The 141,228-nt window shown below is 40.9% G+C and overlaps 11 protein-coding genes across 18 annotated transcripts; 9 read left to right on the top strand and 2 right to left on the bottom strand.

Annotated features, from left to right (window-relative positions):
* Window positions 1-6,568: 6,568 nt before the first annotated feature.
* ip6k2b (inositol hexakisphosphate kinase 2b) lies at window positions 6,569-12,456 on the top strand. Its single transcript, XM_030419500.1, has 5 exons — window positions 6,569-7,215; window positions 9,546-9,777; window positions 9,871-10,037; window positions 10,168-10,343; window positions 10,733-12,456. Exons 1-5 carry the CDS (start codon window positions 7,002-7,004, stop codon window positions 11,351-11,353), a joined length of 1,410 nt encoding a protein of 469 aa, XP_030275360.1. The 5' UTR covers window positions 6,569-7,001; the 3' UTR covers window positions 11,354-12,456.
* Window positions 12,457-25,673: 13,217 nt separating this feature from the next.
* On the top strand, window positions 25,674-32,145 carry sec61a1a (SEC61 translocon subunit alpha 1a). The gene is made up of 12 exons (XM_030421139.1): window positions 25,674-25,823; window positions 26,470-26,537; window positions 26,631-26,696; window positions 27,538-27,616; window positions 27,705-27,836; window positions 27,918-28,027; window positions 28,672-28,825; window positions 28,983-29,143; window positions 29,274-29,471; window positions 29,613-29,804; window positions 29,894-29,970; window positions 30,966-32,145. The coding sequence occupies exons 1-12, from the start codon at window positions 25,817-25,819 to the stop codon at window positions 31,150-31,152; spliced, it is 1,431 nt and encodes a 476-aa protein (XP_030276999.1). The 5' UTR covers window positions 25,674-25,816; the 3' UTR covers window positions 31,153-32,145.
* Window positions 32,146-32,761: 616 nt separating this feature from the next.
* On the top strand, window positions 32,762-35,972 carry chchd4b (coiled-coil-helix-coiled-coil-helix domain containing 4b). The gene is made up of 3 exons (XM_030418610.1): window positions 32,762-32,987; window positions 33,803-33,901; window positions 34,335-35,972. Exons 1-3 carry the CDS (start codon window positions 32,966-32,968, stop codon window positions 34,682-34,684), a joined length of 471 nt encoding a protein of 156 aa, XP_030274470.1. The 5' UTR covers window positions 32,762-32,965; the 3' UTR covers window positions 34,685-35,972.
* A 943-nt stretch (window positions 35,973-36,915) lies between these two features.
* On the top strand, window positions 36,916-44,539 carry uroc1 (urocanate hydratase 1). Its single transcript, XM_030421169.1, has 19 exons — window positions 36,916-37,143; window positions 37,807-37,937; window positions 38,711-38,804; window positions 38,921-38,980; window positions 39,084-39,212; window positions 39,309-39,370; window positions 39,485-39,551; window positions 40,322-40,465; window positions 40,567-40,655; window positions 41,447-41,509; window positions 41,610-41,789; window positions 41,870-41,967; window positions 42,063-42,135; window positions 42,260-42,449; window positions 42,555-42,653; window positions 42,766-42,865; window positions 43,430-43,511; window positions 43,902-44,001; window positions 44,087-44,539. The coding sequence occupies exons 1-19, from the start codon at window positions 37,018-37,020 to the stop codon at window positions 44,225-44,227; spliced, it is 2,028 nt and encodes a 675-aa protein (XP_030277029.1). The 5' UTR covers window positions 36,916-37,017; the 3' UTR covers window positions 44,228-44,539.
* Window positions 44,540-45,796: 1,257 nt separating this feature from the next.
* On the top strand, window positions 45,797-53,379 carry LOC115583919 (MAP kinase-activated protein kinase 2-like). The gene is made up of 10 exons (XM_030421170.1): window positions 45,797-46,437; window positions 48,035-48,174; window positions 50,310-50,374; window positions 50,459-50,538; window positions 50,625-50,751; window positions 50,952-51,027; window positions 51,176-51,300; window positions 52,542-52,627; window positions 52,816-52,896; window positions 52,979-53,379. Exons 1-10 carry the CDS (start codon window positions 46,195-46,197, stop codon window positions 53,111-53,113), a joined length of 1,158 nt encoding a protein of 385 aa, XP_030277030.1. The 5' UTR covers window positions 45,797-46,194; the 3' UTR covers window positions 53,114-53,379.
* A 2,546-nt stretch (window positions 53,380-55,925) lies between these two features.
* LOC115583761 (wiskott-Aldrich syndrome protein) lies at window positions 55,926-61,016 on the top strand. The gene is made up of 9 exons (XM_030420936.1): window positions 55,926-56,077; window positions 58,176-58,322; window positions 58,562-58,648; window positions 58,729-58,813; window positions 58,916-58,991; window positions 59,076-59,163; window positions 59,275-59,428; window positions 60,244-60,476; window positions 60,566-61,016. The coding sequence occupies exons 1-9, from the start codon at window positions 55,979-55,981 to the stop codon at window positions 60,671-60,673; spliced, it is 1,077 nt and encodes a 358-aa protein (XP_030276796.1). The 5' UTR covers window positions 55,926-55,978; the 3' UTR covers window positions 60,674-61,016.
* Window positions 61,017-62,154: 1,138 nt separating this feature from the next.
* On the top strand, window positions 62,155-78,817 carry pfkfb4b (6-phosphofructo-2-kinase/fructose-2,6-biphosphatase 4b). 5 transcript variants are annotated; one of them, XM_030420219.1, is made up of 14 exons: window positions 62,155-62,301; window positions 71,462-71,578; window positions 71,742-71,838; window positions 72,781-72,847; window positions 72,957-73,031; window positions 73,121-73,177; window positions 73,447-73,568; window positions 73,645-73,852; window positions 73,997-74,143; window positions 74,230-74,334; window positions 74,431-74,560; window positions 75,014-75,076; window positions 75,258-75,322; window positions 77,699-78,817. In XM_030420219.1, exons 1-14 carry the CDS (start codon window positions 62,259-62,261, stop codon window positions 77,756-77,758), a joined length of 1,356 nt encoding a protein of 451 aa, XP_030276079.1. In that variant the 5' UTR covers window positions 62,155-62,258; the 3' UTR covers window positions 77,759-78,817. The 5 variants fall into 5 exon arrangements, with proteins under 5 accessions (XP_030276079.1, XP_030276077.1, XP_030276076.1 ...); XM_030420216.1 differs by lacking the exons at window positions 62,155-62,301; window positions 77,699-78,817 and adding exons at window positions 69,402-69,654; window positions 75,761-77,195; XM_030420215.1 differs by lacking the exon at window positions 62,155-62,301 and adding an exon at window positions 69,404-69,654.
* Window positions 78,818-78,861: 44 nt separating this feature from the next.
* On the bottom strand, window positions 78,862-83,914 carry arpc4 (actin related protein 2/3 complex, subunit 4). Of its 3 annotated transcripts, XM_030420222.1 has the most exons (8): window positions 83,771-83,777; window positions 82,748-82,884; window positions 82,062-82,152; window positions 80,637-80,755; window positions 80,397-80,508; window positions 80,174-80,269; window positions 79,628-79,798; window positions 78,862-79,409 (listed from the first exon to the last, which is right to left on the bottom strand). In XM_030420222.1, exons 3-8 carry the CDS (start codon window positions 82,062-82,064, stop codon window positions 79,404-79,406), a joined length of 507 nt encoding a protein of 168 aa, XP_030276082.1. In that variant the 5' UTR covers window positions 82,065-82,152; window positions 82,748-82,884; window positions 83,771-83,777; the 3' UTR covers window positions 78,862-79,403. The 3 variants fall into 3 exon arrangements, with proteins under 3 accessions (XP_030276082.1, XP_030276080.1, XP_030276081.1); XM_030420220.1 differs by lacking the exon at window positions 82,748-82,884 and having other exon boundaries at window positions 83,771-83,914; XM_030420221.1 differs by lacking the exon at window positions 82,748-82,884 and having other exon boundaries at window positions 82,062-82,148; window positions 83,771-83,789.
* Window positions 83,915-86,423: 2,509 nt separating this feature from the next.
* Window positions 86,424-94,571, bottom strand: LOC115583782 (ras-related protein rab7-like). Its single transcript, XM_030420962.1, has 6 exons — window positions 94,191-94,571; window positions 89,904-89,966; window positions 88,466-88,592; window positions 88,110-88,328; window positions 86,884-87,012; window positions 86,424-86,752 (listed from the first exon to the last, which is right to left on the bottom strand). Exons 2-6 carry the CDS (start codon window positions 89,954-89,956, stop codon window positions 86,657-86,659), a joined length of 624 nt encoding a protein of 207 aa, XP_030276822.1. The 5' UTR covers window positions 89,957-89,966; window positions 94,191-94,571; the 3' UTR covers window positions 86,424-86,656.
* A 3,238-nt stretch (window positions 94,572-97,809) lies between these two features.
* Window positions 97,810-104,121, top strand: LOC115582641 (fibroleukin). Its single transcript, XM_030418713.1, has 6 exons — window positions 97,810-98,624; window positions 100,024-100,219; window positions 100,573-100,650; window positions 100,731-100,843; window positions 100,980-101,242; window positions 101,426-104,121. The coding sequence occupies exons 1-6, from the start codon at window positions 98,352-98,354 to the stop codon at window positions 101,766-101,768; spliced, it is 1,266 nt and encodes a 421-aa protein (XP_030274573.1). The 5' UTR covers window positions 97,810-98,351; the 3' UTR covers window positions 101,769-104,121.
* Window positions 104,122-117,509: 13,388 nt separating this feature from the next.
* Window positions 117,510-127,583, top strand: gata2b (GATA binding protein 2b). Of its 2 annotated transcripts, none has more exons than XM_030421501.1 (6): window positions 117,510-117,713; window positions 117,899-118,342; window positions 118,928-119,515; window positions 121,046-121,191; window positions 123,777-123,902; window positions 125,332-127,583. In XM_030421501.1, exons 2-6 carry the CDS (start codon window positions 118,117-118,119, stop codon window positions 125,614-125,616), a joined length of 1,371 nt encoding a protein of 456 aa, XP_030277361.1. In that variant the 5' UTR covers window positions 117,510-117,713; window positions 117,899-118,116; the 3' UTR covers window positions 125,617-127,583. The 2 variants fall into 2 exon arrangements, with proteins under 2 accessions (XP_030277361.1, XP_030277362.1); XM_030421502.1 differs by having other exon boundaries at window positions 118,928-119,494.
* The last annotated feature ends 13,645 nt before the right edge of the window (window positions 127,584-141,228 follow it).

Here is a 141,228-nt window from a genome sequence, read left to right on the forward strand (position 1 = left end):
AGAAGCAGTCAGCTGCTTCCTTTAAAGTGGGTCAGGGTACTTGCTGGTTGTTCGCTGACAGGCTGAACGAGTCAGGCTGATGGCATGGTATTATCTCCAACATCCTAAGGAGGCTGTGGCGATTCTGAACACTGTGATCGATGGCATCATGTGACTGCATGCATTTGTCTCTGTCAGTTTGTTAGGGGCTTTCCAGCCACGGCTACATACACCACGTATAGCTTATGTTGGCACAACGCCAGAAGGGTCTCAACTTTCACTCGTATGCACATGATATGCCATAGATTTCCACAGCTCGAGATCTGCAGTATCAGTGTTTTCAAGTGAACGTGAGTTTTGTCATGTCAGGTTACTTGGCTGCATTTCCAATTTTGCAACTGCCCATAACCTAGAGGAAGTTGGTTCTCGGGGATCATCCAGGCCAATAGCTTCCCCCCTCCGGCCGTAGACCACTGTAGCACATGTTACAATTTAATGAGCTTCAGGAATGCACTTGAGGAATGTGTCAATGCGCTTGAAGAATCTGAAGTTAAACGTGTGAGGTTGCTCAGGTGCTCTCCAAAGCCATGCTCTGGGAAAGTAGCAGCAGCTGACGCATCTTGGACTTCTAGCAACTATGAAATTCAAGTTCACATTACTAGATATACATTAGCTGTTAACTTACCTTGAAGACCAGTGGCATCAAAATAACACACTTTATCTAAACTTACTGCCCCTGTTGTTATCACTGTTTTATCGCTTTTCCACTGCTTTTGTTAAGTCCTCCCTGTGTAAACAACACACAATAGGCTAGTTTCTGACGTACCGTGACTCTTGACTGTAAGTAGGTTTATTGCCTCGGCCTCAGGTTTCGATATTCGCAAGAAATGTGCGGCATCAAAGGAGGAAGTCATTGCCTCACAATGAATTGTTTACTTACAGTATATTGCCCCTGCTCACGTTTTACGATTGCATTTACTGTCCAGCCAAACATCCTCATTACTACCCGAGGGTTATCATGTTTGTCAAATTACTTATTGTGTTGATACAAGCACAGCAATCTGCCATTTTCTGTCTTTTGATTGAAGGAAAATAGACAGAAATAGACAGGTGCTTTGACTGTCCAGTCATTATCTCGTGATCAGATTAGCCTTTCTTTCCGTTGTAATCAAAGGGAAAGGCATAGGGAATGATGGGAGGAGTGTGGGTGGTGGCGGGGAACGTAGGAGTAAACAAGTCTGTCCTTGACTTGGCATTGGGTGTCAGAGTGCCAGCAACACTCATCACTATCAACACACTAAGATGTGCTTGAGCTGCCCGTAGCCTAAATGAAGCTGCATATGGGCCCATCCCCTCTCTGTAGCAGGCTCTCTTACTCGCCCATGTTTCACTTCCTCACGTGTCTGGGAATGAGGGGGAGGGCTTTAGGATTCAGTGGAAAATTGAATGTCAAGTTGGCAGAATAGCACTGTTGTGATTTCCCCCACTCAGGAATTTCGAAGCAGCCCCTGCCTCACAGCCAAATGTTACCCCCAATTTTGGCTGCACTGTGCTGTAACGGCACAGTCCTTCACTCATGATTATCTTGATGGAAAAGAAGTCAATTTAAAGTCCATAACTAGGCCGTACACGTCCAGTGACTTGATCTTGCTTGCAATACTGTAGACCAGTCTGGAACCAAACAGTCTTCTTCCTTGAGCTTTTTCATTATATCAAATTGAAAAATACTGCTTGAAAAAACCTCTTCCAACACAGCATAGATCTCACCTTTGTGTCACTTTTCAAAGTTGGTCAGCCAGGTCCATTGTTGCCCCCGGGGGCCAGAGAGAGAAAAACAACCCAAACAATTGTTGTTTGCAGCATCTGTCAAGTTCCAGTTGGGTGTTTTTGCCTCAGGAGGCTGTAATGACCCCATCAGTGCTTAGAACACCTCAAAGAAGTAAACAAGGCAATAGATCACTCTGTTGAGTGACACAGAGGTGAGATTTATGAAGAAATGTTTTTTTTTTAAAGTTTTTTTTGGGGGGGTTTTGCAAGAGAAAACAGCTTGGCTTGAGGGGACAGTAATGACCCCACACCTCAAAGAAGCAAACAAGGTATGGAAATAGTTTTGTTGGACATGTAGCACAAAGGTAAGATTTTTCAGAGAAAGCTTTATTTTTTTTTTTCTTCAGTTTTTCAAGAGATACACCTCAAGAATGAGGAGTAACTATTTGGCAAATGTATATAGAAGTTTGTCTTCCCCGCCTACATTAAAGAGAATCTCACAGTTGCTTTCCTGAGCTTTTCTTTGGGAACCATTGGGACCATCTCACCCACTGTGTGGGGGACAGTCCCAATCTTTCCCATAGAAAACGGACCTAGATTAATAGCACACATCCATTATACAATATACAGAATAATCCATTTGACAAACTGGGCCAAACCACCAATGGATGAGTGATCGGCGAGAGTGATCCCTAAGCTCATGGGGGTGACATGGCAGAGCGAGATGGCTCATGCTCTCTAGGTCACTACAGTACAGTATAGTACAGACACAAGGTTTGATTTGGTCCCAAACTGCTCTTGATGTGCTGGTTTGCACCTTGCAAAGCAGCCACTGCCATCAGTGTATGAATGTATGAATTACTGTAAGGCTCTTTGGACAAAAGCGCCTTGTAAATGCCCTAAAATGTAAATGTAAGCAATGAGGTCAGTATTGAAATATGGGTGTATCTCTAAGTACCCTGTCTGGTATACTGGACTTAAATTAATAAAAATGACGAGGAATTTCCCACATTTCTCTGTAAGTGAAGATGCATTTGTAGAACGCTGGATTTCAAGAGACTTCTGCCATCTCTCCAGTGGGTGGAGTTCACAATGCCTGCTGTGTTTGTAGAAGGCCATGAATTATACAATGTGCATGAAGGGGGTTGTTGGAGGTTGCATCATTGCCCTGTTTCATAGCTGACTTGAGGGCCCTGTGGCACAGCCTGAGCCTATTGTCCTGGGGCATGGACCCATGACATGAGAGGGAAGAGCCGAGCTAAGCTGACATAACAGTGACGCATCAGTGAGGCCGGGGTGACTAGGCTATGAAGACCTCAACTCACACACATGAACACACGCTTTCTTGGATCATTCATACTGTAAGGTCATGAATTTTAGTGTCCAAAGAAACATTTGAAGTTTGAAGCTTGAAGCTATGCTATCTACATACAAAACTCAGCTGCGTCATAACAACGTTGTAACTTACAAACCTGAGCCTTAAACACGCATGCTGTCTGCACAGTACAATACAAGCCAGAACAGTAGCATGCCAACAAAACTTAAACCAAAGACTAGATGCTGCTAACACCTGGCTACTTCATGGAACAACATCTTTGCTAACACAGCCAAACATTAGTCTGGTGTAACAAAACAAGACATTTAACTTAACAAGGCAGCTTATCCTAATCTGCAGTCCAACGGCAAATCCAGCTTGTCTTGCGGCCTTTTAGTTCACCAGGCTAAATGCCACTACTAAATGCCAGTCCAAGATTTACTGTTTGTCGCCCTCTTGCTCGGTCACTTTTTTTTTTTTATTTCTTATCTTCGTCCTTTAGAGTCCACTTGACCTCTTTGCCTTTGTCATGATATCCGTAGAGACAGCTCAGTCTGGCTCTGTTGCCCACTCACCTGGCTCCAGTTCTGGTGTCTATTTCGGAGCTCATCCCCGCCAGCATTCTTCGCTGGGTCCCCCTCCACCCTCGACATGAACACATCAACCTCCCAGCGGTTCACAGCTCCAGGAATAGCGGCTAAAACACCAAAACTCCCCTGTTTCTCTGAGCAGCTACAGCTAGCTGCACAGCTAATGGAGCTAAACAGCAATGACGGTTTGCACCAGTTACAGGTTACTTTGGCAACAACTGATTGATAGATAAATATATCTAGTTTCTTCAATGTTAGAATTAGATGTCTGGGCTTCTTTTTATCAAACTAAAGGGTCCACAATCTAGCAAAGTTTAGAGCACACACACAGAGAAACACACTAGTGTGTCCCCAACCACAGTATTAAAGCCCACTCTACACCTTTGCAATCACACAAGTACAACCTTCACACGGTAATTTGACACAGCCACGGTTTTCTTTCCTAAAAGATGGACTGGCATGATTAACACAATATTGTTCTGTTGATCCTGGGATCAGGACGTCTGGGAAACCTAGTGTGTAACTCCTAGCACACAATCACACACATTGCTCTATACACACTCTATCTCTTCTCTTCTTTTGTTCCACATTTCACACGAGGCCACCAGGGAGCCACTACCTGTGAGACCAGTGGGAGGAGAAGAGTGGGCACCCTGTTTAAGTACTGATAATTTAATCCTCTCCTTGCCTGTGTCTGGATCCTTTCTTCCCATTTGTAATCCCAGTGCAGAACTGGAACATCAGAGATTAGTGCGTGATTAGGCTGTAAATGTCCAGTGACCTAAGCTTGCCTACAGTACCTCAGCTTTGTCTGGCCTGGCACACCAGTCAGACTCATTAGGTCGACTGCCACTCACACAGACATTTCCAGTTTGGTCTCTACATCTGAAGATTGTTGGGTGAGCAATGACCTTTTACTTTACAGTGAGCCAAAGTGAACTAATCTAGCTAACTTGCAATTTTAACTTGCAGTTTAAGTCCTTACTATTCATGCAGTATTTTTTGATATGTGACAGCCCAAAGTAAAGAAGTTTGTCTCTGGAAAAAGTACGCCAAGGGCTTTATAGACAAATGTTCCAGTAATGTAGCTAACATATTGTGTTGCGATGTTCTCCCTTTAAACAAAATTCAATAATGGATGCCAAAAATGATTGCTATCAGGGCTCTATTTATATCAGCGCCTAGGAATTCGGATATCTGCCTCTGGCATGTGTGCTGTGTTGTAAAAGGATGTTGTTCTTCAATATAAGATGTGATGTTGGAAGGATGATGATGAGATAACTGTTAAACCAGCTCTTCTTTGTTTGTGTGTTACATAATTTAGCACAATCAGTCTTAAAGCAGGTAATAAAAATGAAGTATATTCACATTAATACATTTGATCCTTTTTTAGTCTTCACAACCACCAATAACATCATAGCCAAACATCTTGGCACAATCACCATCACCTAAAGAAAGTAGCATTGTAGCAAGATAAATGGGACTTGTTTTTGGACAATTTTCACTTGTTTCATTGGTAGATTCTTTTCACTTATTATTATTACAAACAAAAATACCTTCTATTCATTATTTTTTTTATCTCATTTTTTAAGTGACATTTTTTTTTTTTAGTGCTGTCTGGTCAGCAGAAAATCTGGCTCAACCGTTGCCACAGTGCAAATCAACATTGTTGGCAATGACATGCAATTGTCAGTGAAAGTAAACATTTTTCACGGTGACAGCTGCAACACAAAAATTCCGTGCGGGGCAAAAATGCTTCGTCCCCATAACAGAGGCAGTCACTCTTTGTAGTATGAATTTTGTTAAGATTTAGTGCAGCCCTGTTTTTGGTGTAAACAAAGCATCAGGTCGTGTCAGTTACCATAGCCTAATGAGTGCACAACCTGTGAGGAGAGTTCATGTTCATATCCAAATCAAACCTCAATCTTATTGTTCAATGTTCTGTAATTAAATCCAGTTTGATTGGCAGAGTTGTTTTGGCCTTGTACAATTGCATCTCTGTTGATCTGGCCTTCTTCATCCGAGTCGTTAGATGATGTAGTTTCCTTCCAATTCATAAACAAGGGACTTGGATCTCTCCCATCCAGTTTTGGGCCAATGATGTGAGAGAGTAACCAGAGTAACTGCTAACCACAGCTTTGTGTAGCTAGTTAGCTCAGGATGAGCAACCCTTTAATTACATCTTCACATGATGCCAAATAATACTTTTTTCCACAAGCATCCATATAATTGTGAAGGAGGCATCTGTACAATGTTGGATTAATTTTTTTGAGCATCACAACCCCGCGTAATGACTTGTTTCACGGTTATAACTGGAGTTATCTGTCCACTAGAATTTGGAATGTCCAGAAGAGCCATACAATTACATCATATTATTCCCAGTCTAGCACGCTTTCTGGGCCGCACAACAAGGAAGATCCAGGTATTTTTATACCCAAGAAGTCGAGCTTTCTTGGCTTCAATACACCACTGAACAGCTTTCATAGGAATGAATGGACACTGTCCAGATTTAATGTAATGTCCTTGAGTTAGCTCTCTTAGCCGTCAATCCAAAACACATCCTTTCAGTTTAGATCCCATTTGAAAACATGAGTTGAAAAGAAACAGCTTATGTGCAACCCCAAACACCTTCCTGCCTTTATTTTTTTTTATTTCAGTCTGCTGAAAATGATATTTAATGTCTCAATAACACGATGAAACTTAAAATCCACCCGAAAGCCTGTCTGTAGGAGAACAGGAAGGAAGAAACTTGCAAGAAATGCCGTCAATGTTGTGTTTTTGTGTCTAGTATTTTTCCTGCTCTCCCCTCCCCCCCTGTTTTCTCTCCTTCCTCTTTGTTTGCTTGATCTGCTTGATCCTCTCCTAGGTGCCTTGTCTCCTCCCAGCGACAGCTCCGGCTCTGTGATTGGCTGCTCGTGGCGAGAGGCGGGACTTGTTTCCTGCTCGTGCTGTTTTTCTAGCTGGTGGATCAGCTTCGTCGTCAGTTTCGGAAACAGCCAGACGTCGAGGACGGCGGAAACTGACCTTACATGAGGACGTTGTGGCAGCTTTAAGGCTGCATATGTCATTTCTTATTACACATACAAACACGGAGATTATCCTGACCAACGGAGGAGTTTAATAATTTGTCCTCCGATAAGGAAAATCGAGGAAATAAGGGATTTCGTCGGCGCTGGCTCTGTCCTTCCTGTCCAGCCCTTTGTTTTTCACGGCTGCTCTCGAGCAGGAGACCAGTAGCGCCCCCGTGCGAGCACAAGAGTTTTAGGATAGGGAGCCAGACGAGCGGTCGTGCTTCTTGCCTCCCGACCGACGTGGGTCCCCCCAGCTCAGTTATCCGATGCGGAGTGAGGATGAGTCCCGCTCTGGAAGCCCTGATGCAGGCGGACGGGACTCCTTATCCCGGAAAAGGGGTGATGCTTGAGCCATTCGTGCACCAGGTGGGAGGCCACTCCTGTGTGCTACGATTTGGGGAACAAACAATCTGCAAGCCCCTCATTCCCCGGGAGCACCAGTTCTACAAGAGCCTCCCCCCTGAAGTGAGGAAATTCACCCCTCAGTATAAAGGTAAGACCTGGAGGATGTGTCCAGATGTTTGTCATAACAGCGCATGTGTGGTGATGTTTTGGTACCTAGCTACAATCCTCTGCTTCTTATACTTTATGTTCGTGCAAACATCTTGTCATATACTGTACAATGCTTCATTGGCTGATCTTTAATACATATGTGCAGATCATGGAGATGTTATTTTGCATTGGGTACAGTGTGGATGCAAGGGCTCAGACTACATGATGTACACAACAACACAAAACAAAATGTATTTTCACATCTATAGATAGATACATGACTGTCTTCAGTGGCCTCATAATGTCACTTGTGTACAGTGCCTCTCGCATTGGAGCATTTGGCAGGCACGCCAGGGTTCAGGCAGCATCCGAGCTGATGGTCTGACTACCTGCCAGGAGGATGAGTGGACTGAGGCCTTTCAAGTGCCGTGTCTGTCATTCAAGATGGCTTCGATTTCAAGATGAGATAGAGTTCCACATAGATCAAAAATAAATGGGACAGATCGCAAGGGGAGTAATTCACAAGTTCAGTTGAGGAGAGTTCCAGGTCTGGTTCCAGGTGCATTACAGAAACATGGACACAGATACACATTTTCACTGACACACATGATTTTTATTTCAATATCATGTTTCCTGGTGGCGTCCAGGTCCACAGCCTCTCACGATTTCATCCACAGATGTATTAGAGCCTGGAACACACCGACACAGACGTCTTTAGGCGGTCAAATGACAGAAGTAAGACGCACGCGTGGTATCTGACTTCACAGTAACGCAGCATGGGACTATAAAAAGACCCTCAAGGGGAGTGGGATTTGAAGATAAGATAGTAGAGTGCCTCTGGGGCCTTCGAGAGCAGTGACATCAACAGTGACGCTTGTCTGTCTTTTGCATTCCTCAAAACACAGCGGCCAAAATATCTAATGGTTGCAGGCACTGCTTGTACAAAATAATCTGAAGGATATGACCCCAGTGTAGTAGATGTACTAAAAAGGATTGGACTGCCAGAACCCTGAACCTAATAAAACAATAGATATCGATAACAATCAGCAACTCCGCCAACGTTGCTAGTATACGATGGTCAAGTTAGGCTCATCAGGCTGTAAATCTCAATCGATGCACAAGTTTATGAGCCCTCCTTGTGAATTAAGTCTGAGTGACTCACAGGTTCCCACACTCACTGAGGTGGTGTGATGACAGTGCAGTCGAGAGTGGACGGCGCTGCCCATAAGGACAGACGTGAGAGGCCGGGCCTTCCTGCAGGATGGTGATGTCAGTGCACATGACATCAGCCTGGCTGCGGAAGAAACGTGGATGCTGGGTCCTCAGGCCCGTCATTTAAGATGCAAAGACTCTGGAAAAGCATTTTGAGCATCGGCTGTATTTGATCATGTTGTTCTACAGAGTACATTGCCTTTCACAATCTCTGTTATTCAGTGGGTGTTTTCCAAAATATGTACTATTATCACTAGTGTTGTTGGATGCTGAATGTACAGACGCGGATGCTGCGTCCATATCTCTGCGACTTTCTCTCTCGATCAGTTTCCTTCCTGTCTGTGGTTTATCTGTATCAGCTGCTGCAGCTGTGGTGTTTATTCTCAGTGCGACACCTCCCCCAGCCCTCACAGAGGCATGCGACACACAGGCCCTTTTAGGGAGCTTTAGTGGGGGCTGGGCTGGAGGGGCTACTACTGGAGGGCATGTTAGTGGATCATGTCAGCATTTAGATAGTGTTTCTGGTGTTGATGCCTCTAAACAAACTGTAAAACTGCAAGTGTTGATTCAGTTCTCGTTTCATTTAAGGCCTCTATTATGATCTGTGTCACATCTGATTGACATTGAATCACAGTATCTTACTGATGACTGGTCATGTGATTATGCAATCCTTCTCTGTGGCTTATTGAGCTGTTATTCAATGTATGTTTTTGTATGGAAAGACAGTTGTACATCATTTCCTCATGTCATTGCTGACAGGTTGAAGCTCTGGATTATGAGTCATTGTTTGTGTTTCATGAGGATGTTTATCAGTTGTTCAATAAATGTCTTGCTTGGTTTTTACACATTTTTGGTCTTGCATGGTGTTTTGTGTCTCTCGTTTTCTTAACAATGAGTCAAATCAGCATTGTTTTTTGCTGTGAAATATGTTGTTTCTAAAAATGTACTGCTTTCATATTCCATCTTCAACCTCCGTATAGCATGGTAATGTAATGTATGTTAGTGCAGATGGCTGTATGAATGCGTCACTATCTTTTATGGATATGTGTTTGACGTTATTGGATAAGTGACCCATGTACTCATAACTACTCTCTGTTGCCCCCTCTCACCCGCTCTCAGGTGTAGTGTCGGTCAGTTTCGAAGAGGATGAGGAAGGGAACCTGTGCCTCATCGCCTACCCCCTCCACAGTGAATCGGGAGACCTGGAGAACAAAGATCCCTCATCAGACTGTGAGCCCAAGACCAAGATGCTGAAGTGGAGCAACAAGAAGCAGTCCACGTTGCTCCTGGACAATGACAACTACGGCAAAGACCGAGCTCGACACAGCCGTAAAGAAGATAAGATCATGAGGTAAGGGTGCTCTTTTGTAAACAACAAGACATCTCATGAACATGTTCTGTAGCACGTTAGCTGACCTTTATTCTCTTGTTGTGACCTTTGCAGTTATAATCGTGACGAGATGCAGCAGCAGAAGCAGGCGGAGGTTCTCTACCTCAGCCTGGAGAAGGGCAATGTTGTGCCACAGATCAAACACAACCCCTGGAGTCTTAAATGTCACCAGCAGCATCTGCAGAGGATGAAGGAGAATGCAAAGCACCGTAACCAATACAGTATCCTTTCATGAATGAACTGCTGCAGTGAGGAGGGACAGTTCTTGAATGTTATTATATAGAAAAAAACACGCCGCGTGTCAGTTTACATGTCTTCTGTTGCTGTGTGATCCTTGACCCATTTTCACAGAATTTATCCTTTTGGAAAACTTGACATGGCGCTACACAAGACCCTGTGTTTTAGACTTGAAGATGGGAACTCGCCAACATGGGGATGACGCATCAGAGGAGAAGAAAGCCCATCAGATTCGCAAGTGTCAACAGAGCACATCTGCATCTATTGGAGTGCGGCTTTGTGGCATGCAGGTACGTTAGACTTTAGAGCTGTGATAGTAGGTCAATTAAATGATTAGTCAGCCGAAAGAAAAGAAACTGCCAACTAATTTACTTACTAGCGATTGACTGAATCAATGAGGGTTTAAACAAAAATTTGGAATATTTGATGGTACCGGATTCTTGAATGACGGGTTTTTCTACTTTTCTTTGTCATTTGTGATTTAGTTAATGAAGAGTATTTGGGTTGAATACTGTTGATTGGAGTAACAAAGCATTTTTTATTTTTTATTTTTGGACATTCTTTGTCAAAATGATTAAATGACAGTCGTGAACATAATCAGCAGATAATCATCGCGATGTAACACAATACTCTGCCGTGGTGTTTTTATGTAAAGCTCATCTCTCTTTGTGACCTGCAGGTATACCAGTCAGACTCAGGCCAGCTGATGTTCATGAATAAGTACCACGGTCGTAAACTGACCCTCGCAGGCTTCAAGGAGGCCCTCTACGAGTTCTTCCACGACGGGCGCCGTCTGCGTCAAGAGCTGCTGTCCCCGGTGCTGCGGCGACTCCGGGAAATGCAAGCTGCCTTGGAGGCCTGTGAGTCCTACCGCTTCTACTCCAGCTCCCTGCTCATCATCTACGACGGAGACCCTCCCAGGACTCCCAGTAGACCCAGACACCGTGGTGGGGAGGAAGGTGATGAGGATGAGCCATCTGATGAAGAGGATGAGGACGATGAGGAGGAGGAGGAAGAAGAAGAAGAAGGCGCCTTTGGTTTCCCTCGCTCCTCTTCAGCCAGTGGCAGCACTGGTGTAGCTGGAGGGAGCAGCAACAGTGGCAGCAGTCGCTCCTCTCACAGCACAGGAGAGGCCAGCAGCCCCGAGGTGGACGTGCGCATGATTGACTTTGCTCACACGACCTGTCGGCACTTTGGAGAAGACAGTGTGGTTCACGAAGGCCTGGACAGTGGGTTCATCTTCGGCCTGCAGAACCTGATCACCATCATCTCCCAGCTAGAGGATCATAGTTCGGACTGAGGCTGCTGCGGAGCCAACGTGGTCATACATTTTAAGCATGGGAAGAGCTCAATGAGCTGAAACCCTGCTATGGTGCATCGTCCTTCTGCTGACATGGGGGTCTGAGCCTCTTCTGCTTGGAGGGAACCTCAGACACCTCGGGGTCAGGGGGAGAGTCTGTGTGGTCGTTCCTGCGCTCTCCCTTACCTGCCAGAGGACAGGGCTGCCTGGGCCCTTGTTGCACTTTTCTCTTTCTGAGACTGCTCCTTTTCTTTGTAATAAGTGGTAGGAGAGATGTTTTACGCAGTGGCGGTCTCTCAAAAACCACTAGGATCCCCCCCTCTCCTTCACCGGTACAGACTAGTTTCTTTATTGTTAAAGTCCTCTCTTAGAGAGAATGAGCAAGGCAGCGATCATTGAAGCTCAAGTGTAGCTGTAGGAGCCTGACGTGGTGCTTTACCTGTGATATGAGCTAAGTTTTTTTTCCCCCAGATGAAGTTTGGACTGCCAGTCCCCAACAGCACAGCACATTTCTAGTGGGGAAGTTGACTGTACAAGCTGACCTTGGCAGGCTAGGTCAACAGCCTTGTAGCAACTGACAACGTAAGCCTCTGAGAAGGACATTTAGTGTTTTTACTGGTGTCTCTGAAGACGCTTGCAACAAAAATGGTTAGTGAGTCCACCAGGCACTTGGATTTACACTTCTTTGGTGGAAGAACAAGATTATTTAGGTCTAGAAGAAGGGATTTGCCTTTTTTCTCCCCTATACCTTTTTGCCTATGAAAGACTTTTTGCTATATGGGGATAATATCCTTGTTTTGTCACTGTCTTCGTTTTTGTCTGATTTTCTCCTCTTCATTCCTGAAACTCTGACTAAACAAAGAGAATATATTGATTAAAAACACTAGCTAAAAAGACTATATAGAGACTATTTATTTGCAAGAATTGTTTGGAAATGTTTAAAAAAAAATGGAAAAAGCTACATTCCATATTACCACTCTCTAAATGTTCTGTTCTGATACCGACTTTGATTTATTTTATTATTGCAAGAGCCGATACCTCTCTTGTGTACCTGTGTGTTAACAGTGTCTTGAAAAATAAAGGCATTCATTTGTGGTAAAAGCTGCCGTCTACCCTGCGTTCATTTATGGTGTGAAGTGTCTGTGAATATATGCATTAATTGGACAGGAAGTAGTGAAAAAGGAAATGAAATTTGAGCAGGATGCTGACACCAGACCTGTCAGTGTGACTGTAACAAAAGGAGAACATGAGTCATCTTTTGTGTGCGATATTACAGAAAGTACTGTTGTTTTATCTCACCTTACCACAGCCACAGACAATGTTCTATTGTATTGAGTGATGTATCTCCAAGAGAAAGCAAAGAAAGAATTCAGTACATAAAGTCATGATGGTGTCTTTGGAGGAAAACCCGCTCCACTTCTCTTCTTGGATGTTTTACGTGAACTCCAAATTTATGGAGACAATAGTGACTTTTACTATCAAACTCAATCAGATAAATAAAAAAACAGTTTCCAGATGTCTGAAGTTGACTGCTGAAGTATTTCATTTGAGTTCAGTTAAATGAGATTAATTCAGTTCTTGTTCCGGTCAAGATGGAGTCATCATTTGATCAGTGTAATGATAGATTGACCTGGCAGGGGAACGCTCACAACAGAGAGGAAAAAGATTCGATTAGAGAATGAGTTTTTCTCTGCGGTGAAATGGCTTCTGAAGGATTTAACAATTAAATGAACAATTAAAATTGATTCCCAAAACTACAAAATGCACCTTTTTAAAGAAGGTCACAACATTCATTGTTATTTCCCATGCAGCTTCTCTACAGTGGGCAATTTAAGCCCATTAGATGCTTGAATGCCACAATGTTTTGGTGCATTTATACAATGATAGAACTACCCTACAATTAAGAATAAATATGATCCTCTGAAGAAATATGTTTACGTAATGTGTTGTAGAGATATGCATTGAAGTTAGCATGCTAATCAGCTAGCTCCCAGCCAGTTTGTACCTCAAGAGGCAGTTGCCCAATAGGAAACAAAACCAACACTTACCCAGTGCTTCCCCTTATATGACTTCTTGCTGTACAGCTAACTGAGCTAACTAGCCAATGCCAGCTACAGTAATCAGCAGATCACGGTTACTCTGTTAATATGAGTGTGAATTTTGAAATCTTAAAAATTGCAAAAGGAAAAGTAAAACAAAAACACACAGGCTATCTTCATTTCGACTGAAGTCGATTTCAGTGTCAGGTTGTCCTCTTCTTATTTTTCCCACTGCCACGTACAGCAATCAATCCCCGGGCCTGATCATAAGACAGAACAATATCAGCTCATTTATTGACATAATCATAACTTGCTAGAATAGATATTCCTCAGTGTGTAGGCTACATATTTGTACAATTAGAGAATGTAAGAATCACTTTTAAGCCTACAACAATTTTTAAAAAATTAACCTTTAATTATGAATTATTAAGTTATTTATTGTAAACACATTGACTCAACATGGTTTAGAAACTTTGCATTAAAAGTGAAACCTTTAAACTTTATAACTTATAACTTTTCAATATATTTAAATGCAGTTTAAACGCTTCAAGCACACAAAGCTTTTCAATTTGAGCCAAAACATCATGGCATGGTGCTGTTTACTTCTCCTGTGTGTAAATTTCGTAATTTAGACAAACTGATCAACAGGAAACTCTTCCAGGGGAACAGACTTTCGTGTGCATGCGTCATCATTGTTGCTGAGTCCATTACTAAGCAGTTTAGTGCAGGTTCTTGGCCCGATTGCCATTCAGCGGCGACATCGGTGACTGATCTGCACCGGGGCTCGGATTATACACTTCAAACAAGAGAAGAAAAAAACTTCCCATTAGAGCTGTAATGCCAAGCAGGAAGCATTATAAGGTGTTAGCCAGCAAACAGCTCCCAGAGCAGCGACCTAAGATGACCTCAACATACCGTATGCACCCTCATGCACCAATCAAACTAGCATCTTTGTATGCAGCAGAATCATGGTTGCCAGATGCGAAAAATACTCTCCCGGAAACACTGAGTGGAAAGTATGCTTAGAATGCTGTCTTATCTTTCAGCGCCCCAATTCTTCCTGTTTCACTTGAAGGGTTTGATTGTTAGCGACAGACGAGAGGTTTTCCAAAGGTGAGCTCACGTTGCCGATACAAGCTTTAAACCCTGAACAATTGGTGTGACGCAGATACTGAAGGCGGAGAAGGGAAAGTTACTCTCAGAAGTGGCTAAGGCTGGCAAATAACGCACAATAATTGGGTTTACATAGTGCGGTGTGAAAAAAGTGCTTCGGGGTTTTCTAGTCTTTCTGGTATTTCTGAGTATGCACAACATACAGGACACACTGGTGACGCCCGATAAACAAACTGCAGGGGCTTCATGGGGCTCACAGTCATATCATCTTCACATCACAGTTCACTCCTTACCAGCTCCAACAGGCTGACTCAGAGTTATTTAGATGACCTACATACCCATGCTTTATGTGCAATATTCTGTTACAAGACTACTCATGCACATAAGTGTCATAAATCCATGACCAAACACCTGAACGTGGCAGGAGCTCTTGTTTTTCAGCTTGAGTGGATTATCAGATCCACTAATGGCTGCAAGGGTTTCTCAACAACAAGACATTCTTTTGCATCGATTGAAAGTACATTTAGTTTTTTACTCCTCTACATTTGTGTGATAACTTTAGTCACAAGTTTTTTTTGCAGAGTGCGTGCTGCATCAGAGCCAAAGCAGCACATCTATTTATGCTATTCTATTCTATCTATCGATTAACGCCAAGTCAACACTAAGCACACAGTTCATTTATTTATTTACTTGTACTTGTGCTTTTGTTTCATTTATTGCAAGAACATTACTTTAAATGCTTCAGTTAATATCAGAAACGTCAAGATTTTTACTCAACTACTATTTGTATGGGTGACTTTCACTTTTACCAAAGTAACATTTTAACAGTTATCTCTACTTTTACTCTAGTACGACTTTCGGGTACTTTTAACACCTTTTTTTTTTTTTTTTTACACAATATGAAGCTTCATCTCTTTTCCGTCAGCCTGTCCGGGAGGTTCAGAGGTTTGCTGCAGTGAACACCATCAAAGGCAACTGAAGGGAGTCTCGGGCAGTTTAGGAGAGATGACAGCACGAGGCATGAGATTAGAGGGATTATGATTTCCTGTTTTTCAGCTCTAGAAATAAGCAAACATCCACTGCCAATCTGCTGCCTGCTAAAAAGAAAACAGATTTGATGATTATGTTTTGCTCCTCCGTGTTGTAGACATCAAGCTTGTTCATATGGTTTTAATGATGAATCCTCATGAATACATTTGATTGATAAAAGCTGATTGAGACATTTCATCACTCGATTTGCTCTTTTCTTCTGCATTTTTTTGGATCAGGGCCTGTGAGTCTGTTATGTGTCTGTGTTTTGTGCATGAAGTTGTGCTGGTGTGGGTCACAGGCAGTTGCCTTGGTGACTAAAGTGACTTTTTCTTTAACAGTGATACATCACTATGGCAACAGCATCAGTATTTTTAGCAGTTCTCCACCACGAAATGCAGGGGTGCCTCGGCCTGATTGCTCATTCACAAATAAGGATATAACCTGAATAAATGACACCTGGAATAACTGTGCAGATTCTCTCTTTTCTCTGGATTATGAGGCTCACTTGATTTTGCACAGCATTACATTCAGGAAACGTAGTGGCTTTTGCAATTTACTAACAGAACTAATAAAGCCAGATTGACCCCAATAGCACACGGGAAATTCACGTAAGAGTCGATACATCTCAAGTTAAATCTTACTCAGGTAATAACGCTTGAAATCACAGCTCGTACGTGGAGGTACACACACACACAGGTGTTTGTGTTTGCCTGCATTGCATACATGGTGGTGTCTGAGCTCATAGTATGACGGTCGTCACGGTTCAAAGGTTACAGAATTTCTTATCTCACAGCTACCTGCACTTCTCAGTTCGATGGCTTTAAAAGGCATTCTGTTGCAGACACCGTCTCGTGCTGCCAAAGCGAAGCCGCTGCTCAGTGAAACCACCCAGCGAGATAGGATGTGAAAGCACACGCTCCCTCACCCTCCCTGCGGCAACAACAGAGAAGTGTGTGTGTGTGAGCTTAAAATAACCCAGACTGGAACATAAAAAGGCAGAAGGAGGCACGAGTTTGTGCCATCTGAAAAGTGTTTTGTGCAGGGATGTAGGTAGGAGTTTGAAGTGTTTAAGCTCGCGAGACAGAGAGGTTAAAACAGTCTGAGAGACCAATAGTTCCTTGGATACCTTTCCTGAGAGAGCTGAAGACTGGTCCAAATACAAATAGATAGGGCATAATTAAAGGGGCGATGTGTCTAAAGATATGGCCAACATTTTTGTTAATACATTTTAAAAAAGCACTGACATTATCAACAGAGTGTGAAGAAACGGTGTTGATGTTGCGTCGCAGAGATGTCTGGTTAAGTTAGCATGCTAACCAGTTAGCCACAGCCCGTCTCATCAACCCTGTCTCGTCATACTACTACTTTGGCATTCTTGGAGGCTGTAACTCCGATTCGGTGTCCAGCTGTATTCACTCTCATGTTAGGCTGCAAAATTGAGTTGAGTGGGGTCCCCATCACACATGCTGACTCCCCCTGTGACCCGAGGTCTTGCTTCCAGCAAACTCTAGACTCAACTGGCTTCTACGGTTAACTGAGCCGTGAGCCAATCAGCTAACGGTGGCTGGCTACAGCCAAGGATTAGATCTCATGTTGTCTCTACTTCTTGCCAAGCATTGGGGAAAACAGAGTAACATTTTGCATGAAACACAAACGAAAACCAGGGCTAAATATTGAAAATGTACACAGGCTGGATGACTCTAACCAGGTTCCTCAGAACACTTCGACAGCTAACCACCCGACAACCATGTCGAAAGCTCTGTGGCTGGTACAAACCAAACCTTTCTGGGATGGTGTAAATAAAACCTTGAGAGAAATGACAGGTTATGGCACTCCAAACAACTATGCTGTGCTGTACCTACATGGACCACACACGTCATATGTTCAAAGACGATGATGTCACACGCTGTTACGCAACTCTCCTTGAACCCTGCTCAACGGATCGATCAGAGGGAGGATTTATGACACAATAAACCTAAATACTCTGTGTTCTGTCCTGACGACTGTTGGCCCACTTTGATATCAGGACACAGTTTTACCTCTGTAGCAGTAGTAACTGTATTGGTACTGTTTAATGTAGAGCCTTATCACATCTTGAACCGCTGTCCCTGATGGCCTACAGAACAACAGTTGATTAGATAGGTAGGTAGGTAGGTAGGTAGGTAGATAGATAGATAGATAGATAGATAGATAGATAGATAGATAGATAGAGTTTTTAGGATTATATAACTCCTCGCTCTGTCAAAGAATGTTTGTGTTATTTGTCAACAGCTGTGATTAGAGGTTGTTTCAGGCCATCCCCAATTTTATTTACATCACCAAATCCACAAGCATCTGTTGTCTGTTTAACAACATCACATGGTCTTTCTCACATATTTATACAGATGGGATACACTTTAAAGTAATGTGTCAGGTCACAGTATTGACCCTTGCGAGAGATTCAAAAAGTCTCCCTTTACTGAAGAAATACACAGAACACCATTCTTCTCAAAGATGTTCTCGATTTTGTTTCAGTGATAAAGAGCTGTTTTAGCAACAGTTGTAAGAGTACCATTTTTTCCACATGATCATTTCATGACAATGGATTCCGCACAGGCCTTTCAATAACACTGAGGATTAGATCGATTTGACAAGCAAATGTTACCATTGATAAACTGGGCCCACATGATATATTATATATTCTAGGACTGCAAAATAATTTTTAAGAAGAAATAATAATGAGGTATGAGACCAAACTTTCTCATTTCCATATTCACTTCCCCAAACCCTTTGTCGTCTCTCTCTCCCTTCTCTTTCTCCTGTTGAATAACATTATACTGTATATACAGTTGACTATCACATAAGACACCGACAAGACAAATACTCAGCAAACAGATGATGTTTCCTAGAAGATTAATCCAAACAACTGAACAAATCAACCAAAATAGCTCATTTTTGGTTGATGCCTCGTCCATAGTCTCACCTTTAAGTGTGACTTTGTGACAACAATCTACATCACCATGACACATATTTGTTTAAGTTATTCCTAGCGGTTAGTTTGGTTCATAAGAATAAATTGATAGGCTGTGTCAGACATGTGTGAGCCGACCAATCAGAGGAGACTGGGTATTTAGGAGGAGGGGCCTTAAAGAGACAGGATCACTGAGGCTTTTAAATTGCCACGTGTCTATATGTCTTAATAGGTGCTTAGCAGTTAGATGTCATGAATAACATTTGTTAAATTGGACAACACAAGAACAGAGAGGTTGACAGAGGTGTTGTGCGTGATGCTGACACCTCATACTGCCTGATTTTTGCAGATGTAAGTACAGCTGTCAAACTCTTAGGGACAAACATGAACTGTGAGGAGAATGTGATGTGTGCAAGAGAATGCGCGGGGTACGTGAAATCAGCGTGTGTGCTGAGAAAGAGAAGCCCTTTCCCAGTCGTACAAACCATCAAATAAGTCTGTTGAAATCAAGACTTTTGTGTTCTTATCACAGAACACACATGCACTCATTCTCCCTGCAGCAACAACCGTGTCCTGCATGAGTATGTGTGCTTAAAATAGCCCAGACAGGACAGGACAGACGGAGGGAGGGAGCTATGGGCTCGTCATCTGGAATAATCTGGATTAAGCCCGATGACTACTACTGTCCAGTCAAGGCCGCTTAACTCTCGCAGGGAAAATGTTGTGGCTTGTCACACTCTAATGTCAGTGGGATTGTTTTGGTTCTCTGCTGGTTAAAACATAGCTGCATTAATCCTCCTCTTGTACATTTTCCACTTCATACATGCCGTGACTCTTTCCCTGGAGTAATTGTGGTGCCAGTAGATGGATTATAAGGAGTGAGTGTGTCTGTAAGTGGGTGGCGGAGGAGGTGTCCTTCAATGAACAGTTCTCAGTAGCTGTGAAACACACTCTCATGCAGCTGCAGCACAATTATCTCACAGGATACTTTTTAATCACTGTAATAAAGATTATAGCAGAGCACACTGACAATGGTTTGATGTCACGGTGGCTTGTTTTATTCTCTTGCAGGAATTTCGCAGTGGGTTGCGTTGTTTTACAAGACAAAGCAGGTCCTCTTCAGTGTGTGTTGTATTGTTTCGTGTGATTTCTTTAATAGAAATGTTTGTTTATCCGTTGTTTATCAATAAAGAACAACCAGTCTTATCACACTGTGACAAGAGACTGCACATTTAATGTCTGGGCTGTGTTTCGTTGAGAGCATATATATCAGGGGACCTTTAAACATGTTGCATAACATAGTGAAGCTACAGTGAAGCACAGCTGTTAGAGTGAGATTAGCGTGACGGCAAAGACAAAAACAGCTAACAGCCTCCCTGCTCTACTCCTCTGGGATTTCAAGGTGCTATTATTTACCAAGCCTGATCTCCAGTTAGACATCTTGCGTCAGTTTTTTTTCTGTACCCCTTCACTCCTTCCAGTCTGTGTTCCTATAGACTGAGCATGATTGAAGGGATATGGACAATCTGTTGTGTCTTAGATGCTAGCTATGAAGCAATGCTAGCTGCATGGCTGTGGGGCTGGCAGTGCTGGTCGTCAATTGCTTTGGTCCAGACTGAAATATCTCAACAACTATGGGATGTATTGTCATGAATTGTTGTACGGACATCCACGGTTCCCTATGGTCTGGTGATGTGATGACTTTTCCTCGAGCCCCACCAGCAGTTGATTTTAGTGGAATGTTTCAACAGTTCAGTATCGGACATGTCACCATGAAATTCTGTGCAGACGTTCATGAGCTGGGATTAGTTTAGTCAATCAATCAATTGCCATTCTAAGGTAAAAAAAATTCATTTGTCCAATAGATTGGTTTGTGATTAATTAACTAAACTGGTGACACAACTCTCGCTCTTGGCTATCACTCATTTAGTGGTAATTAGCATGTAGTTAGCATGCTAAAGTGCTAAACTAATATGGCAAACTGTGTTAAAATATTATACCTGCACTGATGAGAGGTACTTTATGTGAGTATTTCCATGTTGTACCCCTTCCACTCCACTACATTTAGGAAGCAAATAGTGCACTTTTTAATCCACCACATGTATTTGATAACTGTAGTTATTGATTGCTTTGCAGATTGCAAACTGCTTCAGAGGCAAGGCAGTGCTGTTTTGAATGTATTCATTTTATCAGCATTTGAATTAAAAAAAAAAGAAAGAAAGGAAAAAAAACATTGATTCCAATAGGTAAATAATCAAAATAATGAATAAAAAGGATAATCCGAAAAAGCTGCACAGCTAGTTAAGCTAGTGGTCAAGTCTGGACACTTTTACAAGCCTTTAAGTATATTTAACGCAACATCTTTCCTTTTACTCAACTATGAATTTTGGGTGATTTCTCCAACACTGTATACCTATTTAACATCAGCATGCTAACACTGTCATTTTCTACACGTTAGCTGGCTGATGTTAGCATTTAGCTCAAAGCCCCACTGTGGCGAAATGCAGCCTCACAGAACTTCTAGCATTGACTCTAGACAGACTCTTGGTTCAGCTCTTTCATCCAAATGATTTGGACGTTAATGTCACAACTATCAGGGTGACACACTACAACTGAGAGACTTTTCCACTGTATACTACAATTACTGGATCAAGCACGACGTGTTTATTCAAAGCTGAAGAGCCAAGCTGGTCCTCATTAACCCTCTAAAGCTGTGTGAGAACATGTCTGCAGGGAGGAGCCAGGGGTCTTTGATCTACATGTTTATGTAACCTGGTCCATGAGGTCGAGGACACAGTGTTCTTCGGTCTGCTAGATCAACGTAGTGGATTAAGGGGACAATCAAATCCACCGGTTTAAAGCTCACTGACCTTAACCCCTGACCTGTAGTAGAGCAAATATACTGTATGAGTGTATGTCTCTGTGGAGTATATCAGGAGTCACCAGTGGGTCACCAAGAGATCGGAGCAGCTGTTCACCACAGAGAAGAGCTACTGAGACGAACATTAAATCCTGCGCGGACCTAAAACAACTCGACATATAATTCACTGTATAATTAAAAAAATCGGTCACTAGAGCATGTATAAGAGGGCGAGAAAATACACTAATGTTCTGTTGTGGTTTTCCCAGAGTGGCAGCAGACAGAAAACAGAAGAAGCGGATAGGATAGCTGAACAGGGAGTGACACACTCTGCTCGGTCTCATGGTGATCTTGTGACTCTTTACTCCCACCCGATTTCTTGTATTCATGCATCTCCCCCCGCCATGGTAGAGAGCGTACTATTATCCTGTCACTGTAAACATCCGATTGTTGCCTCCTCGAAGCCCCTGACATCTGCTTTCCCCTCCGATCTCAGGATTCCCAGTTATCTACCATTGTGATAATGCGCTTTACACACAGATAACATAGATATCATAGTGAGTTCAAAGAACAAACTAAAGAAGTTCGACATGAATGCGGGCCTTCTGAGAGGCAGGGATGTGGATGGAGGGTGCTCCGGGTGTATATGACAAGAACGTGAAACACGCACCAGAAGAGGTCAGACTCTACGAGGCAAAGCAAGGAGGAATGAGGTAAATGTCAGAAAAAAATGCAGGGCAAGAGAGGAACAATTGTAGAAGTTCAAGGAATTCAACATTCCTCCACGTTACAGCAAAGTCAAAGACTTATGTAAGAGCAGCTGCTGAGTAACCTTCTCATGTGTCCATGTGCTCACTCGCACAGAGGAGTAATGTATTAAGAGTGTGTGAGCTTGTGATGCTCACAAATACATCTATCATGGCTGTTGGCATTACTTAAAGGATAAGTTCACCCAAAAATGAAAATGTTGTTGGTATCTGCTCACTCACATGCCAGTGGAAAGGCAAGGGGAAGGTTTGTGGTCAACAACACATTTCTGGAGCTTCACAGCAAAACAGTGTTTCAGCGTTCTCCTCAACAACTTAAGTTGACGGGGACTCTTTTTAAAAAAGTACAACATTAAAAACAAAAAATGGTTCCATACAGCTCATCCAGCTCAATCCAAGTCTCTGTAGCATCTGAAGTGGGTTCACAAGCTCAACTGTACAGGGTGTAAATTTCAAATCAATGTGGGATCTTTGGGCTCTCAGAGACTTTGATCACACTGGAAGAGCTGTATGCACCCATTTCATGTTTTTCTGCAGTTGTTTTTTGTAGGTTTCAAAACATTTCAGCAGTTTTTGTTGTGAAGCTTCAGAAATATTTGGTGGACTTCAAAACTAATCCTTCAAAGCTCAGAGATTGAGGAAAAACAGGTCAAGTCTATTGATTTAGTTTAATAAATACTGTTCCTGGTAGTCAAAGGTCCATTCATTTCAATATGCACTGCGTCATAGAAGACCAGATACTGTCAACATAAAAGGTCTACTTTTATACTGCACATGTGGAGTAAAGGTTAATTGATATGATTTCATTGTATGTTCTTTTTAGGGGCTCAGTACAAACTTGCAGTCGAGGTGCAGACAATGAATTTCTACGTCACCAGCTCACTCTCATTCACATCCTCTCTCCTGTAATTCCTGTTATCTCTCTTTGTTGAAGTTTGAAAATATCCAGACAGATAACAGTATCTGTTCAAAAACAAACAAACAAAACAAACAAGAGTTTGCTGTTTTACGAGCGGGTACGTAACCAATTTCTTGGCTGGGGGCTGTTTGTTCCTGTGTGTACTAGTTTATGCAATTTGTTTTTTTTAAACAAACAAACTATTCATAACTTTAGAGGATAATTTTTTCTCCAATGAAGAGCAGTGTAGCTCAAAACATCTTAGCTCTGGTGTATTATATAAGTGGACGCTGGAGCCCTGCAGTGTGTGAGCTGTCAGTCAGGCGTGTTTGTTCCTCGTCAGTGTCGTGGTGACTGACTGCTACAATTCAAACATAACTTCTTCTTCAGATGCGATTCTCTTGAAAATAGCGTGTGACAGCTTTAGCTTCTCTGACAACATCAGATAAGGCCTCCCTCTGTTGGCGAAGGTATCTTTTCCATGTGCCCCAACAAGATGACCACTCCGTTATCAGCGAGCGCTCTGAGAGACTCAGCTCTTTCTCTGCTACACTGTGCGTGCTTGTCCTCCTTTCTCAGCTATGTGAGAAATGCTTTTTACGACTTCCTGTTGTCCGACGGTCTGTCATCTTTCACTGCCTTCTACTGAGCCTTTCAGTAAATACTGATGTTTGTTGGCCTCCACCTTGATGATCACCAGTGCTGATGCAACCTTTGTTTTCCTCATGTGGATCTCACCTGAGCTGGCGCCATTGAAATATATGGACTGAATTCTAAAACACTGGGTGTTGCGATTACCCTTTGGTCATGGTATTATCCTGGTCTTATTGAGGACACAGACTTCACATGTTTTCTGTAGTCTATTGTTTCTGTAGAGGCTTGCCCCCTCTTCTCACAGCCTTTATGGGGTAATATATAATATATATGGGTGCCTATTTTGTATTTTGTAAGCATGTGAACCTTCTGTGCCGGCTCATCTCTTGTTGTTTTCATTGCTTCATTAACTTGAATTTGCTTCACCTCGTGTGTCATTATCTGGGCCATGACAAGGCCACCTATTGGTTGAGGCCGCTATATAGGTGGGGCCACATGGTTGTTGTTTGTTTGTAGCCCCTGATGAAGACCTGATGGCCGACTTTTAATGTTTCAGCCACTAGAGTAAAAGCTTTTCGGTATTTTCTTGTGTGTCTGTTGATGTTTTCTTTCAGTGCCTGGCTTGTTTTTTTCAAAATCACCTTTTTCTCCTCTTTTCCAAGAGCACCCAACACAACTTTTCGCCACCATTGTGCAGTAAAGCCACCAGCTGCCCTCTCTCTAGAAACATGATAATGTTTACAATTAAAAAGGGCTGTTGTTTTGTATTTATTGGCATTGTTAAGTGATGCTGCTATTTTGTCCTCCCCTTCATGCATGTGTGGCTCTGTCTTTGTTGACAATCTGGCTGGCTTGAGAGATGCTATCTCAAACTGCCTGCATCTACTACTCTAAATCTTTCTCAGGTCACTGCTGCCCTCAGGTGGAGACATACATGTGTTCATGCAGGGGCAGATGCAGCCAGTGCTGGCTTCTTAAAAAGGGTTGGGGCAGTTACTTGTATTTGTATGGTTGTTACTTATGTATTCTGATGTGGTTGCTAATTGTCACTTTGAAAGTGTTGTTAGTATTGTTATCTAAGTATCACAATATGACAGTAATGCAATTTGATTTCTTTCTGGTACTTTTGGAATATTTGAATTCAAAACACATACAAATTAACACTAGAGATATCAATAAAACTCCTTTTAATTTAGTCTTGTGTAAATATTTTCCCGCAAGACCAGACTGATGTTGTGTGTGTATATGACATATCACTCTTTAATTTACTATCGTAATCTCGTTAGAGGGCTATATTCACTGAGTGTAACTGTAATTTAATCACATCTTTTTTTAAATTAATTATTGTTATCATATCAATCTACTGTAAGCAGTGTTTTAGTGGTGAAGCTGGTTAGCTGTGGGAGCTAATGTCAACTGTTTTATATACTGTTGGTGGACAAATCCATTATAATTTTGTCATATGTTGACCACAGTTGAATTACAAAAAGTGTAACTTCTTAGATACTCATCAGCATTTATTTACCCCTGGAGAATTCAAGGGGATCTCAAAACACTTCACCTCACTGTGGAATGGTTTTCACTAAGTATTGTTCCTTCGATTTTTAAAAAATATATATTTTATGTATATGTATATATATATATATTTACCCTTTTGTGTATCTTGTCATGATTGTAAATTAGGGAAACCTCAATGATTTCTGTGCTAGGCTACTGCTCTGCTTCATGTTTTCTGTATGTCTGCTGGCTTGTAATCACTTTATTTAAGAAAACTGTATTTGAGGGTATACTTTATGTAAGCTGGTATCGACACAGCATCAGACTATGTAAAAGGGAACGACGCAATGGACCTCACAATTTCAGTTATTTTAGTCATTTAATTATCATTTTTTTCAAGTGTAACATAGACTAGAAGAAGAAGAAGAAGAAGAAGAATGGGGAGTTGTCGCAGTGAATTTGCACTGACATTATTGAATTGTTCCAATAAAACCGAGCACTTATTCTGTGCTCTTGCGAAAATCACAAATGTGCAGATGAATGTTAGAGGCCGGTGCTGAGTGGCGCGTGGCTCTTTAAATGGTCGCCGTTCGTGTCTGTAGTGGTGACGTGTCTCTAAAGTTTCTCCTCCTCCTCTCCTCCTCCCGGCGGCTCAGCTCAGTCGGCTCAGATTTACATGGTCAAGGAGCACAGAGGTGGACAGCTAGGACAACATGGGCAGTGAGTATGACTTTCACACACGAGTCGTACGAGGCTTTATATTTAGAGCATGTGTAGCGAGACTAATAGTGGTATTTTACCTGTTTTAGACAACTTAGTTGGCTAACGGCATTAGCGCTGGCATTGCTAGCAAGCTAGCTTACGTTGCTAGCTAGCAGTTGCTTTTTGACTATATTAAACCCTTTATCATAAGAAGTTGTGAGTGTATTTAATCATACTCTTGAGTATTACTGTTTTAACCGTGGTAGCTTTCTTGTAGTGAGATCTTAGAAGCGCCACGGAGGCTCTCGTTGGCTGAACACATCTCCTAAGCTAACTAGTTAGCCACTCATTCAAAGACATTGACAGTCTAGTGATGACGACGCATAACACTACCCCTGTTATCTCCAGTCTGCTGCTCCTAGTGCATCTGCCTAATGCTAATCACATACACGGGTTAAAAAATAATGGAAAGGTCTAGCAAAAAATATCTAGAATCAACGTGATACAAATACATTATTTGGTAATCAAATCTGTTTAGTGTTGGTTATTGTCAATTCAAATGTGCCCTGAGTCCGCCCACATTTCACTGCCACGTCCCACTGACACCGACCAGCTATTATTTCTAGTTAACACACGTAAATACTTCATGTCTGCCTGTTTTCAGTCAAATTCTTGGAGGTGATAAAGCCGTTCTGTGCAGTGCTGCCAGAGATCCAAAAACCTGAAAGAAAGGTGAGACTTGTGGCCATTTTATTAGCACATTTTGCCTTCGGTGCTGCTTTAGTTATTTGATGTTAAACCTTTCTTAATGTGACTGTCCACCAGATCCAGTTCAGAGAGAAGGTATTATGGACTGCCATCACTCTGTTCATCTTCCTGGTGTGTTGCCAGGTAAGTGTCACCATTAATTAATCATTGTCTTTACTTAAACATAATCTGTTGCTTCAGTCAGCTTGTTTGTTCGTATAAATGGAAGATGGAAACCATTTAATTTAAATGAAAAACTACTACTTGTCTTTACTTTATCGTAACAATTGGTTATTTGACCTTCAAATAAAATTGTTGAATGACCTTCATTAAAGGTCTGAGGAGCAACATATTGTTAATGAAGTGAGTGCAAGGCATCAGTCGTCTCAGTGTGGAGTATTTTTTACTTTTTTATTATTTTTTACAATCAGAGTTCGTAATTCAAATCAGCTGTCAATGAAACTATTTGATGTGACTGTAAAAATATTATAGCCTCATAATTAACCGCGTTTCTTTTATCTAGAGGTAACTTATTTGAATTACTTACTAATCTATCAATTGTCTGTAATTAAATTTGAATTGACTTATTTCATACAACAAAATAAGAAATATGACAACTGCAAATCACTGATCATAGCCCAAAATGATGCATTCAATTTGCATTGGTTTCCTGCTGTCATCTCAACAACAAAGAGGTCAATTTAGGATGAAAAAAGAAAGAGAAGGTGCTTAGTAAATAAATGAAAAAGAATCACAGACACAATTTTCCACTGATTGATCTGTAAAAACACAAAATCCTTAACCACCTGCAATGAAATAAGCAGGTGGTAATATATGTGTGTCTGGACGTTGTAGAACTATCTAAAGTGAGAAACTCACAGGTTTGCATGTAGTGTTGCGCTTAGAAAATGTTTATCAACACTAATGATTTGATTACGATTTGTACTTGAAGTCGGACTCAATCTCTCACATTGTTTTCCTCCAGATCCCCCTGTTTGGCATCATGTCCTCGGACTCTGCAGATCCCTTCTACTGGATGAGAGTCATTCTGGCTTCAAACAGAGGTAATTGTCATGCTGATAAACAAATTAAAATATAAATTGCATGTCTGCTCTCCTGCTGGAATTTCCTAACTTGAATATCTCCCTCTAGGCACCCTTATGGAGCTGGGTATCTCACCTATCGTCACCTCAGGCCTGATAATGCAGCTGCTTGCTGGAGCTAAGATCATCGAAGTTGGAGACACGCCAAAGGACAGAGCCCTGTTTAATGGAGCTCAGAAATGTAAGTAAGGTCTCAACAGGAGGAGGTAAGACTCCATCTTCATGTCCATAGATTGTCTAACCTCATGTTCATGTTGTTCAGTGTTTGGAATGATCATCACCATCGGCCAGGCCATCGTGTACGTGATGACCGGCATGTATGGAGATCCTTCAGAGATGGGTGCAGGAATCTGTCTGCTCATCATCATTCAGGTGAAAACAGGAATCTTTTTGTCAAATTTGTCACAAACAATTGTGTGATTTGACTTGAAATATGTCTTCTATCATTGAAACAGGCTTTAATTACACACTAAAATGAAAATGATATGACAGAGAAAGGATATAATAATATGTGGATTATACCTACATTTGTCTTTTGTTTTGTGTTCTTTCAATGAACTTCTGAGTCTGCTTGGATTGGTATCAGCTTCCCTGCTCCCCCAAAGTTCCCTGAATATAAGTGATTTTTTTCAATGCAGACAAATCCCCTTCAGTCATGTTAACATTTAAACTAGTCCTTATCAAACGTATCATTTTCCTTTAATTGAAGAGCCTGAAACTGATGTCACTGATATAAACTGACGTCTTACTCAAGTCCAAGAGATGAATCAAGGTCATCAAGTATCTCAGTGAAACTTCTCATGATGTCAAGTTATCAAACTCGGGTAGTCATTTTTCATTAGTTGAACTACATAAGCACCTGGTTTGTTAATGAGTTTGACCATAAAGTAAAATATGCTCACACTGTTCATTTAAACTAAGACTTTTAAATAAAGTGAATTTCATAGCTATGAAAAATTTCCAACTGACTGTTTCTGTGTTTCTCAGTTGACTGAATCTGTGTTGTTCTTCCACAGCTGTTTGTGGCTGGAATGATTGTGCTGCTGCTGGATGAGTTGCTTCAGAAGGGCTATGGTCTTGGTTCAGGAATCTCACTGTTCATTGCGACCAACATCTGTGAGACGATTGTCTGGAAGGCCTTCAGCCCCACGACAGTTAACACTGGAAGAGGTAAGAGAGCACAAAGTGGTTAGTTATCCAAAAAACTTCGCTTTAGACGCTGCACTTCCTTGGGACCTAAGCAACACCTCAAAGTGATCAAAGTCCATCTTGTTGCTTCTCTGCACTCTCTAGAACTGTGTCTAATTCTTGTGACTTGTGTTCCTAGGCACAGAGTTTGAGGGAGCAATCATTGCGCTTTTCCATCTGCTGGCCACTCGGACAGACAAAGTGCGTGCTTTGAGAGAGGCCTTCTACAGACAGAACCTGCCCAACCTCATGAACCTCATCGCCACAGTCTTTGTCTTTGCTGTGGTGATATACTTTCAGGTGAGTGCCTGGACTTTGCAATATGCAGCATTTCTTAAAGTTTAAACTGGGAATTGTTAAAGGACGCGATATTTCAGTTAGGAGTGCCGACAGTTCATTGCTCACATGTGTCCTACACATCTTCTCACAGGGATTCAGGGTCGATCTGCCCATCAAGTCAGCCCGCTACCGTGGCCAGTACAACACCTATCCCATCAAGCTCTTCTACACCTCCAACATCCCCATTATCCTGCAGTCTGCTCTGGTCTCCAACTTGTACGTTATCTCCCAGATGCTTTCCACACGCTTCAGTGGCAACTTCCTTGTTAATCTGCTGGGCACTTGGTCTGTAAGTATACATTTAATCACACTGTTCAGTTTGTTCATGTTTACTCAGATAATGAGTCTACAAAAAGGACATATTGTTGATATTTGTTATTGTAAAGCCCAGATGTCCATTAAAGCTTTTATTCTTTTCTTATGTTTATAGGACACATCATCAGGTGGTCCAGCCCGAGCCTACCCTGTAGGTGGACTCTGTTACTACCTCTCCCCCCCTGAGTCATTTGGTTCTGTTCTTGACGACCCGGTCCATGCGGTCATCTACATTGTCTTCATGCTCGGATCATGTGCCTTCTTCTCCAAAACCTGGATCGAAGTTTCAGGCTCCTCTGCCAAAGACGTAAGTTGTAACGACCTTTGAGCAGCTGGTTTGGTGGGTTTGTTTTAAACAGACTTAGTTTCAAAGCTCTTTTATTCACTCTGATCCAGGTGGCGAAGCAGCTGAAGGAGCAGCAGATGGTGATGAGGGGACACAGAGAAACCTCAATGGTCCATGAGCTGAACAGGTAAGATCAAAATTATTTTAAAAAATTTCCGGTGCAGTTTCTTCTTGTTTTCTATTTATATACTTCACCAGAAAATCAAAGATGTATAGAAGAAACACATTAAATCTTTTCCTTTGCAATAAGATTTCTGTGTCCTTAGAAATGTTGTTCCATCCAAACAAATAAAAGTTAAGTTCCTTTTCAACGGTACAAAGTACAAAAATGTCAATTATTGAGCTACACTAAACCTGGCAGCGTGGCAGCATTTCAAGAATGTCAGTCCCATTCTTATTGCTCAAGTTTTCCCCCCTTTGTGATCATTGCTTGGTGTGCTGTCGCAATATGAACTACTTAAAGTAGTCGTAGAGATCAGGCCGGAGGACCTGTACTGCATGTCACACCCCCCATCTCTCCCCTTTCCGATCTGTCCACGGTCAAATAAAGGTGTCTATGCCTCAAAAAAAGTAGTCGTAGAGTATTTGATAAAGTTGCAACTATAAAGTTTATTGGCAACTATTTTGATAACCAATTAATCTTAATCTATTTAATCTATTTGAGAATAAGAAAAGGAAAAAATAAAGTCAAAATTCCTTTGATGCCAGCTTCTTAAAAGCAAATATGTTCTGGTTTCTTCATACTTCTGTGACCATAAACTTGAATATCTTTGGGTTTTCGACAAAACAGACATTTTATGAACCAAACAACTAATCAGTTAAGAAAATTGTCAGATTAATCAACGGTGAAAATAATCATTAGTTGCTGCCCTAACTCCTTATTCTAGCAGGCTGCTGACTGTAGTTGTATATTTAAATGACAAACATGTGAGTGGTGTTTATGTTTCGACTCTGTTCCAACTCTTGGCAAGAAAACCTGAAGTGTAGTTTCTATTTGTCACTTCTCCACAATCAGTATGACCGTATTGAAAATCTGCCATTCTTACTACTTAGCATTTCGACTGAAAGCCCTGAAGGTGAATTTCTGTAATATTGAATCAATCTCCCTGTTTTGTGTTTTAGGTACATTCCTACTGCCGCTGCCTTTGGTGGGCTGTGTATCGGTGGTTTATCAGTAATGGCTGACTTCCTCGGAGCCATTGGCTCTGGCACCGGTATCCTGCTGGCCGTCACCATCATCTACCAGTACTTTGAGATCTTTGTGAAAGAACAGAGTGAAGTTGGCAGCATGGGGGCCCTGCTCTTCTAGAAAAAGCCAATGTCCTCCCACCTTCAATCAACTTTTATTATCACCAACTTTGCATTTGTTTTACATCTATATGACGCCCCTGCATCGTCGGCTCTCGAGTTTGAGGAATCTTCAGGAATCTCAGCTGAAATGGGACCTAGTGAGTTGGTGGGGCTGCACACAGCACCCTCTGTGAATCTCCCAAAGTAACACCAAGACCAACTTCACCAGATTTTCTAACTGACTCGAGATCATAGCTCCCCAGGATTCATTTAAAGGCTTCTGTTGTGTGTGAGATGGAGTCCTGCAGGGGTTTGGTCCTTTTTTCAGACTGACAATAGAGCGCTTCAGTATGCAGGCATACTCGACCAGGATGACGGAGGTCAACTGCCTGTTGTGTGCAAGGAAGCACTCGATGTTCTGCTTGGTGTTATCTTAGTTTATACTTTTTTATTTTCAGCTGCATTTTATTTTTTCTGTCAAACTGGCAATTACGTGAAGGTGTGGACCAGAAGCTGAATCAAGTACTGTCATTTCTCCTGATTTGTGACCCTGTGTTAGAGCTGTTGTTTCAGCAGGGTCTTGTGAGAAGAGAGAGGATGTGGAGCTGACATTGGGGTCCAACTGTCAAAAGAAATTTGTTAATCTTATTTTTGTGAACCATTCAAAGGAAAAAAAGAAAGAAAGAAAAAGGTCCTCGCTGTTTTACTGTATGGCATTCCCAGGGAGATGCAGTATTAACTCACATGTCACATTCATTTTTTTGTTGCCACTTCCTTAAATTTCTATTGTTCTGTTTTTTTTAATTGTCTGCTCTAAGCATACTTACTTTAATCACTTTTCCACAACTGACACATTATGATTTTCTGTACATAGACCATGCATAAAATAATTTCAATTTGTCTTCAGTGTAAGATAAAAGTCTTTTGAATATGTAAAGAGAAATGCATTTCAGAACAAACTTATAGAAAAACATTCTCAATAAAACCTTTTGTGGAAAAAGGCTCAATCAGCTGACTCTTCTGCTTGTCTGAATGGTGTGAAATTAAACTGCTACGTGATTTTCTACTGAGGAACAGTTAACTTTTTAAAACATGTAAGAGAAGGATGTATGAATGTACAATATCTCAACAATTACAGGATTTACAGTTGCTGATAAAAAAAAACATCTAATACTTCTCAAAGCAAAGCTGCAATCGTAAACTAAGTGTTTATATGCTGCTTAATGAGGGGCTACAGTAAAATATTAATGCTACAGCAAATAGACCTCTTTTACAGTATACGTGACGTTTCTTATTATCCTCATTTAAGGATTGTGATTTGATATATTGATATATTATATCTACAGGACATTAGAATTTCTTGTCTTGACGCTGAAGACATTTTCAGCAAAACCATAAAGAGCCACTTGACTGAATAAGATGAATTGGTTTAATCAACATTTGCAATGCCATTGCACCCTTATCTCCCCCCTGTTAAATTTTTTTTTTTAACAAAGGGGCAATAATCAAAGTAAGAGGGCGATTGTTCTCACCAAAATAGTCTAATTTCCTTTTTAAACCCTGCTTCGACACGTGTCCATGTGGAGTCGCTGACTGCTGGGGGCAGCAGAGAGCCCCGGAGTGTCTGATCCACCGGAAACAGAACAGGAGAAGAGGAAGAGTCGCCGCTCATGCAAGGATACTTGTGAAACATGAAAGCAGCTAGCTGATGCTCGACCAAAACCTCAGACCTTTTACATGTGTCGTGTTGAGTGTCAGTAAGAGTCGCTAACCTCGGAGCTGTCGCGGTAGAAAATCACAAAGAACAACTGAATCTGTGCCAGCGTGAAGAAATGAGCTCGGTCAGACAGGAAGGTAAGAGAAAACAAGCTGTGCTAGCAGGCTAACTCATCTGGAAGCTAACCCTGAAGTTGGTTTAAGTCTGAATGAAAAAATAATGTTGATGTTGAGCTGAGTGGATAAAAGTCTACGAACAAGCTCGTTGTTGAGGACTGTTACAGTCTGTACCTGTTTCATCATCAGTGAGCAGGACTGCAAGCTCACTGTCACCATCAGAGAGTTTAACCTTGAGCAGCAACTGCAGCACAATATGTCATGTTGGGTTACTTACACAAGTATCCATCTTCAGAAACATGAAAATATTTTGTTAGTATTTTGTTGTATTTTGTTTTATTTGGGCTTTATGTTGATTAATACCATGAATACATAAAGAGGTGACAGGTTGATGTACTGTTCACTTCTTTACTTCTACCTTTGCAGCAACACAAACAACCTTTATAAGTAACACATTAATATTGGTGTATAATAGTATAATGTATTAAGTGCAGCTGGTCTGTCACTGGTTCCTGTCTCTCTAAACTCTAGAGGGCCAGCCAGGTGAGAAATAACACTGTAATTAATTAGAAAACTGTCAGAGTAGTTCATCTCAGGCAGGGTTAGGGTCAATCACACAGCTGTTCAATATTCATAGATATTTCTTATGATGCAATATAAACCCAAGCATACTGTGTTTGTTCAAATTGCATTTGCTGAATCTGTTATTACTTTGTTATTGTCAAATTATTAAGTTAAAGTAGTGATGTCATTTAGCAACCCTTCGTTTTTTTATTAGGTGCCTTGTTTCTTTTCACTGATGATTTGTTTTTGTTGTCCTACATTTTACGCAACAGGTAAAGACCGAATCATCTTTGTTACCAAAGAGGATCATGACGCTCCCAGCAGTGCCGAGCTCGTAGAGGAGGATCCCAATGACCCGTATGAGGAGCGAGGTGAGGAGCAGTTAAACTACCAAACCTGTCATCGGGCTAAACTCCAGCTTTAGTTTATTACCTGTTACTGTTGTTAAAAACATATAAATATTGAGACTGGTTATTTGGGATTGTTTCAGTACTTCCACAGAGAACTGATACTGATACCAGTAGTGCTGCCTCACACAGTACTGAAGTGTTCACACTGACCTGCTTCCTCTCACTCTTTTAACTATGGTCAGAAGAAATGTATCTTAAATGCTGTTGTGCTTAACACACAGCAAACCTTGTGATATTAACCTTTTATTAAAATTCCCTTAATGTTGAGTCAATTCTTCCCTGTGGTATAGTACATGGTATCAATATTTTTCCAGGTATTGTATTGAAGTTAGAAATTCCGGTATCGTGACGGCACTAACCTGCGCATTAACGTGAACCTCTTCTCTGATCCTAGGTCTGATTCTTCCCAGTGGGGAGATCAACTGGAACTGCCCCTGCCTGGGTGGGATGGCCAGTGGTCCCTGTGGGACTGAGTTTAAGGAGGCCTTCTCCTGTTTCCACTACAGTAAGGAGGAGGTGAAGGGCTCTGAGTGCCTGGAGCAGTTCAGGGCCATGCAGGAGTGTATGCAGCGTTACCCGGAGCTCTATCCTCAAGAAGATGACAAGGCGCAACAAGAACAATCATCAGAAACAGACCAGACCTTAAAAGACTCTGCATCTGAAGAAACTTCAAACTCAACGGCAGCCTCTGAGCAAGACTCAGATACCACACAACCCAACACAGAGGGCTCAGGGAAGAGCTAATTATGATCCATAAGGCTTAGAGATCCAACTGAAATCACATTTATTCTTCTCTTAGTGCAGCATAAAACAATGTCAACATGTATTGTTTTTTGTTTTTTTAAAGATTATTATTTAGGCATTTCTGCTTTATTTAGATACTGACAGCTGCAGAGAGAGAGAGAATGACTCATAACAAACAGCCCGGCCTGGAATCGGGCCATAATTTGAACTGACCGAAGTGAGTCAAGCTTTTTAAAATGCTGCAGCCAAGCTGCTAATTAGCTATCTAGCCTGCAAACTGCCATTAGCGGCGCATGTCTCCCTGAGGAGTGTTTGTAAAGTAGCTCGTTCAACAAGCTAAAGTAACACGTTTGTGCAGTAAGTTGGATAAGGAGGAGACTTTGGCAGGAAAGCTGTTTGGAGTTATTCAAAATCTGTGGCTGCTGCTTCATACAAATATAGTTCAATTTGATTGGGTTCTGAAAACAAGCTCTCTACGTAAACAAAGTACTGAAGTTATTTTGATGAATTGATGCAAATGGGGCGCCATTGTGAAACAAAATTGGTATAAAATACAAATTTCTTCCTTTGGGTTTCTAATGTCCTCAGACGTTAACAGAGTTGATGTTTATGCTGAAGCAGATTGATGACGATTTCATTTCAGTTGGATTTTAAACATTTTAAATTGAATCAGAGATGCCTCTACTTATATAATCAGTGGAAAAATTACTATGTACTATGTTTAAATTCAAGTTGTTCAATCCTGCCTCTACGTCAATACAACACAGATTTGAAGAATCTTTGATTCAATCAACAGTGTAGGACCAAGCTTAGTATACACACACTGAGGTGTGTAGTGATCATTTTTATTTGAGTTGTCGGAGTCGACGTGCTTTGATTTAACACAAGTTCTGAAACTAATATTACAGTAAACATGTTTTATTCTCATATTTTTTTTTTCTTATACGTGTGCTATTTTCTTATGATGTGCAGAAGATTGAATTTTACATGTATATTATGTCCTACAAAGTTTATATTCATATTATTACTTTGACTCAAAGTTTATATCAGTAATGTTACTGATGAAGATGCTAAATTCACAGAGGTGTGAAGAATGTACTGTACCTTGAAACTTTCTCCTGTGGATTCTTGAGTTGTGTGTTTCCACAGTCTGTGGGGCTGCATTTCCTCTGCTAAATTATAACCAGACTTAAAATTCTTACCTCAACTGAACCATTTGTGTGCAACACAGGACTGATTTGAAGTGAATATTATTGAAAGTTTTGTAATAAAAATATATTGTCAGGTATTATTGTTGTTTATACCTTCTTTATCTCCTCAGCCTTGCAGTAAAGACATTATGCTGCCTTTAAGCATATTCCGAGTCTACGCTGCCAACAGAGCCAATGTGAGAACTCCATGAGGAGATCTATCAGAGGGTAACTTTGAGTTTACCATAAACAAGTTTCACATGAAACTGCACGAATAAATTAAACTTTATGTGGTTGTAATTAATTCAATGAGAACAGAGATTCTAGAGAGCTGGACCATCTTCTTATGCATAATTTTCTGTCTGCCAGTGACTCTCAGGTGTCAGTCAAAGATTCTCAGGTCGTGTACTCTCTGTGTGCGTCAGATGTTTGTGCTGTGAATGTAGGTGTTTCGTAAGGATACATGTAATGTATTGATTAATTTGATCATTATAAGACACCGCTATGCATTTCGTTTGTGCATTCCACCCACAGTCAGCTTTTAAAATCAATTATGTGGTCAATAGTATCAAACAAACTATGACTAGGTTAGACTTTCTGGTGTGTCATGTAACTAACTCACATTGTCTGTATGATTACATATTGAGTACAAACACACACCCACTGGACCACGTCAGAAACTACTATATTGAGTTATAAAAGAGTTTCCTCACTGGTGACTTTATTAGTTAAAGATGGTTGGATCTGCAGGTGGCGATAATGCTCTGTATTATAAGTGCCAGTAATACTTAAAAAGGAAACAACGTGATTCTACATAATAGCTGCGGAACTGTTCAAAGGTTCTGGCATGCACACTTTTGTTTAACTCAGTTACATGTCGAAGCATCAGGGGTCAGAGGTCAGTGACAGTGTTTGTCCACTTTAAAGTCCCTTAGGGATCAATAATTACCAAACACTCTTTTCTATCTGGGCCATATCATTGGTGGATTGTGGAGGGCACAGATGACCAAAAAGCCAATGAGGCAGTGAGATAAAGAGTGATCGCCCTCAGATCTTCAGAGCAGAGAAGGTTTCTCTCCAGAGAGGACTATTTTTCAGAGGCTGAGAGCTGCTCCAGTGTGTGACGGTAAAAAACTGAACAGGATGTCTTCTCTGAAGGAGGTATGTAGCGGTCTCCCCCTGGACCCTTTACCCCCCAATCGGGGAAGAGACCCCAATGTGCCACATGCACCGACACGGAGCCCCAACCTGACCGCAGAGGAGGAGCGGGTGAGTAAACATACAAACAGTGTATTATTAATTGTTTCTATCGCCTTTATTACTGAACAATGTTCTTTTAATGAAATCACTTTTTATGATACTTATGTCTACAAGTGTAGCACTTTGTTTAAAGCACACATCAGTCCTCACAATGGGCATTTAGACCTCTTAGATACAGGTGTAACTGATAACATTAACAATGGCTGCATTCAATTTGTGCACATCTTGCTTGTACACCTAAATGGAAAGGAGCCATTATTAATGTCATTTTGTAGACAGTTTGGAAAAGCACTAAACATGGAGCAGATTGGCTGCAGTCGAAACTTTAACGTGTCTACTAAAAGGAAAGTTTTAGGAGGTTACAGCTCAGTCATGTCAGACAACTTTACCATAAATGCGTAAGTGGAAGGACGACCATTAAGCCACGCTCTGTACTCTGACTTATTGCATCACCCATTATGGGCTCAGGGGCTGATCTAGAAAATTGATTATTCTCTAAAGTCCTCTGCCCAAACTCAGAGCCAGGGCTTCAGTCAATAATTAAAAAGAGACTGAGTGAGTGCTCGACCTGTTAAATCAGGAGGAGTGTTGAAAATCCTCCCATTTATCTGACTGTACTGAAACTGTCTTTTATGTTCACTAACTCACTGTGATTGTGGCTCTTCCCTTTAGTTGGCGCTGCGAAATGCATTGCGTTATTTCCCCCCCGCCCTCCACGTGACACTCGCACCCGAGTTTGCTCAGGAGCTGCGGCAGCATGGGCACATCTACATGTACCGCTTCTGTCCCACGTTACGCATGAGGTGAGGCCAACCGAACCAGTCTGATGAATCTGCATCGGCTGGCATTCCTTTCGTCTCCAACAACAGCTCAGAAAACCCAAAAATATTTCAGAAGACTAAATATTTCACAAAACACAAAGACAGAACAAAAGAAATCCCACGACACAACATACATTTCACACAATACATTTCAGATTACTGAAGAAATGGGACAGTTTTTGTTGTGAGTGGACAGAATCCCAGTCCCAGTGTTGTTGTGTTTTGTGAAATGTTGTTGTATTTTGACCCTCAGGGCCACCGTATTTATGAATATTTTAACAATAACCCTTCAAATCTGGCTAATGGGTTAAGAGAAAGATAGAAAATTGTCAATTGGAATTTAAATATTTTTCAATATTAACACCAAATACAAACAAAGATAAAACACAGATGCTGACATGTCTGTCTTCATGTAATATTATCATCCTCCATATATAATCTCAGTCAGTCAGGCTTTAATGACAATCCCTGCTACACAACACATACACCGGGCGTTTTGCGTTCACACAAGCTTGTAACTTTTCAAAAAAGAAATAATACAATCTTATTTATCTTACAATCTTCTTAAAAAGTTTAATTCTAATGCAATAAAACACCTTTATTTTATTCAACACATTACGATGTGTCGCTGCTACAGTCTTTTATTTTTGATAGACACCACACAGTACCTCACCAGAAGTAAATAGGAAAAAAACTTGTGGCAAAAGTTACAATCTCACTTTGACGCCAGTTGAGTTTCCCTCTGTTTTCCTCAGAGCGTACCCTATCGATCAGTACCCGTGCCGCACATGTCAAGCAGCCTCCATCATGCTCATGATCATGAACAACCTGGACCCGGCTGTTGCTCAGGTGAGCCTCTGACGCAGCTTGTATTACCTTGCTAACTATCCTCGCTAAATCTCTGTGTGAAGTCTTCAATTGGATTTGTGGCTTTGACGAAAGCCTCATTTTTCTTTACCCTTCAGTTCCCCCAGGAGCTTGTCACCTACGGAGGGAACGGACAGGTGTTTAGTAACTGGGCCCAGGTGAGACCAGAGTTAGCTTGTAATCAGTTGGTTTGGTAGTGATGCTAGAGTCTGAATAAATGAATGTGTGTGTGTGTGTGTGTGTGTGTGTGTTTGGGTGCAGTTCCGCCTGGTGATGCACTACCTGAGTGAGATGACAGAGGAGCAGACTCTGGTCATGTACAGCGGTCATCCCATGGGCCTGTTCCCCAGCCTGCCTTCCTCACCTCGCGCCATCATCACTAACGGCATGGTAACAACTGCCTGACTCACACCTGGTTTAAAAAGCTTGTACTTGCAGCCCGCACGTGTGCTGGCATGCTCACTGTTTCTTTTTTGCATCACACAGGTTATTCCAAATTACTCCTCCAGAGCTCAGTATGAAAAGATGTTTGCCCTCGGTGTGTCAATGTAAGTCTTTAAAGGTGCTCTCATATTGTTATTCGGTTTCTCCATTATCATTTTTTTAAAAGATAGAAAACTGTGCCAAATGTGAGTGAGGTCCGTTTGATTGTCTGGTTTCAGGTACGGCCAAATGACAGCAGGCAGCTATTGCTACATCGGACCTCAAGGGATTGTTCATGGCACTATGGTTTGTGAAAAAAAGAAATCAAAAGATGCACACACAGCTCTCCAGTATCCCTTCATGCAAAATATATATTACTTTCAGTCAGTTGTTCCTGACCTGAGGCCCCCTCAGTGCAGTGTCAGGATCAGAAAAAAATCACTTCCTTAAACGTATTATTTTTTTTAACCCTTCTCTTGTTTTTAGATTTTTATTTTGTCAAAATTGGTAGTTTCACTTCTAAAATGTATTTAAATTAAACAATATCCACTCAAAAGCATACACAACCTGCTGAGAGCTGTTACAAGCACACATTTCTTTGTATTAACAGGTCTCATATCAAAAAGGGTTGGAAACTACTGCTTAAAATCATAGCATTTATTATGTATTTACCTATGTGGTGGCGGGACTGGCAGTAAAATGAGCCTAATCCACCTACACTTGCTCACAAACCTGCCCCAACCTACATAAAAATGTAAACAAAAAATATGTACATCTACAGCGAAAGCCTAATGTCAACTACTCGGATAATAAACAAGTGCCTCTTCAGGGTTAATCAAACTGAAATGTGCTTTTACAAGTTCTCAAGCTAAAAACTGAAGGTGTATGGCTGCTTGGGTTTCAAGGAGTTCAGTTAAGATCATATAAACAAACAAAAGAAAAGCTGCCGGCTATTTGCAAGGCAAGCAACACTTGCACAAATAAAGATGGCCCTGATGCAGGCAGCCGAGGTCGACAGTGTGTCACGGACAGATTCCGAATGTTTTTCATTGGTTTCCTTGTGTTTTTCTGTGCAGCTGACTGTGCTGAATGCCGGCCGGAGGTACCTGGGCTCTGATGACTTGAGAGGCCGAGTCTTCCTCACCTCTGGCCTGGGGGGCATGAGTGGAGCTCAGGCTAAAGCTGCAGTCATTGCCGGCTGTGTCGGTGTGATTGCTGAGGTCAGCGGATATCTTTGTCATTTCCTGTTAATACTCACCGCTGACTAAGCAAGAATGACGGAGGAAATGTTACTCAGTGTGTGGATTTGATTTCTGTGTAGGTGGATGAGGCTCCTCTCAGAAAGAGACATGAGCAGGGCTGGCTGATGGAGGTCACAAGCAGCATGGACCAGTGCATCAAACGCATCAGGTAACAAAGAGACAAAGTAGTCACGTAAAAGTCCAAATCATTATCAAAAATCATGGCTACGTGCTTACTTGTGCTCTTCCATTGATGCTCATGGGGGATTGGTATGACAAACTATTAGTGTCAGTTTGTCTGTGTGCTTTTGTTCTATTTTCTTTTTCTTTTATAGTTTGTTGCACTTAAAGTCCAGACTCTCAGAACTTGCCTTAATAACTAGATCAGATAAAAAGTCTGATAGTTATATGGGATATTCTCATCCTAGCATTCTAGTAATAGAACACTGCAAAAAAAGGAGGCAGAGTTCCTGCATTGAAAAATTAATTTTTTTGTTCGTATAATGCACAAAACTAAAATCTAAAATCAAAAATACTCAATGCAGCAAAATGGCAAACAGCAAACATAAAAGTGCATTAATGAACAAGTTGTATCTGATTTATGTAGTCAATACAAAAACCAAAGTGTAAAATGTAACACTGCAGTTGGTCAAGATAGCCCTACATTTTTCCGCTTTTAAGAGGGGAAATAGATCTGTTTGAAACTATGAAGTTGGCTACTTAGAACAGTCCCGTGAATATAAACAAAGTAAGTTAATATGAAATCATGTCGCTCTTTAAGGAAGTTTGTTTATTCCACTCATTCAGTCTTGACGGATGTTTTTCTTTCTCTTCTCTGCATGTTGGCATGCTAGCATTGCTACAAATTGAGAAAAGCGGACTGCTACTGTGAAAAAGAAAGTATGATAACAGTCTGTCTGCTGTATGATATCATAATTCGTAACATTTTGTGTTTTTCAGAGAGGCCAAGAGCTCCAAGACCCCTCTAAGCCTTGGTTACCATGGCAACATTGTAGACTTGTGGTGAGTGAGAGTTGACACCTTTCTGCTGTCGCCACACGACGACCCAGGTCTGCTGCTTGCAACACTGAAGCCTTTTGTAACTTTCTACCTTTCCATTCAGGGAGCGGCTTGTGCTGGAGTACGACAGGACGGGAGACCTCCTGGTGGATCTGGGTTCAGACCAGACCTCCCTACACAACCCATATAACGGAGGCTACTACCCCGTCCAGCTCAGCTTCCGCCAGGCCAATCAGCTCATGTCCACTGATCCTACTCGATTTAAAACCATGGTCCAAGAGAGGTGAAATGAATGACACAGAAGGACTTTGGTGTGTTTTCTGCGATATATGATTTTAATAACGTGTTTACATACGTTCACAGCCTTCGAAGACACGTTAAGGCCATTAATAAACTGGCTGATGCTGGTATGTTCTTCTGGGACTATGGCAACGCGTTTCTCCTAGAGGCCCAGAGAGCTGGTCAGTGATTCAACACTCACACTCAGAACGTATTCATCATTATCAGTCGGTCCATGTCAGACCAATCTAAAGGCTTGAGTTTCTTGTTTTTACAGGAGCAGCGGTAGAAAAGGACGGTGGAGGAGCAACTGAATTCCGTTACCCGTCTTATGTACAGCACATTATGGGGTGAGGCATTTTCTGATTTAACTAATCTAGCATTAATCTTGTAATAGCGCTGTTGGAAAGTTATCAGATCTTGTCTTCTTACAATAGATCATTTGTGATCGCCTTCCTTCTGCCTTTGTCACAGAGACATTTTCTCTCTGGGCTTTGGCCCGTTTCGCTGGGTGTGCACATCTGGCGACCCCCAAGATCTTGCTGTAACGGATGACATTGCTGCGACCGTCCTGGAGAAAATTTGCACCGAAGCGACTGATTGCATCAGACAGCAATACAATGACAACATCCGCTGGATCAGAGAGGCCGGAAAACACAAAATGGTCAGTGACTTTCTGGACAACGCTTGCCTGCAGTTACTCTTTCTCAATGCATATCCGACAAAGAGACTCTAATGCTGACTTCTTCTGCCCACTCCGTTTGTTTAGGTCGTGGGATCCCAAGCCAGAATCCTCTACTCTGACCAGAAAGGAAGAGTCTGCATCGCTTTGGCTATCAACCAGGCGATCGCTGATGGAAGAGTTTCAGTAAGTGGATAAATTGGCCGCTAAGGAGATTATTTCGTGTTTACTGCGGTCTGCATCAGATACAGTTTTCACTAGAGTCTCAGCAGCGTCTTGTGTTACCTCTGTTGCTCAGGCTCCCGTGGTTCTTAGCAGAGACCATCATGATGTAAGCGGCACAGACAGCCCCTTCAGAGAAACCTCAAATGTGTACGATGGATCTGCCTTCTGTGCAGGTATGTGGTATAATAACTACGGCTGTACATGACTACCAGCTTTCTAAGTTAAATCTGCAGTTTAGCATGACAATTTTAAAAATATAGCCTTAACAAAACCTGCTTGAGTTAATACTGTCAAGAAAGTTTTCAATCTCTGTGTATTGATTCTATATTGCTACAATATAATAACGCCTAAAACTTATAACGCTTAGTTTAAAGGTTTTCTACTCTTTGATGGAAACTGAAGGCTGAGATGAAACACAGGACAAAGACACTGCAAACTGAATCATGTGTTCCAGCACATTTCATGCTTTGCTCAGTGGACGCTGATGCAATGTGACTTGACTTGGAAGTGGAGATATTGTGACAGATGATGAAACATAAGGGAGCAGCACCACAGTCCTAAAAATGTCTGATTCTAGCTACTCGTGAAAAATATAGTGTGTCTGAGGTTTGTGGCTTTGCCCAAAAAACTGTCCTCGGTTGCACACAGCCTCCTTCTTCTCTCTCTCCTGCGTCTCTTCATTCATAAAATGAAGATGAAAAGTAAAATTGAAAATTCACGGTGTCTCGCCCTTACAGACATGGCGGTCCAGAACTTTGTTGGTGACGCCTTCAGGGGCGCCACATGGGTCGCCCTGCACAACGGTGGTGGTGTTGGCTGGTAAGCTAGTTTCTCGTGATTTGTCAAAGCCATTCATTTCAATAAATGGAAGTTCAACCCAAAATAAAAAAAAAACATATTTGTCCTCTTACCCATGGTGCTAGTTATCCATCTAGATTGTTTTGATGTGAGTTGTTGAGTTTTGGAGACATCAGCCGTAGAGATGTCTACCTTCTCGAAGCGCCAAAAGTTACATTTGAAAAACTCAACAGCAATGTCTCTAACCAGAAATCATGACAGGTGATGCAAGATAATCATACAAACATATGTGTAAACATACACCAACACATTTTAAATGGATAAATGGTCCAACAGGTAAAAGGAAAATATGCATTTTTGATTTTGGGGGTGAACAACCCATTTAATACTTATCTCTTGTCACACCCACAGGGGTGAGGTAATGAACGGAGGGTTTGGTTTGCTGTTGGACGGCACAGAGGAGGCAGCAAAGCGGGCCAGCTTGATGCTCAACTGGGACGTCTCCAACGGGGTGAGAGTGTGGCGAGTTAGCTTCCGGCTTCACTGCAGTGTGCCCAAATCGCAGATTGGCTCTGACCTCTTGCTATGTTCTGCAGGTGGCTCGTCGCTGCTGGTCTGGAAACTCAAACGCCTATGAGACCATCCAGCGCACCATGGAGACCAACAGGCAGCTGCGTGTCACCATGCCCTTTCCTGTGCAGGACGAGCATGTGCTGGACCGTGCCCTGCAGGGCTAACACACACTGCTAACGATGCCGACACTTAAGCCAGGGTTAACATTCAGCTTTCTTTAGCCACATGACAAAGGAAACATGCAGCTGTAATCTCTTCTGTTCAACTCAACCTACTGGAAACCTGCAAAACATTTTGTCAGACCTAATGAATCAATGCCAGTGTTGTTATTTAAATTGGTTGCCATGAATACACAGAATTCAGAGTAGGTGAAAGTGTTGTGCTCGGCTTTTTTATTAATTCAATCTGCAACAATATATTCTTTGTCTTTTGTGCTGAAGTTAAATAAATTAATGTCATTAAAGTAATGAAGCCCATATGACTCTGTTTTTGTCTCAACGGTGTAGAAAAATAATGTGTCCTATATCATCAATGAGAGGTTAATGGTGGAGAAATGTAGTAATTGTTTGTTTTATATTGTGAAACGAAGAACTTTTTCAGCTTAAGAGTGAAAAGCAGCAGGCAAAGACTAAATGGTCTTGTGATCGGACGCCAAAGCCAAGTTTTTGTCACAGCTGACGGCACCGAAGCAACAAACTGCTTTGTTTCAGTTTTGCCGGCACATATTTTCGACATCGAAACCTGTCAAGACCTGATTTAGTTACACAACACCTCCTTGACCCCGGGAAGAATTGTTGGAACAAATGTGCTGCTTTGGCTCTGATGTAGCATGTAATCTGCAAGGTAACTAATTGCCAAAGTTATCAGATTAATGTAGTGGAGTAAGTACGACATTTGCCCCTAAATGTAGTTTAGTGGAAGCAGAAAGTAGCAGAAAAAAGGAAAAACTCAAAATTATAGTACAGTGCTTGAGTAAATGTACTCAGTTACATTGTATCACTGTTAAAAAAAAAAGATTCTGTTCATCAGAAAATGTTTAATATGAGATCTGACAATCAGTCGCCCCATAGTATAAGGTATATAAATACATGTACATATATATACAATTAACATTTACTTGTACTTTTGATGCTTAAGTAGTTTTATTATTAGATACACAACCCTTTTACTCTATTACACTATTTATATGGGTGACTTTCACTTTTGTCCAAGAACAATTTTAACACAATATCTTTACTATTAGTTAAGTATGACTTCAGAATGCATTTAACAACACTGCATTTCACAATGACAATTAACCACGTTAGACCTCCTCTAAAGGAGCTGCACTGCTACATGATCACTGGCCTCACAATGGGTGTTATTTACAATGTGACAATGTTGAAGACGTGGTTATTCATCGAGGTTTTAATTGTTCTGATTAGTTATTCTATTCATGTTTTGAACTTCTATTAATTTGAAACTGAAATAATACCACAAAAAAAGGTTTTGCTTGGTACATTTTTTAGTTGGTGTCAGACTGAAGGCTGGACGAAGGGTCGCCCCTGCCCAAAGGCTGTTTTTAAAGAGACTAAACTACCACAATGTGATTTAGGAATCAAGTTTTCATTCCTCCTCGACTTGAACCATGCACTTCTTACTTTGATTTCTGGTCATGGCTTTTGGTTTCCCTGCCGTGCGTCTTTGCGCGTGGTTGTTCCTTTAAGAAACTTGAATTTGAGCCGCTCCGCGCTGACGTAGGGGAGTTGGAGATGTTGGTGTAGCCCGCAGGAAGAGGCAAATTACGGCGATGAGGACCAGGCAGGGGCACCAGCTCTCTCTCTCAGTGTAATTTAGCGTGTTTTATCATCTCCACCCACCCATCCAGAGAGTCGCTGGAGTCTTTTGTAGTTCTTTGTGCCAGTATAACGGTACGATATCAGACCTCCGCCCTTTTCTGTACTCCGGGGAGGTGTTATAGATCACATACGTCTTTTTTTCCGCTTCTACAGTGTTCAGAGATGGTCTGTCGGGGAGTGCGAAAGTCCTCTGGACGCTCTCGAGTGAACTAGGATGACACCGGATATGTTCCGCAGCAGAGGCTGATGTGATTTGCTCTGCATCACTGTTGGTTTTTACAGAGAGAACAAAAATGCATCATAACCAGGAGGAGCAGTCTGTGAATGAAATTACTGCGCAGCACTCCACCGGCCTGGGGAGCAGCCCGGTCAGCGGCCTGACTGACCTCCCACCACCTGCCTACTCCAAACTGGAGTTCAAGAGACACGCAGTGACAGAAGACTATAAAGTCACTGCTCAGGTCCTCGGCCTGGGCATCAATGGCAAAGTGCTGGAGTGTTACTGCAAGAAAACAGGAGAGAAATGTGCCCTGAAGGTGTGTGTGTGTGTGTGTGTGTGTGTGTGTGCGTGTGTGTGTGTGTGTGTCTGCTTCTTTATCCTGCGGTCCTCCTCTCCGGAGGCTGCTGTCAATGAGAGCTGCCATCAATTATTCATGTCTGCTCTCTGATCTGCACCATTTCATGTCTGGAGATCTGTCCACAAGTGTGATTTCTGTGATGTTAGGTTGCGACATTAATTGGATCATGGGTGCATGCAGCAGCAAACTGAGAGAAGATTGAGTTACAGAGCCGCCCAGACAGTGGACGTGTCTGTCAGACGGTGATGTGCTGTCTGGGACGCTTTGACACAGATGTTGATGATGGTTGTTTGGACAATGATCTGCTCTGTTCATACGTCACATCATTATCTGAGCCTCTGACATTTAGCAAGAGTAAAAACCTGCATTTTTCACTCACCTGCTCACCATTAAAGGGGCACAATGTTGAAATTCAGACTCAGAATTTTAATATTTATCATTTTAATGAGGCAATTATACAAAGAGATATTACAATTTCTTCGCCAAAAATGCACAGTGCACCTTAAAGTATGCGCTTATTAAATGTGATTTCTTTTTAAAGCCAACTTGGGAAATTTAGGTTGTGAGAGTGTGTCAGAGCCGGTGAGTCAATAAACAGCTGTAGGTTTGCAGCAAAGCCTTAAGAAAATACAAACAGGAAGCACCGCCCCATGAGTGCCTCCACATGTTTTCTTTGGAATAACTTTGGTGGTGAGCCACAGCCGAAAAAGGTATGATGAAATGTGAAGAGCGAGCTCACAATGTGTCCTCTGAGAGAGGCAAAGCCGTGATTTGGAGCAAAGCCACACCTTTATAAAGCCTTTTTTTCCCTCCACAATGTCCATTGAGGATTTGGGCTGGGGTCTGCACGTCTAGAAAAACAGGAATCCTCCTCCCCTGTGTTTGATAACCACAGCTACAGCCCTGCGTCTTTAAAGACAGAGCCAACTGCTTAAAGTATTCACTCTTAACGCTCTCAGCATAATTTACTGCAGATTAATGGTATTGATAGTAGCCATTATTACAGTGAGTGTCTTCGCTATAAGACGTGTGCTTGTCTCTGGTTTGTTGATTTCTTGTTGAAGACGTCAAACTCGTATTTAGATAGATCAGTGTGTCTGCCTTGGGGAGTGAGATCTGCAAACATAAATGCTGGTGTAAAAACCTCAGATAGGTCCAAGATATTTTAGCATTTGTTTTGGTTTCAGTTCTTTAAGTTTCAACATTAGTTTTAGTTCTCTTAAATCACAAGATGTGAGTATTTATCAAGGGCAAGATTAGAGAAGTTGAGAAAAGATATTACAATACAAATACAAGACTTTGTGAAGTCATGTACATGTAACAATCACTCCTCAAGCTTGTTGTGTGAAACATTTGACCAAACTGACAAACCATACACCGTTCATAGGTTAACAATATTGTTTCAGGTAGTTAGAGTGTTTTCTAAAGTCTGTTTTTTCTTGTCACACGTAGTTTTATAGTTTAGTTTTTCGTAAACTATAACTAAAAAGCATTACAAAAACAAATATGAAACGACAGCATTTTTACTGACATGTGTTTTCTTGGTGTTGAGCAGATCCTGTATGATACTCCTAAAGCCAGACGGGAGGTCGAGCTGCACTGGCGAGTGTCCGGAGGTCCACACATCGTCCCAATACTCAGCCTGTATGAGAACATGCACCAGGGGAAGAAGTGTCTCCTCATCATAATGGAGTGGTGAGCATGACCAACACTATGTTATATATATATATAGTCTGTACTTATTTTTGGCCTTTAAGGGGAAAACCATGGTGAAATAAAGTGTTTTTGCTAATGTAGTACAGTTTTATATAAGGGTAAATTACAATTAACTAGCTGGCTATTAGCATGCATATTGGTAGCATGCTGGTTCTTTATTAGTCAGTAGAAAACACTTATTCTGCATAATCATATTCTATGACCAAAGGGCTGTTTACACAAGTTTTTCCTCAGTAAAGTCATCATTACGGCTTATTGGTGGTAAAAAAAAAAAAAAAGTAAGTAAACCTGTTTGGGTTTATTAAGTGTCAAATTACAAGTTAATTAGTTATTGTAAAGACTTCACTTTAGAATGGGAAACTTATACTTTGAAAGAAATACTTAATTTAGACGTTATTAACACTGGTTGTTTTGTGTTTTCTTACGTAAATTAAACCATATTTATGAAGTGTTGTTAACTGATAATTTCAAATTTTTAACTGGAATATTCCCATTAAGATTCAGAATCTCTTTCACGAAGGAGTCCCGGCCAAGACAGCAGCACACAAAGTTACACATAAAGACTCACACGAGAACGACGGTGCAAAACCTTTAAAAGCACTTTCACCAAAGACAGTGGTGCAGGTTTGATGAATGACATTCAGATATGTTGATAGAATTACTGTTGTTGTTGTGTTACCACCTTTTAATGCCCATACTGACCAAAGGTCATCATTTACGTGCAGTGACTTCCTTACATACTATCAAAGAACAGAAATTAGGAGGTTATTGAGGGAAATCTCTTAAATACTGATCTAGGAGTTGTAGAATACGGTCATACAGAATAAGGTATTGATAAGTTATTTGTAAATAGCCAATATGCTACTAATATGCATGCTAATAAAAGATGGATATACTAACCCTAATATAAATTGCCTCTCTCTTGAAGCTGAGAGAGAGACTGCATGAAGTCACATCATGCCCAGTTCAGAGCCCGTCTGTCTCCAAACATCTGGATGGTATCTAGATCCAGCCGAGCTCGATTTCAGCTCACACCTGGCATGAATTTGATTTTGTACTTTGGGTAAAACTCAACAGAAAGGAAGTAAACATCTGCACATCTCTCCCATACTTTTTGATTCTACTTTTGTTTGCGTCCTAGCTTCTTCCACACTGCGGATTGTGCTCTTAAACAATAAATCCAGGTAACTTATGAAGCTTTTATCCTCGGTTTTTTAGGGGTTAGATCTTTTTTAAAGTCCCACACAGCATAAAATTTGATAACAAAAGACTTTGTAATGTAATACTTTGCGTACTTACCAAGTCGAAATTCTATATATCTTTGATATTTTGTATTCTTTGGGAAGCCATGACACATACGTACATTTTGAATGTGTTGCTGTCTTAGTTTGGTGATTTGTCCTCTCGTGCAAATAATTCAACTCAGACTCAAAGAGTGAGACGTCACAGTGCAGAACAACGGATGGGCAAAGATTGTAATAATGTGACTCTGGCTGTTTGCGAGTGTTTTTTTTCCTCCTACTTTACGACAGAACAGACTTGACAGGATTCATTTGCATCGCTGACCACATGTCACTGTGGCTTGAATGACTGGAGGCCTCTGTGTCCCCTTTGTGTCTTGATCTGTGTTCGCATGTGTATGTTGCACCATCCACTTGTGAGTTGAGCACACCAAACAGTTTTTAATGAGGCCATTTTCACTGGACTATGAAACACTTTCTGTTGGAGGAGCTACATTATTAGCTGCACTCTAAAATGAAGCTCATTTGGATATGTGACATCTTGAACTTAAAACAAGCTCTCAGCTCAAGTGTCACCTGGCAGCACTATTAGATCATCTACATCGTATACCGATTTAACCTTAAACTGTTAGATGTGCACAAAAGCTTCCTGTAAATTATGTTCTTGGCTGGGTTTTCCCTTTAAATGCGTCCTCACAGCTTGCGTCATCTGAGTCCGCCGTGGCTCAGAAGACTGGACTCATCTGAGCGGTAAATTGTGCGGCACAATGACTCACTTTGTTGTCACACCATGATTGCAGTAGAGAACTGTGGTCATTTGCCAAGAGTCCCCTCGCTGCCCCAGTTCTGATCTTTTTGTTAATTTTGTCTCAGTATGGAGGGAGGGGAGCTGTTCAGTCGCATTCAGGCCCGAGGAGACCAGGCCTTCACAGAGAGAGGTGAGTTACAGTTCACATGACGCAGCTGAAAGTCATGGGTTGTTGTCAGTACATGCTTACATCCATGTCGTGTCCGTCCATCAGAGGCGTCAGAGATCATGCATGACATCGGCTCGGCCATAAAGTTCCTCCACCACATGGACATCGCTCACAGGGATGTAAAGGTACCGCTGCTGTCAGAGTAATCCTTCACAGTGAATACACGAAAGAATTGAAACCTAAAAAAGTCATTTTAAATCTCTCACTGAAGCCTGAAAACCTGCTCTACACCACCAAGGAGAGTAACGCCACACTCAAACTGACTGACTTTGGCTTTGCCAAGGAGACGACGCTGCACAACTCCCTCCAAACTCCCTGTTACACTCCGTATTATGTTGGTGAGTGTTTTCTGTCATGACGATACTGGAGTAGGAGAAATGTATTCTAAATGTGCTCTTACGGGACCTAGTTTTTGGACATGGTTGCTGTCATTCATGTTGTTTGCGTGTATCCACATATGGACCTGTTCCTGTGCGAGTGTGTCTTCATCCTCCACATCTTTGTGTTGGTATTTTTCTGTGTCTGTTTGTCCATTCAGCCCCAGAAGTGCTTGGGCCAGAGAAATATGACAAGTCATGTGACATGTGGTCTCTGGGCGTAATCATGTACATTCTGTGAGTATCATGTGCGTCGGCAACGGATTCAACTCAATGAAACCTTTATTGCTGTCCTGGTATATTGTATCTACTGTACTGTGCTATACTGTATGAAGGAGGACAGCAAGGTAAAATGGTGTCTTCTCCTCCTTTGTTTTGTTTGTAGTCTGTGTGGGTTTCCTCCGTTCTACTCAAACACAGGTCAGGCCATCTCTCCAGGCATGAAGCAGAGGATCCGGTTGGGCCAATACGAGTTCCCCAACCCTGAGTGGGCCGACGTTTCTGAGGAAGGTCAGGCCTCAATTTATGACATGAATTAATATTGCATATAAAAAATGTCTTATTTGTCGTATTTATACATAAACAGTGCTGGACAAGTTAATAAGTTACTCTTTACTTATTACTCCGCTTACTTACGCTTACGTATCAAAGGTAATTAGTTACGTTGCTAAATAAGGACTATTACTTTTACAAAGTTAATTTCTTACCCAGCGACAAACTTCTTTAAATCTTGTCCTCTTAACATCTTTCCACAACCATGCTCTGCTTTGAAATCCAGGTTCTGTTGTCCAGCCGGGGTTTGTGCTGTTTCTCTGGCAGCAGAGGCCTAATTTACCTCTCTCAGATTCTTCACTAGTTTTTATGTTGTTTTTTGTTGTTTTGCTTGCTTGCAAAAAAATGTGCAACAAACCACCGTGTACATTGCCTCTTTGAGACAAACTAATTGAGACATACCTCTCTCCGTCTTCCTCCACCCTTCAGCTTTTTAGCTAGTAGCTGACGTGACCTGCATCACATACATTTCAGCATCACACAGCCTACCGAGGCTTACATTCTGGCAATGCACTTAATGAAGTAACTGCACAGTCATATTAAAACTGATTGTGAAATTGTAATCCCTAACACTACTTTCATATGGGGAAAGTAATAATGCTACAGTAATATATTACTGAGTAATGCATCGCCCAACACTGAGTGCTTGAAGTGACGAAGCCACAGAGAATTATCGTCTGATTTTAATTCTCATCGGCGTAATGGAGCATTTTAATGACTTTGAGCTCATTGTTTTGTTTTTCTGTGTAGGCTGACTCTCGTCGCTCTATTTCCTCTTTATTCCATCTACAAGCACCATTTTCAGCAAAAAAAAAAAAAAAGCTCTGATAAATCAACTGTGCACCACTCCTCAGCACCAAAAATCAGAAAGGCACATTCCATGAATAGCTAGTAGACATAGTGGAGCATTAATGGTAGTGGAGGCTTAAAAGTACATTTAGAACTTACATTCATCAGATGACTAGAAACACAATTCTGAATGAATAATAGTGTTCCTCTGTATTGGCTGTATGTGTTCACAGCTTGTTTCTGCCCCAAAGTGGCAAAGCAATTGATTAGCGAGGGTCTAAAGGCGCCTGCTGCACCGACCAAATCACATGTTTGAAGATATCTGAACAACCTGCACAACATATCCAGTCAGTTCAAAAGGGACTTTTCAAGTCCATTTTGCACTAAAATATTAATTTTATGTCCTGCAGCCAAACAGCTTATAATTCAGCTACTGAAGACTGATCCCAATGAGAGGATGACCATTGGACAGTTTGTGAACCACCCCTGGATCAGTGTAAGTTATCACTGTGTAATATAATAGAATAGAATAGAATAGAATAGAATAGAATAAAATGACTTTATTGATCCCAGACCAGGAAATTATTTAGAAATGTATTTAAATTATTATTAAGCACGGGGCCTATAGACCTGTATGTTATCCTTTCTTAGATTTATGAGAATTTGTGTTTTATATTACTGCAGCAGTCAATGGTGGTCCCTCCGACACCCCTGCACACCTCTCGTGTTTTGACAGAGGACAAGGAGCTGTGGGACGATGTGAAGGTGGGACTCTGTTCAGTTTCAGAATATGAGCACAAGGTGGCAGTAAAGCACCAGATTTACAGCACACAATGTCTCCCAACAGGAGGAAATGACCAGTGCCCTGGCCACCATGCGTGTCGACTACGATCAGGTGAAGATAAAAGACCTGGACATGTCCAACAACCCGCTGCTCAGCAAGAGGAGGAAGAGGCCCGAACCTGGAGGAGCCCACACATGAGGAGGGGGAGACAGAGGAGTGGTGTGTAACAGCCACAAAGAAGTCACATTCTCTGAAGAGCATGGGAAAATTACCATTTGACAAAAATAGTATAAAACTATGAAAAACAGAGTGAGCAATATTTTCCCATCTACGTGTCACTTCTTGTCTTTTAGTCACTTTTTATGCGTCTTTGTATCACTGCACTCAAAAGTCTAATAAATGTCATTTATTTTGATTGTTTTGTAGTCTAATATGGGAAATAAAACTGTGTTTTTTATGTTTTACAACTGTGTTGTTTGACTTTTTTGCATACTACAGTGGTGGAAAGTACATTTTCTCGAGCACTGTACTATTTAGAGGTAGAGGTACTTGTTCTTAAGTATTTCCACCTTCTGCTTCTTTACACGTCTATCCCATTACTACACTACAATTCAGAGGCAGATAAAACACTTTTAACCCCACATTTAACCTACATTTATCTGACAACCATTGTTACTAGTTACTTAGTAGATTTAGTTTGATAATACAAAATATAATCACTTAATTATTATACATTACTATGGTTCAAGATCCGAGAGCATATTTATGGCAGATAAACTTTTTAAATTGTGCAATATGTAAGAATTGTCCACCTGTTGAATTCATACTCACAACAAATATTGGCGGCATATGACCAAAGCTCCTGCTAACTTTTGCTAATTGTAACCTGTACCCTGAATTTTAAGACTAAAATTCTTAAAAAATTGCACTTGCAGTTAGTGAGTTAAATCAAATTTACCTGCTTCAGCATTAAAGAAATAAACACATCAATGCAGTAATAATACTCCAATCATACAATGTAGATTATTCTACATTTTGCACTTTGGTGGTTTATTACAGTAGTATATGTTAAGGCTCATAATTGTTTTACCCTTCAGCAAAAGATTTAAATACCTGACTTTTACTTGTAAGTATTTCTACATGTAGTATTGCTGCTTTTGCTCAAGTACAAGATCCGAGTACTCATTTAATCTCCTGGTTGTTGTGCAGAAAGGCTAATTTTGCACAGTTTGTTTGACACTGAGAGAATATAAAAAAGTGTATATTGTGACTGTTATTATTGCTGTCAGGTGAAAGAAAGAATGACGTGATTTGGCGACAGTGTGAGAAATTGTTTTTTCTCTCTGTAAACAAAGAAAGACTGTATGTGGAAGTCATTTAAGATATTTATTGGCAAGATTACATCCAACCAATTAGTTCCCAAGGGGATTTTTATGAGAAATTATATGTGGGTACTGTAACATGAACAATTAAAGGAAATTTAAATTATGCAAGTTCAAGTTGTAAATAGATCAACCTCATCCAGACATTTCTTCACACTTAAGCCATTAATGTTGTCTGCTACACACTGGTAACACTAGTAACACGGGTAACTGGTTACTAAACAGAGAGAAGTGGAAACATAAAAGCGTCAGCGAGCAGGACCTATAGCATTGGACCTGCAAACCCAACACCCCCCATAAATATTTTATGTGTACAGGATCATAATAGCAGGTGTAGGCAGCAGTAGAGAAACTACCCTAATGTAAAAACACTTCCTAAAATAGAAATAGAAAAAAAACAATAGAATAGAAATATTAAATGAGAAAACCAAAATGGCCCATGTCAGTGTTATGTTTATATATTATTTACTATATATTACATGTAAGAATCATTCTTAACGTGCAATGTATTTGATGTGAAAGCATTCAATAAATTCACCAAAATTTCAAAAGACAGTTAAGAAATAAAAGTTTTTACAATTGTGTATTGTGTTACAGAGACAACTTCTCAAGTAAGCACACTAGGTCCTGAGAGTCAGCTTCATGGGAGAGATTGTGTTGTATTCTGAGCTGAAGCCAACAAACAGCATCCTGATGTAACTGTACTTATTCTCCAGATGTGCGAAGACTGGGTGAAAGGCAGTGGATACGGCATCCACTGTGGGTCTGTTGGGTCTGAAAGCAAACTGGTGAGGGTCCAGGCTGGCACCATTATTGACTTCAATGTGCTGGAGAACTAGTTTCTCAACATCAGGATGTTTTTGAGACAGCATTTCCACAGTGCCCAGTCTCCCGGTCTGCATTGCTAACTGTAAGGCTAACTGAGCGAACAAGCTAATAGTAGCTACAGTTAGCGGCAGTTAGCAGTTACCCTGGTGATGTGCTGCCACCTGTTTATTGGGAGCATGACTCTGACAGGTGGACAGTTCTTACATATTACCCCTGTAATGTTGTATGGTTAAAATGGAGCTCATTATAACCACTTTATTTACTGTTTGAGAGTTTAATCTACAACACTGAATTTTTGTTTTTTCATAACTATGTTTGTACGTCAAACATAAATCTAAAAAGTAATAAAAGTAAATAAAAGTTCAAGTTCAACGTTTCCCCTGAAATTTAGCAAAGTAGAATATACAAGGTGGCATAGAATAAAAAACACTAAAGTAATGACTTCAAATCTAAATTAATTTAATACATGTGACAAGGTGAACGATATGTGATCAAATACTTTACAACTAATAGACCCACAGTTGCTCTTGTAATTGAGGAATAGACACTGTAAGAGTATCTTTAACTAATTTTGAATGATTAACAAACATCTGCTTTCTTTTCCCATCAACTATAAATACAGTTGTTCAGCTAGTGAGGGAAAGCCACAGTGCACACACAAGCGTACACTAAGTCAAATATATTTGCATGGTCACCGGCTGCACCAGCTGGAAATATTTCCATTCAAACCAGTTACGGTAAGGATACGAAGTAAATGCGTTCAGGCTTGGTGTGTTCAGTGGATTAGAAAAATAAAAAAGGGGGGAAACAGTGACAGCAGTGGTGAGCAGAAGGTGAGAACAAAAGTTGTGTGATGGCGTCAAGTCTGATTCCTGGATGTCATGTCATGAGCGATCTGCTGACCATCCGTGAGAAAGGTATCCTCTTCACTCTGCTCGAACCTCACTGTAAGGTAAGTTCATTCAAATCAACAGCCATAAAACACAACTTAGCTTAACTCAGGTTGTTCTGTATGCATAAAAATTTCAACCAGTGTAACAGCAAAAATATTGTTTTAGTCTGCAATTTCTATTTTGATGTTATCTGAATGGAATTTCTGTGGGGGCTGTTTGGTTTACAGTTTCTGCTGCTTGTACTTCCTGGAACTATCTCATCATGTCACGCTAGAACATCTAAGATAAAATCCTTCAAAATCATTTTTCAATGTGAACTTAACGGAGGAATTATGTATGTATGAATTATGCGGGTCCATTTTCTGCAGAAATGTGATATAATATGTATATAGACAGGTATAGTGATTAAAGGTAATTGTTGTCATTAGTGTACAATCACCTGAAACTAAGAATTGTTGTTTTCATTCCTAAGAAAGAGCCCTTTCAATACATCCTCATACCTAAATGACTAAATAGATCCATTGTTCCAGTCTCCCAAAACAATATATAGCACCATTCCCAAAACAACATGGCAGTTGCAGAGTTACAGTTAACAGTTACCTTAGTTGTATGGTCACACTTTGGTTAGGTTTAGGCAAGAGAAATATTGTTTAGGAAAACATCACAGTTTAGGTTAAAATCACAGCATCACTTCTGAAACTTCCGTTAAAAACGTCCTCATGTTACCTACGTTACTCACAGTATGTGATGTATGTGACGTAACTTCACTGCGTTAGTAAGTAAAAAGAATTCACTGTTGTCTGCAGGTTTCACACTGGACAGGAACAGTGGTAAAGTTCTGTGTTTGATCAAATCGTCTGTCCATCCCTGACCTCCCCCTTCTCTGACTTTTCACTCTTTTTGCTACTCTTCCTCGCTTCCTCCTTTTTCAGCTGTAATAATTACTGCAGTCACTAGAGGTCACCCCTTAAAAAGAGGCATAAATATGGGTCATATTAAACTGCTTTCTTATTCAATCTATATGGGAGGGAGCTAAGGGAGCTGGCTCTCTTCCACAGAGTCAATACCAGTTGGCTGTTCGCCTGTGTTTGTTTGTTTGTTCTAAAAGGCAAAGTAGGGGATGTTCAGAAAACCAGTGTTCGCTTGGTTGCGTTCTGCAACCTCACCACTAGATGTCACTAGATAGTACACACTGGACCTTTGACAAAAGAAAAAAGTAAATGATGATATAAATAAAGAGATAAACAGAGGTGATATGAAAGAGAAGTCAAACAACAATTTACAGTAAAAGCCAGCCCTAGTATTACAGACTGTTTTGTCAAGAAACTAAGGGGGAGCTTTGTGTGTTTTTCTGAATGCCACAGAAAGCAGTCTCTCATGGACTACAGTGATGTGCACTAACATGTGAAGAGATAAGAGTGTGATCACTTGGACCCATGGGAAATAGTCCTAAATAAAAGAACAAATTTCAGTTGGTCTGATGGGTGGGTAGAACAGCGTGTCGTCAACGTAACAGTGAACATCAGATACCAAAAGTAAATCATTAACAGAGAAAAGATGACACCTTAATTCTGTGACCCCACATGTTTTGCGCATTATGGATTATGAGGATTTGCCTGGTGAATACTGAAAACTAACGGTGAGGTAGGACTTGAAAAAGAAGTGATAACACCGGATTATGTCATGGCAGGGTTTAATGAAGTGGTTTGGCCTCGTGAAGCTCGCAGTTAAATGGATCATTTCACAGAATCATCAGCCTCTGAAAAGAGGTCATGGTCTCTCTGAGGAGCAACCTCTCTCGCTCTGAAACTAAACCAGAATGTCTCAAAGGTTGCTCCGAGGCACAAAGAAGAAGAACATTGAGAATCAAAGTAAAATAAAAGAGGCAAAACTGTACTAACTGTAGGGCAAATGTAATGACGGAACTTTTTTCAGCCGAAGAATTTAAGTATCTATTTAAGATGGACTCAATTTCCATGACATTTTTCTGCTCTAGTTACACATTTCAAGCTGCTGATTACAGGCTCCTTGCTCTTCTTCTTTATATAGGCTATAGTCCATATATATATAAACTATGCTGTATTCTATACTATATATATATAGTTTGAATAAGGCTATACCATTCTTATGATCTGTGTGACTCCTGGTCTATTTCAGCTGATCAAAACTACAGTAGCACAGTTACTAAGGGCCAAAGATGCTGAGGGTGAGAGTCCGGGCTGGAGTTGTTTGGGTTGTGGTGCTGTGTGTCTCATTGAGAACGAGTCCATTCACTCCTACTTCCTGCAACTGTACTGTGTCAAGGTAAGAGGAACTGCAGAACTGAATAGAGATACTCCACCTACTCAAATCCACCAGCACACCACTTCCCTCAGTGAAGTGGCAGCATAGGACAGCTTGTTTTCTTTGATTTGCAGTTCCCTTTCAGCACAAAAGGGACATGTATCTTAATGGGTGTACCTATAAATACTTTAATATCCATTCATAACCTATTTCCTCTTCTCCTTTCCTTTCATCCTTCCCTTATCTTATCTTAAACACAGCGTGCAAAGTTACTGTGGGAGCAGGAGTTGTTCATCCCATTCAAATACACTGCAGCTCGAACGTTCTTCCACACTTTCCCTGCAGATGTAAGTGCCCCTGTTTGTGTGCGACATGCTTTATCAGAGTTTTTCAGCTGGTTTAAGGTGGATTTACTGTGTTTGCACAGGATCATCAGGTAGGCCTCAACTTTGCAAATGAGGAGGAGGCGGAGGAATTTCATCTTGCAGTGGAGGCTGTCCAAAGAGAACAAGGTCATTAAACCAGCTAATAGATGATTCATAATTACAAAAAAATGAATAAACGTGTTTCAGTCATATCTTGTTTCTTCTCATTTTACATTGTCTGTTTTGCAGAAAAGATGACCTGGATGATTAAAAAAACAAGTGTTGAACGAGAGGACAGCTCAAAATGTGACCCGCCTGATTCAGGGTGACAAAAAGGACTTTAACGTGAAGATGAGAAGAGAACAGATAATTTGAGTTATAGTTAACTTTGTGTCTCCGTTCTCTGCAGAATTGAGCCACTAGATGATTCAGAAGAGGGGGAGCTTTTGACCATGGATGCACCATCAACAGAAGAAGTTACACCAACCACCAGTTCAGTAAGGAAAATTACAGTCAAACAGGCATCAAGACAACATCAAATTGTAAAGAGTCCATGTGGAGATAAAATGCTAATTCATCACATTCCTTGCTGTATCTGTTTGGTGAAGTTTCAGGACCTGGACACCTCTATGAGGAGTCTGTTGATGCGGGCACAACTCAGTGAGGACGACCTGAAAGACAAAGACGTTGCTGAAGCTGTCGACTGCATCATCAACCAGTTTGGCGGTGTCAACGCTGTGCAGAGAGAGCTGAGGAACAGAGGTGCTTTATTCTGGAAAATGTTGAGCAGTGTATGCTCAAGAGTTCAAGATCATTCAAGTCTTTTGAAGGGGGATCGTGTGAGGTACTTTTCCATAGTCAGTGGCAGTTGGCACGCCCCCAGTTTGGAAATCAGCAGGTTCTCCGGTGAACGAAGCTCAGAAATGTACTGCTGTGGACAGGGTCAGCATCGAAACCCCTAAAATGTTGATATCACTAGTGTATGCTATATTTAGAATATTTTCACTGCTTTATCTTTCCAACAGATAGCCTTTTTTTGACCAAATGAAAATTAGCACTCTCTCCAGGCCAGACTGCCTCGTCAACAACTATAATTTTGCAGAATGTAAAAGTTGCTTGTCTACCGCTGCATTGATGGGTGAATTTATTTGTGTTATCGTGTCACTTTTGCATTTTAAAGACTTGTTGTTTCTTCCAAAAGGAGTGTTTGTTTGGAGAGAGCAATATTTGACTTGTACAACAGCATTTTCTGGTTAGAAAAGTGTGTCTGTTGGCAAGGTAAATATGGTGTACACTGAAAGGGATATGGATTCTTTTTATTAGGTGGGCCGTTTTCAGCTGCTAAGATACATTTTGCTGCTGACCCTGTCCACAGCACTACATTGCTTATCTTCCTACACCTGCAGCATGCTGACAGCCATCCACTGCAGGTAATACACTGATGATGGTTGAGTATCTCATACAGCCTCATTTCAAATAATCTGAACTACCCCTTTAATGTTGTTTTTGAAAATGTTTTTCTTGTGCTTTAAAAGTAAATATTGAAAAGTGATAGCAGCTTCTGGCACATTTGTCAGGCCCAGTGTCTCATACGTTGCCGAGATCTGCAGGGACGTCCATCTCCCTTGCTCTGAAGAAAGGACCTCTGCCACCTGTTCCCTCCGTCAAAGGCAGCACCACCTCCCATAAGACAGCACAGCGCAGACAGTCACTATACCAGAGTCCGCTTCCCCCTTGGATTCCTCCTCCTCCGTCTACTCCTGCTCCGCTTGCTCCAGAGAGGATCAGGAAGAGCATCAGTTTTAAAGATGTAAGAGGACTAGGACACAGTTCTGTTAACCTCCATGTGAATTTGTAAAGGAGGGGAGTGAATGATCGTAACTTTCCTTTGCCGTGTAGGTGGGCTCCTCAAGTGCTGCTGAAAAAAGTGACCTCATCCTGACTGCGCTGAGAGACATCAGACAAAAGCAGCAGCTCCAGCGAGGCACGAGTGAAGATGAGGGTTAAACAGAGTCTGATACTGAAGTCCAATGATATGCGCCTGTCAAGAAACTTTGGTTCAATCTGTGCTGTTGCTATGATACCTTTATTCCAAAGTTTCAAATAAACTCCTGCACACACTCTTACTTCCAATAATACATTTACTATTGACAATTCAGTGCTTCACCTTTATCAGGCAAATGGTTTGGGACGATAGGAAGCTATTGTAAATAGGGAGCAGCTGCAAGTCTGCAACCAATCATACACCAAACGTGCAATGTGAAGACATTAAACCAAACATCAATTTACATTATTACAGTCTCCAATATCATGGAGCTAGAACATTTAAACACTTATTAATGCACTGCAACAATAACAATAATTAGATTTACCACTCTCTTATCACGACTGTAGACATTAAACAGAGTCAGTCTCTCTAAATTAGAAGTTATCACAGTCAATAAGGGGAGGTTGCATTTGTGCATTGCATTGATTGTTTTACTTTTCAGGTATTCTACAGCATTAAATAATAATAATTAAAAAAACAGGAAGCAAAGACCCTTCCCCCAAACAACACAGTGTACCTTTAAGAATCAGCTTATTAAATGTTAAATGTGATTTCTTAAAGACAACTTTGGAACTTTAAGTTGTGAGTCCATTGCTGGTGAGTCAATAAACAGCTGTAGGTTTGCTGCAAAGCAAAAGGTGGCAAACAAAGTAAAACATTATGAAATTGTGTTGTCCTTTAAATGTGCTATTTGTAAGGAAAGTTGATTTTTGAGTCTCATTCCCAACTCCTCAAAAACTGACGCTTAGGGTTTGCAGGAGGGGTAGGCCGACATCCCAAAGTACCAAATTAGACTGGAAAATCAACTTTTCTTTTGGATTTAGGGTCAGTTTGTTTATTCAGCTAATTCGATCATGAAGACAAAGAGAGTTTGTTTACTCAGTTTGCTGAATGAGTCAGTGATGATCCTTCTCTTGTGATTAAAATTTCTTCCCCGAAGCCACATTGTACAATTTCAAGGTTTTCTTCTTTTTTTTCGGTTCTTTCCTCTTCTTTTAGGTCTTAAACGAGTCCCCATCTCCAGTTATTTAGGACAATGATGCAACACTGTTTTTGTGTGAGGCTCCAGCAATGTTTTGTGGACAACAACATTTTAGATTCACATGAGGCTGAGAAGATAATGACTTTAATTATGATTTGGGGGGGAACTTATTCATTTTAATACCTGTAGTCAGGGATGCAGGTAGAGGTGAGGGCACAGGTGCAGATGGAGGTGCAGGTGGAGGTACTCGAGAACATCTAAAACAATAACAAGTGGATGTATACATACAGGTGCAGATGGAGGTGCAGGTGGAGGTACTCGAGAACATCTAAAACAATAACAAGTGGATGTATACATACAGGTGCAGATGGAGGTGCAGGTGGAGGTACTCGAGAACATCTAAAACAATAACAAGTGGATGTATACATGCGCGCGCGTGCGTACAGACGCGTTGATGAGCGCGCGCCCCTCTCAGCTGCTCACTCTTCATTCATTGGTGTCTGTGCGGCTGTAGGACGCTCACTGCTCACCACGCCGGGAACAAGAGCCTTAAAACCTGGACCATGAGGGGCTCCTGCCGCCCGAGAAACACGCGGGACAGAGCAGGTAGGCTCACACTCCCGCCGAGGACACACTTTTCTGTATTTCCTGTGTTTTTATCCACTCTTCGTCAGTGGACATGGTGTGCGGTGGGCGCTACAGAGCAGCTGTGCTAGCGAGCGGATGAAGTAAACAAGTCTGTCTGTCACGTAGGCATGGTCCAGAGCTGACAGGGCTCTGTACCGAGGAGAGGCGGGACAGACTGCGACACACAGCCGCGAAATGTGGGGAAGACTTGGCATTTCAGGCTTCACGGAGTGGAGAAATAGTTTTATTACAAATGCCAAGGGGGGCTTTGGTAGCTAGCATCTTCCTGAGTGCTGCTCAGCCTGGCTGCAGCTGCTGGTTGCTAGCCTCTAAGCTAGCTGGTGAACTGACAGTCAGGAGTAGTAAACACTGACTGTTCGCAAACATCAGGCCACGTACCGCAATGTTATGTTTAAGAAATGATCTGAATTAGGTTGGAGATGTCATCTGATTAAGTTGAGATTGTTTGAGGCATTTTCTACGGTTAGTTATTGACAAAGATAATGATGAGGAAATGCAGTCTGACCTCAGTGTGTGCATGGAGGAGAGAGTAAAAGTTACAATCACATCTGACCTGGAGGCTCATTTAACTTAAACTTCATCAAGGTAATACCTGGTTTGTGGACCACCCTGGATTCAGGAGCTTCTTACATTGCTCTCACTATAGTTACAAACAAAGTGACACAAGTTCAGAATCAGAAGTGGCTTTGTTGATCAAGTCATCCACAGTGCACTGACACAGAAATAGATGTATGGCTAAAAACAACAAAACTAAAACAATACCTTATGGTAAAGGACAGTAACATGTGCAAAGAAAGTGGGTACAGTATATTTAAAAACACCAGTGGTCAACACCATAAAGAGTATACAACAAAGAGTCTGTACAAGTCAGCTATTCTGTTTGTTGTAGACAATACAAGTAGTGCAACAACACACAGAATACATACTGGATAAATGTGTACATGGGTTGGATGGATTATATGCATGTATGCATGTATTACATTGACGGTGTTTGTACACGTTTTGTTATGAAAAGAAATTGTACACTTGCCTTTTATTTTGTAGGATTTTATTTGGTTTTTAGAGGGATTCTTGCAGCCACAGATCTGATCATTTGTAACACTTTTTGGTCCATCAACCAAATGGGTAGTGAATGTTCAAGTTCTCCATTACCAGTAGATTATCAGTGTTTTTTCAATGCGTATTTCACCATCATTTTTATAGTGGCTGATGTAATTTTTTTTTCCTCTTTGTAAATGACTTGTTTGTTGCGAACACCTACTGTAAAGTTGGCTTCCCCTTTTCACGTGTGTTGCAGTGGATGTGACAGATGGAGAGGAGATTTCAGTGTTCATGTTTGTGTAAACATCTCAGTCTGAACTTGTATATACTTTTGCAAACCAACCCCATCATATTCTTCCCGTTGTTGAGAAGACTTGCTACAAAGGATTATGTGCATATGGACAGCATCTGAGCCAATGCTAGCACTACGGCCTATATAATCCAATGACTCAGTCATCAGAAGAATAAGCTATTATGTAACTCTGTTGGTCCTGTAGCCTGGAGGGGCCGTTCATCATGATGTATTGTTGACAAGCGGCATGCGGTGAGGACAAACTCTGACTTAGTCTCTGTTAGGCTTTGTGTCCTGATAGAGGGATTCGCTCTTGTTCCTTGTACGAATATGGTCACAGTGGTTTAAATGTCTGCAGGCAGAGCTGTTGTGGCAGATGTACGAGGGATGAACAGGGCTCAGGCTGTGTTGGTGAGTAGGAGATGTGCTCTGCTAGCTGTATGTCTGCCAACACGCAGAGAGGTGGGGCTGAGCAGAAAAACAGGAAAATCAGGATACAAAGCCGCATACTTGGAGTGTTTTATTTTAAGAACAGGTAAAACTTTGTATTGAGGTGCTTTAATGTAATGTATGATGTAAAGAAAGCGCTGCAAGTTAGCTTTGTGTCAGGAGTGCCCACATTGCCCGTATGTGTTAAGACGGAGAGAAATCTGCTTCAGTGGGTGCAGCAGACCCAACACAGATGATTATAGCCCTACAAGCACACCACAGAGGTTGTCTACCTCCACAGGATATTTATCTCCATGCCCCAGCTTTTGTAAATTTGCCTTCTCTCGGCTTCTTTTCCCACCTTTCTATTCTACTTAATAATCCTTGTTTTTTTTCTGTTATTATCTCTGTCGGATCCTGCTCTGAATTATCACAATAAAACACTTCCTCTCCTCCTTGTTCACAGACTTGTTCCCTCCGTCCCTCGCTCTCTGCAGCTCCCTCCCTCCCTGTGTCTGCTCTCTATCTGGGGGAAAGTTCACCCGCTCACTCAGAATCTCATTATAGGCTTCAGGCAGCAGAGCTGTAGCCTACATGTGTATGCATGATGCCTATGCAGTACTTGTATGCCTACTCTCGGCGCACTCATCAAGCTGATGTTTTGCATCTTGGAGCATTCAGGTTCACGATTGTTTGTGTTATTTTTGTTTATTATGGTTACAAATATTTGCAATGATTCTATCCAATGGACACATTAATCTTGCTTGTGTGTAGCACAATAAGAGCCTATTGATTCTGGATTACAATAGATACTGTGTAAATAAGTGCCAAAAGGATAAGTCCATTAATAACAATCGATCAACACAAAATACATTGTCAACATATTTTAGAGTCAATAATCACAAGTATATGTGGGTATTTGCTAATTTTCTTTGGACTATGTCAGTGTAAAATGAATATGTTTTGGTTTGGGACTGTTGATTGGATTAAACTATGGCTGTACAATTTACTGCAATACTATCCAAAACACAATGCAGTTTTTTGATAAAGGTAGTATGTGTGACAAAACAGGATTAAAATTAAGTCCTGTTTTGTCTGGAGATGCGTTGACCTACAAGTCTTTTTCTCTAAATGTAAAGAAACATGTTTATTTAGTACAGACTAGGGCTTTCACAATATCACATTCTCACTACACAACTATCATTGCAAAATGAATGCACACAGTGAAAATGAAAAAAGCGAAAAGGCAACCAGATGAACTGATAAATAAAAGATCTACACGGTCTAACATGTTCACTGGATCATTCGCAAGATATTATCATATGTGTCTTATTAACACAATATCAATATTTCATTTAATAATATCACTGTTATCATCAATATCGTTATATTATGAACAGACCCCCCAGAACAGACCCCAACAAATATCACAACATCATGATTTTAAAAGTTTTAAATTTGAGAATGAAAATAATCACAAATAATGTTTTCCACTAATCGTGTATCCTATTATAATCACAATATCTGTCAAAATAATTGCAATATGAGACATCCTGCCACCCTACATATAACCAAAAAAGGGTTCCAAACCAAACTGTGATCAGATTTGAATCAATTTCATGGCACTTGATCAAATTAATGATTAATTAAATGAAAGTTCTCGTACAAACTTTGCCAAAACATGGTCCATAAAGAAATGTTTTTCTAAGTTTGTAGTGGTGGGACAAGACTCAGGGTGCAGGCACAGAGTCCTGACCTCAACTCCATCCAGCTCCTCAGTGTACTGAGTGCCAGCCAGGCCTTATCACCAGACATCAGTGTCTGTCGAATCACTGCAGTCACGTACAAACATCTTGCAGAAAGCCTGCCCATATCCTGGTGTAATACTGATCTTTGTATGTAAGAAGTTCAACAGAAACCAAACTCTGAGTCCCTGAAGTCTTTAAACTAAATTGCTATAGATTATAGAACGACATTATGTTTTCTTCTGCTCCTCTGTTACTTGCACAACATAATAACAGAAACAGCAATGCAGCTTTTATGCCAGGAACCAAGCAGCAGATGTGACAGGAGGTTGATACATTCTTCAGCTGGCACTCAGCTGAATATGACACACCTTCTGTGGCTTTGTTTGCAAAGGTTATGTAAGGTACTTAAGATCAGAAGTCATCCTTTGTGTCATCTTATTGCTGACTTCCGATGTAGTGTTTTCTTTTTGTTTTTCAAAATGCCCTTTGGGGTTAAGTCGGGGAGTAAATGAGTGCGGCCGAGTGTTATGAACATGTTTGGCTAATTATTATTGAATACAATGTGATGTCTGAGTAGTTGGGTATTTTGATACTGTATCAATGCTCAAAGACGTTATTTGGTTTATTGTATATTTATTGTCAATTTCTGTTTCTCATGTGTGCTTCTGCAGCAGTTTGATGTGATATTGACCATCTTTAACTCCAGCCCATTCGCCAGGAACCTTTCTGCAAACCGCAGATACATTCACATTTGTATACCATATTGACTTTTCTACAGTAACGTATTATTTCATGTTCACATTACATGTTTATGACCTGACTTTCATATCGGATAGTGGTGGAGTTACGTGTGAAGGCTGCGAAGGCTGCAGTGACCCAATTCTGAGATAACTTTTCAACAATTGTAAGCCGTGTTTGTGTTGAAATAAATAAAAACCAGGTTGATTTTGTCCTCAAACCTAACTGGACCGTAAGAACAACATAAAATAGAAATTTGTAAAGAAACATAAAGTTGCAACATAAAGAAATGTTAAGTTTCTTCATATACAGGTTTGTGACTTGCAGAAATGTGCATTGCCAACTTTTATTCTGGCGACTGGGTTTTTAACTGTCTGTCAAACAGCTTTGAAACTAATTGTAGAGAGATAGTGTGTGTTGGAAGTTATGTGTGTTAATGAATTAATTGCTGGTAGCTGAGGGGTGTAGTGTGTTGCTAATGGGATTAGCCCTGCTGACATGCCTGACAGCAGTGCTGTCTGACCTTTACTGTTACAGTAGACACTGAACTGGTAATCAGGCGGCCAGCAGGCCTCAGACACATCCTTGTCTTAGCTACATTGTTTACATCACTCAATTTCAAATGCGGGGCCTTTTTTAAAGTGAGTGCACAGTGCCACCTGGTGTCACAGCTTTGACACTACATTACTATTAGTACAAGTCTCATCAAAATGACAACAAACACTTGAAGAAAACTTACAGAATTATTGCAAGTCAGACTCTGACATGGTTCAGTCAATAGTTGAAAGTGAAACTTGACCTGCATTTTCTTGCAAGTTCCCATTTATAGATTTGGTTGGGCAAATGTTAACAGGGTGCCAAAGTCACACCCCTTCCAGTGGAGCTCATGGGACCTTATTTAAAAAAAATCTTTGGTAGTGAAAAGAGAGAGATAAAGTAATGTTCCGATCCTTCTTGAATTGTGCCATGAATCATGCATATGATGTCAATTTAAAATATTCTTTTCCAAGACAAGGAAGTCCCAGTCTTTCGTAATGAAAGTAAAATACCATCTAGTTTTGTGACAAACCTCTATTGCTGTTTTTGGTTTACACTGTTATAAATAAACACATATTCAAACTGAGGCATTTATGCTGAAATTGAACCCAAGACCCAATGGAAGACTCAACTGTGCTGGAGAACAAATAATGTATCATGTGTTGACATGATCAATTAATTAACAAATAAGTTAATCTGCAGAAAATGAATTTAGAACAGTTCTAATTATAGAGGAATCATTACTTGTCACCTATCAAGGAAAAACACCCAACAATTGCTGATTCAAGCCTCTCCATGTGAAGATCTGCTGCTTCCCTGTGTGTTTATATCAATGCAAACTGATTATCTTTGGGTTGTATTAGCTCTTGACTAACAAAAAACAAGCAGTATAAAGAGGCTCTTGGGCTGTGAGAACCAGCACCTAACAAATATTTTCATCATGGGTTAATCAGTTGATTGTTTCCTCGACTAATGTTTGTTTTTTCATCAAAATGTCCCTACACCCATTATAATTTCTCAGAGGGGATGTTTTTAAGTGGTCTGTTTTCTCTGAGAAGTCCAAATCCAAAAAGTGATTAATTTACAATGATACTAAGTAGATGAATCTCTGTTAAAGTCAGCTTGAGATATTGTATTAATCAGTTAGGCAAATACATTTTCAGAAATAAGTGGCTGACTATCTTGTAAATAAGAGACTGATCATAATGGCCTCAAATGTGAACAAGTTTTAGCAGCTGATTTATCAAACATTTCTATAGACACAGAGAGCAAATCCTTCAGTGTGTGACTGTGTTTATGGTTGAGGTTGTTTGCTGTGTGATGTGGAGGCTGTGGGGCCCGTGGCCGGGTCGTGTAAAGCTGTAAAGCTGTAAAGCTGGAGGTTTCGATAGTGTTTCGCGATCATGTTTATCCGAGCTCCCATCAGGCAGCACGCCCTCGCCATCCCCGTTCCGCCTCTCCTATTGGCTGCTGAGCCCGTGTTCTCTTCTCTGATTGGTTCAATTCGCAGCTGCATTCACTGCCCATGTGTGCTGCATGCGTACAACTGTACGCTATTTTTTTTTTTCGAACATCTGCTTTTCCCCCTCGCTTTATTTTGCAAAGTACCCGCGTCATTACGGTAACTTTTAAAAACGTGTTTTCTTCGAAAGAGTTCTGGATGTGTCCTTTGTCCTGGAAACATTTGGAAAACATTAAGGAAAGGGATTCAAGGAATTGTTAAGGGCACGGAAAGTTTAGTAACGTGCAGTTAAAAGATGACACAAATATTCAGTAAAAAGACAATAAAAACAAAGTGCTTACTAAAAAGACAACAAAACTAAAATGTTGAATATGAAAGACAAGAAAAACACAATGTTTTATAAAAAAGAAAAAAAAGACGACAAAAAGCTAAATAAAAAGCAACTGAAACATTACAGGTATGTTTCTGTGAAAATTGACCACCTCTGTTTACATAATGTTTCATTGCGAATGCTCCTGTTTTCCTATTGGATTTGACAATTGGATTTTGCCACTATATTTCTCGGATCATTTAGAAAAGCTAGTAGGCTTAGTATATGCTACATTGAGTACAGGATCAGTATCTCTACTTATATAAAGTGCCTTCCCAGTGTGCTGAAAAATGTCAACGTAAACAACCCTGTGAAAAGCCCCTGGCATTAAACTGCAACAGGCAATAACCCGACAGACATGCTGGCTATGCAAAGTTACATCCTGTGCACGGCTCCTTGTTTTCCTCCCACACTCCCCTGTGCGCAGTCTCCGGTCAATTACGGTAATAAGAAACTGCTGTTTCTCAGCTGATCTGTGACATCCTCCCCCCCGCAGACTGCTGAATCAGACTGCCAAGGCTGTAGCCCACCTCCTCATTTTAACATTTGGAGGCTAAGGTTGATCATCCACCATCGAGGATGTTAGACAACGAGGAGTACATGTTGGACTCTTCCCCGCGGGAGCTCACCCAGAACCCGCTCAGGAAGATCTGGATGCCGGCGTGCAGAAACGGGCACATAGCTCAGAGACGGGGTAAGATGCGGGCAGCTGGCCGGCAAGTGCCGCAAAGGATGTGACAGGGTGGTGATGTCGGGCACCTGCTGATATTCTTTCTGTTTTTTTAGTCTTCCCTGTCATAGTTTATTTCAGACATGTTTCCTGCTCCCAGCCTGTCTGTGGACATATTCCGCTATGTGACATCAGTGCGCGGTGTTTTCAGATGCTGCGCACCAACAAAGTGCTAACGATCATCCTCGCCTTTTGCTGCGTTGTAATGTTGCATCATGCTCAGCTCATCTGCCTCGTTTTTCCTCTTAATATCACATGCGCGGAGGTAAACTTGAGCAGAATAAGTGGCTGTAATTAAATTGGCCATATGACAAAGGCATGACCCAGATGCATCAATTTACCCGGGACCAGCAGTCCCAGCCAACATGTCTGATTGTGTTATGCTGGACGTGCCACTGAGCAGCTGCTTTTTATTTCATCCCAGATTCTCTCAGTCTGCTTTGCTCTCTCTCTGCAGGTCAGCTTGGTTTTGCTGAGTCAAGCTCTGATGGTTTGGCTGCTGCTGGTCCAGACACTCTGCATCTGGCACTGAAACAAGTCACTTTCTTCAACTTTTCCCCACCTTTAAACATCTTTTGCCTACATAGAGTCTCCCTCCACATCAATCTACAACCCCTTGTGTAGGTGAACAGCAGGAGGAAGCTGTCCTGCAGCAATATGTGAAGAACCTCTCAGGGTCGTGACAGCTGTTTTTCTTTGTCAGTAGGCAGGAGTTGGACAGTGTGAGCCAATGTCAGTTATCATTTGAATAAAAATAAACAAATAAACAGAGTAATAACAATAGGAAGCTGAATAGATTCATTCCAAAACACAGGATAGGACTGACTACTTCAAATAATAATTAAAATACATTTTGAAATATTTATAATAATCTAAAAGAACCTCTAGGCTAAAGCTTTATTTAAATGTTTATCTATGTATTAGTTCTGAAAAACACACAAACATTTGCTAGACTTTTCTTATCACTACATGTACATTTTAGCTCATGTTTACATATTTTGTTATTCAAACACAGTTAGTTGGTCAACTTACTATATGTAATGACTATGATAATAATCATGTGGCATTTGTGTTATTTATTTATTTATTTTTCTTTGCCAAATATCAAATCGGCGTACAGATGGGACCCAGAAAGTCCTGACTAACAGCAGGTTTGATTCAGAAAAAATCCTCAAGATTTTGATAAGAATAATAAAAAAAAGAATGTACTTGTAAACTTTCAGGTGGTTCAGTGAAATGGAGTTGGTCGCTGCAGTGATAAAACCTGACCATAGTTGTTTTACAACATATTTCTGTTTTTAATTAACCACTTTGTCCCTGACCTGCTTTTCCCCCTGCTGTCTACATGGGACAACTTGTCCTTTTATTCACAGATTTCTTCCATTTGTCGGGCCTTCGTCTATTCTCTTTCTCTCGAGTCACCGATAGGACACAAATCCAAAATGCTGATAAGATGTCCCAGTGTCTAGAGAAGCATGTGGCTTGTTTTTTTTGTTTAGTGAGTTTGTACTTTCAGCTGTTGTAATCGTGTCTCTGCTCTCTGGCTTGGTTTTTCTGTCGTATTAAAGTGTGTCACTGTCACACAGAGGGAGCTGAAATCCTTCCAACAAGTGTTCTCACAGTCTAGTGTAATTATGAGCAACCTTGAAGACTAATTAAACTCTTGCAGAATGGAGAAGTGATGACAAGCGATGGTCAGCAAATGTAACATGTGAGAAGTGAGTTGAATCCATTTAAAATCTGTTTCTCTTTCTGTGTCTGTCTCTCACAGTGTGTATGACAAACTGCCCAACTCTCATAGTGACTGTTGGACTCCCAGCCCGAGGGAAGACTTACATTTCAAAGAAGCTCACACGCTACTTGAACTGGATAGGTGTGCCAACCAAAGGTAGTTGCTACACACACACACACACACACACACACACACACACACACACACACACACACACACACACACACACACACACACACACACACACACACAAACAAACCTTACAGTATAAACCAGCTAATCTTCCATCTTAAAAATGTATAATTTTCATCTGCAACAGAGTTCAATGTTGGCCAGTACCGGAGGGAGTGTCTGAAGATCTACAAGTCCTTCGAGTTTTTCCGTCCAGATAATGAAGAGGGCTTAAAAATCAGACGGTAAGTTAACACGGACTTCTCCTGCTGTCAGCTGATATCATGCAAGGTTGGCCAACCATGACTCAAGAGAGAAATTCTACACACTGATTTAAAAAGTCCTTCAAGTAGACAGGAGCAGCTCATCTGTGAAATGATCAGCTGCTGAGGTGAAAGCTTGCAGATCTTTGGCTCTCTATGTCACATGATTAAGCGCAGTGATACTCACTTTATGCCCTCTACCTCTGTAAAATAGTTTTCCATCCTAAATCAAAAACTGAGTGAAAAGAGCATTCAGTTATTTCAGTTATCTAAAATCCTGCCTCACATACACACTCTGCTAAAAGCCACCAGGATTAGAAATTGTTGCAAGTTAGAAAACTGAAGCGGTTGTTGTAAAGTTCCTCCTTTTTCACTATTTGACTGGTGACATTTTTTTTTAAATAAATGATTTAAATTGGACTGTAAGAAAATATGGCATTAATGTCACACTTCATTCCATGTAGAGTATCTTTGAAAATGAGTAATTTGAAAATGTAAATGACAGTCATCAGGGCACGACTCAAAACTCAAGGGTGTAACAATTATAACACTTGTGGGGTGCAGTATGTTTTCATAAAAAACAAAAAACAAACTAGTACCTGATTGATAATGGATTTTTTTTTACGCAGATACCAATTTTAGGAAGCATAAAAATTCAGATATCAATACATCAGCTGATATACACATATTTTTTGCAATCATCCCAAAAATGTGTTTATATTTTAACAGATAAACAATGCATTTTGTGTCTAAAATGCACCAAAACAGTAAACTTGGTGGGAATGTGTATATATTCATAAATATTTATAATATTCAGGATTTTTAGATAGATAGGCTCTGATTTTTACAGCATGTCCAAAAAAAAAAAAAAAAAACGAGCAGTCAGTGTTGGTTACTGACTTTGTGTCTGCAATCTTTTTACAGTCAGTGTGCGTTGGCGGCACTTAATGATGTTCGGCAGTACCTCAGTGTCGAGGGAGGACAGGTGGCGGTGAGTTCTTGCAGCTGTCCCTCAGTTCTCCATGTTAAATTATCATAATATCGGTATATGTGCTGTACATTTGGGCTACATAAGGAGTGTATTTGTCATGCTGTTTCAGGTTTTTGATGCCACAAATACAACAAGAGAAAGAAGATCGACCATCGTGAAGTTCGCTGAGCAGAATGGCTTCAAGGTATATAAGCGAGGCTGAGTAGTATCAAATTCAATCCGTCACTTTGACATGACGACATTTACATTTACTTTACTGTCTTTTCAATCCAGGTATTTTTTGTGGAGTCTGTGTGTGAGGACGCAGATGTCATTGCACAAAATATCGTGGTAAGGTTTGACTCCTCTGATATTTAAAGTTTAAAGAATTTACAATCGAATAAGCATACTGTATTTATTTTGGTAATATTGACATAAGCAATACCTGACATTGAGAAATTCACTCTTCCTTCCTGTGATAGTGTGACATTGCAGAGTTTAAAAACATGAGCATTTTGGGCATTTTCACACTGGACAAGAAACAAAAAAAGCGTTGTCAGACAGCTGACTTCCTCTTTACCCTGCTCACACCGCCTTCCTGTGTTTCTTCTCTCTTACAGCAAGTTAAACTGGGCAGCCCAGACTACATCCACTGCAACACAGAGGAGGCCATTGAGGACTTCATGAAGAGGATCAAATGTTATGAGTCCTCCTACCAGACTCTGGATGAGGTTCTGGACAGGTGAGGATACACGTTTCAATCAGATTAAACTACCTCTGTAGGATCGCAGATGGTTGACTTGACTCTCTCGCTCCAGGGATCTGTCCTACATAAAAATCATGGATGTGGGCCGTCGTTACCTGGTGAACCGCGTTCTCGACCACATCCAGAGCCGAATCGTATACTACCTGATGAACATTCACATTACACCACGCTCCATCTACCTGTGTCGCCACGGTGAGAGTGACCTCAACACCAAGGGACGGATCGGAGGAGACTCTGGACTGTCTGCCAGAGGAAAAGAGGTGTGCGATTATATCATGGAATGATTATATATAGTATATTTACAATTGTTGTCCAGAAAATAAGTTGGTTTTTTTTTTTAAAGAAAAATCTTTGTTCTCTTTTGATTTGAAATATGTTTCTTCAATTGGCCTCTTATACTCTAGTTTGCCAAACGTCTGGGGAAATTCATCCAGGACCAGAACATCACAGATCTGAAAGTCTGGACCAGTCAGATGAAGAGAACGATCCAGACAGCCGAGTGCCTCGAAGTGCCGTATGAACAGTGGAAGTCTCTCAACGAAATTGATGCTGTAAGTCTTCTTGATTTCATTAAAACAAATGCCTCTAAAGTGTTTGTTTACTTAACCTAAACACATCATCTCTGCTCTTCACAAAGGGTGTGTGTGAGGAAATGATGTATGAGGAGATCCAAGAGCATTATCCTCTGGAGTTTGCACTAAGAGATCAAGACAAGTACCGCTACCGCTATCCAAAAGGAGAGGTGAGAGTGAGCTTCTTCCAGAAGTCTCATGGCTTTGTTTGTGTTTGTTGTTTTGATATAGTGTGTGTTTTTGACTTGTCTCTGGTCCTCCGTCAGTCTTATGAAGATCTGGTGCAGCGACTGGAGCCTGTGATGATGGAGCTGGAGAGACAGGAGAACGTTCTGGTGATTTGTCACCAGGCCGTCATGCGCTGTTTCCTTGCATATTTCCTGGACAAGACTGCAGGTATGAAGGACTCACAGTAGGTGACACAAAGTGTAGGAATATGTCTCACTGTTTTTTGTCTTTGTTGTGTTTCCTCATTTATTTCTTTGGCTTAACTGGAATGCATTAGAACATTATGTGCTCCATTTGCAGCCTTAAAGGATAAGTTCACCCAAAAACTGATTCTACTGACTCACACTACTGATAGAAAGACAAGCAAAGTTTTGTAGCCTACAAAATATTTCTATAGCTTTATAGCAGAAAGGTGTTGCAGCATTCTTCTTAAGTAGTAGACTGAAGTAGATAGGGTACTAAAATGGTTTCATACATAATTTCATCCAACATAGTCCAATTCTCTGGAAGCCCCGAGACAAGAAAAGACGTTAATTTACAGCCTCAATGTTCAGTCAAGCTCCTGCACCCACTTCAGACATTAACAAGGTCGGTCATAACTTTCTCTCTCTATCTCCACAGAAGAATTGCCTTATCTCAAGTGCCCTTTGCACACAGTGTTGAAGTTGACCCCCATGGCTTATGGTGAGTTCTGTCACTTTTTCTGCTCATATTGAGAGTAGCAAAGTCGTTCTTCCGTGTCATGTTCCACACAAATGCCTCCCCAAGATTTTTTAGCGTCATTTTGTCTGAAAAGGATAACTTCCATTGTGTTTTTCCACTTGACCTAACTATAATAATCTTTGTTTTGTTTACTCTCGCTCAGGATGTAAAGTGGAGTCTGTCTATTTAGGCGTGGATTCTGTGAACACACACAGAGACAGACCAGAGGTAGGTATCCCTGGCAGCACACAGAAATGTCTCTCAGCAGACGACGTAGACAACTCACCTCTCTGCGCTTTACCCCCAACTCATCTGTGACTCAGTCGGGAGGATGTCTCGCCGTAAACAGTTTACCTGACAATGCTCTGTGAGACTGTCTCTGGTGATTTCTATGGAGTTTTCCATTGTATTTAGCCTTCATTTACCATCTAAAGCAGGCCCAGCATTCAGTGCTGATCCTTCTTGTCTTATCGCACAGAAAATGTAAATGTGTGACACACTGACACGCAGATTGTCAGTGTTCAGTCTTCGTCCACTTGTGATCCCTGACAACAACCAAGATATTGCCTCCTACCTCCATGCTGTTATGAGTCAAATTGAACTTTTTTCTCAATCATTTTTTGTCTTCCATTGGGAGCAGAATCATGCTGTTTTTTCTTCTCTCAGGTCTTTTCTATGGTGGCCCAGAGAGCTCAACACACTGCAGCTTAAGAAAACACATGCAGAAACTAAACACAAGAAAACAATGTCATCAACTTAACACAAATACAGAAAACACTGCAAAATAAAGAAATGCAGCAAGTCGTACTGAAAACAACAGAAAAACAACTTTTCATAATAATCATTCTGATTACATGACTCAGAAGGGAGTAATCAGCAGAAGGATATTCCCAGATTAACAGCAAATATATGAAATAATATCAGAATTATAGATTATTTTGAATGTATTACATGTTTGTGAAAACAAAGAAACAAAGAGTAAAATAAAAGCTTTTAAAAATAAGTCAAGAACACAGTTGTAAATGGAAAGAATAGAAAATTTAGACAAAAAAAGAAAATTCTAAAAAAAAACAGTGTACATGGTTGAAAAGGAAGACGTACACTTAATAAAGCCTAACCCTTCTCCACTACTAAGCCATCATTAGTATAAAAATAATATCATTTCATGCCATCAGGATGTTGAAAGATAAGAAAACATTTGCATGTATCATTAAGTTGCAGTGAGTTGAGCCTTCAGGGCCACCGTATCTCCCTTGTTTTACATCATTATAGGAAACAAAACTGGAAACCAGGACAAATCACTCCGCTGTGTATGTGTTTGTACTTGTATGTCGATATTTGTGAGGAACAACTTTTCTTATAGAAGGACGTTTCTTACAGACGTTTTTGAGGGCAGCACTGTGTGAGGGTTCAGACTCCGTTTTGGAGTTAATGTAAGAATTAGGTTCAAGTTCAGTGTAGGGCAAGAAGATGGAGAATACATCATCAGTGAAGCTCCTCACAAGTATATAAGTACAAGTGTGTGTGTGTGTGTGTGTGTGTGTGTGTGTGTGTGTGTAAATATGATAGTGAATAAATGAGAACATTAAATGAAACACATTTCAGAATATTATTTGGTAAATCTGTCTTTAAATACCATGAATTGGGCATTTTTTAGTAATAAATGTGACCATGATTGTGTTTCGTGCTAACATAAAGCTGTTTACATGTTTAATATGCAACCTTGCTGTTTGTTTTTTTCGTTGTATACAAGTGACACATGTGACAAATACATTTCACCTCAACATACAACATGAACTGATAAACATGATTTTATATGTTTTAGTTAAAGATAACTTTGTCTCTGTTAACATGTTTACTGTTTTGAATGTGAAGACTTAATCTGCGATACTAACCCAAAACAGCTGTCCAAACTTTAATCACTAGGACTCAACTTGAATCAAGATGTACAACTACGAACTAATTACTCATAGTGTTCATCTGTTCGTGGGTAACGCACATGCTTAGATTATTATTTAATAAAATGTAACTTTTTTCTATTTTCTTTTTGTCTTTGTCAAGGTTTACTCATTGTCAATATAAAACTCTGAATTGAAACAAACCTCTTCTCTTTCTCTGGTTACTTTTTTATTGTCGGAAACATCAGTGGTTTTGACAAAGCTGTGTTGCATTCAATGAATACAGTTTCTCTATAAGTTCTTTATAGTTCACATAAGTGGAGGTTTTATTTATGAGTAGCTATTAACCCTTTCTTCTGTATTTGTCTGAAATTGATCATTGAAATAGTTTTGTGACACAAAATGACTCTGAACCATGAGCATGTTTTAGAAATCTACCTTTTAAAAGATGTTTTCTATTATAAAACTGATACTTAAAAACTGTTAACAGCACCTTGAAGGTCTGTTCTTATATATAATCTCTGAATACCAGATGAAAACATGAATTATTTTCATAAACTCAAAGCTATCAGAGTCATTTTACTGTTTACCAATAAGAATATGAAAGAATTACCCCTAACCCTCAACAAACAAAAGTCTAATTTGTAAATATCAGATGAGTGATGTAGGATAATAACTCTGTCCTCTCCTCTCGTCACTGTTTCAGAATGTGAATGTGCAGCGAACCACAGACGACGCTCTGCAAACTGTCCCCGCTCACTTCTAATCTCCAACACTTCCTGTTCCAGCTGAGACCTCGTCCGACTTCCTGTTTGGACCCCTAAACAGCATTATGAGAACGGTGCTGTTCCACTGCCCATCATGGCAGCTTCTCCGCTGACACGGAGAGAAGAGTGTTTTCCTTTGAACAGACTCAAACTGTAAAGCACTTTCACGTTAACGTAATCCATTTTTATACATCTGTTCTGTTACTGTAGCTCGACTCCCAGTGAGGAAAACGCCAATATTTTTGATATGTGAGTCTACTGTTATCATTGAAATGATATTCCCTTAACTTTCAGCATCTTTTTCCATGATATTTAATATCTACTGTATATTACATTGTGTACTATGTATACCGCCATATGCCCTGGTGTTTCTGAAGATGTTTCTATCACAACCCCCAAAAAACTGTGAGGAGACTGTAACTACTATAGTTAATGAGTCCTTAATCCCTGAATGGTGAACTGAAACTTGTTTTTAAAATATATTTATCTTTGCTAGTTGCTGAATTATCTAAAAAGGGAAGCCATCTGACTCAGAACATCTGCTGAGTGGACAAAGGTTAAGATAAATAGTAAACATTCCAGAGGTGCAGATCAAATTCTTGCACCACAACAGATGGAAACAGCATTGTAAATGCAACTTTTCTCTAATATGTAGCTTCTGTTCTGTAATCCAAAATCCTGAGAGATGGAACCTTTCCATCAATCCACCATTTTTAACCAAAAAGGATGGACTTTGGGAGTTACAATGAAATGCTATGACAAATCGTCAGTGGTTAAATCTGTCACTTAAAGTCGCAGCGTTTGACTGATTTTAATTGCTCAAATGTCTGAGTGTAAAGGTACTGTGCAAACTGTACACGCATGTTTGTTTGATGTGAGTCTTGTGTGAAAATCAGTATGTATTATACAATGTTGTTTTTTGAGGGGGACCTCTAGACACTTTCTGTTATATTATACATTTGATGATGTATAATACTGCACTGAGATTTTTATTCTAAATGCCTTGTTTGTCTCTTGCTGTCAATCTCAATAAACCTTCAATGTTTGGGGTAAAGACAGCTGCTGTTTGTGATTCATAGATACAAAAAAGAAATCACTGAAATACAAAGATAACGTTTTTATTTCTCTTCACTGCCAGCAAGTGTATTTATTTTCATTCTCTCCATTTACAATAGGGTTTACTCTGCATTCTCGCGACAAGAAATGTGCGCCAATTGATTGCCCTCATGGTTTAAAGTCTGTCATGACAAAACAGCTAAATCAAATTCATGTGCATATAATATATATATTAAAAAACATTTAAATTATTTAAAAAAAAATCCATAATACCCTGTGCTCACTAATATTGATTACAAATATCCTTTTAAAAAAGGACCTGCCCTGTCTTATTTTGATGTTCTATAAAGGCAGAAATAAAAGGTCTGGTGTGAATATTTATTATGTACAAGCATCAATATTTTTGAGCAGAGGCATATTTTAAGGTTAAAGGGCGAAAAAAACATTAGCCCGTACATCTTTACTGTACATCTTCTGTTTTTCTCTTGGCTGATCATATTTTGCCTTCTTTCTGTCCTGTGATGTGACGACCCATAGTGACGGCCAACATTGCAAAAGGAATGTATTCCTGGGTTTTCTCTCTCTGTCTCAGAACTGCAAAATGAAACAAAACAATGTCTAAGCTACAGTACATCTACAACACAAACAAGAATAGATCACTTTTTTTGGCAACAGTGTAACTTTAATCACCTCTAAGATTCATAACATTCTAGCCAAGACCAGTATCTAATTAAAATACTTCATTTTTTAATAAAAAATGTTGCTGCATCTATTCGGGCATAAAGAAACAATGCAGAAGAACCACAACTTACATTTTTGAGGAACTCCTCAGCGACGATACGAGCCCTGGCGTTGACAGACAGCTTCATTTCACTGATCTCCTTGTCGATTTCCTCCATGAAATGAATGACAAAGTCCACCAGTTTGTGTTTGTACATCTGCTCCGTGTGGAAGTTGGTGATGAGAAAACTGATGTCATAGCCCTGTGAAACGACAAAAGAGGAGTGTTAACAATGAGATTGTATCTGCGCTGAATATGGTAAACTCAAACTGTTCATAAAGAAGTTGTCTAAACAAATTTTTTCCTGACTATTTGTGGAAAATGTGGCTAAAGGATAACTGGAACATTCAGAGTGCATTCAAGACCTCTCACCATTCTAGGTGTATTAAGGACATTACAAAACATAAATTCCTGCTATATTCTCCTTGCCCCTTGTGCTCTATTATGTTTGCAACATAAAAAGAAGAAGTCATTTACATTTTTACTTGTCAGGATATTTTGGGCTATTTTCCTTGACTAAACTAGTATGTGTGGGAGTCCTGTAAATGTGACAGACCCATTTTCAATGCCCACCTACCTCCACTGGTTTCCTCCTCAGGATGAAGAAGTTCTCTGCTCTCATCATCATGAAACGCATGAACTTATGGCACAGAATCTTCTCAATCTCATCTGCCTGCAGCACCAATGGACAGTCAGGATTACAGATACAGGTCTTATCTTGACATGAATCAGATTAATTACCGGTTGTTGAGCAACCATCTGATTGTATAAGGGTTTAAAACACATAAACATTGACTGACCTGCTTGACAGCGATGCTGACTCTAACAGAGTTGATGGAGCCCTCAATGAGAACTTTCTCTTTGTCATTACGACTGATGATCACAGGCTGGAGGAGAAGCTCTTTACTACTCCTAAAAGTGGGAGAAACACAGAGTTATTTGTTTGTCCATAGGCATTAAAGTGTGAAACTCAGATTTCAAGCACTGCTTAGATTTTACTTGCTCCAAAGTCACACTCAGAGATGCTTTGATAGACTCACCGTACTTCCACCTCTGGCTTGTTGTGTCTCTCCACCACTTGAGAGGAGAAATTCTCCAGGCAGAGGGCGGCCTGCAGAGTAGCGCGCACTGCATTGAGATATGGGCGTAAGGTTGCAGTCTGAGGGGCAGAGAGCGAGAAAGAGTAGATGATTACCATTCATAAAAAGAAGAATGTCTGAATCTGCAGGCAGGTGCAACTGAGAGTGAGAACTCTGTGGATCAACAAGTTTCAAATACACATTTCTCTAAGAAGTGCTCTTGACATGACAAAATGATTAGTTAACTCTGGGTCTACTATATAATAAATCAAGATAATTGAAATGAATGCAGGCAATCTGCACAGGCAGACGTGTCGTGTCGAGCCAGGTTTATATATTTCAAGTTATAATGGCTTGCCATTAAGCTAGGTGTTGTGGAAAGCAAGATTTTGGAAGTTCTATAATACATGTGCAGAGCCGTTTTCTCAATCATGTAACAAAACATCAATGAAATCCTGACAAATATGAATATTAAAATAATTTATAAAAACATACACTACTCAATATTAGTAAGGGATATTGGGATATGGGTGCATATTTGCGTGTGCATTGATACACCATAAAAGTCAAATGAAATGTGTCACACTATTTACAGGGACCAAAAATACTCACACAACACAAACAAAAAATTCACATATGTCACAGTATAAACAAAGTGGAACACTAAAATATCCCAATATCCCTGAATAATTTTGTGTAATGTATCTTTGTCACAACTTCTCAAGAACCAATTTATGGGATCTCTATCAAAATGTTTCTGTAAATTTTACGTTTCAAAAAAAAATCAGACAATTTAATTTCTACTGATGTGTTTTTGTGTCGCCTCACATACACAGTATGAGATGATGGGGTTCAGCTGAGCCTCGTATCTAACCTCACTGTAGCTCAGCCAACAAAATGCAAAACCAATACAATTTCAAAACGTGGTGACAAGTACAGGTACACTGACTAATGCAGCTGTAAGACTTCTCAATGCTTCGGGTGTCTCAATATCATTTTCATTTGGTTCACCAGATGTGTCCTCTCTGTCCATCGTTACATAGCTTCAACTTATAAACTAACTACAACACGACCAGCCTCACACGCTTCCATAAATACTATATTGTGTCCGGCGTCACCAGATATCTATGCACCTGTAAGTACAATGAAGTAGCTAGCTTTCTATCATGTCCGATATTTTTCCTTTTAGCTAAGAGGCTGACAAGCTAACGTTAGCATGCCAGCTAGTTAACTACCTGCTAAACTAGCCTAAAAAAGACTGAAGGGAAACTGTGCTGCGCTGTCAAAACGGACGAGGTGCGGTAACGACTTAATATATATCAGGTCTGATATATGTAACTATTAACCTGCGTCTGTTTATCAGCACAAATGTCAAATTTGTCTTACCATTTCTCTGTGTGATGAGAGGAAGCTAAAGGCGGAAGTAGCTACACTTGTCAGGTCTCTTCCGTGAACATACCGGAAGTCAGCTCTCTGCCTTGAGCACAGAGGACAAAAACATCAGTCTACAACATCACAGCTGAGCAGTAAATGTATTTTAACTACATGATTGATAGCAAATGATATAATGAAAGACAATGCAGAACATTTTCCTTTTTTCACAACAGGATAAAAAGCTCATTGGAAACAGAACCTGCTTTACCCGCTACTACTACTTCAATCAGATTTTGTCTTGTACCTTTTTTTAACTTGATCTTACTTACTATATGTGTGATAAATAAGTGTAAAAATAGTGACTAAAAAAAGTGGTGAACTCAATAATAAGCTTAGGATAATGAGTTTAAATAACTTATCTACCCAAATCTCTCTTACTAGACTTCAGTGTATTTATCCCAATAGATAATTTTATTCACTGTATTCATCTAATTCAACTTCAAAAGAACACACCAAATTCGTGGTGGTGCGGTAGCCTTCTGATGATTATTGATATTAATATTAATATTACCAAAATATTAATATTAATAGTATTCGCCTATTAATCAGTTATTTCAATATATTTAGTTTAAAATCAAGCATGAGTTTTGGTCATTCAAACAACACTGTTAAAAGAAGAAACTTTTGTTCCAACTTACAATGTTGTCAGTCTTTCTACAGTTACAGCTCCGAGACCTTGTACTGGGGCTCTGTACAGTCTGGACTCATGGTTGGATTCGCCGTGTCGGGACACGAACTTCCCACCTCCGCATCTCAATGGCTGTGCGCATGCGTCCTATAGCAAATTATGCTTTTATGTATTTAAACCGCTCAGCCACCGCGGATAAAAGGAATATGAAGGCTCATAATCCCGGTAGATTCACGGGTTTCATAATCACGTCCGATGGTATAAAACACTGAATCAGCGACAGCAATATTTAAGAACACAATCTCTAAACACCTTAAGACATTTTTTTTTCTCGCAAAACCACAACATGTCGTGATGAAGATGATTGATAATATTAATATTGATATGAATAGTTTAGAGATTCATATCAATATTAATATTGTTTGCCTATTAATCAGTCATGTTCTAATTGGTGAGGCAGACTTTAAGCTAGATCAAAGTCATTTAAGCCATAACACGACGAGTATGTGTGTTTTATGTGCACAGATGCAAACATTTACGCAGCCAATGTGTAAAGGCCTTTAGATTGACACGTTATACTTCGGTGCACCCTAGTGATCGCATCAAGAACACAATGAAGATTAACTACATACAGGTGAAGGATGGGGCTCTGGTGCCTACAAGACCTCTCTGGGATTACCAGAAGTCTAACAAAAAGTCTTACTGTTAAGGCGACTTTCAAACCACTTGATGTCATGCATTATTTAAATTTTACCTAAGTGTGTCAACACATTTAAACTGTCAAGACAATCCATTTTCAGTCCCTGAAGAGGGATTTTGCTGCTCAGTATAAATGCTGTCAATTTTAAAATATCATACTATTGACTAAAAACAATGCTGCGAACTCAATAATATGTTTAAGATAATGAGTTATATAACTGTTAATCTAATCATTCTTATTCGACTCTATTCATCCCACTAGATAAGTTATTCATCTTAAAAATAACACACCAACCACATGTCAGTGCGGCAGCTTGCCAGAGCTCATTCTTACCCGACTCGGCTCCAACGGTAACCCGAATTCTGTGTGTCTAACATGCTGAGTAACTCCGTTGTGAAGCGACACACTAAACACAGACTAGAGTTCAGTGTGGGCAACACACTAAGTTACACAGGTATGCAGGGACCATCGCACACACCGAACCTGGATCAGTTTGGACCAACCGAGCCTCTGAGCCTCCAGCTCGCTACACATTCATAGAGAATTCCACAGTTATTTAAAGGGCTCCAGTGGAGACCTCGTCTCACTGATGGTGCCAATAGTTTTTTTTTTCGGTTGAAAATATTATGGCTGACACACTCTCCCAACCAAAACTCACTCGCATGTCACTTTTCAGATTTGAAATCTCTTTACTTTTGAAATATTCGGCCTCAATTTGGCCAAAATATAACCTTAAAAGAATTCTGACAACCAATCCAGTGAATGTGCATTTTTTAAAATCAAAGTTTCATCTCGTTTAGTCTTAAGCTCTGAATATTCTTTATGTCATTTTTTTGCGAAAACACAACATGTCGTGATGATGCTGATTGTTAATATTAACATGAATATTATAACCCTATCAAGCATGTATGTTCTGATTAGTGAGGCGGACTATAAGCTAAATCAAAGTCATCGAAGCCATAACTCATAACATCTGTTTAATGTGTACAGATACAGACATGTACACAGCCGTGTACGTTGGACTTTGGTGCCCCCTAGTGATACCATCAACAACAAAATGAAGATGTTGCACGTACAGGTAAAGGAAACAGCTGTGGTGCCTACAAGACTTAGAAAATTAGCAAAAGTCTAAGAAAAAGCGTTACTGTGACGGATTTGATCTCATGCAGAGTATTTTTATGTTAACCAAGTGTGTCAACACACTAAGGGTCTCAAGACAAACACTTTTCAGCACCTGAAGAGTGATTTTGTGGCTCAGTGGAAATGGTGTTAAAGTATCAAACTTGGGACTAAAAACAAATGAATGAATGAATAAATGTGTAATGTTAATTTGGGACTTAAAAAATGGGTTGAATAATATGTTGAAGATAATGAATAAAATAACTTATCTACCTACGGTATGCTAAATAAAAAGGGAAACTGTATGAACATTTCACATGGAGCTGTAACACTATCTGACCCTCCCTCTGAGCAATAAGGAATCATTATTTTTTACAGGTAATGATGAGCATTGTTTCAGGTTGATTCGTAGATTATAGGAACATTTGAACGTAATGAGTAAACCTTGTTTTCAGGCACAGTGCTAGCATGCAAACGGCAGTAGATCTGTCTGCAATACTGCCGTTTCTTCGCATTCTGTTGATAATTTTGGTTCTTTTTTTAATGTTTTAAACTAAAATTCTTCTAAGAAATTAAAAAAAAAAAAAAAAAAAATCAAACCAGACAGAAATTGAGACATGTAATTGGAGACCATTGATATATTCAAGAGTTTTATTATTTGACGTTCCAATTTTTCTTTGACAACATCATTGGCATCGCAGTGATTTTTTTCTATAAGGAGAAAGAGTAATACCAGGGCAAAAAGTTGGATCTTTTCTTTAAATGGAAAGAGAGACCATCCATTTCAGTTCAATCCAGTCCATCAGCCATTTTACCTTCACCATCTATACACTGTAATGCACAATCCGTTAAAAATATTAAGTACTTAGCCAACCTGAGCTACAAGCAGATAGAGAGAACAGCAATAACAAAGACATGACAGAAGACACGTGTATGGCGTGTTGGTGACACATATTGTAATTCCATAGCATTGAAAGATGTCTGATGAAGGACATAACACATACAGCAGTAATAGTAGCAGTACAAGTAATGTTACATAAAAGGCAAATATTAATATATCAAGGAATTAATCCATGTTGTACACTGTGACTGCATTATCAGCGTTTACTTAATGTCTACCTACGAGCATTTCTTCTGCAGTGTGAGGCAGTTCTAAACCTTTTTTTTTTTAATACATACAACCTTGAAGGGAAAAGGCAGTACAATCACCAAAGTGTTCAACAGATTCTTATGGGATATTGACGGTGAAAACAGAGTGAGGAGGCATAATTTGAAGCTCACCAAAAGGCGTGCGGTTAGCAGAAGTTGCCCAAAATCAGTCATCCCTATTTAACATTTAAAGGCAAACACATAAAAACAGAAAAGTGCAAAAAAACAAGTGTTTCAGATTGGCTAAAAAAAATAACACCAGCCAATTAAAATATCTAATATATATATATATATATATATATATATATATATATATATATATATATATATATATATATATATATATATATATATATATATATATATATATATATATATATATATATATATATATATAGTTCAACTTGATTATTTGTTAGGCAAAAGAAAGCTAAGACAAAACAGAAAGAGAGAATAAGATACTTGGGATGCTGACATTAGCCAACATCATCTCACGTTACAGAGCATTGGCCAGTCCATCCAGAGGTCCCATTTGCACTCTTTGAACATGGCTCCATCTTGCCCCCTTGGTGTGAGAGTCAGGGGCCTCAGTCAGAAAAAATGGGTGGGCGGGGCAGGTGATCACTCACTATTGAGTCAGAGGGCCGTAAGGTCAGAAGGGGTGTCATTCTTCTCTCGTGTGATCTTTGGGCACTGGATTTGTCGGCGTATTTTTTTCTGACAGTACGCTAGTGTATTAATGTGTCTACTAAGTGGGGATGGGGTGGGGGGGTATATCCATGTGCAGCGTACTGTGTGATGGGGGTGTGTTGATGGAATGAACAGTGGCGTGAAGGAGGAAGACCAGTAGGGAAGTCCTTTCCCTGGGAACAAGGTGCAGGTGATGTAATTGGTGTCGGGGTGTGTTTTTTTTTTCAGAAAGCCAAGAGAGAAGATGGTCCAAGTTGTCCCTTAGCAGCTGCAGCTTTCTGCTGATGGTTTAGCTCTGTCGTTCCTATCCAGTTTTATGGGCTCTGGGAATTCATTATACAGCTCCACCTCTGTCTCCTGGCAGGCATCGAAAGAGAGAAAATAATCAGTAAAGAAGATGATGTAATATACTTATAACAAAGAGATATACTAATAACAGCACACATCTCCATTGTCTTTCATTTTTCATTTCAGCATCTGTTACTCACTTGTTTGAGGGCGTTGCGTGCAATTGTCTGGAATGCCTGTTCTACGTTAATGGCTTCTTTGGCGCTGGTCTCAAAGTAGGGGATGTTGTTCTTACTCTGACACCAAGCCTGAGCCCTTTTGGTGGTTACCTGTGTATATGAATCGGAGAAAGTTCGTTTATATGGTAAGCTGAGATGTATGGTCTCCAACAACCATCTCCATATTGTAACAACATCAGTATTGTTAAACTAAATGTTATTTCATGAGTTACTTTTCTTTAAATAAAGTGGGTCAAGATCATCATACAACATACAAAACATTAGGTCAAAACAATGCAGAAAGTTTGAGGTAGATTTGAAGCTCCAATGTCCATCCTATGGATTGTGACATACAGGGTTGTCTGGGTGGTTAAGAAGCATGCTGGCCAAAAGCTTGCCTGTGGATTTATACCCTCCCCCTTAATTAGGAGACCCTCCACAGCACGGAGCATGGCTCCCCACTCTGACATGGAGTAGGAAGGGGTAGAGTTCAGATTGGAATTGGGTGTACATAATAGCAATGTCCCTTTTTATTTATTGCGTGCCTAATCCCTGTCATTCTCTCTGTCTTTATCGCTACAGATACAGACACATCAGCTCCCTAAAGACTGTTATGCAGAAGAGTGCTAGATGGTTCTTTGATCTCTTTCTACTCTAATACTGTGAGAGAAATTACTCACAATTCACAGCATTTAAATGTTAGCAGCTAGAATGGGTTAAAAGTCCAAAATGGGCAAAAAAGAAGGAGAAACGCTGGCAAGTCTGACAGTTTACAATGTGCATGTAAAGCACCTTACAACACCACTCTTTAGGGATCTATATAACTGTGAGCCTTGCTACTGAATCTTGCATTTTGATCAAGTGGCTCTGTAAGTCCTCATGCAGCAGTATGAGCCTGTGTCCACTTGACCTTCGGCTCTTGTGCTGATTATAACAGGGATGTCAACTTAAGCCTTGAGGGCTCAGACCTTCTCCAGCACAGCAGCAGGCAGTGTGTGCTCAGTGGCATTCAAAGCCCAATACCCATAAGTCTAGCAAAACATGCATATCAGAAAAAACAACGCAACTGAAACATGTCCAGTATAGACAGTCTGTCAGGATGGACCCTGGATATTAGCCTTGGTGTCAGACAGATCTGACATTTGAATGAAGGATGGGTAATGATTTAAAATGAGGTCATCACAGAGGAATTATCCACTGATACCAACCTGTCTATTCTCTAAGTCGATCTTGTTGCCTAGCACGACAAATGGGAAGTTCTCAGGATCTCGAGGGCTGGCCTGGATCAGAAACTCATCCCTCCAGCTGTCGAGTGTCTTGAAGGTGTTGGGTGCAGTCACGTCAAACACCAGCACACAGCAGTCTGCTCCACGGTAGAAGGCCACGCCCAAAGACTGGAACCTTTCCTGGCCAGCTGTGTCCCAGATCTACACAACCACAAGAGACAAAATGTTTAGTGACTGGACGAGATTACAGAACAGAGGAGGACACAAGCGCAAATGCTTGAACAATTAACTGCTAAATTCACTAAGATGGAACCTTTCCAGTTTTATTCATGCTGTACCTGCATTGTAACAAGCCGGTCGTCCACCATAACCTCCTTGGTCAGGAAGTCTGCTCCTATTGTCGCTTTGTACTGGTTGCTAAACTTCTTGTTGACATACTGGTTCATTAGGGAGGTCTTTCCAACACTGGCAGATACAAGACAACAACAGACCACAGGGTTAATGATACTGTAGAGCAGGAGCAAAATTAAAAAGGGTGAGGGGTGAGTTGAGTGACATGCGGATCTAATCAAGGCGTTAACAATTTTTTCCATTTAATGTGTCTCGGCCAGCTATCTCGTCTCAAAAAGCCACAAACTCAACAAAAAAGCATTACGGATGGATTAAAGGCTAACTGATCAAACACCCCTGCAGTACCTTTGTAAGTCTGTGTAGAAATAGACACTTATGATCTTTACCCCTGTGATACTAAAGGGACTGAGATTGGCTGTTATTTTTTTTGTTTGTTTTACATATTAAGTGACAGTAAATTCAATCCGATACCTTCACAGCTGAACCACTGCATGATCTGCATGGCTCCGGTAGGTGTGGAGATGAGCAAATGGTTTTTCATTCATTAATTAATTTGAATTATTTTATTGATAACTGTTAGCGACCTAGATGAACTGCTTTTGTAACCAATCAGCTAAAGAGCTATTTTTCTTCTTATTTTACTTTTGGCAGTTAGCAAATTGCTTCAGGTGCATTACCATCACACAGCAGGCTGAAGGACTTTGACCTCATGACACAAGAAACTATGCAGCACTTGAAATTCAAGCATAAATGGGGCCTAATATTGTGAGAAATAGATACTGTCTGTGATTTTGGTTATTGTAGTTTCATGTTCCCTTCTCTTTGTCTGTAGGGCAACAGTTCAGTTAAAGTGATCAGATTTTCTGACTCTGACGGTTTTACAACATTGAATGTTTCATGCATCTATGATTTTTTTTTTTTTTTTTTAAACCAAGGTGGTGTAAAAGCAGGCCTTCGTTGCAATGCTACTGCAGCATCTTGGTCTATCATTGTTACTGGTGCAGGAAATCATTTAAAATATTGTTTTTCCCCAATGTTACCCAGCTCTGGTATCTATTGTCACAATACCTCAAAGGCTATAAAACATCAAGTGCCCTTAAAATAGTCTTTGACAATCATGTGCAGTAGTTTGGTAGCGATAAAGTCTAACTGGGCCTGCAGATAAAAAGCATGGATGAAAAACAGCTGGGCTGTATTTAAGGGGCAGAGCTCTGCCTGGATACAGCTTATGACAGCGTAGCAACTCCTGCCAACAAGGAAATAACACTAATAATTATAATCTCCAATGGTTCAACTCAAAAGAAAAATAATACCTTGGCATTTAGGATTTTTCCCGCTAGACTATTTTTAGAGCAGACTGACAGATGAGTTCCTGCACTGCTGCTTTTGACATGTGAGGGAGAAATATGTCAAGTTCTGACTCACCCAGAATCTCCTAGGATGATCACTTTCAAGAGCACTTTCTTCCTGGATGTCATTTTTCACCAGCTGAAAGAAAAACAAAATGTTTAGCAAATATAGAGACGATGTCAACAATGCTGTCCTAACATCTTCACTGCCAGTCCCCAGCTTCATAATGTTCAGGGACAAAACAGTCAATACGAAGGTAAATCTGTTTCTATGCACACAGGCCCCTTGGAAGACATTAGTCGGCAAATTTGTGTGTAGAGTTTCATAGCCCTGGACCAATCAGGTTTGAATGCCATTCATTTTAGTCATGTGCTTTCTAAGCTGTTAGGCAAATCACGAGGAACACATCATTCTTTCTCTTTCTCTACTCGCACCACAGGAAGTTACCTCCCAGAGGACTGACTCCTTCTCCACATTACAAGTCCAAACCGAGTGATACTCGAGCCTTTGTTTGCTGACTTTGCTGTTACTAGGCAGACAACCCACTTCAGCACAGTTACTGTATATATTTACAGCCCTACTGTCTATTTTTTCATATGCACACCCAAGTGTATCACATTTTTAATAAATAGAAAAATAAACAACAAACACATTGTGGAAGGCTTTTAAATCTAATTTTGTATTTAAATACATTGTTGGCAAATATTGTAAACGTTCTAGTGTTCCCAAAAAAGCAACAATAAGCTTGTCAGTCAGAGATGTTTCTTAAGCAAGAACTGTAATTCAGAATTGGGCAATCTTTCATTTCTAAACACTCCAATACAGTTGTGAGCAATAACGTGCATTGTTTCCTCCAAGACTGGTTAAAATGAGTAAGATCTGAGATATTGCCCAACACATGAACAAATGAGGACATCCTTTAGTGTTCCCCGCTAGCTGATGTGATTAATTCTAAAACTATCTGAACTGCCGTCAGGAGATGTTGCATTTAAACATGTTTCCAAAAAAGTGAGGAAGCACACATTTTGAAAACGAAGGCACATTGAGATTCTACTGGTTAAAATAATAGTTTTTTGTGTCGAATGTATATTATTTTCAGTACATTTCATTGAAATCATAAAAAACATCCGACAGATTGCTTTCAACTGCCCAATGGAAGATCCACTGACACTTGGCCCTTAGCATGTGGTCATTTCTATTAAAAAATCTTCCTGATCACCATCGTTCAAGACTAGGAATGAGATAGTGGCAAGTTCAGTATTACCCAAATGTTCCAGGATTGTTTTAATGTCCAATAAAATATAATTCACTTTCATAGAAGGAACTCAAAATAAAATAAAATAATAATAATAATAATAATAAAATAATCAGTGGGACAGTAAAATAAACACAAAATAACTGCGCTCCAGACCTAAGGGGGTTATCTTTAAACCATATCCATGCACAAATAGGCAGAAAAGACCAAAATAAACTTGGATTTTATAAGAGGCTGCTTTATCTTTTTTCACACATTTGTCTTATCTATGCCAAGTAAACAGTCGGGCACAATACAATTTCTACTGAAGGTCTGCATACTCTCACTGAGAATGGCAGCAATTATAGAGCAAATCAATACTCACATTTTTGCAAAATTTTCCATCAAAAAGATGAAAAACAACAGCAGACCGACTAACTGTTGAAGTAAGTCAAAATCCTGAAACTAAGGCTATGAAACACTTCAGTTCCCATCAGGAGCTAAAAGTACTTGCATTCTTATATAAACCAAACACAGCACTCAAGTGATTGCCATACTGTGAAGCACAGAGTTGCTGACAGAAACATTAACAACAGGTCAACACAGGCATGGTCAGAACATAGTCACATGACTGCAGAAGAAACTCAACTCAGATCTTTAACCTTTGACAAACAGCAGAGTTAGACATTGATTGCAAAATGGCAGACTATTATCTCCGACAGGCAGTTCAGTCGGAAATCAGGTGAGTGCCTCTCACTAGCAACAGCTTGTTGGTATTAAACAGGACTCCAAAATTTACTGGCAGATTTCACTAATACTAGTTCAACCACTTTGCTGACAAACAATATAAATCTTAATATAGATCACATGTACTCTAGAAAGTCATATGTTTTGTTTAAATTGTCTTTAAAAAAGGTATATGTATATGCAATCATTTGTTATGTCTAGACATATGCTTGCCATTATTCTGTGTAAGAAAGAAATGAGTGCTGCTTGTTTGGCAAATGTGTCATGAGCTACTTAGTCTTTTTATTACCTAATTTAGCATTAAAATGTTCACACAGTCTGATATTTCAAAGTAGCTTTGCAGAGAGAGCTGGTACTGAAATATATATTTTTCTCTCCTGATGAACTACACTTGATCCAGATCTTTCACACAGTATTTCATACCACGGATGTTAGTTTGAGTTTGATGTATTACTGCTACATCAGATAAGAAATATTGTGGCAACACAGAAAATTAACATTTGCATTCTTAATTAATTCTGTCTTAGTTACACTTGTTAGCATAATTGTGAGGATTCGAATTATTTCTAATCCACTTTCTTTGATTTACTATCCCTCTATTTTACATTAATATGAACCAAGAGGATGACCAGGCCAGTACCTGTATTATCTAGGAAAATATAACTATTCCATTACTACACAAGTTGATCCAGAACTGCCTGGTCAAACCGGTCATGTGTTCGACAAACATAGAAGTCCCTTCTGCTCGTAAATCAGTGCCACAAGCAGCTGGAATTCACAGATCACCTCTGATATAGATTATGCATGCACACCCACAGACACAAACCATCCTTGGCCTAAATATAGACTTGAGACACTGAGTTCAGATGTTTCTCAATGCTCAAACAAATGCGTCATTAAATTGGGCCATCGATATGTTTCCTGGTTAGGTATGCTACGTGCACCTTGGTAAATGCCCATGTGATAAATAGAGGGTTTAAGGCTGAAAACAAGAAAAAAAACACACACACACTGTGATATCACTATACAACAGCATTAGAAAGTATTGTTAAATCATCATGTGCCATGGAATAATGCTTTCAAAAGGAATATTTTCCCTATCGCAACAGAGCTGCATGTTTTTTAATCCTCTGGTTTTGTACTGCAGTATGCTTATCACATACTTGAATATCAAATATTGTTAAATATTGCTTTCCACATGAGGCTATAAACAAATCTTCACACAACTATAAAACACAAAGGATCTCAAGAACAGCAGAACAAACCGGACGGTACACTGACTGTGCAGTGTTAAATTAGACGCAGCTGTGTATGCTACAATGCCATCTGCAAACAAAACTTTCAGACACTTTAAACATAACCATCCCATCAGCTGTCCTGAACAACTTTATTCAAAGAATGAGCCAATTTATACAAACATATGGGACACATTGTACAACTCTCAAATTAGAGCTAATCCCGACCACTAGGCAAGTACTTGAGTAAAACTGGAGTACGGCGTAACTTGAGACGGGCTGTTATCCATGCAGGAAAAGTTGCCAACTACTGCAATGAATCACTAAAAACAGAAGCACAGCGCTGGAACAGCTTTCGTTCTGCAAACTCTGAATTTTATGCAATTATTTAATTTAAAAACCCTTGAAGAAAAATTAAACACAAAGTTAGATGTCAATGTCAGACTACGTTAGTATGTGTACAACTTGGATAAAAAAGAAAAAAAAAAGAAATAAGGGACTTTATTGTACGCATGGCTGTAGGATTCAGGTTACACTTCATCCCTGTAAGCGTTTTGGCACAAGTAATGGGCGTTGTAGCCACATCAGACCATTAACTTAAGTAACTATGATCGTGTACCTGCGTGACCTGTGAGTCACAGCTGAACTGAAAACAGAAAAACAAAAGGACAAGTCTGCCTGGCAACACCACGGTAGAGTTACAGGAAATTTCTCCCAAACGACATGTTGACAGAGGACATTTATAAACCTGACACCATCGAGACATGTTAATTAAACCCACCTTGACATCTGATTGATAAACCATCAGAAACTGGTAGTTTTGAGGTGAGAGGCTGAGGGCGCCCCGTACCCCCTCCTTCTCTGTATGCACACACGCCAGTTAAAAACCCAACATTTAGACATATGATTACTGTCATGCTTTTGAGATGCTTTGTTCGACCGACGGACGGAGCTCGTCCCTTGGTTCCCCTTCCTTGCTGGAGTCGACCACAGGCCGGCCTTGTTTTTGCCAACCAGCTTCTCGAAAAACATTGCACCACCATTACATTAGCCGTTGCAGCGTTGGCGTTAATGGGACTCAGGAGAAAATGATGAGTGAGCAAATATTATACATGTGAACAGACGGTCGTCTTCTCAGTAACTTACTTTCAAGCTGTGACACACCGGAGCGGCGACTTCTTGAAGGGAACCGACCTGGCTGCGAGCTAACTAGCTGTTATTGTTCAGGACAGTTAGCGTTAGTGGCTAACTAGGCGTTACGGTAGCTAGCTAGCTAGCTCGCTGGCACTGAACTCGTTAGCTAGCGTTGATTTAGCAGAACCTCGATTCAAATGTATGTAAAATGTATCCCCCTCTGCGTGAAAACGTACAAAGACTGTGTCGTAATTTGACGAGGCGGATTATCAACAACTGGTGTGTAAAATTGGCACTTTGCTTGAACGCTATCCTGCCAGCGAGCTAACTGTCTGCTACCCCCAGCTTCTCTGTTCCCCTTTCACTTCCTCCTCCAAAACAACGCCTGCGTCCTACGTCAGACGCAGCGGACTAATAAATCCCGCCCACTTTTGACTTTTTGATGGTAATCATAGACTAATTGAGTTAAATTCAAACTTTATTACTGACTCAGGGTCAAAATGAAAAGACTGAGATATAAACATGCACGTGAGTATAACTGTACTAATGTATGCATAACTGCAGTTGGTAGGCTGAAGTACTAAACCTCATGTTTTGTAAAAACATGATGATTTCATTCTCAGAGCGGGCAAATTGATTTATACTTGAGATTTCTTGAAACTACTTGGCCTCCACAAACATTTCACTTGCTCTACACATCATATGAGTCCCTTAGGTAATATTCTCAAGGCACCATTACAGGCTCCACGAAGCATTTTTGACGTTTTACAACATGTGTAAAGAAAATCACGATTATTTCTGCAGAAATAAATTGAATTTTGCACCTTAGTAGATAGAGCAAGTGTAACCACCAAATATGGATATAGGCTGTTCAGACTCAGCCACAGTTTTCAGGGGTTTGTTATTAATGCAACATTTAAAGAGGAATCCATGTTAAGACGTAAATAGACTATCATGTTCTCAAGATCACAAAAGATTTACATCAGGGGTTCTCTACATGTGGATTTCAAAGGTGTTTTACCGCAATTTAGTATTTTTTAACACTTGGGAGACTCTCAAAAGACAGAATAAGGACAAAAAGTATGGTTGAAATCAAAGAAAAAGAGGCTGAGATATCCATCATTTTTAGTCTCTATGGGTCAACTTTCACAAATGCTGGTATATATGATTCCTATAATGCAACTGCCTCCTAAATGCCCACAAACTCAGTTTGTGCTCAAATTGCGACTTAATTAGGGTAATTTTTTTGGAGCCTTGTCACCTCTCTGATGTCCTTTACTCCTTGGATTACCTTTTGTGGGGGAATGGGCAACTAGATCACTGCTCTCTGGCATTTCACTCTCAACACCAGAGATTCTAAAAACAAGACGATATGTTAGATTTGATGGTCCATGCTGGTCAGTTGTAGTGAAAAGGCAAAGCAATGTGGATCCACCACTAGAGGACAGTGGCAACCCACTTTGAATGGATGAACCAAAGTGAACTGGTGTTCCCAGACTTTAACCCACATTTATTTTTTGGACCTTAGCGAAGGAGCACTCTGTGGTGTTGACATTGTGCTGAGAAAGGTCGAAGAAAGGTGAGTGGTCTGTTTCTGTGATACTTCAAAGACCATCTTTGTGCGCTGAACACAAAACCACAATGTTGCAGAAACATGCTAAGATGAGAATGCAGGTCAGCATTTACAGTCTGTCTGTAGACTGTTGGTGAGTGTGTATGTGTGTGTGTGTGTGTGTGTGTGTGTGTGTGTGCGTGAGTGTGCGTGTCTGTCTGTGTGTATATGTGTGACTAGAACTTTCTACCTGTCCACCTGTCTCATGAAAACACATTTGTATTCATCCAGAAAAAAACTTTTATTCATAGTTTATAATGATAACATCTGGGTGATATGGATATAATAACATCTGATTATGTGACATTACAATGAGACAAAGGTTAATGCCCTTATGCAATACATACTGTAAACTCAAAACCTAGTGCTATATACAGGCATAGAAATATCATTTCTGGTCAGTGAGAGCGACATTTTCAGATTTGTACACTGTAAATCTAAAAAGTTGACTTTACTTTAAAAACGTCAGGAAACAAATGACCCAAGACTTACCAATTAAAGTACACTAGTACGTTGAAGTTGTACGAGCTAAAAAGTTTGAACAAGTTGAAAAAATTAGTCTACTTCACATAATAATTTTGAGGTAACCAGTCTCCTCGATCTTTTTCAAGTAAGATGATAAGATCAAGTAAGACTTTGTCAGATTTTACAGGGTATAACATAACATACGTAACATAACAAAAGTATACGTCTAAAATTGTACAGATATCCATTTTCTGAACTACACTTTGAGGTTTTTAAGAAAAGTGCTCACCCTTAATAAGTTTCCATTTATTCAGATGAGACTAAATAAACTGATCTGAATCAGCTCACAATTGTCACAACTTTATATCTCAGGTTTATCAGTTGCTTTACTTCAGCATTATTTACCGGTGAATGTGTGCTGTAATACCTTGCACATCCTACATAAGACATAAGAGTTTGATTCTTTTTTTTAAGGTAACTTTTTAAACTCCTGACCACAGGAACCTGATATAATAACATAATTTAAGAACGTTGGCTCATCTTCATAACTTTTTTCAGTTGATTGATGAATAAATACAAAATAAAACAACCTCAGCTTGACTGTGGCATCAGGAGACATCTTCTTGTTTACCATATTGTCAGCGTTACACTGATTATTTATCTTCCTTAACATCTTCATTTTAATTAAACACTGCCTAATCTTTTTTTTTAAAGAACACATAGATGATATTGGATCATCAGAACAACAGCTTCACATTATGAAATTATTATTCCCTTCATCAAGGAGGTTGTGTTTTCACCTGTTGGTTGGTTTGTCAGCAGGATTACACAAAAACTACCGAACAGATTTCCGACAGTCGACCCCATTAAGTGTTGGTCCAATCCAGGATTTATTTTTCTTATATTTTTTAAAGATTGCGAGTCAGAGTGGGTTTTTTTTACATTTAGTTTAATTTCTTAATAATGCACAGATATTCATTTTAAAAAACAGACGTATCTAGCTGAATTACATAAAGTCTGAATTACAGGGAACTGTTGGGCCTTGAGGGAGGTATGCACATTACGGACTGCCACTCTAGTTCCTGAATGATCCTCACTGAGATGTGCTCCATGTTCATGTGTAAGTGTGTCTCTGTGTGTGTGTTTGTGCTCCTTGTTAGTGGGAGTTTGGACCTCCAGGATCCTGATGACTGCTGTTTATATAGGAATTCCTGCCGTCTTGCTCCTATTGAATGTCGAGTCTTTATGGCCTCTTAGGAACTCAGTTTGTCAACACAAACAGTGCAACACAAAAGGAGGCGAGTGACAAAATGGTACACAGTAGAGAGGAAGCTGCATACTTTAGGCATCTGCTGCGTTTTCATCTCTTCAAACATTGCCACGAATGCTCGTTGATGGGCCAGGGTTGGACGAGGTTGAATTCTGGCTAGAATGAGTATAATAATGAAAACAGTCAATCTAGCATGCACATACTCTGTGAGGCACAGAGGCTCTTGTCACTGCATCCAAAAAAGTCAATTAATCTGTGGAAAAACAGTTTATATGTGCGTAATGTGAAATTGCAGATGGATTCAAGACAGAGCAGGATTTTTATTCACATTCTGGGTGCATGTGTTTGTGTGTGAACATGCACCTCTGTGTGTGGGAGTCTAAGAGAGAGAGAGAATGAGATGAGTTAAGGAGATGGACAGATTGTGTGTGTGTGTGAGTGTGTGCATCAGGGGGTGGGTGCATTAGTGCGTGTCAGACAGCAAAGAGTGCCGCAGTTATCTAGGAATCTGAGCCAAAGCAACCTCACTAACAGAGAGAGAGAGCTCAAGAGAAAGAAGAGGACCGGGAGATGAACTGAGGGGGAAAGAAGAGAAGAAGAGGAAGAGGATGAACGAAGACCAAAGCGTGGAAAAGAAGACAGACGTGGGCAAAAGGAAGATCTGAACAGAAACGTCAGGTCAGACAATTTCCACCTGGAGAGGCAGGAAAGAAAAGGAAAACCAACTTGTGACTTTGAGGAAGGAGGCTGCCCTGGACAAAAAGGTGGACCACTGCACACAAGTTTAAGACAAAGGTCAGGACAAGCCTGTGTTCCCGCATTTCCCATGATTCCATTCAGCTCTCTCGGTTTGCTCCCCCTGCTATCACTGTGTGTGGGAGCGCTGCTGTCCTCAGATGCATCTCCGTCCTGCACACAACCTCCTTGCAGGGACAGTCTTGTGGCTGCACCCATCCAGCATGCCACAGGAGCAGGAGTGGGGGCCTGTGAGGGTCAAACTGGGATAGGAGCCTGCAGGATGGGGGTCTCACTTCCAGCCATCTCAGATGTTCCTCGGAGGGTGGAGCAGAGGAACAATTACCCCCAGGTTCAGCCCAAAGTAAGTGACAGTGGTGGGCAGCCTTGTGCTGAATTTTTGCTGTAATCTTTAACGACTATTCTAAGAAAAGTACTTTCAATCAGATATTTCTAAGCCACGGTTCAGAAACATTGAAAGACAAGTTGAAGCAGAGCTGAACCCTTGTCTATTCATGCCAGGGAGGCTGAGCAGCATATTATCAGGCTCAGGTCAGCAGGTCCTTCCCCGTGGGACAGTCAGCACACTAAACTTGGCACCACTTAACAGCCACAGAGCAATGACAGTCAGCAATCAAAGGAGGGATAAAATTAGGTCTGCTTTAAAAATGTCCTCATCATATGGTTGTAATGAGCTCATGCAGCAACAGGTGTGTAAGGGACGTGATTACAAAGGCTGATGTAAGTGTAAGAGACGGATTGAGTGTGACATGAAACGTGCCACTGAGTTTTGTGTGTGGATTAGCCTCAGAGCCTCAGAGGTGTCATCTATGGACGCGCAATTATGCACACACACAGCCTCATTTACTTTGGCACTATTTTAAATGTCAACGACATTTATAGTCATACCATTTGCTTGGCTAATAAAGAGGACTTGGCCGTTTTTATTCACTCACGATGCTGCAACTCACAATAAACTTCACTATAGATTATTCTGCCGATTATTTTCATGATTACTCGATTCATCACGATTTCCCAGAGCCAAAAATGACCAATGACCGAAATTGCTTCTTTTGTCCCAGCATCAGTCCGAAATCCAAAGATTCTTCATTTGCCAGCATAAATGACAAAGACAAGCAACAAATATTTACATTTAAGAAGCTGGGATGAGCACATTTTTGACATTTTTGCTTGAAAAATGAGTGAAGAAATTGATGGATTATCAAAATAGTTGGCAAATAATTTTCTTGCTATCTTCCTATCAATTTAAGTGTGTTTACACATCCTGTGGAGTACTGCTGCATATGTGAAAAAAGTAGTATGAAGCCTTTTGTGGCTCTAAAGGAAGCTGCATGTAATAGGATGAGTAATCTCAAGTGTAGTCACTCAGTGGCTACGTTGCATTGTGGGTAATGTAGGCGCCATGTTGTGAAAAGGAAGAAGAATGTGAGGAATTTATGGATTTTGATCATCCGTCAACGATGAGTTGAACAGTGTCATGGAAGTTCAACGCTAGACCACAAGGCTGCACAAGGCAATTTAGCCTCTGAGTGACATCACTGGAAGCAGTTTATCAGATTGTATGAAGCTTCCTCTGGAGCCATAAAACACATTCGCCTACGTTTTTTCACATCTGCAGTAGTACTCCCCAAATTCTGCAAACCAACTTTAACGGGAAAATTAGTGGAATTGCCCTTTAACTGTAGCAGCTAAGTGTGACGCAGTTTCTTATCAAGAAGTACCTGTGAGCACTGTCTTTGCAGACTGGAGGTGTCAAAGAGCGTCTGGTTCAGTTGCAGCGCTGCATGCGCTCTCTCCAGGAAACAGGAGGCCCCTGGAGTCACGGGAGCCAGGAGAGCAACTCTCTTGGGGCCATTCTGGCACTGATGGCAGCTGTACTGACAGAGTGTGACCTCCACTGTCACAGCCAGGCCCTTGGGGCGATGGCCAAACGTCTGGGTGAGTAGTGCACATTTATATTCCCCACCTCGGCAACACACACACACACAAATGCCAGCACAGTCACTCCCCCACACATAGTAAACAGAACCTCAATGAGGCCTGCTAAGTGTCCGTCATAGGTGAGTGCATAGGAATTTAACTGCACTGAGAAGGATGAGAAAAGCTCACTGTACATGCACACACGGGACACACGTACTGTATCGCTCCCGATGTGGAGAAGCTTGAAAAAAGAGCCGTCGTACAAACTGGAACCCCTCTGTGTCGTATAGGGAGACAAAGCTTCTATTTCCAGCTGCTGACAACAGTGTGATGTGTCGGACTGATAACCTGATCTGTCTCTGGGTTGACAGAGAGTGCAGCCGTGGGAAGAGAGGGGGAGAAAGACCTGATGCTTTTCCTGAAGAGCATCACACAACATCCACCCACAGGTAAAGGCACTGAGGCTGATAACGTGACTGATTAACGACAAGTCAATAGTAAATAAATGTTGTGTGTGTGTGGTTCTTAGTCGCCCCCTTGGAGAGGTTACATCCTCAGGACTGTGCAGAGATTTACAAGCTTGGGATCAAAGAGAATGGAATCTACACCATCCAGCCTGACCTGCACAAAGCGGCACTGGAGGTATTTCAGATTCACCACACTCATAAAACACACAGACGGACCCCCACCCCACTCCTCTTGATTTAGAGATGTCTGTGCTATCTGTGGATCACTCAAATCTCGGCTTTATAATATCAAAGTCTTTGTTTTGGCTCAGGCTAAATGTGACATGGAGACGGTGGGCGGTGGATGGACGGTGATCCAGAATCGGCAGGACGGTTCGCTGGACTTCAACAGGACATGGCAGGAATACCGGGAGGGCTTTGGCAGTCCACAGGGAGAGCATTGGCTGGGGAACGCAGCGCTCAACGCCCTCACCTCCACTGGTCAACACCAGCTACGCATCGAGCTGGAGGACTGGCACCAGCAGAAGCGCCAAGCTACCTACAACAACTTCAAAGTGGCCTCAGAGGCACAAAGGTGCAGCACAGACACACAATTTCTGCAAGAGCTATTCAAGATATTAATGTTCCTGAAAACATTGTAAAACTAGAGTATTAAGTGTTAAGTGCCTTTCTATTGCACATCCATGACTACAGAGAGGCTTACAGTTAAAGTTCAGAGAGAAATGTTCGTCTCACATGGTGTTTCTCATACTCCCAGGTACCGTCTAACAGCGCGGGAGTACTCTGGTGATGCAGGCAACGGCCTGAGCTACAGCAAACGTTACAACCACGACGGCAGATCCTTCAGCACCGCTGACCGAGACCACGACCGCTACACAGCTGGGAACTGTGGTCAGTACTACGGTGCAGGCTGGTGGTTTGATGCCTGCCTGGCAGCTAACCTGAATGGACGGTATTACCGTGGGCGCTACAGTGGGGTGACCAACGGTATCTACTGGGGCACATGGTACATCCTGACAGATGGACGAACTGGAGAACGCTACTCCTTCAAGAGGGTGGAGATGAAGACAAGGCCCAGGAACTTTGTAGGGGCATCCTAAAGGAACAGGTGTTGTAGTTCAATAATCATTATGTCAACCACAGTTTTGAATCGTCTTTCTGTGCTGACATCACTCGACTTAGAGCAGGGTTCTTGTCACTGAGCAGTTACATGCAGATGGCAGCTAATAGATTAAAGAAATAACTATAGCCTACAAAAATAATGTCTAAACATGCACTATCACTCCGTATTACAATATTCTTTGTCTATTCAAAGGTCTAGTGTGTAGGATTTGGAGGATTTAGGGACTAAAATCTAACATTTTATTCATAATTATGTTTTTTATTTATAAGTAATACATAATTATCAATTTCCTTGATCCAGTCTGGAACCTCCCAAACGTCTCTAGACTCTATTTAGGGCTAAAAAAATCTGGACAACCGCGATTGTCATCACGTCAGTGATGTCACAATAGTCAAGGAGAGACATCCCAGAGCAGATGACGGTGTCACCAAGCAACGGTAAACAACCCTAGCCATCGAGGCTAATAATGACGTGATCACGTGATCATGTGACCTTGCAAATCCAACTACCTTGCAAGATAATCCAGAGAGAGCATATCGTGTTTTTCACGTGTTTAGCAGCCACTGTAGAGGAGAGTTAGATGAGGGGTATTCATTTGGTTGCAGTCTACAACCTCACCACTAGATGCCACCATATCCTACACACTGGACTTTAAAAGGGGTTTCTCTAAAAGAAATAGATATTCATAACACTGCTTTTAGAAGGTTTTGCTGTAATACATTTCTAGAATTTTTATTGTTCATTAAGAATAACATTCTGTGGTACTTTTACTTTGTATTTACTCGGATGCCTGCTGAGGCATGCGTCTTCCTGCGATCATTGTTCACACATAGTTCAAACTCAACCCAAACTGTTCATAAAAGTGATCCTACAAGAATGCATGGATTATGCCCAAACCTCAGAGTTGGTATGTGTCAAAACCTGTCTCCTCGACCTCTGTGAACGACCAAAATACAAGCTGTCTGCAACGGTTCACACATATTTTAGGTCAGATGATGTATTGGGAGCAAATGTCTGACTTTCTGGAGATAAGAGGTCATCGTGACTGTTGGCTGATACACATCTCCTCAAATTCAAGCTTTATCACCACATTGTTCATGCGACAGCGAGCTGATAGGGACTTTTACATCCATATCTGTCTCGTCACAGGCCTCCAACTGTATTATTAGAGAGCTTTACCCAAAATCTCAGTCTGACACTAAACAGACAGAAGCCCAGTTCTGGACAAGCTGTTTTTCTCACCTTACCTTGCTCAAAACCTTAAGCCTGACACACTGCTGCTGACCGTTAGGAGCTTTACACTGTCATCATACCACGAAACCGCCCTCCACCCACTACTATCAAGACAAACACACACACACTCAGCCTCACCTGCTTTTTGGAGTTGGCGTCAGGCGGGCGGCTCCCTCTCTGGCTGTGCTTCACAAAGGCTTTTCTGGGAGTTTAGAGTTGGTGTGTGAGTGCTGAGTTTGTGTGTGTGTGTGTGCGTGTGTGTTGGTGGGTGGTCAGTGAGTGTGTGTAAATGGCTGCATCTATTTTAGCAGTGTTCACGATGAGCTGTCAGTCTCTCCAACAACCAGGGTGTCTAATATTAACCAGTGTGTGTGGGGGGGGGGGCGCTGCAAACACACAGACAGTACTGACACACACACTGGGATGTGCCTGCATCACACACACACACACACACACACACACACACACGTAGAGGAGACTCTCTGCAGACAAGAAGCTTCATGATGTGCTTGACTTCATTAAAACAAGCACACATAAGAAATAAAATAGCTCACTTAACAGTTTGATCATGCCGCCTTAATTATTGGTATGCAGCAGCCACAGGCTCCTTTTTCCCTTTTCTCTGTCGTACATGCTTGCACACACACGCACACACACATACACACACACACACACACACACAGTTAACAATATGTAATCAAAATTAATCACCCATATAAGCTATTATACATCTCAGCTTTCTCATTTGATTTGGTGTCTGTGTGTCTATGTTTTTGTGTGGTGTTACTGGAGAAAAAAAAAAGAAAAGAAAAAACAAGGTTAAAAGGCAAAAAGGCTCTATTTTCTGCCCCCTGGTGGCTCCTGACCAGATTGGAGAGTCCGAGTAAAGCTTCATTTAAGCTGGAGATAGTGGGTAAAATCTGCAGAGGGTCTATTTAAAATGAAACCTGTGAAGATGAATTATGTGGTCTAAATCAAGTTTCTGTCTCTGAGGAATATTCTTAAAAGGTGCTTGATAATGGTGAACCCTCAAAATGAAGCTCAATGCCCAAAACGAGACATATATTACTCATTTGAAAATAAATCACTACGACCTACTTTTTGTCATTTTCTACTCGTCTTTACTCTCCTCTTAGTCTTTCATTCGCCTAAATTAATATCCACTCAAAATGAAAATAGAATCCATTTGTCATTCTGCCGTTACTTTAAATATCAATGAGTGCTCTTGTCTTTCCTCCTCTCCTCCTCTCTGCATCCATCAGTCTTGTTGACATGGGAGGAACAGAGACCCAGGGTTGTGTCACCACAGTATCCTGGCACCGTGTCTGGAGTGGGGTGATAGTGGTGGTGCTGCAGGGCGAGAGGGCAACCGGCAGCCTCTGCTGCCCCAGGGCCGGAAGCCAAGCCTGGGCAGCGGTTAGCCAGAACATCCCTCTGAGAAACCCTGCAAAGCTCTGAGGGAAGTTCCCCCGTGTGTCGTGTCTCAGTCAGCACTGTGTGTCATGAGAAGACATCACATTGAAACAGAACTCATCTTAACGCCAACTTGTTGACCCTAACAGAGTATGCTGAAAACACTCTCCACACTTCTAAGGAAAAACATTTACAAGATGTCTTATTATTTGATGCATATGCTTACTTGCAGGGTTACAGGGTAGATTTATTGTAATCAGGATTACTTAAACAGGCTCTACATGTAGTAATCACTTTTTTATTGGCCATATTTGAGCTGATGATTTGTTTCAGTTGTTTCAAGCTGCTGCATTGTGGATTTCTTTGTGAAGGTAAAATTTTCAGTGACAGACCAAATGTTGTGACTTTATGCATTTTCTCGATTGCTTCGCCTCTCCGCCTCACTAACAGAGAGCAACGGCAGCTAACATTAGTTTAGGAAGGAACCAGGTTCCAATCCTCCATCAGATTAAGTTCAGTTACAAATAAAAATTATAATACAAAAAAATATGTATTTTTAAGCACATTTTAAAACACAGATACAACATGATCTACAGAACCAAATACAATTAAAACACAAAAAGAATTAAACAATCTAAAAACAATGACAAAAATGAACATATGAAACACAAAGAGAGTAAAACGTAATGTCAAGGACCTGTGTAATCCACGAACAAAGCCAGATATATCATATAGGGCAAGAATATATCCATTATGTGTTTGAAGCCCTCCAGCTCTCATTTTGACTCCTTTTCCAAGTGAGCTGGTCCGTCTCTGTTTAACACCAGGTGGCAATGTTGCTCAGCAAAGAGGAAATCTGAAGAAAGACTTTCCCCCGTCTCTGTCTCACTGTTGAGTACTTTCACATGAGAAACTGCAACTGCATCAGAAACACAAAGAGGCAGACACGTCGTGCATATAGAAAGTGCAGAACAATATATATTGTGCTCTTTATGAAAACAAACAGAGAAAAACAATCAGCGGGTCGAACACAATATGTCCACGAGAAGGTGAATGATGTCATGTGTGCCTGTGTTAAACCCTACATCTCAGGAAAATGAGATTTCTTTCTTTCCTTCTTTTCTGTATTTGATGTCTCAGACTGATAAGTGTAACAGCTCTGAACACAACACAACATGTTAAAATACAGTTACAATACTGTTTTTTGATTTGAGGTTCAACATAAACAAAAAGAAACTCTTCGCAGTGCATATTTTCAACACTAGGGGCACCACACTGGAGGTCAAAAGGACACAGCCAGGGCACGATGAGAAGAGTTTGAGAAATGTGAAGCCTTGCTCTTGACTTTAGAATACAGTTTTAATGTAGAATATCTAAAGTATTAACCATACACGCACAGTCTGCAGCAGGAGAGAGTGATTGGCGGTGTGGCAGTGTGAACGAGGCAGGGGGAGGTGATAAACTTTGTGGCCCCGCAGTGGAAGCAACTTTTCATCCTTTCATCTGCTCTCATGTCGATAAGGGCTGTGCATGTGTGCTGTCAAGGGTGAGGAGGAGAGAAGGAAGGCTCGGGGGGGGAGGAAGCAGGAGCGGGTGAGGTTTCAAAGGTGTGTCTGTGAGCGTAACAGGCCGTTAGAGACTCCCCCTCCCTGACCACAGGGCCACTGGGAGACAGAGTGTGCCTGCTTTTAATATGGGTCCTGCAGAAAACCAGAGCAAGGCAGCGTTCCGTTTGAAACCGGAATTCACCAGAACAAGTGTATCCTGATGTGGTGAGGAGCTGGGGTGAGGAGGGAGGGGAGGAGGGAGGGGAGGACACAGAGGGCGCCATGTGGCAGGCCTCACTCCATCTCTTGTCATTTCTAGATCTGCACGCGAAAGTGGAGGTGAAAAAAGGGTTTATGAGGGAGGGGAAATAGACACCAGAGGCTGTGCTGTGTGTGAAACTCTGCTACACTGAGGAACATTTGACTGAAATACTTGTGATTAACACTCAGCGCGTGCAGCATCTGCTTGTTGTCTGCTTGACGCTGGTACGCTTTTAAATAATGGCTGTCGAACACTCAGAAACAATGCGGAGACAAACATGGATTACTTGAATGATCAGTGCTTTGACATCAGATTTATGAGAATTCAGTGTAAATAGAATATGGTTACAGTACTTTATTGTGAGCATTCATCCATGACTGTGAATGACAAACCAGATCTGTGTGAAAGTGACATAAAATGCCATTCTCAGTGTCTGGCTTTTCCTTAAAGTGAAACTCTCGCCAAAAAAACAAACGAGGCTTTATTCTTGATTGAATATGAGTCAAACCTTCGTGTAAATGCATAATTACAACGAAAGAGGCACTTTTAAGATTTACCGTAGTTTCGTTTTCGGGCAAGCTAATTTCAATGGAGCATCAAAATCGCTATTTTTATAATACTAAGAAGTCTCGACACATGAACATGAGCATTGAGAACATTGTTTGAGTACACAGAGTTTACTAAAAAGAAGGTTTTTGGACAACTCACTTTAGCAGTAGCACCTCCAGCACGCCGCCGTCATGGCAGACAAAAAGTGTCGATCCCCGAGTGCGACCTAACAGGTAGGATGTCCACCATTACTCTCCTGCCTGTTAGGTCGCACTCGGGGATCGACACTTTTTGTCTGCCATGACCGCAGCGCGCCGGAGATCCAGCTCCAATGGTGAGTAGTTCAAAAACCTTAAAAGTGCCTCTTTCGTCGTGATGATGCATTTACACAAAGGTTTGACTCATATTCAATCACAAATAAAGCTTCAGTTACTTTTTGGCGAGAGTTTCACTTTAAGAGGCCTTAAAATGTGTATAGAAATGTCCAAGTTTAAAGAGTCAAGAGTTTTAAACTACCTTGCAATACATTTCTCTGGACGAGAGTGGGCCCATATACAAGTCAGAGCTTTAAGCACTTCCTGGTGCAACATCTTTTCATGCTCATTGACATATTTTTCAAAATTTCACATGCAAACATTTTAAAGGTGTAGCAGGTGATTCTGGAGAAAGATATGTTTATCAAGTTTCATCTCCAGGTCTTTAAATACTGTCGTTTTACCTCTGATGGAATGAGACTCCAGGATTGGTTGCTTGTTAACTACCATATAGCAACTGAAAGCATTGGTATTTGATGAGGTGACAATCAATAGTGAGCTCTTTCTCCAGAGTCGCCTACTTCACCTTTAGATATAATCATTTCCTACACTCTGTAAAAACAAGGCACATTCAGATGATCTCATTATGTAATTCATGCTTCATGTAATCACACAGCTTTTCAAAGTTTGATCAACGTTTGTCTCCTTGTGAGTTCTGGTTTAATAAGCGGGCCTTAACGCAGCTATAATGAAGTTTTGTTTATAAAAGCTGCTGCTAAAAAGCGTTATTTTTCTTAAATAATAAGTGTTAAATGGGTCTGCATTCCAACTGTTATCACTGTTACAGAGTGTTTGGTCAGTAACACATGTCCCTCCCGCCCCCCACTCACACAGTAACAGGGAAAAGACATAATGTCAAGATGATGTCAGTCTCATCTCATTTGTTCCACGTAGACTCAGTCAGTGTGTATTTAAGATGAATCTGTCGGTCACTGCAAAGCGAGCAGATCAGGATAGTTTATCATCATGACATCATACATGTGTCAGGGTTTATTTCACGCATTTAAAAAAAAAAAAGTTTAAAAGTGAATTTTAAAAAAATTTTGTGACTTGTATATAATTCAAGTCCCCTTTTATATCAGTCCCAGGTGTTGACTGTTTCCATTATAATCCACCAAACTGGAGAAAACAATGCAGCGAGAGGAGAGGTGAAGAGATGAGATGGAGAATGCTGATCAGGCAGGCTGTATTTCTGAAATCAAAGGATTATCTAATCTGATAATGCCGACTGACACAAACACACATGAAAGGAAACCACCGGTAGGTCAGAAGCAGCTCATCATAATCCTCGTAAAATACCCGCAAAACGTCTGACAATTAATACGCCAACAAACGTGCATGCTGTGCTTGTCAAAAATTATGAAACACGAACTGCGTGTGTGTGTGAGTGTGTATGCTGGGAAAGAAGTGAGGTACAGTATGAAGGATGTGGTAAAGCAGCCTAATGGTCAGCTGTGTTTCTCTTCTCTCTGCTACTTTCTTTCTTGCACCTGCAGAGAGTTGTGGCAGAGTCAGAAAAAACACACACGCGTGCGCACACACATCTTGTACTGTAGCCTGCAGTCTCATGACTTCAGTGTCATCACTCCCTGAACAGCAACAAAAAGGGCAAAGTGAATTCCTCTGAACAACACAAGATTTGTATTTTGTGTGTGTGTGTGTGTGTGTGTGCATAAGTATGTGTGTGTGTGTGTATCAGGGTAGCAAAGAATAACTGAGGTTACTTAAGGCACCTTTTCATACAGACAAACAGAGTGTGAAACAGAGGAAGACAGCAGTGGAGGAGATGGATCAGATCTTGTTTACTCGCTGTGTGCGTGTGTGTGTATTCAGCTATGACAACAAAGAGTGTGTGTGTGTGTGTGTGTGTGTGTGTGTGTAGGTGTGTGTGTGTGTGTGTGTGTGTGTGTGTGTGTGTGTGTGTGTGTGTGTGTGTGTGTGACAGGTAGGATGGGTTAGCTCTGGAGGATCAGCTTAAGCAAAGCAGCACACATTTCTTCACTGGAGGGGGAGGAAAGTCAGGGGATTTATAGACTCAACAATCGCTGAGGATCAGACACAGAACGAGCGGAGACACAAAGACATGAAACAATGCACCGACAGACGCAGACTCTTGTGCTGGAATGTGCACACAGAAACTCAACTGGTTAGACAATATAAAGCGCCGGTGCTCTGCCATACTGCTATAAAGTCATTTGAGGTGTGGAGGTGACATTTTCACAGTCACAGTCACAGAGTTTCGTCCTATGATACATGGTGTAAAACTGCCTTGGCTGACTGAGGGAAAACATGAAGACAACCAAGAGACATTATTGTCTTTCTGAACTCAGTGGAATTTTTATCATGGCCATTTGATTTTAAATTTGGTCCCCAGAGGATAGATCATATGGCCTTGGCTGTCTCATGACACTTTTTCCTGCAGCCAGGAATCAGACACATACATATAGGTGTTGTTAAAAATTCTGGTTGTTAAAGTGACCTGTAAAAGTAAAGTGACAGCCAAACTGCTTACAAAAATGTCTAATTATTGGTCACTTTATTGCTGTCAACCAGGAAGCAAGTCATTATTGGTAGCGGCTTCGTAGGTTTGTAGAGACGTTGGTCCCAGAGGATGAATCTTTTTCTGCGTTGTTGATCCCCTAACTCAACATCTAGCTCCATCACGAGGATGATGAGTGAAATATCTGTGCAAAGTACCTCAATGGAGGGGTAACAGAAGAGAAATATGCAGTGAAGTAGTTCTATTGGTGCCATCCACAACTTTTGATAATGGAAGTTCCATACTTGCAAGCATACTGATGTGACCCTTAAATTAAAGAAATTAAAGCTCACTCCTGGTCTGCAGATATTTTGGCAGGTCCAGCATATCTCTTATCTTTAAGCAATCTTGTCACATTCAAATCTACATACATTCAATTCCAGATGGTGTAAAAATGTGTATAAAAAGCCTGATTAAATTGTGTAGTTAACAGTAATAGTGTCATCCTGGATGTGTTAAACAATATGAAGGAGGCCCTGGAAGAAGATATAAACTCTCCAAATGAATGTTTATCGAAGCATTTAACCGTTTCATGTCACACGCTACAGAAACGCAGAAAACATTATTCAAGTGACAATGGAGCACAAGATCTCTGAGCAGTTAGCACAGAGGTCCTGACCTGTAACTGACCTCAAAGTCCTTGAAACACATATATTCACCAACACACACACACACACACACACACACACACACACACACACACACACACACACACACACACACACACACAGGAACTGGATTCACGTACAGACAAAATAAAAGCACAATATCTGAAAGTGATGAACACTCGCAGGTTAAGAAAGAAAATGTGTTTTGAATTCTACAACTCCCCGGACGTCGCTGGTGAGACAGAGTTTGATTGACACGTTGTTAGTGACAAGGTGTTGTAAACTTTCACTTCCTGTTTCTCTCAGGGCAGGAAGTGAAGTAGTGAACCTCTGACCTCTAATGACTTAGTAACGAGCCCTCTCAAGACTACACACAGTGAGGGAAAAGCTCAAGCGTTAGAAAGACACTGAGTGAGGTACTGGGTTTTAAACTTTCAGTGAGGTGTCACACCGTGACAGCAGAGTGAAGCGTATGCACACAGTCCAGTTTAGAAGAATGTATGAATACTGTAATCATGTTGATCTTGAGCTATGTTTTAAAACATTGCACCTTTCCATTTTGTTTATACAGTTTGATTCACTTATATTCTCTCTGCCTATAAAGGTAAAGGTTCCTTCATTGGCATTGTTAGAAAACAAAACCAAGTTTAGTCCATTTATGCTACATAACGGGAAAAAAGGAAAAACAAACAAACTATTTGGGACCAAAAAGTACATCAACATCATCATCATTTTACAGCCTAACTTAAAACTTTTTAATTAAATAAGAGTATTTAGGGGTTTATCATCAGACACAACTAATTAATGGGCTAATTAGCCTTCTAATAGAATTATCAAAGGGCCACACTTGGCTCACAGGCCGCCAGTTGCAAGGGTCAGGTTTATCTTATCTTATAGTGGTAAAAGTAAAACATTTCCCTCTGACATGTAGTAGAATAAAGGTATAAAGTTGTAGAAATACTAAAAATTATACTGAAGTACAGTCCTTGACTGATTGACTTAGTTACACAGACAATGCATCCTTCAGTGACGCTAGATAAATTGGTGACAAATGTCTCAGTGAGGTGTTTTTCACTCTGAGTCTAAAGAAAAATCCTTGTAGTTGCTCCATGTTTACATCTTTGCTAATACGGACAAACGGACACAGAGCAATCAAAATAAACCAATCAGATCCTGAAGTTTTCTTTTTCCTCCAAAACATATTTTGTCATTTGGTGTTCAGATGCAGACGATGATGGTTTCTGATGACTGTGGTGGTCATCGTCATCATCATCATCATCATCATCATCATCTTCATTTTTATACTCACCTAACACCCTCATGCCCTAGAAACATGTGCATGATTCAGATTTTTCCTTTAATCTCTCACTTGTCCGTAATCTGGAGGAACAAACTGAAAGGAGAGAGTGCACATATTATCTATACATCCTTCAGCATCCTGATATTCTCACATAAGTGCCCAGATGTAAAATGGTATGAATCAAAGATGGGTAATTTGCAGTGCTGTGACAAATGAACGGGCAGGACAACAAACTTCAGGAGGCAGCTGCATCTTCCATGAGGATGAAGAGAGCAGCTCCTCTCCTCTAGGTGTCACTGTCCGCCTGATTATTCAGAACTGCAGCAGTCACAGAGAAGAGGCCTCCTCCTCCTCCTCCTCCTCCTCAGTGGAGCTCTTAAGTTCAAGCAGAGAGTTTCATGAAGCTGCTGAGAACAACTCCTCCACTGAAGGCAGAGGGGTGACCCCACTGTTTCTGAATGAATTCACTCTCAATGTTAAATTGAATTAAAACAAACCTATAAATGAATGAATGAATGAATGAATCGAATTAAAATAATTTCTTAAATGAAATCAAATAACAATTACATTAAAGCAAATGAAATTATACAGATTAGTTTAGAATAAAGAAACAAATCACATTAAATTAAAATCAGATATCAATCAAATACAATTTTTAATTCGATTTTTAATGGGAAGAAATAATCAAATTGCATTTTTAAAATAACCAAAAATTACATCAAACTAAATTTACAATTAACTACAATTTTCAGTCAAATGTTAATTTCATTTACATCAAATAAAAAAATGAAGCAGACTTGTTTCTGATGGGGTTATTCTGCATTCAGGTTATCAATGGCCATTGAATCTGTTTCATCACTTGATTTTATTTGGTGATTATTTTGAATCTGCAGATGTGGTTCTGAAGAGCTTGTTCTTTTGGTTTGAGTAATAATTCTCACAGAGAGCTGAGCTCAACACTCTCTCCTGAATCTCTCAGACTGGAGCTACCTTTTAGTGTTAGGCCAGGCCTATTAGGATGTTTCTCCAGATCTTCTAAAATCTGTGGATGTACAGCAATATAAAGGTACTGCACAAACCTGCAAACAAATATCGTCTGAGCTTTGTTTTTGTCTCCTGTGTGAAGCGAATGTTTGGGTCACATTTTTCATTGTGAGGAGCCCTAATTTTAAAATTGAGACTGAATCACAGTGTAAGGTGACTATTAAATCACTGTTAACCACAAACACACAAACAAACACACGCATGCACCCACACACACACACACACACACACACACACACAGGTCCTTTTGGGAATATTAAAGGAAGATTCAGGGATGTTTTTTTCTCATTTGCTGTGGGTGGTGTGCATCTATCAAAGCGTGTCAGCAAAGGTCATCACATGGGTTTAACTAGATAATATGAAAAAATGGGGAAATGCTACGTCATGTCACTGTAGGTAGGAGGAGGTGGAGGAGGAGGAGGAGGAGGAGGAGGAGCAGCACTACTGGCTTGACTTTACGTTTGACCTTTTTGGAAAGGAGAACTAATCCTTGAATATAATAGACTGTAAGATATGGAAAATGACTGCGCTGTTATCTCCGTTCCCCTGGAGACCATCAGCAGCACCCAGGGCTGCTGCAGCTGCCAAGTTATTAAGCATCCAGTTTGTATATAATGGAAAAATACCTTTTCTGCCATAACTGGTCACTCCCCGGTCCCCACACACTCAGGCACAATGCTCCAGCACGAGGCGCCTCTTCAGTCTTTGAGCCTGTAGGACGATGACTTCACACATTTATATACGTTTAGTTATTTATTTATTTAAGTCTTTGTGTGAAGCATGCAGCTACAGCTTTTTGCGATTCCTTTTATTCAGTGTGACCTAAACGCTGTTTTTTTTCTCATTTTTCTTCTCTGCTAATTTTTTTTTTTTTTTTTTACCCCTTACTTGAAATAAAGGGTATTAGGATGTTGTTCATTGTACAGATTGTAAAGCCCACTGAGGCGATGTGATTTGTGATTTTGTGCTATATAAATAAAACTGACTTGACTTGGCTCTCTTTTTAAAAAAACATCTTATTCTTTACGTGATTTTTAATTAACATCCTTGTGTCTTCATTCCACATAAACCAGAAAAAATGTGATGTTTTCCTTCACTGAAATTTGTTTTGTAGACTTATTGAGTAATTGATTAGCTAAATAAGAGATCATTTTATAGAGTTATAACAAGACTTTGGTTCTAATTTGACTTTGGACAATGGCCTAATCACATCATCTCCACCATGAAAAAGGACGCAATGCTCAACAAACAACCACATGAAGTGCTGCCAGATGAAGATTATGATATAATAATCAAATAAAATGGAAAAAAAAATAAATGACTCCTGCTTTGTGTGTTTCCAATCTCAAATAGATCTGAACTGTGTGTGTGACCAGTCCTGCTTTCGTACCCGTGGCTTGCTTGCTCTATTTGCAAAACATTTTTTTCCAACAGATGAAAATATTATTCAAATACATTTTCCCCCTCTCTGCGTCTGCTTAACTCTTATCCGGCGAAATCCGACATGAGAGAAATAAGATATACCACAACAAAGAACCGGAACCTCAGATGGCTCGTGCAAGATAACCTCGAAAATAAAAAAATAATGGAAAGGCGAGCTGTATTTATTTATGCTGCTTAAAGACTTTGCACATGCAGAACATTAAACTTGTAAATAATAGCCACCTCGGCGCAGCCCCCCCATCATCCTCCTCCTCCTCCCTGCTATCTATCCATCTATCATTTACACAGATCTGGTCCAGTAAATGATGCATTCCCCGCATTAGATGTATTTGTTGTGCGAGTTTGAAAAGGCGGCGATAATCTGGGAGAGGGAGATAAGAAATGCCATTTATTCCGCGGCACTTTGGAGCCTATTTCCCGGGCCGATCATCCCCATTCTCCCCGACACCTCCAGCAGCTCGCTGATAACGATTAGGCTATTTATTATCTTCACAAAGAACAAAGATTAGCCGGCACCGTTGAAAAATTACCCCGGGATGGGTTATAATCAGGAGGGGGGTGCGATGGGTGCGAGGGGTGGGTGGGGGGGTATTGGATTCCTCTTTCAATCTCAAAACACACGCGCGCCCTCGCATGCACGTGTCGATATAAGGAGGTGCGGAAAATAATTGTTTGTAAAAAAAATATTTTTTTAATAAAATATAAATAAAACAGGCCTCCTAGAAAAAAAAAATCGCACTTAATAACAACAACAACAACAACAACAACAATAATAATAATAATAATAATAATAATAATAATAATAATAATAACAATAATAATCATAATCATAATAATAATGAATTGGGCTTCTAATAAATAAGTGCGCCTTTTCATTCACCTTTATTATGAGGTAAAAAAGAGACCTCTTTATTTTCAGTGTTAGTCCTATAATAAGATTCTCAGGGGTTGAATCAGGGCTGCGACCTCTCTCTCCTGAGCTCGTGTGAGGAGGAAAAAAAGCAAAAGAAAGAGGGCGGATTGAATTAATGTCAAATCCCAAAATGGAAGTGGATGTTCGCCGCCGATAAGGTTTTTATCGCCACGCCAGATCAAAAGGGCTCACACTCAAAGCATGTGTATTTTCTACATTATCATGCTGATGAGCTCTAATGCTGCCACACTCGCCCCTCCGCTGTGTTCCGCTGCTGTCTGCGCGCTCTGCATGCTGGATCTCCTCCTAATGCCGCCTGAAAAGAGAAACGTTTTCCCTGCACAAATAATGACATGCAGGTCCTCACACCGCAGACTGACCCATCACTCTCAGACCTGAAGGAGTGAAATAATTGTTTAAGTGAATATAAGATAGTTAGTAGATAGATAGATAGATAGATAGATAGATAGATAGATAGATAGATAGATAGATAGATAGATAGATAGATAGATAGATAGATAGACACACTCTTAACATGCCCATTCTCAAGAATCTGATCAGAGTGGTTCTAATTGTTGACTGGACATATATTTATCCGTCAATGAAAAAGTAAATAATCCCAGATTCAGATAAAGTTAAGTCTGTGTGTGTGCTGCCAAGCCAGTGGCCTCATATGTTTCAAATGTTTTTGCATTTGGCAAATTGGGCCTCATTTGATCATCATAACCCTTATTAAGGCTTTAGTATTCACATTATAACACACACATGTATGAGCTACACAATCCAACCAAGAGGTCCTCCTCACTCCTCATGGTTTCCGTTCATCCATTAAAGTGGCACGGTGTAATTTCGTAGGATAAATTAAAACTCAGAATTTTAAATATTAACGAGGTAATAATACAAACTCTGAATTTATTTGTTTTACAGAACTGACTAAACAAGCTGTTCTCAGAGAGGAGAACAAGGTTCCCCAGAACACTGTTCAAAGCTAGAAAGGTGGCAGGGTCCGCCACATATGAACCAAGTTAAACAGCAACTGTGTTGTCCTCTAAGGTCAGTTTGTTTGTCCAGTTTATTCAGTCATGAAAAAAAAGACAGTTTGTTTATGGAGTTTTAAAAAGATCACTCAATGAAGATCTTTCTCTTCTGATTAAAATGTAAAACTACACAGTGGCCCTTTAACTGCGGATGTGCTTTAAGGCGACTCTTTATCTCGATCATCCAGCAGACAAAATGTCTGGATGGGTGTGTTTCTGCGAGAAGAATTTCCTCAATGAGGACATTTGAGTCTTCTAATCTAATCTAATCTAATCTTATTGTATCTAATCTAATCTAATCTAATCTGTATATTCCACCTTGGTGACAGTTTGTCGCGCAGGCTCTCGTGTGTTGGCCCGTTCTTCGAAATCACAGCGGGGTCAGGAGGATGTTCTTGATGTATTATTAATGTCGCCACAGTGTAAATATCAGTTGCAGTGTCCTTCCTCGAGTTCATCCGCTGAGACTGCAGCAGCCTCTCCGGGCCGGGCAACCCCCGTCCCTGTGTGTGTGTGTGTGTGTGTGTGTGTGTGTGTGTGTGTGTGTGTGTGTGTGTGTGTGTGAGTTACACAAAAAGTTCACGTCCTGATTCTGTGTTTTTTTCCCTTCTTTCTTCTTCTTCTTCTTCTCTAAGATGCAATGACGTCAGGAAACGGCGTCAAGCAGGCGGCAGTGTCGGCCGGCCGGGGCTGCACGCGCTCCCTCTCCAATTATTGTCTGTCAATCATGCGCGAGCAGAGAAGGAGCGAGATAGAGAGAGAGAGGAAAACTAAAATACAGCCTCGAATAAACTTTACAGCCATTAAAAGACCAATAACAGCGGAAAAGAGGGGGAAGGGCACAGTAACTCACTAAATAAAACTATAACGCGGCATGAAAAGGCCTGGTTTTCTTGATTTTAATGTAATTAAGTTTGTGGATAATTCAGCCCAAACACACACGTCATCGGAGGTCGATTAAGACTGCCTGAGCACAATAGTACTTCAGACATGTGAGTGTTTTATTCAGAGGGCATTGCTGCTTATTTATGTCATTAATTCAAGTTTCCTGTGTGCAGCTGTGTGGCTGTCCGTGTCTCCATACAGTCTACATAAAGACGCAGCTCTACTTCTCCTGCTGGTGTGTTTGCAACGATCTCATCCAACATCTAATGTTTATCTGATTTAACTATTATCAATAATGAGTCTGCATGTTGTTCCTATAAGACCAATAATCATAAAATAGTATGAAGAAAAAAACGCTATAAGAATCTTTGTTTAGGCTATATTCTCTCTATTCAAACTTAATAATGTTGTTTTGTTTTTGTTTTTTTCAGGGAATAAAGCCATGAAGCAATAAAATCCCACAAAGTACAACAAAGTCACAACACGGCAGCCGGATTACACCTCTCCAAATTAATATTGTATAAATATCTTACTGATTTTTCTGCGCTGGGGAACCGCCTCTGAGGTTTTTGTTGGAGGTGTTGCGCAATTGGCTGAGTCCAAAGCTTTAATGGAGACTCCGCCTCAGAGCTTTGACAAGCCTGCCCCGCGCTGTCAGCCACAGTTAGACGTGTTGCTTTAAGTCCCGGTGGACGCAGTTTTTACTCTGACAAACACCAGCTCTCCAGGACTGGAGAGGACCTGCAAGCAGCTGAGAGAGGACAAGACCGGGGACACTGTCCACAGAGACGACTGATCCGGAGGCTGCGGATGAAAAATAATACTGCTGGCAGAGGTAGGACGCGTTTGTGTTGCTGTCATGATGGGTGAGGATCTTAGTGAGAGTTGGGAGACAGAGAAGGGAGAGTGATGTGGTTGTAAATATAGTGGGTGGAGAAGTGTTGTTTTTTTTTTTTTTTTTTTAAGTGCATCACCACAGGAGCCTTTAAAATATTAACATGTGATGTTTGCTTGCTGTAGGTTTTTCCAGTGTCACACTCGCTCTCCGGGAGAAGAGAAGAGGAGGTTTAAAGTCAGAGGAGGAGCAAAAAAAAACAAAAAAAACAACAACAACAGCCTGAAAGCTATCTACTGTAAATGGACACAGTGAAGATCTCATAAAGGGACAAGTATTTTCAGACCATCCCTGGATAATTCACCGGCCCTGTTTACGCGCGCTGACAAGAAGAGCCACAGAGATGGATGTGGCGGCTGATCAGCCCCGCTGGATGCATCACCACGCCGTGCTGAACGGACAACACCCGGACTCCCACCACCCAGGCCTGGGTCACAACTACATGGAGCCCACGGCGCCGCTCCTGCCTCCAGATGAGGTGGATGTTTTCTTTAATCACCTGGACTCACAGGGGAACCCGTACTACCACAACTCCGCCAGGGCCAGGGTGTCCTACAGCCAAGCGCACGGTAAGACGGAGCCACTGGTGCAAGTTGAATAAATAAAATGTGCACAAGACCGAAAAGTCACAGCTGGATTAATAGATCAAACCCGATCTGAAAACGTGATTTTGATTTTCTTTTGGTAACATTCAGGCCACGTATTCTATTTTAAGGTAACCGGAGTAAACATCGTGACAGCTTCTACAGTTTGAAACGTGAATTAAAATGTGAATTGTTTCCCAGCTTCATCCTTAAATACATAGCTGGCGCATGAGTCTGATAAAGTGGTTTGTCAAGATGTTTGTGATTTTAAATTTAAAGTAACACATTTACGCAAGTAAAAAAAAAAAAAAAAAGAAAAAGCCCAGCATATTTTGGGATTTAAAAAAAAACAGATATAGATGCGTGTTTTTAATTCAGAAGAATGCTGGTTTAATTACGGGAATTTAAGGCTGCTTTGTTTACACGTTTAGGTCAGGTCTGAGTCCAGTGAATCAACAAGTCTCGCGTATTCTACATCCAAGCTTGCGTGCCACAGCACACAGCAATAATCTGAAGCAGCCTGTCATCGTTTATAATATAATTAATCTGCTTTTTCCTTTTATTCCCCAGCTCGTCTGACGGGGTCTCAGGTCTGCCGGCCTCATCTCATCCACAGCCCGGGGATTTCGTGGCTGGACGGAGGGAAGGCAGCCCTGTCCGCTCACCACCACAACGCCTGGGCCGTGAGCCCCTTCAGCAAGCCGAGCCTGCACCACCACGGCTCCGCGTCCCCCGGCGGCCTCTCCGCGGTCTACCCGTGCGGCAGCAACTCCAACACGGTCTCCGCATCCTCGCTAACGCCGCCGTCCCACTCCAGCCCCCATCTGTACACGTTCCCTCCGACGCCTCCAAAGGACGTATCTCCGGACCCGGGGGCCGCGTCTCCCTCCGCCACCAGAATGGACGAGAAGGAATCTATCAAATACCAAGTGTCGCTGGCGGAGGGGATGAAGATGGAGGGGTCCAGTCCGCTGAGGAGCAGCCTGGCCTCCATGAGCGCGCAGACGCCCTCCACCCACCACCCCATACCGACGTATCCGACCTACTCCCTCCCGGCGGCGCACGAGTACGGCAGCAGCCTGTTCCACCCCGGCAGCCTGCTGGGAGCTTCACACAGCTTCACCCAGAAGAACAAAGGCAAGACACGCTCCTGCACCGGTGAGTCCGCTGGAGGAACACCACGGATCATCCACAGACACCAGAAAACACACGAGAACACATTCACACACGAGTCTGACTTTAAATGTGAGCTTATGACAGTCTTATCACAGGTCTGATCTCACGAGTCCAGCGGCAATCAAACTAAAATTAAAGGTAGTTAGAGTCAGGCTCTTTAAAAGTAATCAAATACATATATCAAAATGTCCTATGGCACAATGCTGCAGGTAATATTTGTTATATAAAGGTGAGTTCACAGTTGCTTTTGTTTGTTTTTAAATGTCACCTTTTCATCCCTGCGGGCACACATTTATTGAAAGCGAAGTCGTTGATTTATAGGATTGTTATCAGATAACTGTAAATGAGAGGCAAAATATATAGGCTATTATATATATATATATATATATTTTTTTACGGGAACATCTACCAATTAAAGCTAGAATCTTAAACTGTATTTGACTCCTGTAGCCTGTCATTCAGAATATTCTCCTGTTATTGGAGAACAGATGTTGTTTAGAATTTAAAAAGCCTGTAACAGTAATTTAATATATCCCAAATGTAATCAGATTACCATCTTTTTAAAACACAGCCAGCCTGTTAAAAAAGTGCAGACTGTGATTTGAGCGTTACCACACTTCTTTATAATTTAATACATTGTATCAGAATGATAATTAGAAAAAAATAAAAATAAAAATACGATGTTTAAATCAATAACTGATTTAGGTGGCCTGAGCCTCGCTGCACTGACAGTCCTCCAACACAGAGCCACTTTGATAATCCTCTTTTGTTAAGCGTGACTCTGTAATTAGGACTGATCTGGCTGCAGCAGCAGCAGCAGCAGCAGTAGCAGCACAGTGATCTGGATCCAGCCCAGAGGTGTGAAAGGAAGATCCGCAGGTGCACAGAGCCAAAACCTCAGTATTTAGGCTAGGAGTCGCTTCTCTGTTACATAAGACATCAATACATTGTCCTGATTGTTATTTGATTACAGAGCAGGAGATTCCAATCTTAGCCCTGAGTGTGTTTAACCAGTTTATTCACAGGACGGTTACCCAAACTCACCTGAAATAACATGTTGTTAAAGGAGCAATTTTAATGACCTCATACTAAAAAAGACAAGTTATATGACACTGACTGTAACAATTAATTTAAAGTTCAAAAAATATATATATATATATATAACATTGACGTAAAAGCTGTGATCTTTAATGGCTCAAATCCACAAATTAATTTTGTTAAGTGAGAATAAATGGCTCTGCTTTTAAAAAAATCAAATATAGCGCATATTTAACAAGACACTGAAGCGTTGCTGTTGAATTTATGGTGTTGGCTGTTTTTGAGTCACTTTATATTCTTGCATAGATGTTTCTTTCGCCTTGTGCTCAAAATGAGTAAGAGGGCTAAAAAGTAAAAGACAACATGTACTTTAATACAACATGTGCATCACTTCAAGCTCAATAGAAAAAAGTGGAGGGGGATTTGTATTCTAGCCATAAGGCTTCACAAATGTCTCTGTGTGTTCTCCATCAGAGGGCCGCGAGTGTGTGAACTGTGGAGCCACCTCCACGCCTCTGTGGAGACGTGACAGCACCGGACACTACCTGTGCAACGCCTGCGGGCTGTACCACAAGATGAACGGCCAGAACAGACCGCTCATCAAACCCAAGCGCAGGCTGGTGAGTCCCATGAGTGTATATAAGAGTGTGTATGTGTGTGTGTATGTGTCTCGGAGGTGGCAGTAAATAACTAGAGTGTAAGGTGGAGGCAGAGGAGGAGGGGGAGGAGGTACAATTCCAGGAAAGTTATATTTTCCCAATCAGTTTCCAGGCATTGTGTTCCTCGCTCACCTCTCGCTCCTTCAGCTCAGGTTGTTAGCAGACTGGGACTGTCTGCTATCATTATTACTCCCTCTCCTGATACTATCATTGATAGCAGGGCCACAACCTCGACCCTCGCTGACGGTTTGTGGCTCAGAATGCTGCTGTGTTTTGTAAGATGTGTGGGTTTGCTTTTTGGCAGCAGGGCATCATCATCCAGGCAAAACCATGCATCTCAAATTTGGTGATTCTTGAGTTTTTCATATAAACTGAATGATTTAGTGTTCTTCTTCTCAGACTATAATAAGCCATTAGGAGAGTAAGTGGATTATGTGAAAATGTGACGTCACAAAGCTGTTTTTAACCCTGACATTTCGGAGATAACGTGGTTTTCAATAGACAGTGAGAGTCTGTCTCAGCGTAAGAGGGACAAAGCAGCTTTGGAGTTGGTTAAAGTCAGATATTTCCCATCATGACCAGCTGCAAACATCAGTGGTCTTAGGAGTGGGTCAGACAGCCGGCTTCATGTCATGCTCATCCTACAGAGAACCTTTAAAACTGTGTAAACACACAAGTCATTTTTGTACAAAGAATTCTACAATTTTACAGAGTGAAATATAATTTTAATGAAACACTTGAAAGCCAGGCAGCAAATATGCAAATAATTCTGTCATTTCATGATTATATTTAACTTTGTTATAATAATAATAATAATTATTATTCCTACTAAATGATAATATTCACAATAATGTCAAAACAAAGCAGTGTATTTACAGCCTCAGTGTGTTTGTGTGAAGCAGCTGAATGAAGACATTTAACACACACTGCTCGTTAAATCAGCAGGATAACACTCGACTTGAAATGTTTTTTTTTTTGTAATTTAATTGTTTTATTTTGAAGGGACCTTGGACAGAGACAGCATATCTAAAGGCAACGTTTTTTTTTGTTTTGTTTTTTATGAAAGCAACGTTTTTGCAGTCAAAGGTGCATTATTTACCATAATATGACTTAAAAACGCATGACAAAAGTGCGCAATTTCACACTCAATTAAGGCAGACAGGCCATTAGAGAAAATGTCTACCCGGTAAGAAGTTACCCGGAATTAAAAAAGTAGATTGTTTTGTGATGTATTTAAAATCCACCGTAAATTACTTTGAGTAATAAAGGTATATTCTATTCACCTGATCAGATTCTTTGTTTTTGCGCATGTTGAGTCTGCGTCGCTGCGTCAAACAGGTCTAAATGTGCCCGCACCGACCTGAGGAGCACGTCTGCCTCACACTGAATATACGAGCATTCATTCCTGCGTCCTCTCGCTACAGCTGCACACATTCAGCCGTATATCAGGCCTGGTTTCCGTGTGGCTCGGCCGGAGCTCGCAGCTCTCCACAGTCTTGTGTTCAGCTGCAGCAGCAGCAGCCTCCAGTTGTTTCCTATCCGGATATCTGACCGGTCCAGATAAAGCTGCGGGGCCAGCGCCTGTTTCCTCCCGCGGCCTCCTGACTACAGGACCTTGAGCTCACCTCACAGTGGTCAGGCTCACCACCACAGAGAAAGTGTACAGCACAGAGAGCATTAAAAAAACAGAGGGTCCTCTGGGAAAGTTATGGATGCTGATGAATCAGGGCAGCAACCATGGAAACTGTTCAGTAGGTCTGTTCAAATAAAATAAATAAATATAATAAAAATAAAAGCAATTCTTGGAAAATTATTGTGTTTTTATATAATAGCCTACAAATATTAGAATATATTTAGGATGCATATTAATGAATAAATGCATTTATTGTTAAATTAGTTAAATGCATGAAATAGTCAGGTATGAAGCATTGTGACTGAGACTGTCAGAGCTTCTCACTCATGGTTTTTTCAATCATCTAAGTATCTACAGAGGTTTGTTCATGCAAATTTAGCATTTGTAGTAACAATTGTGCTGTATCAAATTAACTTTCCTCATGTGACATTTTAGCTTGAAATCTGCTGTCAAAACATTGTGGTAACTTCCACAAACTGAATGTGTCACATATGTGATCACACAACAATTTGTCACTGGACAGAAAATGAATCTTTAAGGAAAAAAAGGAAAGATGTTCACTGGTCGTAGCCTCTTTAATGTGAATATTTTCTGTTTTTTTACAGTAAACTGAATATTTTGGGGGTTTCTGATTGTTGGTCTGACAAAAAGAGACATCTGAAAAATGTCACTATGGTCTCTGGAAAATTGTGTTGTGTGTTTTTCACAATTTCTCAAGTGTTATAAGACAAATGATTAATTAAGTAGGTGAAAAAATAATCTGTGGCATTTACGTCATGAAACTGTTCAATTCAACAGATTAGAAAACTTGAACTAAAACCGAATTATGTTCTTGAATGTTTCCTCAAACTAACCCGTGTGGTCTGTTTGTATGACCTCTGATCAAAACCTAATCCACCTTTTTCTTCCTCAGTCTGCCGCCAGACGAGCAGGCACCTGTTGTGCTAACTGTCAGACGACCACCACCACGCTCTGGCGGCGCAATGCAAATGGGGACCCAGTGTGCAATGCCTGCGGCCTCTACTATAAACTGCACAACGTAAGTCTTTGACTGCTGATCGCCACGTTGGGCCCGCACAAAGCCTGCAGGGTCAAGTAGATGGGAAGTAGGCAGGCAGGTTACACTGATTGTTGAGGGATAAGACAGGCAGAAAAGAGAAGGAGAGAGAGAGAGAGAGAGGGTGAGGGTTGTTTTACTCTCAGACACTGTTGGACTCGTTGGTGTTTTCTTTCTTTGTGCTTTATTGTTTCCATGGTAGGCGTAATCCCCTCGAGAGTCACAATGGTGGGACTGTTGTTGAGTGGGGCTGCCATAAGGCCAGTCTCCTTATGAATAGCATTAAGACTGGAGGCATCAATACAGGGATGTATATTTACAAAGGATGAATGAGATTAAATGCTACGTATTTCTTATTGTCAAAAAATCTTTTAAATGTTAAAAACCAAAGTAAATTTCTAAACACGTTGTCTGCGCACCCAAAGCCTTTTACACCTTTTTTCTGTGTCATAGAGCCCCATTGTTGTCCACAAACACATCGGTTAGCCACACAGTTACACAAACTCTGTCCTGGTGCAAGAAATACTCACAAGGGCGCCAAATGTGTATCAATCCGCAGCTGAAAATAGTCCTGATATTTGCTTTATTTATGTATTTGAGTAACGGATGCTAAAAACTTCAATGCCCAGCTGTCAGAGACAATTATTCAGTCTTTTTTACATGTACTTGGAATACATTGTTTGATTTACATCCATAGTAGTAACCAATGGGCCACAGACAGGATGAGGAAGTAGGAAAGTATCATCCCAGTTGCCAGGATAAGTGTTGGCAATGTATGTTTCCACTAAACCACTGACAAGTGGCAACTTTGCATTGTTTTTTTTTTTGTTTGTTTTTTTCAAATTTGTGCTTATGCTCTATGTAGGTTTAGGCACAAAAATCACTTGATTACGGTTCGCAAAAGATCATGTTTTGGCTTAAATGACTTGTTTTTCACACCACAAACACGGCATGAAAATGGGTTTTGTCATCTTGAACATGGCTGGAGATGACCCAGCCTCTTGTCAAAATTATGTTTTTTCGTCATGCTTATAAATGTAGAAACGCTGGTCCCGAGTCAGAGATATCCATTGGTTTCACACTTACTAATGCTGAAACCTTCATAAACATGTAATATGAACATAATATGAGATGTTTTGTAAAAATTTGAAAATGGTACATAGCTTATGACAAGTACAACTGTGAATGCATCGGCGGTAGGCAAGAATGATAAGTACCAGCATTTTATCCTGGCGAATGAGCTGAATGTATTGAGGGAAGGACTGATGCATATTTAGTTTTTTTCATACCAACAAAAATAGAGAATATTGCTTTTCTCATCAAACCAAACTTAATGAAATATATTCCATGTTTTAAAATGTATTTGATCTGAGTTTGAACTTCCCCTGCTGACTTTTTCCTCTCTACACAGGTGAACAGACCTCTCACCATGAAAAAGGAGGGGATACAGACACGTAACCGAAAGATGTCCAACAAATCCAAAAAGAGCAAGCGGTGCAGCGACAGCTACGAGGAGTTCTCCAAAAGCCTGCACGACAAGAGCTCTCCCTTCAGTGCTGCCTCTCTGGCCGGACACATGTCCATGGGCCACTTGCCACCTTTCAGCCACGCTGGACACATGCTCCCCACACCCACCCCGATACACCCCTCCTTTGGGCACCACCACCACTCTAACATGGTGACGGCCATGAGCTGAGGGGTAACACGTAGGAACGCTGTGAACCTAAGATGAGGTTGTTACTAGAGGAGACTGTGTACAATGTAACAGACACGCAGTTTGTGGTGTCCTCGTCTTTGATTGTCTCTTGATTGATTATGCCCATGGTATGTTGGTGACCAGATGTATCGTGGGAGGAAAGGACATTTTTTACTCCTTATCTATAGGTACCTATTTTGATGGAGGAAGATATTCTGCTTCCTGTCGGCCAGGCACACTCATGTAAAACGTCATTGCACCTCATAGTTATCTCCCCGCTGACAGCCTGACTGAAGGCGGTGTGGTTCAGTATGTGCCGAACAGGTTTATAGTTACTGTGAATATTGTAAATGTGTGAGAGCGAAGGGGGACGTCCCAGACGGAGCAAACCTCCTTCACAACGTTAAATGAAAAATATGCTGGATTTTTTTTTTCCTCTCGTGGACACTTTTAAAGGAATTTTCCAAAAAAAGAAATAAGCAAACAAAAAAAAAAGGTTTATGAATCTTAATTTGACACTGTTTATTGTAATTATTGTGATTATAATTATTATTGTTATTCAGATAATTTATTTTCACTGCCTTTGTCTTCTTTTACTATATCACCTGAATCATAATATGGATACTGCTATCCCAGTTATGAATATATTTTTAGCTGAAGCGCTTTCTCTGAGCTGGTCAACATTTATACTCGCAAGAAATAAAGAGATCAAGTTCATTATTCCATCTGCTCCTTCTATTCAATATCCAATATTCAATGTTTAAGTCATCATGATAAGGAAGGATACAGAAATTCATACTGCTGATTGTGCTGTCCTCTGAGCCTCGCAGGGACAAGGTATCACGCTGAAACACAAGATTGTATGTCTTACATATACAAATGTCTCTCTTACTTAACGCACTATTAGACGTTCAATTAATGATTAAAGGCTACAACACCTATTTGTTTCTTTGTACCATTATAACAACTCTCCTGTGTTTATCATCTGTGCATCAACTGCTCCGATGATTATCTCCGAAGTGTTAGATTGAAGGAACAGAGATGGGAAGACTGATACCACTCTCATGTCTGTCTGGTAAATATGAAGCTACAGCTGGTTATCTTAGCTTAGCATAAAGACTGGAAACAGTGAAACAGCTAGCCCGGTTCTGTCAAAATCCCAAAACCCCATAAAATCAGAACATGTCATTTAAATGGTTTTCATAGGTTTGGATTGAACAAACAAGTACTTTATCTTTGAAAGGAGCCTGACTAGCTGTTTCCAGTCGTTGTGCTAAGTTAAACTGCCACCTGGCTGTCACTCCATGCTTCTCTGACAAAATTGATGTTTTCGGTTAAATCATTGCCAAAAAGAATTAAAGGTGAAATACGTAAGAATTGGCCACCTGTCGAATTCATAGTGCAAACAAATACAGGGCAACATATCAGCAGAGTAAATGCTAGATGTTGCTAAGTGCTAGCTAGTAAGCTCAGTGAGCCATGCAGCTAGTGCTTCTATTATCGCCATACTAGAAGCTCAGAACTGGGGAAGTGTTGTTGTTGTTTACACCAGAAGCACAGGAACTTTGGAGCCCCGGGAGGAGGGGGTTTTTATGCCTCGGTCAGGGGTGACCCCGCTAGGACTGCTGGTAAGAAGCAGCACCAAAATGGGCACCTCAATCAGAACCCGACAAGCAGGCAGTGGAAATCCGGACATATTGCACCTTTAATGTAGACTATTCCTTGTACTTTCTTTGGTGCATCAGCCACTTTACCATGTGAGGAACATCTTTGCGGCTGAACGAGGGGGAAATTCTCTGTATAGTGCAACTTCCCATCAGCCTCTCTATCATGACTCTTGATCTCCATGTCTAACATCCTGCCAGCGTCAGAGAGTTTTTTGCTTGCTATTTGTCACCTGTCACAAATAACTGAGAATCCAGTGGCCAATGCATACTGTTGATAATAAAGACACCATATAAACCTGGCAGTGACGACTAAGAAACTTATTTCCCTTTGGATTCTACGAACTTAAACTTTGATAAGCCAAAGAAAAAAACACTTCAACATCTTAACGAGCTGTGATGATAGTTGCAGTATCTATTACACCAGTGCTTCTTAAACTGACACAAATTAGACCGACGGACTCCATTTGACAAGAATTTGTCCCCAGGTCCTTCATCTGATAGGGATTTTTCTTTATTGCAGACACATGAAAGAACTAGTCCTAAATTATGTTACTGTGTTGTTTATGGCTCGAATTATAGTGTAAATAAATTATTCCTTGTTTTTCTAGATGATCGTTGCAGTTATTTCAAACAGTAAAGTATCGATGCGTTCAAGTGACCCTCTAACCCTGGTTGACATGAACTGCCACATTCTAATAGCAGGTTAGTGCAGAGAGCAGTGGAGATTAGTGGGCCATATGTTCCCACAATTACTTAACCTGTTGCATCTGCTCATTGGATAATACTCTTATGAAAGTGGCCTTCTCATTATCAGTCTGTTACATGTTGCTTTATACTGACAGTGACATAAAACATCCCCTATTACACACTGACCCTTTCACTATGAATATTACATCACTGCTAACCAGGTTCCACATGTTTTAGATTTTTGAATTAAACGACAGTCATCTTACTGATATCTATTTCCTTAAGTCTTTATTCGCAAGTTTGGCATTGGGGTAATTCAAAAGTAATGGAAATAAATATAGTTACATTACTTTAAAATACTGACTATGTTTTTGTGAACAGGTAATTAGTAGCTGTATAAGAGTACATGTTTAAAGTTAAGCCTCTGAACCTTGGTGTTAAAATATTACTTAGGGAAAAATGAATGTTAGTAGTTGAGTTAAAGTCTTAAAGTATCCGAAGTTAAATGTACTTAAGTATCAAAAGCACATTTCTGGCAATAAATGAACAAGTACAAGAAAAAGCTAATTATATATATATTTTCATATTGGCTCTCATATCCAACATTTCTTTTGATTATCACAGTCAAATTTGCTCTTTATCCAGTTGCAGATAAAATAAATCAGTTTAAAAATACAACACTCTCTGGTTCTGATGCAGCATGCAATCTTAAAGTAACTAGTAAATAGAGATATTAAACAAATGAGGTGGAGTGCAGTAGAAAATGCAAATACTCAAGTAAATCACAAGTACCTCAAAATTGTATTTGAGTGAAAGTATTTAGTTACGTTCCATCACCGGTAATTAATCACAGTGAGCACCACATCTGCTTTAGGGTCAAAGGAGCCATTTTTAAATCACATTTTGAACTGTGTAACCTCATGACAATATTTGGAACTCTTACACAATAATGTGCATTCAGTGTGAGAGTTCATTCATCTCAAGCAGGTTTAAAGCCCGTGAACGATGGTCTTCAAGATAAGATGCATGGAAACAACTGAAACCCTGGTTAGTAAACTTCTTAGGTTTGAAATGAATGAGCAGTAATGTTAACCAGTCAGTCGGTGAGTTTAAATGAGGTAAAAACAAGCAAAGACAACCTCGAAGTCTGGTCTCGTGATGCAGATCTGAGCTCCTCAGAAGGTTGTTTGTGGCCCGAGGCTGCAGCAGTGAGCCTTGAGATGATACACACTTTTAAAGGTCAACCCAAGTGCAGCATGCTGCCCCCTCTTCAGACTTCCCTGACCTCTCACCCTGGAAGCACTTACTCTGTCATTCTTCCTGGCCCTCCCAGGCTGTGCTTAGACTTATTCACTTTTAAAATGTCACGCCCTCGCTGAAAATATGAGCAAAAGAAGGAGACTTTTCCCATAAAGAGGAGATAAAAAGCAGTCAGGTTTTTAAGAGCAAAGTCTTTTGGAGGTGAAGCTCTCTGAGGACGTTTAGTGGAGGAGGAGTTTGGAGACTGGGTGGGCTTCCTAAATCAGCTTACCAGCGAGATCCCACCTCCTTAGACCGTTTGTTTTTCTACTAAACTCAATTCATGGAGTCGAAAACAGGGCCAGGGGCGACTTCAGAGGGGAGAGTTAGCAGAGAGATGGTGATAAAGGAGATGAAAGGGGCTACGAGCAGAGATTTACCCAGCCTGGATCCTCAGATGGTTAAGAATAAGTTAATAAGTTAAGAATATATACGTCAAAGAGCTCCTCCTGAACTGAAAGGCAGTAAGTTCTTAACACAAGTTAAGAAATCATATTTTAGCACTATCGTGGATTCTCTGGCTGATCCCAGTTGTAGTGAAGATGATCCTATAAGTTGGGGTGAGACGCTGCACCTGTGGAGGACCAGGGGATGCGAGATGTGTTCAGTTTGCACCAATGAGACTCATCTGGGACGAGCTTTGGTGAGATCAAGGTTTCACACACAAAGGTGTTGTCTCTGCTGGGATCTCAAGCAAACGGAGAGTCTGCTGTGTCCCAGAGGAGAAGTGGATGACACATCAGTGACATAACTTCATGTACAGAGACACACTGACATACTCTCACTGAGTCTGAATATAAGGGTGGAAACAAAGAGTACAGAGAGAAGGTACAGAGACTTCTGTGAAATGCCTTAAAGTAGGAAAAACCTTAACATAGACTCAATAAAGTCAGATAAAACTTCCAGCAACTAAACAAAACAGGAAAGAAAGACAAACAAACATTTATTAGGATAAATTATGACAAAAAGGAAAAGTCTGGGCTCATGTAACTTTGCTGGAGCAGGGGTGCACATCAGAGACACACACACACAGTTGTGCACACTAATACACTGTACAGGCAGGCACACATGGTGACTGCAGGCCGGGCTCCACAGAAAAGGTAAAACATGCTGACACACAGTGCATTCTCTCTGAAAGTGGGACACCCTCCAACCACCCGATCCACAACCACTGACAAGTCCCTTTCAAACTGCTTTTCTTCTCCTGTCTGAGGCAGACAAATTCATCCCTCTTGTCTCCAAACAATCACCTCTTTTCTTCTGCTGGCTGCACCAATGAAAGAAGGAGGGAGGGTCCAGGAGAGGAGAAATACATCTGCCCAACAGAGCTGCACTGTAGGCACTACGCTAACGTCCTGTGTGTTAGGGCCCCTGGGACTGGGCGTCTGGGCCCCACTATCTTATAACACAGTTGACAAAAAGCCCAGGGCTCAGCCCTCAGGAAATCTGAGAGGAGGGGTATCTAGGCCGGGAGGGCAGGAAAGAGGGAAGGAGGGGCAAAACATCTCAGGTACGTTGCATCTACGCTGGCCCATATTTGCCTCAAAAATAGTTTGAATAATGTGATCTCGAAGGGCCACAGTCGATTAACGGGGCTAAAAGCCTGCTGTCACAAGTCAAATCTCCATCAAAATCTTAACCACATTTCTAGAAAACTGGCAAGAGAAAGTTTGATGATGCATTTTCGTGACGAATGAACAAAACCAACCCGTTGTTTCCACTGGGCACTCTGTCACTTGTTTTTTCCATCCCCCATACAGCTTAACACCTCACCAGGAGTGTTTCAGAAGTGTCAGGTAGTCTGATATTGTTGACTTGCTCAGATTGTAATTATTTCTTAACCTTTACTTGATTTTTGTGCTTCTACCATGGATGTGTAGGCGACTAAGTTAAACTGTTTGGTTTCTTTCTTGGCATGATCCCAAGTCTGTACTGGGTGTTTTATTTTGAAAATTGACAGGAATTTTGATTCCACTGGGAAGCTGTCTGACTTCCTGTCTGGCTAGTTCTGCTCTGTGCAGACCCAACACTATTCTCCACAGAGAGTCGCTTCGGGGACGCTGCTGAAACACCTGGCGGTAAGAGTCTGCAGCCATGCCAGCAGCTCCATGAGGCTGTCCAAGCAGAGCACTTTTTAGACTTAATACTAAAATCCACATGCTAACATGCTCACCATGATAGCACTAAGGTTTGTGTTTAATGTTTACCATGTTCACCATCTTAGTGTAGGGTGGTAGCATCATGCTTACATCTGCTGAGAAGCTCTAAAGACACGGAACAACTGAGGATGATGGGAACATCATTCGTTTTGCAGCTTTTTATTTGATCATGAACCTACCCCATAGTTCAAATTGATCGATTAACCTATGGACTTCTCAAATATGAGGATTTATACACTTTGTGTGATGTTAAACAATTTGACGACGTCACTTTGGGCTGAAGGGAATTGTGATGGGCATCTTTCAACCATTTTAAAGACCTAACGGTTAATCAATTAATCGAGAAAATATGTCAAGGAATGCATTTCACACACTTTTCAAAGAATGAAAAGTTACTGACGCCTTCAGGTTCGGGGGTAACTGCCTCATTTGTCAGCCATTACAATTATTGTTAGTGAATCCAAATAATGAGACAGAATTACACATGATATTTACTGGGGGAAGTCATTCAGACTTTTGCTCACTGACACTTCAGCAGAGAGGAACCTGTGCGTCATTGCACGCGAGGACACACACACTGACAACACGCTCTCCAAAGTCTTTGCTTTAATCTCCCTCATTGTGTGTCATGAGTGTGTGTGAGGAGAGAGGAGAGATGGACAACAGTGTCACGCTGGCACCTGAGGGTTGTCTGGACGCCGTCGCTCCCGTGCGTCAAGGGATTTAACTGTTTTATTTAGCTGTTTTATCACATCAGAAGAGCGTCGTCCCTTGTCCACACCCTTTCAATACTATTCACTATTCTGTCTTACACTTTCACTCCAGTGCCACGAGACACATCTCCAGCTGGCAGCAACAAAGAGGAACATCTTCTGTTGCTTTCGACTTTGACTTCAGTTTGGTCGTTTTTACTTGAGAGATGCTGAAGAGAGTACTGTTATTGTCGCCTCTCAGCTAACCTTTCAGTGGTCTGCTGGGGAAGTGCAGAAAGAGCAAACAAGACAAAAAGAGAAACATGTACTACCGAAAGAGTTGTTGCGGCGCACAATAACAATAAAACAGTCAGAGACGGGAAGACATGCTGAAAGACGAACAAGGAAAATTGTGAGGGGAACAACGGTGAGTTTTATATAAGAAGGACGAGTGCGTCGGGGCTTGTATTTGTTGATTTAAGTGATCAGGTTTTCTTGAGCAGCGCTGAGCAGCAGTTGAGTTTCAGTATTGAACTCAGCCGCAGCGTACAGCTCATATGTTGCAACCCCAGCGATTTCTTACAGCACTCACCCCCCACCCCCCCCGGCAGATCACAGCGCTGATATCATACTCAGAGCTCTGGAAATGACTGCAGTCAAAACTGATAATGATGCTAAATATGCAAAACCGGACATGCACACACCCACACACACACATCCACACTTTCACAAGATTACACACACAAATCCATAAAGCTTTGATTCTCCCTCATAAGACTTTGCTTGCAAACGTATCCCAATGTGACACCCGTGCACTCACTTTCTTCTCACTTCTTCACTTTTCTTTTTTTCATAATTTGAGCTGATTGCCTTTTTGACAAGTGCACATCCTATCACCCTCCACCATCAAGCTGCCTTTCATTTCCTCTCCTTTTTATTGCTTTTCTCTCTCTTTTTTCTATAATTTGTGTGGTTTTGCCTCTTTAACCCTTCCACCACCCTGCTGAGCACCGCTGCGTCTGACTTGGATAGACTTCTTCTTTTATTGTTATACACAAAAATTACAAAAGTAAATTTTCTCAGGTTTTATCATCAGATCCATGCAGGCGATCACGTATTGCTTCACAAGAACAGCGTGGTTTCCTGTGAAGAGGAGACGCATCTTTCACACACTTAGGTGGGGCGAGGGATGGAAATCGGGCCAAGAGAAACTGGAGACATGGAGGCGAGCACTGAGAGAAAAAGAGGCAGTAAAAAAAAAAAAAGAAAAGAAAGTGACAGACATGGATCCGCCTCACCTGTAGCTTCTGCTGCTGTCGGAGCACCATTTATAACCCAGCAGACCCCCCCAACTCCCATCCGCCACACTGTCACACCACAACGCCCCCACAACCATTTCTACATGGCCTCCAGCAGCTCATTCACATCTTTGATTTCACTGCTATTGTTGCGGCGGCCCAACACCCTGTTGCATTGTCCTTTATACAGCCCTGATATAATGAGGCTGTTTTGTCACCTGCAGGAGAGCCATTTTGTGCCGACAGAAATCACTCTAGGCACTGAACAGCTTAATGAGCCCGGTGACAATGTGTGTGTCTCCTGAAACAGTTTAACCCCAATACAAAGTCACTCGATCATATGCTGGCCTGCACACAGACACACACAGACACAGACACACACAGACACACAGACACAGAGACACACACACACACACACACACACACACACACGGACACAGAGACACACACACACACACCCCTACAAGTGAGTCTTATTTTCTTAAGACAAATAAATTAAATATTAAAAAAAGCCTGTGGGATTATTTTTGTGTCTCAGTTCAGAAAGGTATATTTTGAGTTCTGTACATTTAGGAGAGAAACGTTTCTCACACACAAAAAAAAATATTTGCGGAGTAAACAAACTGGTGTGGACATATTGATTATGCTCCATAAAATTAAATAAAATCTTTCTGATCAGAGATAGAAATAAAATACCATAAAAGAATCTGCTCCTGCAACTTTCTGCAGGTGCACAGCGATGCAGTTAGCTAAACACAGTCATGGTTGAAGACCGAAGTTAGTCTCATTACTACCTGACTTATGTTCACTTAAAAATGTTTTTCTACTTGGGGCAAAGTGCTACTTCTTTAGCGAATGGTGTGCATACAAAGCACAGGTCTTTGACATAGTGGACACACATCTCTGATCTTTCTCTAAACCTCAGCCAAGCCTATCAGTTCCTCAACATAACCATGAAAGACCTATAAGGTGTAATTTGCTAGATAATATGGCCAAAAGTCTCTGCTATCTTTGATTGTAGCTAGCTGCTGTTAGCAAGTTAGCTCACTTAGCTGTGCAGCTAGTGGCCTTATAAGTTGACTGGAGTTTGGTTGGACTGCGACGACCAATCAGAGGAGGAATCACAGAGGCCAGCAGGCGGGCCTCAACTAGCATCAGCCACCTCCCAGTGAACACAGCAGGACACCAGACAGGAACTGAGCACAGCCTCTGAGCCCGACAGATCCTAGTTTGGTGGAGAAGGTAGAGGCATGAAGCAGCAGTCAGGATGTTTTCTGTGAACTGAGGATTTATTTTAACCAAACCAGAGGTGATTGTGCAAAGACAAACCAAGACTGTTTTACTTTGTTTATGTTGCTTTTTGAATGAGGTGTGTCCTTAGATGAGTTAATGATGCATTTAAGCTTGTCTTAGCTGCACGGTTGTAATTGTCTGTTTGAAAAAGAAAGTAGTTATAAAAATATTTTTCAGTAGACATCTGCAACACAATACAAAGATGATACGTCCTTGATGTTACGTCATCACTGTGGTTTCATGCCATTGCTAGTTCATTTTGCTACATTTTGCCTTTTCATTTTGCTACTATACAATGTTGGCAATATCTCACATAATGCCCTTTTATCAATCATATCGGGTAGTCATTGCAACATCAGATATTATAGGAACATACTAAATGACATTTTTGTAGAAACAGTTACCAAAACAGTGTATATATAAATTATTGTTTTTTTGTTATGTTTTTTCTCAAAGTGCACACTATTTGCAGTTTCAAAATAAAAATATAAATGTTATTTCTAGGACAAGGTTTGGGATGGGAGAAAAGTGAACCAGATTTGGGGTTCATCAGCTAACAAACAAACAAATATCAGGAGTTTTTACTCTTTCTCCTTCAATCTATCGAGCGCTCAGTGCATCTGAAGCCTTATCACATTCCCCTCCATTCAAGTCCTTCTTTGGGTCTGTTCTCCCATCCTGCCGATGAGCGAGTTAGATAGCATCCGAGTGGCCTCCCTCCACACTGTGGCACCACACCACTACGAGGGACGGGTGGGGGTTCGGAGACTGGTTTTAGTACAATGTTTTTACTGTGTAGCGGGCAGACCTCAGCCATTGTGAGGGTCCTGGAGTCAATGTGGGCCCAAGCGTAGTCAGTTACATCAGTCTGAGCCTGGAGACTTTGACCTTTACAATTACAGATAATCACACACACAAAAAAACCAATGTCAAACACTGATAGGACAGTATACCAATAAGAAATCTCTCCACTGCAAGCAGAGGCACTCTGTGAGTTACAGCCACACGTCGATCATGTGAACACAGATGTTCATTCGGAGATTCTCACACAGTCATCCTGCTGTACAGAGTGTATGGAAATCCACCTCTCTCCTCTAAACCGGATCGTTTGTGAAATAAACATGATCAAACTGCTCGCTTACACCCTCTTATTGTGCTTTTTATTGTCATTTAAGAAAATACTTCCTCATGAACCACTGCCCCGGGACACATACGGAGACAATGCCGCTCAGATTGCTGTGACATCGCAGCCGAGGAGCTGCGGCACAATCGCTGTGGATTGAGTGACGCTGTGAGGTTATTAGTCCATGTTCTGAAACCTCACCCTGCTCGCCTTCTTCACTCATCTCCGCCTATAAATTACACGTTGTGCTGCGCTGTATTCCTGTTACATTTGCATAAGTGCCTTAGATACACTGTAAACTACAGTCACTGCACATTATATGCCCTGCTTTTCATTCAAACTGACTGAAAAAAGTTGAAAAAAGAGCCGGAAAACGTGTTTTGGTGTTTTCATCAGAAGTGAAAATAAATTAACTTTCTGTGTTCTTCAGACTCAAAAATAAATATTTGATCTTTCACTGAAGAAGACTTTTGTTGAAGCATTCCAATCACAATTTTTTTAAAGGCAAAAAGGAGGAGGATAATTAATTTAACTTTGACTTATCAAACGCTTTAGGAGTCTGCCTACATTACATGGCGTTGCTTTAATTGCCTTACCATGTGTGCACACCATCCCGCTTCACCTTTCTGTTTCCCCTCCCAGCAACATTATCTGCTTTCTTTGCAAGCAGTAAGTTTTATAATGTTACCCAAAAAAACACATCTTGTGCTAACATATTTTTTTCAACCCACAATTGTCATAAGAGCAGGTGAGGCACATGTGGAGGGAGCTTGTTGTTAATAATGGAGCAGATCAGATGCCTCGTTTACAGGAGGGATGTCATGACGGAGCCTCTCCCCCTCTGAAACGCATGTGTGATTGACAGAAGACGGGAGAGCAGGTGCTGACTCTCACTTACTTCAATGATAAGAATTTCACGGATTGTTCATACACTATGCATTTTACACTAAGTCTAAGTCGTGCTGCATTACAGTATTCTGTTTCTTTCTTGTTTCGGAGATATCTTGAACATTAAGAACCTTATGCATATGTGTTGTGAAATTACACCACGCGTTCACCTTTCATTCTCCATTTTGTCTTGTTCTTTCTTGCGTGTGTGCGCTCTATTGTGTGAGCAAGCACCACACATACAGTATATCGCATTCACAGACACACATTCACCTACAGATGGCTGCAGGGCTGCTGAGGGTGTGTCTGTGTGTGTGGGGAACGTGGTTCCGCGAATTTCTATAACAGGAAGCTGGCCTGGAGTCAGCCCACACACCAAGGATGCTGGGAGGCTGGAGGACCTGGGCCCCAACCGTGGGAGAGACAGGAGAGGTAGGAGGAAGTCAGCTTTGGCTCGCTCAGCTGACAGTATATTAACTTATATCAGCCAGTTGGGGGAATAATGATTTGAAAAATATCACGCGGAGGAGGAGAGAAGAAGGAGAGACATGACTGACAGACGGCACACGTCCTCTATTAACACGAAGCACAGCTCTACCTCAGGCAAACTCACCCATCTCTCACCCGGCTAATCCCTAATGACAAACCAGTGAGAGGGAGAGTCAACAGACAGACGGAAAGAGAAAGGAGTGAAGACAAAAAGAAAAGAGGAAAAGTTGGCAGCATTTGGACATCAGGACACCTACAGATCAGGCTGCTTTAGAAAAATGCATGTCAAATATTGATTATTCTCCATGTTATTACAGCTGACCAGCGTTCATAAAATGCTCCACTTGGAGACAAAGAAAGCGTTTATTTGTGTGTGTGTGTGTGTGTGTGTGTGTGTTCAGATTAATACTCCATTGTGAATGGAGAGGGAGGGCAGCAGAGGATCATGTGACAAGAGTCAGACTGAACCCCGGCGCCTACACGCTTCACAGGGGTCACGCAGGGGTCGTCATGTGGCTACTGTGCCCACTGCCAAACACACACACACACACACACACACACACACACACACACACACACACACACACAAAACATAAATGCGCCCAGAGACACAAAAGAACATACAGTACATTACATATATCGACATGAATACACAAACTAAGACAACCCGGGGCTAATTTTAACATGACCATGTGCACATCATTAGTACATGAGAGATATATAGATTTGTTATAATGACGTGCATCACTGTGGTTACTGTTTTCCACAGTAGCGTTTTCCAGGAAAACAATGTCAAGTTATCGACTATTTTCACCCTATAAAACCACACGTGACTAACATACACTTTATTTTCCGTCACGTCTCCTTCTTCCACTTCTACAATGTGCTTCTTACTTAGCCTAGTCGCCAGGATCTGATGTTAGCAGTTAAAGTTTCTGCAACCAGTCCGAGGCCACGTTCACATGATATGCTCATGAGCCACCTTTCGCATCAGGAGGTGGAGGGGAGTTGTGGTGACGCTATTGCATCCAACAAGACTGCCAAAGCTGACAAAGTTTGAGTCACGCAGCTGGATGTTTTCTAGGAGACCTGGGGACATTTCCAGCGGTTTATGTGGTACCAAAACCAGGTGTTTTTTTGGGGGGGAAGTTGGACCATCTCTATCTATGATTGTAACGCCCAAAGCAGGTATTTTAAGCCAAACCATGATTTTTTTCCTAACCCCAACCAAGTGTTTTTTGTGTGTAAAAACCAGAGTGAATGTGAAAATTCAACTTAAAAGCAAAGTCAGTTTTAACATATCTGTGTTTTTTGCAGAAACATCGTTCACCAACTTGGTATTCCTGATTATTGGGTTGTCTTCTCTCTCTCCTTTCTGTCCCGGGTCATGTAACCCGAGATTCCCGTGTTCTGTCCTTTCTGCACATTACACCAGGCCATTAGTGACATCAACAGAGTTCAGACGCGGGCACGAGGAAATCAGGGGAAGGAGACACTGGGGAAATGATGGAGAACGAGCGAGACGGAAGAAAAATACTCGACAGAGCAAAGAGAGACATTATTACGATAGAAAGGGGAGAGAGGTGGTGGATCGGGTTTCAGTGTGTTTTCATGTTCTCTCTCCATTACTGTAATGTGCCGGGGCCACTTAACTAATGCATAGAAGCACTGTGATACCCACAATAAACAGCATTACACAATGAATTAGAGCACGAGAGGCAGAGAGAGCCACTGAAAAATGGAGACGGTTCATACTTAACCCCCCTCCCTCCTCTTGCTCTCTCTAAACACACACAGTAAGATGACTAACTTCATTACCCTCCCCATTCCTCTTAGTGAGCGCAGCGAATTGAAACCTAATTACCACACCAGAGCCAAATTAAAAGCTTTTCCTCTCAATGGCTGCAATCCATCTCCTGACAAATGAACAGCGCCACTTCCACTGTGTTAATGCTCGGCTTTCTCCCACCCCGCATTCAAACGTCTTCATTCATGCCAGCACACTTCCTTTTCAAACAACACTGGAGCAACAGCTTTGATACGAGCGGCACATTATCTCACTTACACTAATATCAATCACATTTTCTAAAGGGACAATATTGGGAAGAAAAAACAAATCTGCCAGACCACATTTGTTATTCCGCAGACTTGGCGTTAGAGTCGTCCATTTTGAAGTCGGCTGTCATGTTGATATTTTCCTTTTCTCTTTGATTTGGTTCAATCATCCTCTGCTGTCTGTTTGTTCTCTGATGCTGCCCATCTCCAGTCCTGCACACATCCGGCACTCATGCAGCTAGCTCCATTTTTTTAATAGCCTGACATCCAAAATATGGAAGCTAATCCTGCAGATAACACACATGTAGGATGTTTTTAATACTAGCACTACTATCAAAAAATGCTGAATTAAATTCAGAATTGCATGAACCCACAATCCAATAAGCTCAACAATACTAAACAATACACACGACATCTGACCACTTTGGTCCAAACTGAAACATATCAACATATATTTGATTGATTGCTGTGAAATAAGGTGCAAACATTCATGGTCCTAGCATCCAGATGATGATTAATGATCTGCTTTCACACATGCATTGCTAGCCGGAAATTCTCCACACAAATATCTGAATCAGTCGGTCTTACTGCCGACTGGTTCGCTGTTGTTGTAGATACCTCCAACTACATGTATTATTGACACCAACACATCAACAGATGCCTTTACGTATGAGTGCTCTTCCTCCTGCACGCTTTCCCCAGACGCCACTAATTTCAGTAGATGACAATGCCTCTGACATCGACAGTCTCACGTCGTGTGCTACATGTGTGTGGACTAGGTGAAGGCAGCTTTCATTTTAACGTACCGGTAGCTTTCCTGTTAACAATTCACTGACGTTAATAGCCAACGTAGCCGACATGTAAACATAGCGACAGTTGATGTGATTGGCTTTTTAACTCTACTCTACCGCAAAGGTTTGATTGCACTTAGAGTAACGAGCGTTCAGCTGTCAGCTCGAGTAAACTTCAGTCATCCGATCCTTGTTCACTTCCTTGTGTCCACCGCTGCCTCTCCAGCTTAAAACTCAAAATCTAACTTCACTACATTGGTCAATAAATGTGCTCCATGTGTGCATGTGTTTGATTCTCCCTGCCATCGGACTCTTACTTCTTTGCACTTCTGTTTTACTGTAGCATTGCTGTATTTTTATGCCAACACATTGTTCTAAGTGCCTTGAATATATTGGATGACTATGCAGAGGACATCGAGTGGAATCCAAACAACGACTCGACTCCCGCTTTGTTACTCATAATCAGTAAGTTATTGTACATTCAGTGATCAAATGCCACAGCAACCAGAGTCGTGTTTGCTCACAGCCTCCTGCCATTTCTAAAATAATCAAAGGCATTAGAGTATCTCAAAAGGAGGTACAGAGGCGTAGGTTACTGTAAGACTTTAAAATGTGCCTGAGATGAAGTGTTATCACTGTTTTTACCATCTGTCCAGCTGTAATTGCACTTAGTAATAAATAATGACATGTATCATTTAGAGATCAGATGTTTTGGGTTGAGGGAGGGTATACTTAATCCAATGATGTCTTCTTTGAACAGATAGTGCAGGCTCCCAGACAGCAAGGTTATCAGGTCGCCTCTCTGCTCACTGCCATTTAATGGAGATCGCGGGAGATTGCGGCTCACAAATTCACTATTACCGTTACATTCTGCTATCTCTTCTTGTCTCTGGTATTTCTACTTCTTACAGGGGGTTTCTGGCTGACTTATAGGAAACAGCTACTGCCACTAATTATTCTGGGAACAAAGATACAAAGCCCGCTCCTCCCTGAGCACAATCCAGCCAGTCAGTCACTTCTTATTGTGCTGCTCGAGACAAAGATGGTCAATGGAAAGCTAGTTTACGATGAGATCCCATCTGATTGATTTACAACGAGCCAAATCTTTTAAAACAACCGATGCTAATACATGTAAAGTATTTCCGTTAGACCGTGAATGCTCTGTCTTAAA

Source organism: Sparus aurata, chromosome 6 (genome assembly GCF_900880675.1).
Source record: "Sparus aurata chromosome 6, fSpaAur1.1, whole genome shotgun sequence".
In the NCBI taxonomy this organism is placed as follows: Eukaryota; Metazoa; Chordata; class Actinopteri; order Spariformes; family Sparidae; genus Sparus; species Sparus aurata.

What these genes read in the sequence shown, in the direction of transcription:
- ip6k2b (XM_030419500.1), top strand. Translation starts at nt 7,002, where the DNA reads ATGAGTCCCGCTCTGGAAGCCCTGATGCAGGCGGACGGGACTCCTTAT. An exon ending in ATTCACCCCTCAGTATAAAG is followed by an intron (nt 7,216 to 9,545) that starts GTAAGACCTGGA and finishes ACCCGCTCTCAG; the next exon opens with GTGTAGTGTCGGTCAGTTTC. An exon ending in TGCGGCTTTGTGGCATGCAG is followed by an intron (nt 10,344 to 10,732) that starts GTACGTTAGACT and finishes TGTGACCTGCAG; the next exon opens with GTATACCAGTCAGACTCAGG.
- pfkfb4b (XM_030420214.1), top strand. Translation starts at nt 69,540, where the DNA reads ATGTTAGACAACGAGGAGTACATGTTGGACTCTTCCCCGCGGGAGCTC. An exon ending in GCACATAGCTCAGAGACGGG is followed by an intron (nt 69,655 to 71,461) that starts GTAAGATGCGGG and finishes TGTCTCTCACAG; the next exon opens with TGTGTATGACAAACTGCCCA. An exon ending in CTGAGCAGAATGGCTTCAAG is followed by an intron (nt 73,032 to 73,120) that starts GTATATAAGCGA and finishes TTTTCAATCCAG; the next exon opens with GTATTTTTTGTGGAGTCTGT.
- sec61a1a (XM_030421139.1), top strand. An exon ending in TCCAAAAACCTGAAAGAAAG is followed by an intron (nt 26,538 to 26,630) that starts GTGAGACTTGTG and finishes ACTGTCCACCAG; the next exon opens with ATCCAGTTCAGAGAGAAGGT. An exon ending in GTCTGCTCATCATCATTCAG is followed by an intron (nt 28,028 to 28,671) that starts GTGAAAACAGGA and finishes GTTCTTCCACAG; the next exon opens with CTGTTTGTGGCTGGAATGAT.
- uroc1 (XM_030421169.1), top strand. Translation starts at nt 37,018, where the DNA reads ATGTCTTCTCTGAAGGAGGTATGTAGCGGTCTCCCCCTGGACCCTTTA. An exon ending in TGGACCCGGCTGTTGCTCAG is followed by an intron (nt 38,805 to 38,920) that starts GTGAGCCTCTGA and finishes TTTACCCTTCAG; the next exon opens with TTCCCCCAGGAGCTTGTCAC. An exon ending in AACGGTGGTGGTGTTGGCTG is followed by an intron (nt 43,512 to 43,901) that starts GTAAGCTAGTTT and finishes TCACACCCACAG; the next exon opens with GGGTGAGGTAATGAACGGAG.
- LOC115582641 (XM_030418713.1), top strand. Translation starts at nt 98,352, where the DNA reads ATGATTCCATTCAGCTCTCTCGGTTTGCTCCCCCTGCTATCACTGTGT. An exon ending in ACCCCCAGGTTCAGCCCAAA is followed by an intron (nt 98,625 to 100,023) that starts GTAAGTGACAGT and finishes CTGTCTTTGCAG; the next exon opens with ACTGGAGGTGTCAAAGAGCG. An exon ending in TGCACAAAGCGGCACTGGAG is followed by an intron (nt 100,844 to 100,979) that starts GTATTTCAGATT and finishes GTTTTGGCTCAG; the next exon opens with GCTAAATGTGACATGGAGAC.
- chchd4b (XM_030418610.1), top strand. Translation starts at nt 32,966, where the DNA reads ATGAGCTCGGTCAGACAGGAAG. An exon ending in GAGCTCGGTCAGACAGGAAG is followed by an intron (nt 32,988 to 33,802) that starts GTAAGAGAAAAC and finishes TTTACGCAACAG; the next exon opens with GTAAAGACCGAATCATCTTT. An exon ending in TGACCCGTATGAGGAGCGAG is followed by an intron (nt 33,902 to 34,334) that starts GTGAGGAGCAGT and finishes CTCTGATCCTAG; the next exon opens with GTCTGATTCTTCCCAGTGGG.
- LOC115583761 (XM_030420936.1), top strand. Translation starts at nt 55,979, where the DNA reads ATGGCGTCAAGTCTGATTCCTGGATGTCATGTCATGAGCGATCTGCTG. An exon ending in TGCAACTGTACTGTGTCAAG is followed by an intron (nt 58,323 to 58,561) that starts GTAAGAGGAACT and finishes TCTTAAACACAG; the next exon opens with CGTGCAAAGTTACTGTGGGA. An exon ending in GGCTGTCCAAAGAGAACAAG is followed by an intron (nt 58,814 to 58,915) that starts GTCATTAAACCA and finishes TCTGTTTTGCAG; the next exon opens with AAAAGATGACCTGGATGATT.
- gata2b (XM_030421501.1), top strand. Translation starts at nt 118,117, where the DNA reads ATGGATGTGGCGGCTGATCAGCCCCGCTGGATGCATCACCACGCCGTG. An exon ending in GTCCTACAGCCAAGCGCACG is followed by an intron (nt 118,343 to 118,927) that starts GTAAGACGGAGC and finishes TTTATTCCCCAG; the next exon opens with CTCGTCTGACGGGGTCTCAG. An exon ending in CAAGACACGCTCCTGCACCG is followed by an intron (nt 119,516 to 121,045) that starts GTGAGTCCGCTG and finishes GTTCTCCATCAG; the next exon opens with AGGGCCGCGAGTGTGTGAAC.
- LOC115583919 (XM_030421170.1), top strand. Translation starts at nt 46,195, where the DNA reads ATGCATCATAACCAGGAGGAGCAGTCTGTGAATGAAATTACTGCGCAG. An exon ending in CCAGGCCTTCACAGAGAGAG is followed by an intron (nt 50,375 to 50,458) that starts GTGAGTTACAGT and finishes TCCGTCCATCAG; the next exon opens with AGGCGTCAGAGATCATGCAT. An exon ending in TTACACTCCGTATTATGTTG is followed by an intron (nt 50,752 to 50,951) that starts GTGAGTGTTTTC and finishes TTGTCCATTCAG; the next exon opens with CCCCAGAAGTGCTTGGGCCA.
- arpc4 (XM_030420220.1), bottom strand. Translation starts at nt 83,814, where the DNA reads ATGTTAGACACACAGAATTCGGGTTACCGTTGGAGCCGAGTCGG. An exon ending in TCTCATCACACAGAGAAATG is followed by an intron (nt 80,756 to 82,061) that starts GTAAGACAAATT and finishes TCTGCCCCTCAG; the next exon opens with ACTGCAACCTTACGCCCATA. An exon ending in AAGCCAGAGGTGGAAGTACG is followed by an intron (nt 80,509 to 80,636) that starts GTGAGTCTATCA and finishes TCCCACTTTTAG; the next exon opens with GAGTAGTAAAGAGCTTCTCC.
- LOC115583782 (XM_030420962.1), bottom strand. Translation starts at nt 89,956, where the DNA reads ATGACATCCAGGAAGAAAGTGCTCTTGAAAGTGATCATCCTAGGAGAT. An exon ending in ACCGGCTTGTTACAATGCAG is followed by an intron (nt 88,329 to 88,465) that starts GTACAGCATGAA and finishes GTGGTTGTGTAG; the next exon opens with ATCTGGGACACAGCTGGCCA. An exon ending in CACGCAACGCCCTCAAACAA is followed by an intron (nt 86,753 to 86,883) that starts GTGAGTAACAGA and finishes GATGCCTGCCAG; the next exon opens with GAGACAGAGGTGGAGCTGTA.